Source organism: Lepidochelys olivacea, assembly GCF_965140295.1.
Source record: "Lepidochelys olivacea isolate rLepOli2 genome assembly, chromosome: 7".
NCBI lineage: Eukaryota > Metazoa > Chordata > Testudines > Cheloniidae > Lepidochelys > Lepidochelys olivacea.
This window is the reverse complement of record NC_140417.1, coordinates 125,252,271-125,386,393: the sequence shown is the minus strand read 5'-3', so window position 1 is coordinate 125,386,393 and position 134,123 is coordinate 125,252,271. Positions and strand designations below refer to the sequence as shown.

The following is a 134,123-nucleotide window of genomic DNA, read 5'->3' as shown; positions in this document are numbered from 1 at the left end:
ACACACTGTTCCAGGCACTTCCCACCAGGGAAGGGGAGGCACTGGGCATCCTGCCCGTTCTTGGCCTCCAGCCCAGCCTGGCAGGCTGCCCTCTGCCTTGGGGCTGGGGGCATCTCCCCACCTCCCCTGCCACTCCCAGGCACCCAGACCCTGCCATGTAGCGGGATTGCTGGAAATGGGGAGCAGAGGGCTCATGAATGTGTAAGTGTAATAGGGCCAGGTGGGCAACAAAGTTCTGCTGGTGCCCCTCACTCCCGACCCGCAGCCCCCTGCTAGCCCAGCCCTGCCCCCCACAGCTCTGCCGGTGCCCCTCACTCCCGACCCGCAGCCCCCTGCTAGCCCAGCCCTGCCCCCCCCAGCTCTGCCGGTGCCCCTCACTCCCGACCCGCAGCCCCCTGCTAGCCCAGCCCTGCCCCCCCCAGCTCTGCCGGTGCCCCTCACTCCCGACCTGCAGCCCCCTGCTAGCCCAGCCCTGCCCCCCCCCCAGCTCTGCCGGTGCCCCTCACTCCCGACCTGCAGCCCCCTGCTAGCCCAGCCCTGCCCCCCCCCCCAGCTCTGCCGGTGCCCCTCACTCCTGACCTGCTGCCTACACAACACTCCAAGGAAAACCTGAGTCCTGCTCTCTTGCGCCCCTGGGAGCTGCTCTGCCCTGAGGCCCTGGAGGCCAGGGGGGGTCTGCTCTGCGCTGGGCTGTGCCGAAAAGTGCCCCGTATCCCCCAGCCCGGGAACGTCTCTTACCGCTGCGTTGGGCTCAATGAGCCGGAGCTGCAAGGCCCGGGCCTCCTGCCAGCGTCCCTCCTGGCACAGGCGCTCCAGCTGGCAGAGCGGGGCTCCCAGCACGTTGGCGAGGACACACACACCCCCGCAGGCACCTGGAGGGCAGAGAGCAGAGTACCCAGGGCCTGGCCACCATCTGGGACCCCAACCTCTCCCCCAGCACCCCATGCCCTCTGTACCCCCACATCCTGCCCCCTGCCCCCCATCTGCCCTCCTGGACCCCCATATTCTGCCCCCATCCTCCCCCAGCACCCCACCCCTTCTGTACCCCCCCATCCTGCACCCTGCCCCCCATCCTCCCTCCACCACCCCCACATCCTGCACCCTACCCCCGATGATCCCCCCAGCACCCCACCCCCTCCACACCCCCACAACCTGCACCCTATCATACCCCCTGCACCCCAACCCCTTCCCTGGTACCCCAACCCAATTTACCCAACCTGCCCCAATACCTGCACATCGCCCCCCGCCCCCCCTCCCCCGGCTGGCTGTAGCCAACACTGCCCATACCCCTGAAGCCCCAATACATCCCCCTGCGGGGGCCCGGGTAAACCATGGCAGCGGAGAGGCTGCCCGTACCTATGGCGTAGCCAGCCAGCAGGAAGCCAGCCGACCCCACCAGCACCTGGAACTCCTCCGTCCGGGTCTTGTGGACAATCAGCCCCAGCCGGGTAATCTGGGGAGACACAGTGCGTCCTGCCGGGAGCCAGGAACGCCCCAAGTGCCCACAGCCCCCAAGCACCATGGAGCTGTGGGCACCGTGAGCTGGGCAGGCTCCAGAAGGCCAGATGGTCTGCCAGGGCACACACTAGGCCACCAAGCAAACCAGCCTAGCGCCGCTACCCCACTGGGTAGGCCCTACACAAACAACCCACCCGTGGCACCCCTCGCACTAAGTAACAGGCTCCACCCCAGAGCAGCCCTGTGGCTGGGGCCCAGGCAGCTCCTGGGAGATTCCACAGGGATTGGGCGGGAAGGGGCAGAGAGAGAGTGTGTGTGTGTGGGGGGGACTCCTGGGTTCTTATCTTGGCAGTGGGGAGAGTTCCTTCCCCACACTGTGTTGTGCCTCAGTTTCCCCGCCTGTCTGCTGGGGGCGCTGGCCCTGAGACCTGCTGGGTGCGGGGGTCAGTCAGTGTCTGTAACACACTTTGGCTGCAGGAAGCGGTGATGGCATTGCTAAGGGGAGGAAAGTGGGATGGGGCAGGGCGATGGGGGCTGGGCCCTGCCAGTGCGGAGGCCCCAGCATGAGGGGCCCTCAGCCAGGTCCGAAGGCCTCACCCAACAGCCACTCGGGCTGTGCTGATGCCCGGCTGGCAGAGCCACTGTCCTGGCCCCAGACCCACAGGATGCTCCGAGCTGCCCCCAGCACAGCCGCCCCAGACTCACCCCCTACCCGAGTGCAGCGAGCCCCCCACACCGGGCAGGAGGCTCAGCAGGGCCCGCTCAGCCCCTCCCCAGTCTCCCAGAATTGGGTCAGCCAGGCGAGCCCCTGGCCCAGCGCTGGGGTGAAGGGCCCCTGGTTTCACCCTCTCCCTGGGTGGGAGGCCCTGACTGAAGCTGGAGCCCACAGGGCTGAGCCGGGCACGGTGGGGTGAGGGCTCCCCAGGGTGGCTAGGCTCAGACATGGCCCCTGCTCCCCCACTCACATCCCCCCCGCTGTCCTTGAGGCCCACAACGTTGGGATGTTGTGACAGGGTGAGCACGGCCTCCAGGGGCAGCTCCAGGCCGGTGTTGGATGGGACGCTGTACAGCACCACGGGGATCGGCGACGCGTCTGCCACCTGTGGACACCGAGAGGGGCACTGGGCATGGGCCCGTAGGACAGGGGAACAGCCCCTACCCCTCACAGCCTGCGGCCAGCCAAGAGCCCCTGCTAGGCAAGGCACCCTCCCGGCACCCAGCACACCAGCGTAGGGCCTACATAAACAATGGGCAATTTGGTTCACGTAGGGCCTACATAAACGACAACCATTTTGGCTTGTGTGGGGCCTACATAAGCAATGGGGCTGAATTTCACTCTCCCGTCCCCTCCCCCAATCTCAGCCCCTGTCGCCAAAACCAGGGGGTGACGGAGCTGACGGTGTCGCATGTAGCCTGTCACGTCACACTCCCTCAGCTTCCCCCCACCCCCAGAGCCACTGGGCTCTTTGCTCCCCTCCACCCTGGAAAGAGGCATCCGGTCACCGAGGGGCAGGGTTGACAGGTGTCCGGTTTTCGGCTGGAACGCCCAGTCGAAAAGAGACCCTGGCGGCTCCGATCGGCACCGCCAACCGGGTCATTAAAAGTCCGGCTGGCGGTGCAGTGGGGCTAAGGCAGCAGCTCCCTGCTTGCCCTGGCTCCACACGGCTCCCAGAAGCAGCGGCACGTCCCCTCTCCGGCTCCTACGCATAGGGACAGCCAGGGGGCTCCGCACTCTGACCCCGCTGCAAGTGCTGACTCCAAGAACTGCGGCCAATGGGAGCTGCAGGGGAAGCGCCTGCGGACGGGGCAGCACGCAGAGTCACCTGGCCGTGTCTCCACATAGGAGCCAGAGCAGGGACATGCCGCTGCTTCCGGGAGCTGCTTTGAGGTACGTGCCACCCGGAGCCTGCACCCCTGAGCCTCCCCCCACCCCCCAACTCCCTGCCCCAGCCCTGATCCTGCTCCTGCCCTCCAAATCCCTCAGTCCCAGCCCAGAGCAGCCTCCTGCACCCCAAACCGCTCATCCCCAGCCAGAGCCCTCACACTCCCTGCACCCCAACTTCCTGCCCCAGCCCAGAGCCCCCTCGTGAACCCCTCATTTCTGGCCCCACCCCGGAACCCGCACGCCCAGCCAAGAGCCCAAATCCCCTTCCACACCCCAACCCTGAACTCCTCTGAACTCCTCAGCTCCACCCCCAGCCCGGAGCCCCCTCCTGCACCTCAAACCCCTCACCCCTGGGCCCACCCCAGAGCCCACCCCCCCAGCCGGAGCCCTAACCCCCTCCCACATCCCAACCCCCTGCCCCAGCCCGGAGCTCCGTCCCATACTCTGAACTCCTCGGCTCCACCCCAGCCCGGAGCCCCCTCCTGCACCTCAAACCCCTCATCCCTGGGGCCACCCCAGAGCCCGCACCCCCAGCTGGAGCCCTAACCCCCTCCCGCATCCCAACCCCCTGCCCCAGCCCAGAGCCCTCTCCCATACTCTGAACTCCTCGGCTCCACCCCAGCCTGGTCAGTGGAGCTCCCAGGGTCCTTTTTTGAGCCTAGCCCCCACCCCCTCATAGGCCCCTCCCTCTGCAGAGGCCCTCCCCCAAGCCCCTCCCCTGTAGGGCCCCTCCCCTTCTTCCCCCAAGTCTCCTCCTAGAGCCCCACTTCCTGTAGGCCCCTCCCCCTGCAGAGCCCCTCCCCCTTTGTTCAAAGGCCCCTCCCCCAGCACTGCAGGGCCCCCACTCCCCCGTCCAGCTGTCACTGAGACAGAGCCAGCCCCCCCGGCTGCGGTCCGTCCCCTACCTGGCTGTAGTGGTGGATCAGGGCCGCGCTGGTCATTGCGCCCCGGTAGTAGCAGGGTGTGACCACCAGGGCGGCGTCAGCGCCCGCCTCGGCCATGCCCACGGTCATCGCAACGGTGCCCTGCGTGGCTGGGGGGAGGGCGAGCGGGAGGTCACGTCACGGCCCTCGCCAGAGCATCGCGCGGGGCCATGGGGCCTGCGACAGGGCCCCAGCCGGGGGCAGGTGCAGGGCCCAGGCACTGGGGGGCGGGGGGACGGAGGGGTCCGGGCCCAGGCACTGGGGAGTGGGGGGGACGGAGGGGTCCGGGCCCAGGCACTGGGGAGTGGGGGGGACGGAGGGGTCCGGGCCCAGGCACTGGGGAGTGGGGGGGACGGAGGGGTCTGGGCCCAGGCACTGGGAGCGGGATGGATGGGGGGGCGGAACCCGGGCCGGGGGGGGGAGGCGGATGGATGGGGGGCAGAACCCAGGCTGGGGGGGGATGCATGGGGGGGAGATGGGGAGTGAAGCCTGCAGGCTGCAGGGGCCGGTGGTGCAGCACTAAGGGGCCCTGGCCCGGGGGTGGGAGGGGAGTCAGGAGCCTGGCCCTGTGGCCATGGCACCCGCCCAGGCACGTCCACGGTGACCCCCCCATCCCTGCCTCTCACATTCGCAGCCCGACCCGGCCAGCAGAAGCTTGTCCTTGGGCACGGCTTGGCGCACGCGGCTCACCACGGCCAGCCGCTCCTGGGGCGTCAGGTAGGGGCACTCCCCGCTGGAGCCCTGCACCACAAAGCCTGCAAGACAGAGCACAAGGCCGCTGGGCTGCCCCAGAGCTCCCGGCACCAGGGGTGGGCCTTGACCGGCCCCCCACACAGAGGGGCAGGCGGGACCCGGGCCCGGGGGGGGCAGTGCTGGGCCAGCAGGGCTGGATGGGGGTGAAGTGCCCAGATCCCGTTAGGGGGCTGCATGAGGGATCGTGCCCAGCTCCAGGGTGGCAGGGGCATGGCAGGGTGCCCAGCCCTGGGGTGGGGGGCACATAGGGGTGGTGCCCAGCTCCAGGGGCACCCACCCTTGCAGCCCAGCTGAGGACTGGTACAGTCCTTCCACCCAGTGCCCTCGCTGGAGCCTTTCGATGCGGGTCCCGCCCAGGCCCCCCCAGGGACACGCGGGGACCCCTCCTGGGCAGACCCAGTGGGCATTTCTGCAGCGAAACCCTCAGCCGGCCCAGGGCTGCCCACACAGCTGCCATGACACCCCTCGGGCAGAGCCGTGTGACAGCCCTGGGCTGGGGCAAGTGACCCCGGGCACCACTGTTCCACAGACCCCCAGAGCTGCAGGCCAGTCTGGTGACACCCCCACCCAGCCAGGAGCCCCATTGCTGCCTCGCGGCCGCAGACCCCCTCAGCTGCCAGCCCGTCCGCAACCCTGCCCCTGCCCTGCCCTGCTCCAGCCCTGCCCCTGGATCCTGACCCCCACCTCTCGGGGTGACTCCAACCCACTTGCAGCCTGCGGCCAGACTCTGCCTACGGCCCTGACCTGGCCTGGCCACAGGCTGACCCACGGTTTGTTCCCAGAGCCCCGTTTCAGCGCTGCCCTCGGCCGGGTCCAGACCATACGTCTGGCTTCGCCTGCCGCTCCAACCACCAGGCCTGACTGCCTAGCACCCAGACAGGTGGATCCTCCCGGGGGAGACTCGACAGAGCCCCTCACTTTGGGGCACCACATGGGCACCGTAGCCCTAAGAGCTGCAGCCAAACTCAGGCCCTGCCCTGGAGCCCCACCGAGGCAAGGAGGCCAAGCAGGGGTCCCAGCAGGGGCAGGGACCATGCACACCCACCCACCCACCCACAGAGCCGGGAGGTGCCAGAGCGCACGGCCTCCTCGGGCCCCAAGGGCGCGAACCCCATCACTTGCTCACCCCCCTCCGCACCCCTCACAAATCACCCCACAAGGGACGCTCACAAAGAGTTTATTGCCTGCTGGCGGGGGCACGCTGCGGTCTCCCCAGCCAGGGCTGCAGCTGCCCGGGAAGGGGCACCATGTTCCCAGAGCCCCGACGCAGGGGCACTCCTCACACCCGCTCTTCTGCCTGCGGCTGCATCCCCTCGCTTGCTCCTTGCCCTGCTGTGCTGGTAGCAGTGGGTCCGAGGGGCAGGGGGCAGGGCCCTGGCTCGCTGCCCCTGCTGTGGGGGTGGGCGCTGGAAGCACAGAGCCTGGGGACCGGAGCCCCGGCCCGGGGCTCAGTCCCTGGCCAGCCTGGAGTGGACCGTGTGGGCGGGCGCTGCCGAGGCACTCGCTCCCCCCGTGCTGACGGGCGTGTTCGGGCTGGGCCTGGCCGCCTCCACCTGGCCGCTGATCTGGCAGGAGGTGGCCCGCAGCAGCAGGGCCTCGGCCAGGCGCCCCCTCGGGGCACCGCTCTCCCTGCTGCGCTCGGTGCCCTGGTCCCCCTCCTCCAGGGGCTGCCCGGCCCCCCGGCGCCCGGTGGGCCTCTCCTCTGCCCCTGCTGTCTCGCTCTCCTCGGGGAAGCAGCTGTAGTGTGACCTGATCCAGTGCGGAGCCTGCTCCGGCGCCAGGCGGCCCCCCCCGGGGTCCCTCCTCCTCAGGAGCAGGGCGCCGACCCCCAGCAGCAGGGCAGCCCCCAGGGCCAGCGCCACCTTCCAGCAGCAGGAGGCCCTGGCCGACCCCATAGGCCTGCGCTCAGGGCAAGGCAAGAGCAGGGGGCCGGGGCTCATGGGACAGCGGGGCCATGCTGGGCAGAACAGCACCTGGGGAGCAGGCGTGGGTCCCAGCTGTTCAGCCTCCCTGCTCCCCCGGGCAGCGCCCGGGTCACCAGTCAGGGGGGCATTGTGAGGGAAGCACCTGGCCCTGCTGGGTCTCAGGGCCAGGGAGAGCCCGGGGCCGGGGGAGCAGGGCTCTGCGCTTGGGAGTCTCCGAGCAGGGTCCGGACAGTGGAAGCGGCTGAGTCTCGGGCCAGCTGAGTATGGGGCCGGGCACGGAGGCAGCGGTTCGGCCCCCGGACGAGCTGTGGGAGACCTGGCCCTGACCCACCAGCAGGTGTGTGCTGGGGGCCCGAACCAGGCAGCATGCCCCTTGTCCCGGGACGCTGCCACCCAGGCTCCGGGCTTGGCCTAGAACCTGGCCGGGGCCAGCAGCCTGCCCCACGTGCCCCGGTCTGACTGGGCACTGACTGGGGCCAATCCCAAAGAAAAACCCTCCGCCCCCTAGTGCCCTCGGCCAGTTCTAGCCACCGTGGTCCGAGCGCCCTGCCTGCACCATGCCCAGCACCCGGGGGGCCCACGAACGCCAGCCACACGGTGGGGCAGGAGCCCTGAGAGGGGGCACGCAGGGTCTCGCTGGGGGAGAGCGACCCTCTGGGAGTGGGGTTGAGGGTGCGCAAAGGGCCTCGTCCGGCCCGGGGAGCCAGCCCTGCGGGGTGGGCGCGGAGTCTGCCTGGGCGCATCAGGACTGAGCCCAGGACGGGGCGAGCGGGACAGCCAGCCAGGGCACAAAGCCCGGGGGCCGGAAAAATTACACCCAAAACCCCAGACTGGGGGGGAGTCTGCCTGCTTGTTCTGGGCCCGAGAATGCTCCTTACGGCTCTGGAGCACGTGCTCTTGCTAGGTTACCTGTGTGGCAGGGGCTGGTGGGGGAGATGGGGCGGGAGCTGTTTTGGGGGGTTAGGCGGGGCAGGGGTTGGTGGGGGGTGGGAGCTGTTTGGGGGCTAGGCAGGGTGGGAGCTGGAGGGGATGGGCGGGGAGCGGCTGGTGGGGGTTGGGCCCATTTTGGCAGGGTGGGGGCCGTTGGTAAGTTGGTATGTAGGGGGCTGGGGGTGTCGGTGGGTGGGGGCCATTTGGGGGACTGAGAGGCCCGTTGAGCCAGATGCCGAGTCTCCCCACCACTGGGTCCGTCCCCTGCCATGCAGCCAGCCAGCATCCACCCACCCCAGCTGCACAGACCCTGCGAGTGGGGCCACGATCCCTGGCCAGGAGCCTGCAGCGAGTTCCAGCCAAGCCCACCCCTCCTGCCCCTTCCGTGCCCTCCTGCTCAATGGGCTGGGGCACCACGCCCACCCCCACGCAGCCAGGCCCCAGGTGGGGCTGGGCCATCCTTGTGCCAAGGGGCCTGGCTCCCTCCAGGCCCAGGTGTGCCGCTGACCCGCTTGCCCCCAGGTAACAAGCCGGGGTGAGGCGGGAACGCGCCCGTCCGGAGGGGCTGGGGGTTCCCGTTCTGCTCGGCTGAGCCTGTTACCCCGCCCCCATGGAGCTTCTGCCGGGCGGCTCAGGGGGCCCCACGCAACAGGAGCTGGGGGGCTCTGGCCTGCTCCCGGTGGCCAGGTGGCTGCCCCACAATCCGGGCTAACCGGCCCCACAGGAGCTGAACGGGACACAGAGCCAGAATCCCCCACAGCCCTAGAGGGCGGGACTGGAGTGCGGGGGGCAGGTTAGCAGGGTGGGGGGCGCACACACAGGGCGGGGACACACAGGGGCACAAGGGCAGGCTGGGGGGGTGTGTGTGTGGAATTAGGTAGGGTGGGAGCGTGGGGGGCAGGACGAGGGGGTGGGGGGAAGGAGGGGGGCATGTGGAATTGGGCAGGGTGGGGGAATGGCAGTGGGGCAGGGGCAGACCCTGTGCCCGCCAGGGATAACCAGACCCCACTGTGCAGAGCTGTGGGGTGCTGGGCCCCCCGACCGGCCTCACCTCGGAAGGGGACCGTGGCGTAGCGGTGCAGGTTCTCCTCCAGCTGGCTGTGCTCCACCTCGCCCTGGGCTGTGAAGGGGGTGGTGAGCGGGGAGAAGATGCCCCGCAGGTCGAGCCGGGTCCCCGGCGTGGCGGGGGTGCTGAGCCCCCTGCCCCACCCGAGGGGGCGCCAGCGTAATGCTGCCAGCCCCAGCCTGAGTGGGGCGAGGAGCCGGCGGGACTGTGCCATCGCAGGGCCTGGGGGCACGCTCCGAGCTGCTGCCCCACTCCGAGCTGCTGCCCCACGGCTGCCTCAGCCCAGAGCTGTTAATGATTGATGGGGCTGGCTGGGGATTTGCTGCTCCTGGGGCGAGGTCCCTCCTGGCTGCCTCTCACTGGGGCCCTGCCAGGGGCACCGGGGGCCGTGGACCAGTGCCTGGCACGGGCCCAGGGCCTCACCTGCCGAGCCATGAGGGCCTAGCTGGCCGTGTGTCTGCGGGGGCACCCCCAGGTGCCTCTAGCCGGCCCCTGGGGCTCCCCACACAGCCCGTGGCCGCCCCCAGCACTGTACAGGCCACTATTGCCAAATCCTGGCCAGGCAGCCCCTCCGGCTCTTAAAGGGGCCCCAGCATGAGCAGCGGTGGGCGGCAGCTGCCCGTGGGAGGAAGGGACGCCCTGTGTCTGCAGCGCATGGCTGGTATTCAGCTGTCCTGGGGCACACCCTCTGCTCCCACTCCCCAGAGCTGCAGTCATTCTCACCAGGCAGGAGACTTCTGCCCTGGGGCAGCTGGGCCAGGCCCCACACGCTGCTGGGATCCCCTGAGATCTGCGGCGGCATGCACTAGTTTGTTACTGTAAGGTGGCTTGTGAACACCCGGTGGGTTTGTATTTCGAGAGGGGCATGTGAGCACCAGATCTGCATGGGCTCAGTTAGGGTAAGACCTCCCCTCCATGCTGGTGTTGGGGACACTGGGGCATGGCCACTAGGTAACTCGAGGGGATGGAAGACCACGAGTGGCGATGAAGCCCCCTCGCACTAGGCCCAGGTGTCCTTCCCCCCCCCGCCCGCCTGGAGGCACTCGCAGCAGTGATGCTGAGGATCTGCAACAATATGCTGCCGAGTCAGACTGCCTGAAACTAAGCAAGGCCAAACAGGACAAATATGGAAGAACAATGCTGAATAAAGCAGCTTTATGTATGGTTTAACAAATGATACAGAGAACCAGGGAACTAGCTGGGAACTGGATTGGCTGGCTATATGGATACTTGGGGCAGCTGTTGTACCAATAAAATAAAAACCAGCAGGATCTTATTAAAGGGAAAAAGGCAAAATACCACATTTATTGTGAATACAGAAAGAATCATAGTAAGCAGTTAGTTATAGCTATAACATTCCATTCAATCTCATATTCATTCACACACACACACACACACACACACACACACACGTTCTGCAAGGTTGTTATCATAGTTACCAGCCTTAGAGTTGCTCATGCCAAGCCACTGGCCAGGTGGCCTGGACATGAGGAGGGAGCAGGGCCTTGTCAGATGCTCATCTGATGCTCCTGGAAGTTGGTTTGCAGAATCAGACCCCAAAGTTCTCACTTTTTAGAGTCTATTTTTATAGGAATTTCTTCCTATGCCAGTCTATGGGAATTGCTTCATCATGCTGTTGCTGAATCAATCAGCAGATAGCACATTCCTGACGGCTCCAAGATGTTATCTTGTTCTTTGGTTCTCCCATTCTTGAGGCTGTTGGGTGGATTCCAGTCTGCCCTCCGGGGGTCCTCTGGTTATTTCCACTTGACGCCTTCTTCAGCCGATGGACACTGGATTCTTAGGCTGGCACCTCCCTGATCATTCAGTTATTATCCACACCAAGCATCCATCCACATACATCCTCTATCTCTATTTTAATCACAATTGTTAATACAACAAAAGGGCGGGGAGTCTCTGGGTGCTGTTTCTGTTGTTAGAGTATTGCTTTGAGTCTCTCTCTCTGTGAATTGCTTTGAGAACAGACTCTGTCTTAGGATGTACTAACACAGTTAGCAGCTTGCAAGTTTCACACATAGAGGGAGAGAAACAGCACCAAAAACCAAGAGACCTCTTAATTAGTAATACCCTGGAATTGAAACTCTGGGGAATCAAACTCATTTGTGATTTTAATACAGAACTTCTTTAATATGATCCAACACAGCTTGCTATTGGATAAGTATGCTGGGAAAAAGGATGTATAAAAGCCTGTGTAACTTCCTGCTCTGTTGTGCAGGATTTGAGATTCAAATCTCCCTGTACCTATTTGAAGCTTCAAATAAACTTTTCTGCTTCTCCATCACGTTGTGATTATTGGGTGTAGCACACCGGGTAACGAACCAACTCAAGCTGTTGTTCAGCCTCTCGGCACTGGGTGCCGGCAACAGCTTTTGGCGTCCCTGGGTGGGCGACGAGGCTGCAATTTAGCCTTGCCCGGACCCCTCCTGGAGGTCGAGGATTGCGGCGAGAACCGACGCCCAGCGCGCACCGGTGAGTTCATCGGGGGCCTCGGAGGAGACGCGATTTGATCGACCCCAGAGGGCACAACGGTGCAACGCACTCATATAGTGGAGAAGCAGCTGTGGGTGACGGTGAAGAACCGGTCCCTTAGACATGGGGGAGGAGCAGCTGCAGGCCACGGTGAAGAACCGGTCCCTTGGATAAGGTAGGAACCTTTTAAAATCCAGATTATATGCTCTGTTGGAACCTGGGGACGCCCAGAGTTACCCTGTAGGTATGGGACAGGGACAGAGCTCAGAGGTTAGGGCACGGTGTACGCCCCTAGAGTGCATTCTAGCAAACTGGAAGGTATTTGGTGCGGATCCAATGACTAAGAGCCAATTAAAACGATTCTGTACAGTTGACTGGCCTCAATATCAACTAGAGGACCAGGAGTGGTGGCCACCAGGAGGGTCAATTAATTACAACACGATCCTCCAATTAGTTTTGTTTTGTCAGTGAATGGGTAAATGGAATGAACATATGTATGCGCATTTGTTTCTGACTTTATGTACTTGACCAGATATTTTACAGCACTGTAATCTGACTCCGACTGGTTCGGTAGTAGCTAATGTTAGTCCCCAGACTCCCACCCGCACTGTAATGGCAGAGCCGGTGTCCCCTTCGGCCCCCACACCCCCACCGTATAAGGGTAGGATGCCTCGGGTTACAGAGATTGCCCCCTCGGTGGGACTCTATCCTTTGCTTACCGAGACGGTTGTGGCTTGCCCAGGGGCAGATGGACGTCAGGCTACCACTATGCAAGTTTACATCCATGTGCCATTCAATCCAATAGACCTAGCAGCTTTTAAAACACAGGCTGGGGAATTCTCAACGAACGCAAGCAGGTTTATTTCAGTCTTTGAGGGGTGCCTCAGTAGTCACAAGCCGATTGAGACGACTGTAATATCCTCCTGAGAACCCTGTTGTCTGAGGTGGAGAGGGATCAGGTTACAGCTAAGGCAAGGGGAACGTCAGCGTTCAAGCGAAAAAAAAGAAAGGAATCTATCTGTCAAGTTCCTCTCCAAATAACCGTAAGCGGCTCAGGGCATTTCTGGGTATGGCAGGCTTTTGCAGAATATGGATCCCAGAGTTCGGACTGTGAGCTAAATCCCTGTACGACTGTGTAAAAGGAGCAGATCATGACCCCTTCTATTGGACCCCAGAGGCTGACAGGGCATTTAAAATCCTGAAAAGAAATTGATGGAAGCCCCGGCTCTGGGCCTGCCGGATCTCTCTAAGCCGTTTCAGTTGTATGTACATGAACGAAGGGGGGTGGTCCTAGGAGTGCTTACACAGCTGTTAGGAGCATGGAGACGTCCCGTGGCTTATTTTTCTAAGCAATTGGATCAGGCTGCAAAGGGTTGGCCGGCATGTTTACGGGTGGTCGCAGCTACTGCCCCAGTGCTTGAGGAAGCCGAGAAGCTAACATTGGGAGGGGTTATGCAAATCTATACTCCCCATATGGTCCGAGCCTTATTGGCTGCAAAGGGAGGGCTTTGGCTCACCCAGGCTCGGATTGCTCGGTACCAGGCTAAGCTGTTAGAGAACTCTGAAGTCACCTTACAGCCTTGCCCCTCCCTTAACCCAGCCACCCTCTTGCCAGAAACAGAGGAACAGGAACATGACTGTTTAGAGATCATAGATGTCCAGTACTCCAGCCGTCCGGATTTAAAGGATGTACCCCTCCCAAATGCAGATTATGAGTGGTACACTGATGGTAGCAGTACTGTAATAGATGGGCAAAGGAGGGCGCGTTATGCTGTTGTGACCCTCCATGACACTGTGGAAGCTGAAGGTTTGCCTGCTGGGACCTCTGCCCAGCTTGCCGAACTAATAGCCCTGACCCGTGCACTTGAACTGTCAAAAGGAAAGCGGGTCAACATTTTTACTGATTCAAAGTATGCTTTTGGTGTGCTGCATGCTCATGCTGGCCTATGGAAGCAAAGGGGAATGCTGACAGCCCAAGGCTCCCAGTCAAGTACGGGCCCCAAATCCTCCGGCTCCTAGAAGCCGTACAACTCCCCTCGGAAGTGGCGGTGGTACACTGTAAAGCCCATCAAAGGGAAGATCAAGATGTGGCCAGAGGTAACGCCCGGGCAGATAGAGAGGCTAAGCATGCTGCCACCCTGCCATCCCCTCAGGCTGAGAACGCCCATATGCATGCCCTTAGCCCATCAGTAGGGGAGCTTCCAACCCCTCAGTACTCTGGGGAGGAGAGACAGCGAACTGACAAACTCGGTCTCTGGGAAAAGGAGGGATGGCTCCATTCCCCAGAAGGGAAGGTCCTCTTACCAAAGGGCCTAATCCGGCTGGTGCTGCAGAAACTACATCAAACCACTCATGCTGGCAGGGAAGCACTTATCCAGCTAATGGGAAAATACTTTATCACTTCCGGACTCCGACCCCTGGCTGCCCAGGTACAGGCGGACTGCTTAGTCTGCCAAAAGAATAACCCCCGACCGGGACAACCTGTGCCACCAGATGCCCTAGAACCCACTCCGGGCCCCGGACAAGTGCGGCAAATAGACTTTAGTGCGTTTCCCCGGACCCAAGGGTTCAAATATCTCCTTGTCAGAGTGGATCGGTTCGGCGGATGGCCAGAAGCCTTCCCATGCCGTAACTGCACTGCCAGGACAGTGGCCCTCAAGTTTGTTAAAAAAATAATTCCTCGCTTTGGACTCCCCCTGTGGATGGAATCTGACAACGGGACACACTTCACGTCAAAAATCATCCAAAGCATCTCACATGCCTTACAGATCCCCTGGAAACTCCATACGCCCTGGAGACCGCAAGCCAGTGGGGTAGTGGAGCGGACCAATCAGACCCTTAAACGGCATCTCTCAAAAGTGTGCCAAGAAGCCTCACTGCGATGGCCTGATGCTTTGCCCCTCGTCCTACTCTGTATCCGCGTTCTCCCAAAGGGTAGATTAGGGCGTAGTCCCTTTGAAATTATGTTTGGAAGGGCATGGCCTATGAATGGCACCCCGGTTCTGTCAGGGGAATGGGAGTTGGGTAATGGTTTTTTGTCACAGTATATGTGTTCCCTGTCTGCTGTTCTCTTGTCTCTTCACAGGTATACCAAGGATTCCCAGCCTCTCCCCTTGGACTCTCCCATCCACTCCTTACAGCCCGGTGACTCTGTGCTTGTTCGCACCTGGAAAGACGAGCCTCTCCAGGAAAAGTGGAAAGGACCCTATACCGTCCTGCTGATCTCCCATACAGCGGCAAAGGTCGAGGGACACAAGAACTGGATCCATCCCTCTCGTCTGAAGGCAGTACCCGCCCCCTCGTCAGCAGAACAGTGGACTGTCCAACCTGCTGACTCCTCATCTAGTGACGATCTCGGGCTAAAGCTACTGTTTAAAAGACACAAATAGCGGGCACCTTAATGCTAAAATGGGCCCACCCAGGTACTGGAGACCCTGGGTTGGGAAGACTCGGGTGATCATTAATTGGGTAACATTGTTATTCTCTGTATTGGTATTTCCAAACTGTGCATATCGGGAGCATAACTCCTTTGTTTTGCTTGCGCACCATGTTGCTACTTTAACAAACCAGACTGATTGCTGGGTATGTGCTCCGACTCCACTGTCCCCCAAAACGGGAATGCCCCTTGACATGCTGCCCCTGACCCTAGCAGAATTAGCCGCCACCAAAGAGCAGGAAAGAATGGACTCACCGCTCTGGAACAAGACCACTTTACAGCAAGCCACCTATCAGGACCAGGAGTATTCAGTTGCAGTACTCACTGAGGGAGTGTTATGTTTTACCCGAAACCAATCTGATCACTATGGGCGTCCTGTGGGAAAGAGCTCCTGTGTTATTACACAGTGGGCTGATGGGTATTAAATAAAGACCAACAGGGAAGGCCAACAGTGTGGGTGTAATGGTTCCTCCCCTTTTAGGGAAACACTTACAAATAATCTTACCACAAAAAAGGGGCTTGGAAATGTAACTTGCCGTTCAGTTAATATCTCCAATGTAGCAAGCCAATGGTGGGTTTGTAGTGGTCCCTATGGCGAGTGTAATTTGAATGGCACAATTAGAAATGCCCCCACTTGTACCCAATCAGGAGGATGGGATGCCCCCCTAGGGGCATATGAACTGTTTGGAAAAGCAGCCTTAAATATCCCAGGAATCCCCTTAAGAAACAGTCCTTACTGGGCCCTACAGGGTCACTATTTTGTATGTGGCCGAAAGGCTTACAAGGTGCTGCCAGCCAACTGGACAGGTAGCTGTTATATAGCTCATGGGAGTTCCTCATCTTTCCATAACTGCCACACTGCCCAAAGGAAAGATTAGAAATGCCCGAGACACCTCTGTTGAGTCATGAGAAAAGACCCTGCGGCGACTGACTAAGGCATTGGCGGGCAATATGAAGAATCCCCTCACAACCGAGAAGCTGGTAGGGTGCTCTGTACTGGGAATAGCGCCACTGTTTACCGGGCCAGCCCTGGCATGCGTAGGCCGCTATACTGTGAGGCTGCAGATGGTACTTGAGAAAGTGGCCTTAGAGTTAGAGGACTCGGTTAGTGATTTAGGGTCAGCAGTAAAAACATTAAATAAAGAGGTACAGCAGCTCAGGACGTTTTCCCTCCAAACCAGGCTGGCTTTGGACTATCTCTTGGCATCCCAAGGAGGGGTTTGTGCCCTCGTCGGGCCCCGCTGTTGTGTATATGTAAATGATAGCAGTTATGAGATCTATGAAAAGGTGGTACAGGCTGAGGCCCATGCCCGAGGCGGAGCACAGGTTGCCTATACTGCCCCAGAGAACAATTGGTTGCAAACCTTGTTTTCAGGCTGGGGTTTGTCGTCTTGGCTTGGTGGTTTATTTAGCCTGCTATTGAAAATTCTCTTTCCTGTATTGCTTATATTACTGGTATTGTGCTATGCAGTCTCATGTGTCAGGGCCCTTTTGCAAAAGTTAATAAGTCCTTCTCTTCAGGCTATCACAAAGTGCTTATGCAAAGTCATATTGTAAAAAATAAGTAGCCCAAGTGAGAAAACTCAGAGCCAAGGCTGTTGAGTGTTCTCAAAGGGGGGAGTTGTTGGGGACACTGGGGCATGGCCACTAGGTAACTCGAGGGGATGGAAGACCACGAGTGTCGATAAAGCCCCCTCGCACTAGGCCCAGGTGTCCTTGGCCCCCCCCCCCCCGCCTGGAGGCACTCGCAGCAGTTATGCTAAGTTATGCACAGAAGTTATGCTAACAATATGTTGCCGAGTCAGACTGCCTGAAACTAAGCAAGGCCAAACAGGGCAGATATGGAAGAACAATGCTGAATAAAGCAGCTTTATGTATAGTTTAACAAATGATACAGAGAATCAGGGAACTAGCTGGGAACTGGATTGGCTGGCTATATGGATACTTGGGGCAGCTTGCTATTGGATAAGTATGCTGGGAAAAAGGATGTATTATTCTCCCTGTACCTTTTTGCAGCTGCAAATAAACTTTTCTGCTTCTCCACCCCGTTTTGATTATTGGGTGTAGCACAGCGGGTAACGAACCAACTCAACCCACTGGGTGCCGGCAACACTGGTGTATTATTGGCTCTCTATCAGGAGTGCGGAGGCCAGGGGGCTGCCCTGTTATGGTAGGGGGCTAGCTGGTGATCACACGGTCAGTGCGAGTGTCAGGGTTGGACATGGCCCAGGGGCGTATCAGGGCTGGGTGTGACTCCGGGGGCTGGTGTGTTGTTATAGGTTCTCCTGGAAATGCTGGGCATACAGGATCATTTCAGTGGCATTTTGGAATAACCAGTGTGACAAAGTAGGAGGTTTATTACTTAATGTTTTGTGTGAATACTGTGTGCCTCAGTTTCCCCGCGATGAAGTGAGCTGTAGCTCACAAAAGCTTATGCTCAAATAAATTGGTTAGTCTCTAAGGTGCCACAAGTCCTCCTGTTCTTTTTACAGTTTCCCCTGTGCATTACACAAATACCTAGGGGGTGGGACAAGGGGCTGTGATTTTTGCTGAGACCCCAGTGGGCAGGTGTGGCTGCCCCTTGCTGCCTCCACATAGATAATGGCCGAAGTACTCCATGATCTGACAACTGATGGTCAGGCCTGTGCAAGCTGGAGCAGGGAGGGGGTGGAGACCAGGTGGCCCTTTTGCCTGGGAAAGAGACAAAGGACAGAGGGGGGCAACAGGAGTGTCTGAGGTTGGGCGGCTGGAAGTGAGTCAGCCTCCTGGTTTGGGTCTCCGGGGGGAGGGCCCAGGGCTCTGGATCCCCCCGCAACAATGGACTTTTCTGAATGTCCCCGATTTCTGCACTCACAAGCTCTGTTCTACGCTGGGGGCCCGACGACTAATAACCCGTCTGTGTCACACGCTGGCTGAGAGTCACGGCTGGCTGCGGAGTGGGGGGCAGGGCCCTTTGGGGGCGGGTGAGGCTTCCCCAGGGGTCCCATCCAGGGGCACTCGCTGCCGGGAGCTCCCAGGGTGAACGGGGCCGAATGCTCCGAGGTCAGGCCCAGGAAGCACCGACGCCCAGGAGGCTTCTTGCCCTGGTGACCGTGTGCCCTGAGGGGAGCCACACTGCCCGAGAGCCCTGCCCGACTTCATTCAGAGTGGTGCCCGCACCCCCAGCCTGTGACTCCGTGACAACCAGCATTGACGAGTTCAGCCAAAATAATCCCAGGAGCAGCCTGGAGGAGGCCCGTTGGCGCATGCTGGCTGAGGATGGTATCACTCGACGCAGCGAGGAGAAAGATCGCCCAGAAAAGAGGTGCTGGAGAGTCGGAGTCAGCGTACGCACAGCGATCACAAAGCAGGGCGTCATTTCAATCCTGCGACCCGTTCACTGCCTGCCTTGCATGGGGAGAGAGAAGTGGTGTAGAATGTGGCTGGAAGATACCAGAAAGGCCCACGGGGTGAGATCGGATCTTTTATTGGACCAACTTCTGTTGGTGAGAGAGACGAGCTTTCAGCTACACAGAGCTCTTCCCAGCTGAGCTCACCATACCCATACTCATGCAAGTGCTTCAGGATTGATTCTTTGAGGACCTGCTCCATGATTTTTCCAGGGACTGAGGTGAGGCTGACTAGCCTGTAGTTCCCAGGATCCTGGGACAGTGATCAGGAACAGCCAGCATGGATTCACCAAGGGAAGGTCATGCCTGACTAATCTAATCGCCTTTTATGATGAGATTACTGGTTCTGTGGATGAAGGGAAAGCAGTGGATGTATTGTTTCTTGACTTTAGCAAAGCTTTTGACACGGTCTCCCACAGTATTCTTGTCAGCAAGTTAAGGAAGTATGGGCTGGATGAATGCACTATAAGGTGGGTAGAAAGCTGGCTAGATTGTCGGGCTCAACGGGTAGTGATCAATGGCTCCATATCTAGTTGGCAGCCGGTATCGAGTGGAGTGCCCCAGGGGTCGGTCCTGGGGCCGGTTTTGTTCAATATCTTCATAAATGATCTGGAGGATGGTGTGGATTGCACTCTCAGCAAATTTGCGGATGATACTAAACTGGGAGGAGTGGTAGATACGCTGGAGGGGAGGGATAGGATACAGAAGGACCTAGACATATTGGAGGATTGGGCCAAAAGAAATCTGATGAGGTTCAATAAGGATAAGTGCAGGGTCCTGCACTTAGGACGGAAGACCCCAATGCACAGCTACAGACTAGGGACCGAATGGCTAGGCAGCAGTTCTGCGGAAAAGGACCTAGGGGTGACAGTGGACGAGAAGCTGGATATGAGTCAGCAGCGTGCCCTTGTTGCCAAGAAGGCCAATGGCATTTTGGGATGTATAAGTAGGGGCATAGCGAGCAGATCGAGGGACGTGATCGTCCCCCTCTATTCGACATTGGTGAGGCCTCATCTGGAGTACTGTGTCCAGTTTTGGGCCCCACACTTCAAGAAGGATGTGGATAAATTGGAGAGAGTCCAGCGAAGGGCAACAAAAATGATTAGGGGACTGGAACACATGACTTATGAGGAGAGGCTGAGGGAGCTGGGATTGTTTAGCCTGCAGAAGAGAAGAATGAGGGGGGATTTGATAGCTGCTTTCAACTACCTGAAAGGGGGTTCCAAAGAGGATAGCTCTAGACTGTTCTCAATGGTAGCAGATGACAGAACGAGGAGTAATGGTCTCAAGTTGCAGTGGGGGAGGTTTAGATTGGATATTAGGAAAAACTTTTTCACTAAGAGGGTGGTGAAACACTGGAATGCGTTACCTAGGGAGGTGGTAGAATCTCCTTCCTTAGAGGTTTTTAAGGTCAGGCTTGACAAAGCCCTGGCTGGGATGATTTAACTGGGAATTGGTCCTGCTTTGAGCAGGGGGTTGGACTAGATGACCTTCTGGGGTCCCTTCCAACCCTGATATTCTATGATTCTATGATTCTATGATACTCCTTCTTCCCTTTTTTAAAGATTGGCACTACATTAGCCTTTTTCCGGTCATCTGGGACTTCCCCGGTTCGCCACGAGTTTTCAAAGATAATGGCCAATGGCTCTGCAATCACAGCCGCCAATTCCTTCAGCACTCTCGGATGCAACTCGTCCGGCCCCATGGACTTGTGCACGTCCAGCTTTTCTAAATAGTCCCTAACCACCTCTATCTCCACAGAGGGCTGGCCTGGGCAAGGTCAAGTGGCCTGTTAACACCTCTGCTGTCATAGACAGAAAGGGGGGTTAGTGGGCTTCAGATTAAGTCGTAATTCAGAAAAGAGAAAAGGAGTACTTTTGGCACCTTAGAGACTAACCAATTTCATAGAATCATAGAACATCAGGGTTGGAACGGACCTCAGGAGGTCATCTAGTCCAACCCCCTGCTCAAAGCAGGATCAACCCCAACTAAATCATCCCAGCCAGGGCTTTGTCAAGCCGGGCCTTAAAAACTTCTAAGGAAGGAGATTCCACCACCTCCCTAGGCAACGCATTCCAGTGTTTCACCACCCTCCTAGTGAAAAAGTTTTTCCTAATCTCCAGACTAAACCTCCCCCACTGCAACGTGAGACCATTACTCCTTGTTCTGTCATCTGCTACCATTGAGAACAGTCTAGAGCCATCCTCTTTGGAACCCCCTTTCAGGTAGTTGAAAGCAGCTATCAAATTCCCCCTCATTCTTCTCTTCCGCAAACTAAACAATCCCAGTTCCCCCAGCCTCTCCTCATAAGTCATGTGTTCCAGTCCCCTAATCATTTTTGTTGCCCTCCGCTGGACGCTTTCCAATTTTTCCACATCCTTCCCCAAAACTGGACACAATACTCCAGATGAGGCTTCACCAGTGTCGAATAGAGGGGAATGATCACATCCCTCGATCTGCTGGCAATGCCCCTACATATACATCCCAAAATGCCATTGGCCTTCTTGGCAACAAGGGCACACTGCTGACTCATATCCAGCTTCTCGTCCACTGTAACCCCTAAGTCCTTTTCTGCAGAACTGCTGCCGAGCCATTTGGCCCCTAGTCTGTAGCGGTGCATGGGATTCTTCTGTCCTAAGTGCAGGACTCTGCACTTGTCCTTGTTGAACCTCATCAGATTTCTTTTGGCCCAATCCTCTAATTTGTCTAGGGCCCTCTGTATCCTATCCCTGCCCTCCAGCGTATCTACCTCTCCTCCCAGTTTAGTGTCATCCGCAAACTTGCTGAGGGTGCAATCCACACCTTTCTCCAGATCAATTTATTTGTCTCTAAGGTGCCACAAGTCCTCCTTTTCTTTTTGCAAATACAGACTAACATGGCTGCTATTCTGAAACCTGTCATAAATCAGAGAATCACAGAGACATGTCGAGCTGGAAGGGACCTTGCTAGGTTGGCTACTCCAGCCCCCTGCACCGAGGTAGGACTCAGTATTACCTAGACCAGCCCTGGCTTTAGGAGCAGCCGATCCACAGGACAGCCTAGGGTGCTGGGCTTGGAGGGGTGCCGGGCTTGGAGGGGCACTGGGCTGGGGGGGTGCTGGGCTTGGGGGGCTGTTTTTGTTGTTAGCGACAAAAGGGGAAATGGAATGTTTGAAGTCAAATGTTTCACGTGTTGATGTTAGCACATTTCAAGTTATTCTTAAAATGTAAATGTTTCTATAAGCTTAGAGGAAAATAATTTTTTTTTATTTTCTTATATATGGCATGACAGATTTACAGTTTTACTGACATAAGCGGTAGTGTAGACGTGGCCTACATCTCCCTTGCTCGATTTAAGCCCGTTGCTTCTTGTCCCATCCTCAGTGGCTAAGGAGAACAATTTAGTACCCTCCTCTTTATAACAATCTTTTATGCACTTGAAAATTGTTACCAGGGCCCCCCTCAGTCTTTGCTTCTCCAGACTAAACAAACCCAATTTTGTCAATTTCTCCTGGTAGGCCGTGTGTTCTAGACCTTTCACATTTGTGTTGCTCACCTCTGGACTCTCTAATTTGTCCACATCTTTCCTGACGTGGTGCCCAGAACTGCACACAAGACTCCGGCTGAGAGCTATCAGTGCGGAGTAGAGCGGAAGAATTACTTCTCGTGTCTTGCTTACAACATTCCTGCTGATACAGCCCAGAGTGATGGTGGGTTTTTTTGCACTGAAAATCGTGGACTGAATAGAGAACTGGATTTATGGCTTATTACCTGTAAACCCACCCCCTCTTTTTGTCCTATAATTACAGATGTGTTAACAGGCCACTTCACCTTGAATGGTGTGACTATAAGTGTAATATAATAGCTCACTGAAAGGTGACATAGGGCCAGAAAGGGTTAATGAACTCCCAGACTGACAGGTTTCAGAGTAGCAGCCGTGTTTGTCTGTATTCGCAAAAAGAGAAGGAGGACTTGTGGCACCTTAGAGACTAACCAATTTATCTGAGCATCAGCTTTCATGAGCTACAGCTCACTTCATCGGACTGACCTGACCCAGGGCTGAACTTTAAAGGCTGGTTAGGAAGAGATGGAAATGGAGAGAGCTGTGAAATGCAGCCGGCATGGTGAGAGAGAGAAGGGGAGCTGTGTGCTCAGGGCTTGTGATGTCAGCAAACGAGGCTTGGCTATGGCTATGGCTTTGATTCAAAGACCAAAAAAGGAGGATTAACATTTAGGAAGACACTTGAGTGACATAGTATTGTTGTCTATGTGCCTCTTTGAAGGTTGTGGTAACCTGTGTCTGAACGGTTAATGGATAAATGACCCTGTGCTAATTGCCAGGGTGTTTGGGAGAAGGAAAGTGAAGCCGATTGTCTTCTCAGGCCAAGAGGCTGCAGGAAATGTTTAAAAACCTTGGGACACGATCCTTCTTCATCTCAGATCTGCTAGGGACCGAATGGCTCAGCTGCAGTTCTGCAGAAAAGGACCTAGGGGTTACAGTGGATGAGAAGCTGGATAGGAGTCAACAGTGTGCCCTTGTTGCCAAGAAGGCCCATGGCATTTTGGGATGTGTAAGTAGGGGCATTGGCAGCAGATCGAAGGACGTGATCGTTCCCCTCTATTCGACATTGGTGAGGCCTCATCTGGAGTACTGTGTCCAGTTTTGGGGCCTGCACTACAAGAAGGATGTGGAAAAATTGGAAAGAGTCCAGCGAAGGGCAACAAAAATGATTAGGGGACTGGAACACATGACTTATGAGGAGAGGCTGAGGGAACTGGGATTGTTTAGTCTGCGGAAGAGAAGAATGAGGGGGGATTTGATAGCTGCTTTTAACTGCCTGAAAGGGGGTTCCAAAGAGGATGGCTCTACACTGTTCTCAATGGTAGCAGATGACAGAACGAGGAGTAATGGTCTCAAGTTGCAGTGGGGGAGGTCTAGGTTGGATATTAGGAAACACTATTTCACTGGGAGGGTGGTGAAGCACTGGAATGGGTTACCTAGGGAGGGGGTGGAATCTCCTTCCTTAGAGGTTTTTAAGGCCCGGCTTGACAAAGCCCTGGCTGGGATGATTTAGTTGGGGATTGGTCCTGCTTTGAGCAGGGGGTTGGACTAGATGACCTCCTGGGGTCCCTTCCAACCCTGATCTTCGATGATTCTATGAAGGGGACACCCCAAGCCATGAGGATTGAGATCCCCAGTCATTGACTGGAGTCACCCTGAATATGGACATTGAACTGTAACCTGTGGAGTATTTCTAAAAGGACTTTTGGCAACTACACACTCGTCTCTGCTATGTGTCTGGACCTCTAGAAATTGAATTCAAGTCTGTCTGTATATTGATCTTTCAACCAACTCTCTCTCCTTTCTTTTTAAATAAATTTTAGTTTAGTTAATAAGAATTGGCTATAAATGTGTATTTTGGGTAAGATCTAAATTATCATTGGACCTGGGTGTGTGGCTGATCCTTTGGGATTGGAGAATCTTTTCTTTTATATGATGAGATAAGATTTTCAGTAACCATCTGTGACAAAGTGGGACTGTTCTTAACATTTCCTCTGAATGCTGTAGGGGTGCCTCAGTTTCCCCTAGGCATTTCTTAAGTCTCTAGGGGGTGGGATAAGGGGCTGTAATTGTTGCAGAGCAAAGGGCCAGGGTACATAAATGGCCGACACTCTGTCTCCTGGCAACTGATGGCCTGGGCCTTCCCCCCTGCAAGGTGAGAGCTAAAGGGTTGGAGAACAAAGGAATCCAGTGACCTTCTGGCCAGGGAAAGGGACAAGGAGGAGGAAGCGCTGGAGAGGGAGTCAGTTTGGGCTGGCTGGTGAAATGCTGGGAACCCCAAGGCTGGGGTCTAAGCTCCCTGCCTCCCAAAAGGACTTGACTGAGCGTTCCTGGTTGTACCCACAAGGTCTGTTTGGGACTGTGTTCCTATTGTCCAATAAACCTTCTGTTTTACTGGCTGGCTGAGAGTCTCAGTGAATCCCAGGAAGAGGGGGGCAGGGCCCGGACTCCCCCGCACTCCGTGACACCATCCTCGTATCTGACAGGTGTGTCTGGAGGGAGGCCTGAGGCTGGCACTTTAAGGGAACTGCGTTGTGTGGACATCTGAGTACTCAGGGGGGAGATACAGAAGCTGGTTTGGGCTGGCTGGGTAAATCTAACTATTGGAATATCCACCAGCGTGTGGGGTTTCTCTGCCCCGTTATGTTTGCAGTTCACCCTGATTGAGTGACCTCAACTGGCTTCCACGGGCAGCATCGTTACAAATGGTTTCTCACAATATGGACTAACTGCTTATGCTAAACAATGTGTTCCACCCCTCCAGTCCCTTTCCCAGGCCCGAGGAAGAGCTCTGTGTGGCTCAAAAGCTCATCTCTCCCAGCAACAGAAGTTGCTCCAATAAAAGATATTCCCTCCCCGCTTGTCTCTGTAATATCCTTGGACCAATACAGCTACCCAGCCCTGCAAACAGGGACGATCCCAGTCAGACTGAAAGGAAAGGCTGTAGCGGGGTGGTCTGCTGCCCACTTGCAATGTATGATGCTGAGTGTTGGGCAGCCAAGAAGCAACATGAACAAATGCTCTGTTCCAGGGAAATGCGGCAGTGGGATGGATGAGGTGGGTAGGCAAGAGAGCCCGCCTGAGGAACGTGTGTGTTAGAGACACGCTCAGTGTAACACAAAGAAACGAGGCCGTGCAGGCTCAGACGTCCGGGCATGTACAGCGCCGTGCTGACAGCCAGCTGGCTAAGAGTCCATCGGAAGGAAAAAGACAAGGAGACCCACGATGGAGCAGTGGGATGGCCTAAAGGCAGACAAGTTAGCATATGAGTGATTGTGACAGGACGTACCTTTTGTCCACCCCTGGACACTATTGGAATGATCTTTGTACAGGTATGCTTTGTGCTGTGTTGTCTGAAAACTCATCATGTGCTGGTCGTTAGTGCCCTGGTGAAATATGTGTGGCAACATTGTCTGTGAAGTTCTGAGACTCCACTGGGCGGTGTTAACACACATTCCAAACGGAGCAGGCCTGGCTCAAACGAAGGAGGGTGGCCTCTGCTTCATTTGCGTTTAAGTGAGCAGGAAGGGAACAAAGGAAGCTCCAACAGGCGAGAAAAACGCAGCAGGGAACATCCTTCCCCATAGACTTTTTGTCTCCCGGTGCCCAGCTGGAAATGTTTTTCAAAAGGGGGACAAGCTGTACACAGGAGGGGCAGACACCCCATAGCACCCTTCTGGCTCCCTGCCATGTCATGTACACACGTAACAGCTCGCTCTTGTTTTACCGAATCCTGCGTGTTTAAATTGGAGTGTCTGGGAACCTACATCTGGGCTGGCAAGTTAAGTAATGGACTTTATATAGACCTGCATTGGCCAGGAGAGGGCTAAGCAGTGCAGGACATATGCTTTCAGGGGGAAAGCTACAATTGGGGGTGTGCTGGGGGTCACCCAGCAGTATAACCAAGGCTGGCAGGAGCCAAGGGACGGCTGGCCGGCCGCAGCACCCACAGATGTGGCTGCAAGTGACTTGCAGGCTGGGGCTGTTTGTGCAAAGGGCCCCCAAAGTTAGAGGGTTGGGGTGACCCAGCTACTCACTGGTCTGGATTGTGCCTGGCGTGTCACAGCAACGGAGGATCTGGCACTGAACAGAGCACTGTGGGGGCAGGATGCATAGGGCTGCCCCCTTCGGATGGGATTAACACAAGGAAAAAGAATCCAGACAGAAAATGGTGCAGCCCTGCCCAGCATCCCTCCCCTCAAGGGACGACTCGGGCCCAGCCTGGCACTGCCCTCCCCACCCCCGAGGGACGACACAGAACCAGCCAGGTAACACCTGCCCCTGAAGCCCACGTGCCCCGTGCTCACTCCGGATACTGACTCTCGTTCACTGGGTTTTATTCCTAGATTCACACAGCTGGGAGTCGTGCAATGGGCCACGTTCCCATCCCCAGCCCAGCGCCCTTCCGCCCACCCCTCACGCCGAGGCCTCCGTCTCGCCAGGCTCCTGTGTCTCCAGTGCCTGCCGGGTGTCTGCCTGCCAGAGCTGCACCAGATCCGTGGGGGTCTTTCCTGCCTGTGAGGGGAGGGAGGGGGCAGAGAGTGAGATGAGCCAGGACCTCCTGCCCCATGTGACGGCAGCAGCAAGGAGCAGCCCAGCTGGGGCTGGGACGTGTGGGAGGTGCCGCGACCTGCCACCCTTCCATGAACTGCAATCCGGTGAGCCCCTTCTCCCAGTGCCGGGGCTCTGCCCCCCAAGAAGGAGAGCCCCCGCTGGCGACAGAAGCTCTTATCTGCGCTGTGTGATCCCACCACTGCGGCTGCCCCCTCCCCGCCCCCTCCAGCCCAGGCAGCAGCAGGGGGAGCTACTCACCAGGTTCTGGGCCATCAGGTCCGCCCCGCACAGGATCAGCATCTTAATGATCTTGTAGCGGTTGAGCCGCACGGCGTCATGCAGCGCGCTGTCCCCCTCCTGCATGGGACAGAGCACACGGGCGTCACAGGGAACCCCCATCCTGCAGCCCCACCGTGGGACTAGTGCGGCTCCCCTCCCCCAAATGGAGCCCAGTCCGGCCTGGGGCAGGAAAGCAGAGCCCCGAGCACGTGGCTCCCACCCCACACCCGGCGCCATGGGACGGCGAGGGAGAGAATGGCGGGGCTGGGCCCCCCAAGGGCAGCAGTACCCAGTCTGCACGGGGCCAGCACGGCTTGGGGGGTGGGGTGTATGGGTGGGAGGATGCGACACTGGATGGAACGGGGGTGACCATTTAGAACGGTATCCGTACCGATATTACCACACTGCAGTGAATCCTAGACCAGATCTGCCACGTAAGGTATCAGTGAGAAAGGCTTGGGAGCAGGGGAGCGCAAACAGAAGTTTGTGGGAGGGCGACGTAACAGAGTGGCTACGGTTAGGAAGGGCCACATGGCCAGTGCCCACGCTGCTCCTGTCTCCTCCACCTGCGCCGGTGTCCAGACAGCGAACCGAACCATGGAGGCCTCCCCCCAGATCCTGGCGTGGACTTGCAGAGACCGTGGCGGGCGTTTCCCACTCTCAGAAAGCCAGGCTGGGGGGAGCGTCCAGTGCGAAAGGTGCCTGCTGGTGGAATCTCTCAGGAAGCAGGGGGGAGAGGTACAGGAGGAGGTGGCTAGGCCGATGCGCATCCGTGCCCACAAGGAATTCATTGACAGTTTTCATATGGAGGCTTCCATGGCTGAGGACGCTATCCAGCTAGAGAGGACTGCGCACGCCGCCGGGGGAGGAGGATATGGCTCTGTCACAGGGAGGACACTGGCTGCTGGTGACTTCCGGCAGCAGGCCGTGCCCCGTCCCTACTCCCAACCCACCCACCATGGTGATGGAAAACCGATATGCTGCCCTGGCAATGAGTGGTGAGGAATCGCCCCCAAAGGTGGAGGAGGAGAAGCCATGTACCCCCAAGACTGGGAGGATCACAGCTGCCACGCCCAGGAGGAAACGAAGGGTAGTGGTGGTTGGAGACTCTCTTCTGAGGGGGACGGAGGCACCTGTCTGTTGCCCTGACATGGCATCCTGGGAGGTATGCTGCCTGCCAGGGGCCCGTATCTGAGACGTTACGGAGGGATTGTCGAGGATCATCCGTCCCTCTGACTCCTACCCCATGCTACTCATCCATGTGGGCACAAATGATACTATGAGGTTTAACCCTCAGCAGATCCGAAGTGACTACAGGGCTCTGGGAGTAAGGGTGAGGGAGTTGGGAGCGCAGGTGCTGTTCTCTTCAGTCAAGGGTAGGGGCCCAGGCAAAGACGGATGCATCCTGGAGGTGAATGCCTGGCTGCGAGGATGGTGTCGCCAAGAAGGGTTTGGCTTCCTTGACCACGGGTTGCTGTTTCAGGAAGAAGGATGCTAATCAGAGATAGGCAGACCCCATCGAGGAAGGGGAAGAGCATTTTTGGCTACAGACTGGCTAACCTAGTGAGGAGGGCTTTAAATTAAGTTTGAAAGGGGCAGGTGACCAAAGCCCACAGGTACATGAAGAACATAGAGACCTGGGAGAAGGTTCTCAATTTGGGGGGAGCATGGGCTGTTATAGCAGAGATAAAGGAGAGACAAGACAGAACTTGGGGGCGGAAATCAAATCAGTATCTGAGATGTCTGTATACTGATGCAAGAAGTATGGGAAATAAGCAGGAAGAATTCGAAATGCTAGTAAATAAACACAACTATGACCTAGTTGGCATCACGGAGACTTGGTGGGATAATACACATGAATGGAATATTGGTATAGAAGGGTACAGCTTGCTGAGGAAGGACAGGCAGGGAAAAGGGAGGAGACGTTGCCACAGATATTAGAAACCTACACACTTGGACTGAGGTTGAGATGGGAATAGGAGACAGACTTGCTGAGAGGCTCTGGGTAAGGACATAAGGGGTACAAACCAAGGGTGATGTCATGGTCGGGGTCTACTACAGACCCGCTAGCCAGGAAGAAGAGGTGGGTGAGGCTTTTTTTAAACAACTAACAAAATCCTCCAAAGCCCGGGACTGGGTGGCGATGGGGGACTTGAACACCCAGACATCTGCTGGGAAAAACAACACAGCGGGGCACAGAATCTCCAACAAGTTCTTGGAACGTGTTGGAGACAATTTTTTATTTCAGAAGGTGGAGACAGCTACTAGGGGAGAGGCTGTTCTAGGTTTGATTTTGACAAATAGGGAGGAACTGGTGGAGAATTTGAAAGTGGAAGGCAGCTTGGGTGAAACTGATCATGAAAAGATGAGATTCTAAGGAATGGTAAGAGGGAGAACAATAAAATAAAGACAATGGATTTCAAGAAGGGAGACTCAGCAAACTCAAGGGAGTTAGTAGGTAAAATCCCAGGGGAAACAAGTCTAAGGGGAAAAACAATAGAAGACAGTTGGCAGTTTTTCAAAGCGACATTATTAAGGGCACAAGAGCAAACTATCCCACTGCGTAGGAAAGACAGGAAGTCTGGCCAGAGACCACCCTGGCTTAACCAGGAGATCCTCATGATCTAAAACTCAGAAATAAGAGTCCTACAAAAAGTGGAAACTAGGTCTGTCATAAATATAAAGGGAAGGGAACCACCTTTCTGTACACAGTGCTATAAAATCCCTCCTGGCCAGAGGCAAAACCCTTTCACCTGTAAAGGGTTAAGAAGCTAGGATAACCTCGCTGGCACCTGACCAAAATGACCAATGAGGAGACAAGATACTTTCCAAGCTGGGGGGGGGGGGAAACAAAGGTCCTCTCTGTCTGTGTGATGCTTTTGCTAGGACCAGAGCAGGAATGCAGGTCAGAACTCCTGTAAAGGGTTAGTAAGCAATCTAGTTAGATATGTGTTAGATTCTGTTTTGTTTAAATGGCTGATAAAATAAGTTGTGCTGAATGGAAAGTAGATTCCTGTTTTTGTGTCTTTTTGTAACTGAAGGTTTAGCCTAGAGGGATTCTCTATGTTTTGAATCTGATTACCCTGTAAGATATTTATCATCCTGATTTTACAGAGGTGATTCTTTTACTTTTTCTTTAATTAAAATTCTTCTTTTAAGAACCTGATTGCTTTTTCATTGTTCTTAAGATCCAAGGGTTTGGGTCTGTGTTCACCTATGCAAATTGGTGAGGATTTTTACCAAGCCTTCCCCAGGAAAGGGGGTGTAGGGCTTGGGGGGATATTTTTGGGGGAAGACGTCTCCAAATGGACTCTTTCCCTGTTCTTTGTTTAACATGCTTGGTGGTAGCAGCATAGGGTTCAAGGGCAAGGCAAAGTTTGTACCTTGAGGAAGTTTTTAACCTAAGCTGGTAAGAATAAGCTTAGGGGGTCCTTCATGCAGGTCCCCACATCTGTACCCTAGTGTTCAGAGTGGGGAAGGAACCTTGACAAGGTCAAATTACAAAGGATGAATATAAACAAATAATACAAGTATGTAGGGACAAAATTGGAAAGGCCAAGGCACAAAACAAGATAAAACTAGCTAGAGACATAAAGGATGACAAGAAAACATTCTACAAATACATTAGAAGCAAGAGGAAGACCAAGGACAGGGTAGGCCTGTTACTCAATGATGGAGGGAAAATAATAACAGAAATTGTAGAAATGGCAGATGTGCTTAATGACTTCTTCGTTTCAGTTTTCACCAAGAAGGTTGGTGGTGATTGGACATCTAACCGTGAATGCTGGTGAAAATGAGGTCGGATCAGAAGAGGCTAAAATAGGGAAAGAACAAGTTAAAAATTACTTCGACAAGTTAGATGTCTTCAAGTCACCAGGGCCTGATGAAATGCATCCTAGAATACTCAAGGAGCTGACTGAGGAGATATCTGAACCATTAATGATTATCTTTGAAAAGTCATGGAAGGCGGGAGAGATTCCAGAAGATTGGAAAAGGGCAAATCTAGTGCCCATCTACAAAAAGGGAAATAAGGACAACCCAGGGAATTACAGACCAATCAGCTTAACTTCAGTACCCAGAAAGATAATGGAGCAAATACTTAAGCAATCAATTTGCAAACATTTAGAAGATAATAAGGTGATAAGTAACAATCAGCATGGATTTGTCAAGAACAAATTGTGTCAAACCAACCTGATCGCTTTCTTTGATGGGTTACAAGCCTTGTGGATGGGGGGACGCGGTAGATGTGGTATATCTTAACTTTAGTAAAGCTTTTGATACTGTCCCTCATGACCTTCTCATAAACAAACTAGGGAAATGCAACCTAGATGGAGCTTGTCATAAATATAAAGGGAAGGCTAACCACCTTTAAATCCCTCCTGGCCAGAGGCAAAACCCCTTCACCTGTAAAGGGTTAAGAAGCTAGGATAACCTCGCTGGCACCTGACCAAAATGACCAATGAGGAGACAAGATACTTTCCAAGCTGGAGGCGGGGGAAACAAAGGTTCTCTCTGTCTGTGTGATGCTTTTGCCGGGACCAGAGCAGGAATGCAGGTCAGAACTCCTGTAAAGGGTTAGTAAGCAATCTAGTTAGATATGTGTTAGAGTCTGTTTTGTTTAAATGGCTGATAAAATAAGTTGTGCTGAATGGAATGTATATTCCTGCTTTTGTGTCTTTTTGTAACTGAAGGTTTAGCCTAGAGGGATCCTCTGTGTTTTGAATCTGATTACCCTGTAAGATATTTACCATCCTGATTTTACAGAGGTGATTCTTTTACTTTTTCTTTAATTAAAATTCTTCTTTTAAGAACCTGATTGCTTTTTCATTGTTCTTAAGATCCAAGGGTTTGGGTCTGTGTTCACCTATGCAAATTGGTGAGGATTTTTACCAAGCCTTCCCCAGGAAAGGGGGTGTAGGGCTTGGGGGGATATTTTTGGGGGAAGATGTCTCCAAATGGACTCTTTCCCTGTTCTTTGTGTAACACTTTGGTGGTGACAGCATTTAACCTAAGCTGGTAAGAATAAGCTTAGGGGGTCTCTCATGCAGGCCCCCACATCTGTACCCTAGAGTTCAGAGTGGGGAAGGAACCTTGACAGAGCTACTATAAGGTGGGTGCATAACTGGTTGGAAAACCGTTCCCAGAGAGTAGTTATCCATGGTTCACATTCATGCTGGAAGGACATAATGAGTGGGGTCCCACAGGGATCGGTTCTGGGTCCAGTTCTGTTCAATATCTTCATCAATATAGAGTACACTTATAAAGTTTGTGGATGATACTAAGCTGGGAGGGGTTGCCAGTGCTTTAAAGGATAGGATTAAAATTGAAAATGATCTGGACAAACTGGAGGAATGGTCTGAAGTAAATAGGATGAAATTCAATAAGGACAAATGCAAAGTACTCCACGTAGGAAGGAACAATCAGTTGCACACATACCAAATGGGAAATGACTGCCTGGGAAGGAGTACTGCAGAAAGGGACCTGAGGTTCATAGTGGACCACAAGCTAAATATGAGTCAACAGTGTAACGCTGTTGCAAAAAAAGCGAACATCGTTCTGGGATTTTTAGCAGGAGTGTTGTACGCAAGTCACGAGAAGTAATTCTTCCGCTCTACTCCGCGCTGATTAGGCCTCAACTGGAGTACTGTGTTCAGTTCTGGGCACCACATTTCAGGAAAGATGTGGACAAACTGGAGAGGGTCCAGAGAAGAGTAACAAAAATGATTAAAGGTCTAGAAAACATGAGCTCTGAGGGAAGATGGAAAAAATTGGGTTTGTTTAGTCTGGTGAAGAGAAGACTGAGAGGGGACATGAGAACAGTTTTCAAGTATGTAAAAGGTTGTTACAAGGAGGAGGGAGAAGAATTGTTCTCCTTAACCTCTGAGGCTAGGACGAGAAGCAATGGGCTTAAATTGCAGCAAGGGAGGTTTAGGTTGGACATTAGGAAAAACTTCCTAACTATCAGCGCGGTTAAGCCCTGGGATAAATTGCCTGGGGAGGTCATGGTGTCTCGGAGTCCCCGGGCGATGCTCTGGAGCTGCTCCCTAGGAAGCCAGGCAGGACTCTGGGGAAGTCTCCTTTCCGTGAGCAGCCTGTCTGCAGGACACACAGCTCACCCAGCTTCCACCTTCCTGGGTCTGACCTCGGAGCATTCAGCCTCCTCTGCCCCTCCGTGCACTTCCCACAGCGAGTCCGCTCAGGCGGGGTCCTGGGGAAGCCAGAGGGTCCGCTGAAACTGAGGCACCCCACAACATTCAGAGGAAACATTAAGAACAGTCCCGCTTCGTCACATGTGGAATCTCCATCAGTTGAGATTTTTAAGAGCAGGCTGGACAAACACCTGTCAGAAATGGTCTGGATAATACTTAGTCCTGCCACGAGTGCAGGGGACTGGACCAGACGACCTCTCGAGGTCCCTTCTAGTCCTATGATTTGCTAAGCATGATAAACTTGTTTATATGTTGGTATCACCTTTGTACCGTGAGTTAAAGTGTGTGCTATATCTATATGTCCAACCTGTGCTGGGCCTGGCTGACACCCCCAGACAGACTGGCATCAGCACTATCCAGCCTGCTGGATGGCCCATCAAGAGCAATCAGCTGAACAATGAGCCCACTGAGAGAAGCCAGGGTCTACACGTATGAGCCAGCAGGACAGGTAGGGACATGCCTGTGCACAGGGGACTCCAAGAGCTTTTCCATGCCCATGTGCTCCGACCTTGTGTCTGGGACAAAGGATGTACAAGCCACGTGGCAAAGGACATAAAAGGCGGCTGCATCTTCTCCATTTTGTCTTCAATCCTGTTTCCCATCTCTGGAGCAACTTCTCTACAAACTGAGGCTCTGAACAAAGGACTGACTGAGCCGTCCAAACTCTGGGTGTGTTCCAGAGGGACTGTACAAGCCAGCAAACTCACCAAGGCTGCTAAGAACCCGATCTATGGACTCTGAAGTCGTACATATGGATCTGACTGCTTTGATCGTTGAACAACTCTTTTCCCGTTCTTTTCGTTTGTAATAAACCTTTAGTTTTAGGTTTAAAGGCTTGGCTGGCAGCTTGGGATTGTGGGTCAGATCCAAACCAGCGTTGCTCTGGGAACGTGGTGGCTGGCCCTTCTGGGTTCAGAAGGACATTTTGTATAAGTAAGCAGAGTTTCTAAGGTTTCAGAGTAGCAGCCGTGTTAGTCTGTATGCGCAAAAAGAAAAGGAGGACTTGTGGCACCTTAGAGACTAACCAATTTATTTGGGCATAAGCTTTCGTGAGCTGCAGCTCACTTCATCGGATGCAGAGTTTCTAAGTAATTTCTCACTTTACTGAACCAGTTTGCTGATTGGGAGCCAGAGAACTGGAATGCAATAAAGGGTCCTGGGTGATTTCTTTTTTCAGCTTCTTGATAACTAGTGAGGGGGTTCAGGAGCACAGTCTGGGACTGGTTGGTGAATCTAACTTCGGTGTGAACCACCAGTTTGGGGGGAATCTGCTCCCCTTTTGCAGCCTGCCCTGACCTCAGCATTTTCAGTGTGGGCTGCGCTAGAAACCCCAGTCACAGGAGGGTGAGGGGATGCATACCTGGTGCTGGGGGTGCCAGACACCCGTGGGTACGAGCGTTGCTACGTGGGGCTCTTACCCTGTCCCGGGAGTTTACATCCACCCCTGAGTTGATCAAATGCTCCACGATATCAGTCTGCCCAGTTCGGGTCGCCACATGCAGGGGGGTGCTCATGAGCTGAGTACGGCAAAGGGGGGGCACCTGCCATTAGCTCCCCGCTGGTTTAAAATAATTAATCCAGACAGCCAAATGCTGTAGCCTCATTGCTACCCCCCATCTCTGCCCTATCCCCCACCCCCATAGCCCCGCCCCCCACCCCTACTCACCTGCCACAACCCTGCCCCCACCCTGCATCCACGCACCTCAGCCCTGCCCCCTTACTTCTCCCTCACCTCTACCCACCCACCACAGCCCTGCTCGCACCCCACACCCACTGCCCCCCACAGCCACAGCCCTGCCCCCCCATTCACCCACCTCGGCCCTGCCCCCGATACGTACTGCCAGACAGTCCCCCTCCACCACTACCCTCCCGTCTCCCGCCACTGCTGTATGCCAGCCATAGCTCTCTCCCCCCCCCCGAGTGCTGCCATGGCCCCCCAGCCCCCACCTTATCTTTCAGGTTGAGGTCAGCGCCCCGGTCCTGCAGAAGCTTCACGGCGCCCAGGTGCCCCCCCCGGCAGGCCCAGTGCATGGCCGTGCAGTCCAGCTGCACAACCAAGAGACTCCGGTCAGGACGGTAGCAGCAACACCCGCACCCCCAGCTCCCCGCCCTGCGCCCCACACTGCCCACCCTCCAGTCCCTCTGCCAGCGGGTGGCGCTCACCCCCCTGCCCAGGAGCCAGAGGGGTTCGGGGTCGGGGAGGGGGAGCAGAAAGAGCCCAGCAGCTCAGGGCAGGGGTGGTGCTTGGGGGGGTTGTGGGGGCTATAGCCCCCTCCAACATTTGCCTTAGCCCCCCAGCTCTGAAGGCAGAGCAGAGATTGGTGGCTGCCGGCAGGCGCCCAGCTCCAGCAGCAGCGCGGGAGTAAGCCCAGGTGGGGGCCGGGGAGCCCGAGAGCAGCCCCTGCCCCTGCCCCTGCCCGTGGGGCGCAGCGTGCCCATCCCCTGGAACTGCAGGAGCAGCCCGCACTGCACCGGGGCATGTGGGGTAGGGGACTGGAGGCTCCACCCCCTCCAGCGGCTGGGGAAGTCCCTGCAGTGGGGCAGGATGTGCATGGGCAGCAGCCTCGCACGCTGGTTTGGGGTCTGAGTCGAGGTGTGAACAGCCGGGGTTGGCGTCACCACGTCTCCCATGTCCCTGCACCAGCTGTGCAGAGGAAGGGGTGTATGCCGTGCAGTGGCTGGGTCTGTCTGGCCGCCCCACATCCTCCGCCCCACTGTGGCTCCTCTGATGCCCCTGATCCTGGATGGATTGGCCGGAGTGCAGACCTGGTGCCAGGCCTGGTGCTGCCCAAACTGGGCACATCACTGCTTCGCGGGCAGGGAGAGCGCCCGTCTCACCCGGTCTCGGAAGTCCACGGTGGCGCCGTGGTCCAGCAGCCTCTCCAGGATCTCCATGTGCCCTTCCAGCGAGGCGCGGTGCAGGGCTGTCCGGTGGAACTGGGGCAGGAGGCAGCAAAGACGTAGGTGTCAAAAGGACTCCCAGCCAGCGCTGCTGCACCACCCTGGGCAGCCACAGCCACCAGCCCTCCCAAGAGCAAGCCACGGGTCTCGCCCCAGGGACCCGGCCTGCTCGGTGTTTCGGACGGGCCAGCAGGGCTCCGAGAGCCCTCTGCCCTGTTCCTGGGCATGTCCAGGGTCGGCTGGGCGAGGCACCGTCTCCAGGGAGGATGGCTTTCTCCGGGAGATGCCTGGGAAGAGGGGGTGCCCCAGCCCAGCCATCCAAGGTCCATCTGGGGAAGGCTTGACCCCTGGTATCTAGGTGCCAACAGACCCAAATTAACCAGCATGCCCTCGGTGCCCTGGCACAGGGCACCCATCCCAAGGGCCCCCCCAACCACCGGATTTGGGCGGGTGGCGTTGTGACCTGGCACACTGGGTCACAGCACAACTCAGGTTTCGACTCGACAGCCCTTCATCAAGGGGGGACTGGGCCAGATTGGGGCCCCTCCCCAGTTTCCATAGTCCTCAGAGCCCCAGCGTTCTCGACTCCAGCACTGGATGCCCAAGGGGGCTGTTGGGGGGCTGGGCTGGCTGTGGGGGTGGAGGAGCCTGGACTGGGCACTGCCCACTGGCTGGAGCCTGCTTGCGCAGGTTTGCCGGGGGGGCGAGGGATGGGGAGGGACGTTACCTCATCACAGGTGTCAGGGGAGCCCCCGTCCCCCAGGAACGTCTCAATGACACGGATCTTGCCCTGCACAGCTGCCCTCAGGAACGTCTCCTCCTCCACGGGGCCCACCTGCAGGGTGGATGGGACAGCAGCTCAAGGGGTCTGTGTGCCCCATGTGGGGAGCTCCACGAACCTGGCCCCAGAGCCCCTGCCTCACAGGGGAGGATGCCAGCTCCATGGCCCTCGCCCCAGAGCCCCTGCCCCAGAGGAGCTCTGACTGGGAGGGGGCTTTTCTGTGGGGTGGCCACCATCTTGGTCAACAACACGGATCTGCTGGGCCCCCCAGCCAGGATGGCACAGACCCACATCCTCCCGGGACCCTCCCCTCCCCCCTTACAATCTCCTCGGGCTCCGGCTCGGGCTCCGGTGCCGCCTTCTCCACCCTGCGCTTCCGGCGCGTCTTGCGCAGCTTGAAGAGGTACTGGATGCCGCCCACGTGGATGATCTCCCGGCGCAGGTCCAGCGAGCTCGTCCGCTCCCGCCCCTGGCCCTGCGGAGACGGGGCAGAGCCACGCTGGAGCCTCTGGGGAGAGCCCTGCCAGGGCACCGGACTCCTGGGTCCCTCCCCGGCAGCGCCCATTCCCTGGCTTTAAACAAGCAGGATGTGGGATACCCCCAACCTGTCCCCCCCACAGACTCCCTGGTTCCCATCTGCCTGGCCCCTGGTCCTGACCCCCAACCCTCTCCACAGACCCCACTGGTCCTGACCCCCATCTGCCTGGCCCCTGGTCCTGATCCCCAACCCTCCGCACAGACTCTCTGGTCCTGACCCCCATCTGCCTGGCCCCTGGTCCTGACCCCCAACCCTCTCCACAGACCCCCTGGTCCTGACCCCCATCTGCCTGGCCCCTGGTCCTGATCCCCAACCCTCCACACAGACTCTCTGGTCCTGTCCCCCATCTGCCTGGCCCCTGGTCCTGATCCCCAACCCTCCGCACAGACTCTCTGGTCCTGACCCCAACCCAGACCCCCTAATCCTGACCCCCAACCCACCCCCCACAGATCTCCTGACTCCCCACTGCCTGGCCCTTCCCTGGCCTCTTAACAATCAACCTGTAATGACATGGGGGGGTTTCTTGGTTGTTCCTTGTTTCCTATGGGGGGCTTTCTGGGTTGCATGCAGAGGGGGTGGGAAGCAGTGTTACTGGTTTAACGAGGGGATGGGAGAGGGAGTTTGTTGTTCCAGAGGACCGGCCAGAGAACGGGGGACCCAGCCGATGGCCTGGAGCATGGAGACCCCAGCGACTGGCGACCTGGGGACCCAGCTCAGTGGCAGCCGGTTCTGGCCAGCGGGAGAACAAGGGCTGTGAAGAGAGAACCCCCGGGACCTGACCAGTTGGTCCAGCCAGAGGGGCAAGAGGGCAGACGAGAGGAGAGGGGCCCAGGCGACCCGGTTTCCTGTTTACCTGGAGGGAAGACAATGGACAGGGGGGGGCTTGGGGCCGGTGACATCAGATGCCCAGCTGGGAAGCAGGGGGGCTCTGGGCTGGAGGGAGGGAGCAGGCAGAGCCCCCCTGGATGCAGGGGAGATTTGAATGTGCTGTGCTGAGGGAGGCCAGGCCTGAGATCATGCGAGTTTCCCGTGTTGTGTTCAATGCTCAATAAACCTCCTGTTTTATGCTGGCTGAGAGTCACTCCTGTCTAGAGAACAGGGTTGCATCGTCCCCTTCGGGGGGTGAAGGCCCCGTGGGTCCAGAGCAAGTGGACTCCCTGAGGGGCCCACGGCGAGAGAAAGGCGTGCTAAGGCTCAGAGAGGTGTGGCTCCAGGAGGTGGAGGGGCTTAACCCCGACAGAGAGTGGACCCCCGGGAGAAGGGCTGTCTCACTGAAAGGGGCACCCGCCATGGACCACACGGGGCCAAGAGTGGGCACGATCGGTGAGTCCGTGACACCCAACCCCTGGCCCCTCATCAATCCCTCAGCCCTGATCCCTCCCAGAATGCCTGCTCCAGCCCCCAACCAGGAAACCCCTGCACCATCACGCACTGCCCAGCCCCCAACGGCCGACCCCCCCATCACAGACTGCCCGACCCCAGTCCCAGCAGAGGGAAGCCACGTGGGGCGGCGCTGTCATCTGTGTTTAACAGCTGGCCTGGGCCAGGTGTCTGGCAGGCTGCTGAGGGGGTTCCTGCCCAGCACCCCGGGGGCAGTGAACCAGGGGCTTGGTGCTGGCCCTGTGCCCCACACTCCATGGGGGAGTGAGGAATGGATTCAAGGTGCAGAGACCAGCCCCAGCCAGCCAGGCCTGTTGGGGGCATCAGCCTAGAACAGCCCAGCCCAGCCCCGCTCCTGTGCTGGGCTCCCGGTGGGGCTCTGCACGCACAGGGGCTGCCCACACGGCCCCAGTGCAGGGGCAGGGCCTCCCACACAGCACTGCCAGCCTGCCCCCGGGTCTGGCCGGCCCCTGCCCCTCATGCCGCTGGCTGGGCCCTCTGGCTGGGGCTGCCTCCCGAATACCGTAGGTTCCCCCTCTGCACCACGTCGGCCCCGCTCCATCTGGCCTGGACCCAGCCTGCAGCTCCGGACACGGGTGCCCAGGGGGAGGTGACGAGCCCAGACGTGGGGCCAGTTCCCTGCTGACCCCCAGTGCCAATGCAGGCAGCGTGTGGTGGGGGCCGCAGCCAGGGTAACCCCTCAGTGCCCAGCCCTGCACCTTCCTGGCCCAGTCTGATGGGCGGGGCTGGGGCAGGAAAGGGTTAACAGTGCAAGCCAGACAGGCTGTGGGGGGCTGCAGGGCTCGCTGTGCTGGTGAGGGGGTGAGGCTGCCAGGGTCTGGCTGTGATGCCCCCGGCAGGGCAGGCCAAGCCCGCGTACCTTGAGCCCCTCGATGCCCCAGTGAACGGGGCCGCGGCGCTTCTCGTCCTCCAGCCCCGGCGTGTCCATTCTCGCCACCGCCGGCGGCATCTCGGGGGCCTGGCTCTTGTGCCGCTGTGAAGCCAAGCAGAAAAGCCGGCAGGGTGAGGGCCAGGCCCCGGCCTGCCCCCCCACAGCCCCTCAGGAGTCCGTCCCCTGCCTCCCTTGGCATTCGGCCCAGGCCCCCTCCCGCCACAGCCCCGGTACCCACATGGGCACTGCATGGGGTTTAGCCTGAGTTGCCAAGGGCAACAGCTTAATCTCTGGGCACTTCCAGCCCTGGCGGCCCCTTAACAGACCAGGAGGTGGGGCTGGCGTCCTCATGGACACGCCCCATTGATCTGGGTCTGCTCACTCCCTGTGGCCAGCCCCAAAGGCTCGTCTCCCCGAGGGCCCCTCCCAGGATCCCCCAGGCCTGGGGCCCACCCCGAGCAGGGGCGACCCCATGCCTGCACTTGCCATGGGCCTGACTCCCCCCCCACTGCACCCCACAGCCCATGCTGGTGCCCTGTACCCCACGCCCTCCCATTTCAAGAGCGTCCGAACGCCCTACCTGGGGCAGGGCCTTACAGCCTCCCTGCCCACCGCATGGCACGCGCCCAGCGTCAGCCCTGCACGGGGTGCCCGGCCCCTGGCTGCCCGCCGAGCACAGGCCCAGGCACGGGGCCAGCGCAGACGGAGGCGTTTCCCCAGTCGGTGAGTCTGGGCGGTTACCGAACCCAGGCGCCCTGAGCCCATGGTGATGGGCACAGGTTCGGGTGTGGCACCCAATCGTAATGCAGCCCTGCGGAGAGCCTGGCCCCTGGGGCCCAGCCCCGCTCCAGGCGCCGCCCGTGACCCCCAGCCCAGCCCTGCTCCAGGCGCCCCCCCGTCACCCCCAGCCCAGCCCCGCTCCAGGTGCCCCCCCGTCACCCCCAGCCCAGCCCCGCTCCAGGCGCCACCCCTGTCACCCCCAGCCCGGCCCCGCTCCAGGCATCCCCCCCGTCCCCCCCAGCCCAGTCCCGCTCCATGCCCCCCCGTCACCCCCAGCCCAGTCCCGCTCCAGGCGCCCCCCCGTCACTCCCATCCCAGCCCCGCTCCAGGCGCCCCCCCGTCACCCCCAGCCCGGCCCCGCTCCAGGCGTCCCCCCCGTCCCCCCCAGCCCGGCCCCGCTCCAGGAGCCCCCCCGTGACCCCCAGCCCAGCCCCGCTCCAGGAGCCCCCCCGTGAGCCCCAGCCCAGCCCCGCTCCAGGAGCCCCCCCCATCACCCCCAGCCCAGCCCCGCTCCATGCCCCCCCCATCACCCCCAGCCCAGCCCCGCTCCAGGCGCCGCCCCCGTGACCCCCAGCCCAGCCCCGCTCCAGGCGCCCCCCCGTCACCCCCCAGCCCAGCCCCGCTCCAGGCGCCCCCCCGTCACCCCCAAGCCCAGCCCCGCTCCAGGCCCCCCCCATCACCCCCAGCCCAGCCCCGCTCCAGGAGCCCCCCCGTCACCCCCAGCCCAGCCCCGCTCCAGGAGCCCCCCCGTGACCCCCAGCCCAGCCACGCTCCAGGCCCCCCCGTCACCCACAGCCCAGCCCCGCTCCAGGCGCCGCCCCCGTTACCCCCACCCAGCCCCGCTCCAGGCGCCCCCCCCGTCACCCCCAGCCCAGCCCCGCTCCCTGCCCCCCGTCACCCCCACCCAGCCCCGCTCCAGGCGCCCCCCCCGTCACCCCCAGCCCAGCCCCGCTCCAGGAGCCCCCCCGTCACTCCCAGCCCAGCCCCGCTCCAGGCGCCCCCCCCGTGACCCCCAGCCCAGCCCCGCTCCAGGCGCCCCCCCGTCACCCCCAGCCCAGCCCCGCTCCAGGCGCCCCCCCGTCACCCCCAGCCCAGCCCCGCTCCAGGAGCCCCCCGTCACCCCCATCCCAGCCCCGCTCCAGGCGCCCCCCCCGTCACCCCCAGCCCAGCCCCGCTCCAGGCGCCCCCCCGTCACTCCCATCCCAGCCCCGCTCCAGGCGTCCCCCGTCACCCCCAGCCCAGCCCCGCTCCAGGCGCCCCCCCGTCACTCCCATCCCAGCCCCGCTCCAGGCGCCCCCCCGTGACCCCCAGCCCAGCCCCGCTCCAGGCGCCCCCCCGTGAGCCCCAGCCCAGCCCTGCTCCAGGCGCCCCCCCGTCACCCCCAGCCCAGCCCTGCTCCAGGCGCCCCCCCGTCACCCCCAGCCCAGCCCCGCTCCAGGCGCCACCCCTGTCACCCCCAGCCCGGCCCCACTCCAGGCGTCCCCCCCGTCCCCCCCAGCCCAGCCCCGCTCCAGGCGCCCCCCCGTCACCCCCAGCCCAGTCCCGCTCCAGGCGCCCCCCCTGTCACCCCCAGCCCAGCCCCGCTCCAGGCGCCCCCCCGTCACTCCCATCCCAGCCCCGCTCCAGGCGCCCCACCGTCACCCCCAGCCCGGCCCCGCTCCAGGCGTCCCCCCCGTCCCCCCCAGCCCAGCCCCGCTCCAGGAGCCCCCCCGTGACCCCCAGCCCGGCCCCGCTCCAGGAGCCCCCCCGTGACCCCCAGCCCAGCTCCGCTCCAGGAGCCCCCCCCATCACCCCCAGCCCAGCCCCGCTCCATGCCCCCCCCATCACCCCCAGCCCAGCCCCGCTCCAGGCGCCGCCCCCGTGACCCCCAGCCCAGCCCCGCTCCAGGCGCCCCCCCGTCACCCCCAGCCCAGCCCCGCTCCAGGAGCCCCCCCGTCACCCCCAGCCCAGCCCCGCTCCAGGAGCCCCCCCGTGACCCCCAGCCCAGCCACGCTCCAGGCCCCCCCTGTCACCCACAGCCCAGCCCCGCTCCAGGCGCCGCCCCCGTTACCCCCACCCAGCCCCGCTCCAGGCGCCCCCCCCGTCACCCCCAGCCCAGCCCCGCTCCCTGCCCCCCCCGTCACCCCCAGCCCAGCCCCGCTCCAGGCGCCGCCCCCGTTACCCCCACCCAGCCCCGCTCCAGGCGCCCCCCCCGTCACCCCCAGCCCAGCCCCGCTCCAGGAGCCCCCCCGTCACTCCCATCCCAGCCCCGCTCCAGGCGCCCCCCCCGTGACCCCCAGCCCAGCCCCGCTCCAGGCGCCCCCCCGTCACCCCCAGCCCAGCCCCGCTCCAGGCGCCCCCCCGTCACCCCCAGCCCAGCCCCGCTCCAGGAGCCCCCCGTCACCCCCATCCCAGCCCCGCTCCAGGCGCCCCCCCCGTCACCCCCAGCCCAGCCCCGCTCCAGGCGCCCCCCCGTCACTCCCATCCCAGCCCCGCTCCAGGCGCCCCCCCCGTGACCCCCAGCCCAGCCCCGCTCCAGGCGCCCCCCCGTCACTCCCATCCCAGCCCCGCTCCAGGCGCCCCCCCCGTGACCCCCAGCCCAGCCCCGCTCCAGGCGCCCCCCCGTCACTCCCATCCCAGCCCCGCTCCAGGAGCCCCCCGTCACCCCCAGCCCAGCCCTGCTCCAGGCGCCCCCCCCGTCACCCCCAGCCCAGCCCCGCTCCAGGCGCCCCCCCGTCACTCCCATCCCAGCCCCGCTCCAGGAGCCCCCCGTCACCCCCAGCCCAGCCCCGCTCCAGGCGCCCCCCCGTCACTCCCATCCCAGCCCCGCTCCAGGCGCCCCCCCCGTGACCCCCAGCCCAGCCCCGCTCCAGGCGCCCCCCCGTCACTCCCATCCCAGCCCCGCTCCAGGAGCCCCCCGTCACCCCCAGCCCAGCCCTGCTCCAGGCGCCCCCCCCGTCACCCCCAGCCCAGCCCCGCTCCAGGCGCCCCCCCGTCACTCCCATCCCAGCCCCGCTCCAGGAGCCCCCCGTCACCCCCAGCCCAGCCCCGCTCCAGGCGCCCCCCCCGTCACCCCCAGCCCAGCCCCGCTCCAGGAGCCCCCCGTCACTCCCATCCCAGCCCCGCTCCAGGCGCCCCCCCCGTGACCCCCAGCCCAGCCCCGCTCCAGGCGCCCCCCCGTCACTCCCATCCCAGCCCCGCTCCAGGCGCCCCCCCGTCACTCCCATCCCAGCCCCGCTCCAGGAGCCCCCCGTCACCCCCAGCCCAGCCCCGCTCCAGGCGCCCCCCCCGTCACCCCCAGCCCAGCCCCGCTCCAGGCGCCCCCCCGTCACGCCCATCCCAGCCCCGCTCCAGGAGCCCCCCGTCACCCCCAGCCCAGCCCCGCTCCAGGCGCCCCCCCCGTCACCCCCAGCCCAGCCCCGCTCCAGGAGCCCCCCGTCACTCCCATCCCAGCCCCGCTCCAGGCGCCCCCCCCGTGACCCCCAGCCCAGCCCCGCTCCAGGCGCCCCCCCGTCACTCCCATCCCAGCCCCGCTCCAGGCATCCCCCGTCACCCCCAGCCCAGCCCCGCTCCAGGCGTCCCCCGTCACCCCCAGCCCAGCCCCGCTCCAGGCGCCCCCCCCGTGACCCCCAGCCCAACCCCGCTCCAGGCGCCCCCCCGTCACTCCCATCCCAGCCCCGCTCCAGGCGCCCCCCCGTGACCCCCAGCCCAGACCCGCTCCAGGCGCCCCCCCGTGAGCCCCAGCCCAGCCCCGCTCCAGGAGCCCCCCCGTGACCTCCAGCCCAGCCCCGCTCCAGGAGCCCCCCTGTCACCCCCAGCCCAGCCCCGCTCCAGGCACCGCCCGTCACCCCCAGCCCAGCCCCGCTCCAGGTGCCGCCCCCGTTACCCCCACCCAGCCCCGCTCCAGGCGCCCCCCCGTCACCCCCAGCCCAGCCCCGCTCCATGCCCCCCCCGTCACCCCCAGCCCAGCCCCGCTCCAGGCGCCGCCCCCGTTACCCCCACCCAGCCCCGCTCCAGGCGCCCCCCCCGTCACCCCCAGCCCAGCCCCGCTCCATGCCCCCCCCGTCACCCCCAGCCCAGCCCCGCTCCAGGAGCCCCCCCGTCACTCCCATCCCAGCCCCGCTCCAGGCATCCCCCGTCACCCCCAGCCCAGCCCCGCTCCAGGCGCCCCCCCCGTCACCCCCAGCCCAGCCCCGCTCCAGGAGCCCCCCGTCACTCCCATCCCAGCCCCGCTCCAGGCGCCCCCCCCGTGACCCCCAGCCCAGCCCCGCTCCAGGCGCCCCCCCGTCACTCCCATCCCAGCCCCGCTCCAGGCGCCCCCCCGTCACTCCCATCCCAGCCCCGCTCCAGGAGCCCCCCGTCACCCCCAGCCCAGCCCCGCTCCAGGCGCCCCCCCCGTCACCCCCAGCCCAGCCCCGCTCCAGGCGCCCCCCCGTCACTCCCATCCCAGCCCCGCTCCAGGAGCCCCCCGTCACCCCCAGCCCAGCCCCGCTCCAGGCGCCCCCCCCGTCACCCCCAGCCCAGCCCCGCTCCAGGCGCCCCCCCCCGTGACCCCCAGCCCAGCCCCGCTCCAGGCGCCCCCCCGTCACTCCCATCCCAGCCCCGCTCCAGGCGCCCCCCCGTCACTCCCATCCCAGCCCCGCTCCAGGAGCCCCCCGTCACCCCCAGCCCAGCCCCGCTCCAGGCGCCCCCCCCGTCACCCCCAGCCCAGCCCCGCTCCAGGCGCCCCCCCGTCACTCCCATCCCAGCCCCGCTCCAGGAGCCCCCCGTCACCCCCAGCCCAGCCCCGCTCCAGGCGCCCCCCCCGTCACCCCCAGCCCAGCCCCGCTCCAGGAGCCCCCCGTCACTCCCATCCCAGCCCCGCTCCAGGCGCCCCCCCCGTGACCCCCAGCCCAGCCCCGCTCCAGGCGCCCCCCCGTCACTCCCATCCCAGCCCCGCTCCAGGCATCCCCCGTCACCCCCAGCCCAGCCCCGCTCCAGGCGTCCCCCGTCACCCCCAGCCCAGCCCCGCTCCAGGCGCCCCCCCCGTGACCCCCAGCCCAACCCCGCTCCAGGCGCCCCCCCGTCACTCCCATCCCAGCCCCGCTCCAGGCGCCCCCCCGTGACCCCCAGCCCAGCCCCGCTCCAGGCGCCCCCCCGTGAGCCCCAGCCCAGCCCCGCTCCAGGAGCCCCCCCGTGACCTCCAGCCCAGCCCCGCTCCAGGAGCCCCCCTGTCACCCCCAGCCCAGCCCCGCTCCAGGCACCGCCCGTCACCCCCAGCCCAGCCCCGCTCCAGGTGCCGCCCCCGTTACCCCCACCCAGCCCCGCTCCAGGCGCCCCCCCGTCACCCCCAGCCCAGCCCCGCTCCATGCCCCCCCCGTCACCCCCAGCCCAGCCCCGCTCCAGGCGCCGCCCCCGTTACCCCCACCCAGCCCCGCTCCAGGCGCCCCCCCCGTCACCCCCAGCCCAGCCCCGCTCCATGCCCCCCCCGTCACCCCCAGCCCAGCCCCGCTCCAGGAGCCCCCCCGTCACTCCCATCCCAGCCCCGCTCCAGGCATCCCCCGTCACCCCCAGCCCAGCCCCGCTCCAGGCGCCCCCCCGTCACCCCCAGCCCAACCCCGCTCCAGGAGCCCCCCGTCACCCCCAGCCCAGCCCCGCTCCAGGCGCCCCCCCGTCACTCCCATCCCAGCCCCGCTCCAGGCGTCCCCCGTCACCCCCAGCCCAGCCCCGCTCCAGGCGCCCCCCCCGTGACCCCCAGCCCAGCCCCGCTCCAGGCGCCCCCCCGTCACTCCCATCCCAGCCCCGCTCCAGGCGCCCCCCCGTGAGCCCCAGCCCAGCCCCGCTCCAGGAGCCCCCCCGTGACCCCCAGCCCAGCCCCGCTCCAGGCGCCCCCCGTCACTCCCATCCCAGCCCCGCTCCAGGCGCCCCCCCGTCACCCCCAGCCCAGCCCCGCTCCAGGAGCCCCCCCGTGACCCCCAGCCCAGCCCCGCTCCAGGAGCCCCCCCGTGACCCCCAGCCCAGCCCCGCTCCAGGAGCCCCCCCGTGACCCCCAGCCCAGCCCCGCTCCAGGCGCCCCCCCCGTGACCCCCAGCCCAGCCCCGCTCCAGGCGCCCCCCGTCACTCCCATCCCAGCCCCGCTCCAGGCGCCCCCCCGTCACCCCCAGCCCAGCCCCGCTCCAGGAGCCCCCCCGTGACCCCCAGCCCAGCCCCGCTCCAGGAGCCCCCCCGTGACCCCCAGCCCAGCCCCGCTCCAGGCGCCCCCCGTCACTCCCATCCCAGCCCCGCTCCAGGCGCCCCCCCGTGAGCCCCAGCCCAGCCCCGCTCCAGGAGCCCCCCCGTGACCCCCAGCCCAGCCCCGCTCCAGGCACCGCCCGTCACCCCCAGCCCAGCCCCGCTCCAGGCGCCCCCCTATGACCCCCAGCCCAGCCCCGCTCCATGCCCCCCCCCGTGACCCCCACCCAGCCCCGCTCCAGGCCCCCTTTGCCCTCCAGCTCGCCCACCCAGGGTCTCACCTCCTGCTCCTCCAGCTTCTGGTCAACCAGCGCTGTGGCCCACGTCACGCCCTGCTCCATGGGTGCCCGGCCAGCGGCTCCTCTCCGGGGCAGGGACGCTGGCTGTGCCCTGGAGCCGCCTGGGGCCCCGGCCCAGCGCACGCTGCGGTGGGGGGCTCCGTGGCTCCCGCGGTTTATGCACTGCTGCTCCTCCGCCCCAAGGCCCCAGGGAGCCGACACGTGCCCGGCCCACGCGACCCGGGAGCCTTTGTCATGAGCTCACCCGGCTGCATTCTCAGCCCTGCTGCCCGGGGTCACCTTCACCCAGCGCCTGGCCCCGGTGCCGCGCCCCACCCACTGGGCCGCGCAGAGGGGGACTGGGTGCTGCTCTGTGGGGAGCCGGGAGACTCCTGGGCAGGCCGGGTCGCACGGGGGGCTCTGTGGGGCGGGGGCCTTGGCTGGCCCTCTGCCAGGACCCCCAGCAGTCTGGGCAGGGGGGCACTTTGTTCCGTTCCCACACCTGACCTCACGTCGCTCCCCCCAGCCAGAGCCCCCCGGACCCTGGGGTTATTTCCGTGTGACAGGGCCAGCTCCACGGTGCCCTGGGTGCCCCGCAGCCGCCGGCTGCCCCAGGCGGGCGCCACGTGAGAACGGGCAGCGTCTGTGCCCCTGGGCCCGGCTGGGGGGCCGGGGATGCTTTGGCTGCTTTGAGGGATGAGCTCAGGAGCTGCTGGCTCTGCGCACAAAGCTCAGACACAGCCCAGCCCGGGACGCGCTGCCCAGCCTGTGCCCCCCGTCCCCACCCCCCCGGCCTGTGCCCCCCTGGCCTGTGCCCCCCGGCCTGTGCCCCGCCCCTTGGCCTGTGCCGCCATCCCCCCGGCCTGTGCCCCCGTCCCCATCCCTCTGGCCTGTGCCCCGCCCCCTGGCCTGTGCCCCCATCCCCACCCCCTTGGCCTGTGCCGCCATCCCCGCCCCATCCCCCCGGCCTGTGCCCCCATCCCCACCCCCCCGGCCTGTGCCCCCCTGGCCTGTGCCCCCCAGCCTGTGCCCCGCCCCTTGGCCTGTGCCGCCATCCCCGCCCCATCCCCCCAGCCTGTGCCCCCATCCCCACCCCCCTGGCCTGTGCCCCCCTGGCCTGTGCCCCCCAGCCTGTGCCCTGCCCCTTGGCCTGTGCCGCCATCCCCGCCCCATCCCCCCAGCCTGTGCCCCCATCCCCACCCCCCTGGCCTGTGCCCCCCTGGCCTGTGCCCCCCAGCCTGTGCCCCGCCCCTTGGCCTGTGCCGCCATCCCCGCCCCATCCCCCCAGCCTGTGACCCCATCCCCACCCCCCTGGCCTGTGCCCCCCTGGCCTGTGCCCCGCCCCTTGGCCTGTGCCGCCATCCCCGCCCCATCCCCCCAGCCTGTGTCCCCATCCCCACCCCCCGGCCTGTGCCCCCCAGCCTGTGCCCTGCCCCTTGGCCTGTGCCGCCATCCCCACCCCATCCCCCCGGCCTGTGCCCCGCCCCCTGGCCTGTGCCCCCATCCCTGCCCCAGCCCCCCGGCCTGTGCTCCCCCGGCCTGTGCCCCCATCCCCACCCCCTTGGCCTGTGCCGCCATCCCCGCCCCATCCCCCCGGCCTGTGCCCCCATCCCCACCCCCCCGGCCTGTGCCCCCCGGCCTATGCCCCGCCCCTTGGCCTGTGCCGCCATCCCCGCCCCCCCGGCCTGTGCCCCGCCCCCTGGCCTGTGCCGCCATCCCCCCGGCCTGTGCCCCCATCCCCACCCCCCCGGCCTGTGCCCCCCTGGCCTGTGCCCCCCAGCCTGTGCCCCGCCCCTTGGCCTGTGCCGCCATCCCCGCCCCATCCCCCCGGCCTGTGCCCCCGTCCCCATCCCTCTGGCCTGTGCCCCCCTGGCCTGTGCCCCCCAGCCTGTGCCCCGCCCCCTGGCCTGTGCCCCCATCCCTGCCCCAGCCCCCCGGCCTGTGCCCCGCGGCCTGTGCCCCCATCCCTGCACCCCCCAGCCTGTGCCTCCCCCAGCCTGTGCCCCCATCCCCACCCCCTTGGCCTGTGCCGCCATCCCCGCCCCATCCCCCCGGCCTGTGCCCCCGTCCCCATCCCTCTGGCCTGTGCCCCGCCCCCTGGCCTCTGCCCCCATCCCTGCCCCAGCCCCCCAGCCTGTGCCCCCCTGGCCTGTGCCTCCCCCGGCCTGTGCCCCGTCCCCCAGCCTGTGCCCCCGTCCCCATCCCCCCGGCCTGTGCCCCTGTCCCCGCCCCACCCCCCCAGACTGTGCCCCCCCGGCCTGTGCCCCCGTCCCCGCCCCACCCCCCCGGCCTCTGCCCCGCCCCCCCAGCCTGTGCCCCCGTCCCCCCGGCCTGTGCCCCCCTGGCCTGTGCCCCCATCCCCCCCCACCCCTTCCGGCCTGTGCCCCCGTCCCCATCCCCCCGGCCTGTGCCCCCCCAGGCCTGTGCCCCACCCCCTGGCCTGTGCCCCCATCCCTGCCCCAGCCCCCCAGCCTGTGCCTCCCCCGGCCTATGCCCCCGTCCCCATCCCCCTGGCCTGTGCCCCCCTGGCCTGTGCCCCCATCCCTGCACCCCCCAGCCTGTGCCCCCCCCGGCCTCTGCCCCCGTCCCCACCCCCCTGGCCTGTGCTGCCATCCCCACCCCTCCCCCCTGATCTGTGCCCCCCTCCCCACGCCCCCCAGCCCGTGCCCCCCCCCGGCCTGTGCCTCACCCCCCGACCCCGGCCTGTGCCCCCGCCCCCGGCCGGGGAGCCAGGAATGGTGGGAATAGTTTGTGCTGAGCCAGGCCGCGGGAGCTATTCCTGGCTCTGGGCACCGTGCTCAGCCCCACCGCTGTACCTCCCCATTTGTCAGCCAGTGGCTGCGGGGCGGGCGGAGGATGGCAGGGTGGGGGAGCCGGGGGGGCAGGGCAGGGGAGACAGGGGGTGGGGGAGCCTGGGGGGCAGGGCGGGGGAGCCGGGGGCTGGGGAAGCCCTGGGGGCAGGGCGGGGGAGCCGGGGGCTGGGGAAGCCGGGGGGCAGGGCGGGGGAGCCGGGGGATGGGGAAGCCCGGGGGGCCGGGCGGGAGAGCCGGGGGGTGGGGGAGCCGACCAGTGTTGCCAGAAGCAATGCCCGGGGTCAGTGCGAGTCACTTGGGGGCCGACAGGTTCTGCTCCCCACACACTGGGGGCTGGTGAAACAGTGGGGGGCTCTCCACCCCCTGCTTTGGCCCAGCTTTTTCATGGGCTGTGTCACGGTGGTGGGCCTCCCGAGGGGTGGGGGGCACCAGCTGCCCCTGCCCCATGCTCCCCGTGCTGACCTTTGACCTCTCCACCCGAGGTCCCCGTAGGGGGCTCTGAAGTCGCCCCGAGGTGGGCGCGTCCCAGAGACGGGCACCGCGGTGAGCGGGCCAAGCCTGCCCCGCTGGGAGGAGCCGCCTGCCGGGGCACAGCTCCGTCCGGACCCCACGGCCGGCAGGTGGACATCAGCCAAGACAAACGTGTAGCCCCTGCTGCCGGCACAGGACCCTCCCAGCCAGGGGGCAGAGCTGAGGGAAGCCCAATTGTGTGCCCCACTCATGGGGGGCCGGGTGGGTTGGGCTTGAGAAGGGGACAGGCACTGCCCCAGCAGGGCCTTCCTGGGGATGATAGGGGCTGGCGGTGCCCACAGCAAGCACCCAGGTCTTCCTGCCCCACCCCGCTGGCCTGCCGAGCCCATAGGGACATGGGCTGAGATGGGAAGGTCAGCCAGGCCCCTGGGCACCAGGAGCAGCCAGGTGATGCCCCACAGGCCCGCGTGTCCATGTGCAGATGGGGCCAGATGCTCCTGTCGGAGTCCAGAAGGCCTGGGGAAGGGGCTGTGTTCAGGGGAGCAGCCAGCCCCAGAGGGTGGCTGAGCTCAGGTAGGTGCCAGGGGCTGGTGCTGGCCAGCCTAAGGGGGCAGGGAGCCCAGGAGGTGGGCGGAGGCTGCTTCGGGTTCCATACGCTGGGGAGGGGCCCATCAGTGGCTACAACAGCAGTTAGGCAGTTACCAGAGAAGGCGGCATAACCTAGTGGTTACAGCAGCAGACTGGGCACCAGGACGCCTGGGTTCAATTCCCAGCTCTGCTCTAGTGACCGGGGAGTCGCTGGCCCTCTGTGCCTCAGTTTCCCCCTTTGGTGACATGGGAGAAGCAGTGGGCTGAGGGGCGGGGGGGTTGGGGTGAGGCCAGTACCCTGTCCAGCAGGGCCAAGGGCTGGGCTGGGCTGGGCTGGGAAGGGGCAGCTCTAAGGAGCAGTCCCAGGTGTGCCACGCAGGCTGGCCAGGCCATGCCTGTGCCCCAGCCCTGGCCGATGTGAAAGCAGGCGCTGGAAGCATCGGGGCCGGGGGAAGCTAAAAAGGCTTTATTGATAAATATGGAGACCCACAGACACCGGGAGAGCTGCCCCCTGCCCGGCTGGGAGGTGCCAGGCGACAGGCAGCAGGGCAGAGTGCCCAGGCTGGATCACCACAGGAGCCAGGCTCAGGAGGGCAGCCCGAGGTGCCAGGCGCCGTGGGCACTGCAGGGTCCCTGGGAACGCGGCTCCCACAGGAAGTGGTTTGGTCTCAAACCTCTAAACCATTTTATGACAGTGTCCAAGTGCCGATGGGGTGAGACAGGCCCCACACACCCCACGGCGCCGTGCCCACCCTGGCAGCCCTTCCTGAGACTGACCTCCAGGGAAAGGGCTTTGACGGGGCAGCTGTGTTCTGATGCCAGCAAGCCCCCAGCCCGCGGCTGCAGCGGGGCACGGGGGGCAGCAGCAGGCACGAAGGGGCGGGGAGGATCGACGCAGAGGCGAGCTTAAGCCCCGCCACGCGGCTCTGCCCAGGGCTGCGTGCCCAGCTGTGCCCAGCAGGCGACGCTCCAAGTGCTGTCACCTCTGGGGTGGAGACTCAGTTCGCCGGCGCCGAGGGCCCCGCTGGCTTTCCCTGGGGCCCAGCAGCCCCTGCGCCCGTCAGCCGGCCCGGCTCAGTTCCTGGGCACCAGCGGCTGGTTCACGATCACCTGGATGACAAAGTCCTTCTGGATCTTGGCTTCATGCAGCCGCGTGCGGTCCGTCAGCAGCTTGCCGGAGAAGAACCAGCGCTGCCAGCCCGGCTCGATGCCCTCCTGGGCCTGCAGCTGCTTCTTCAGCTGCCCCACGGTGTCGGCCACGCTGGCGCTCAGCCGCAGGTCCTTGCCAGTGGAGAGCCGCACCTTGAGCGGGAACTCGCACCGGGGGCTGGCTGCAGGCTCCGGGGGCTCCGTGCTCTCGTCGCTGCCCCGCTCCAGTATGAGGTTGGCAGGTGTCGCCAGGCAGTACACGGGTAGCTGGTAGCGGTTCCCCAGCTCATCGTAGCACTCAGTTAGGGACCCTGCCGGGGAGCCAGAGACACCAGCGAAGTGGTGAGGGGAAGGAGCTGGAGGCAGATACAGCACGGGCAGGAGCCACCAACAACACAGACCCCTCTGCTGGTGCCCCTCAATCCCGACCCACAGACCCTGCTAGCCCAGTCCTGGGGTCCCCCTGTGACGAAGCGGGACTGTTCTTAATGTTTCCTCTGAATAGTGTGGGGGTGCCTCAGTTTCCCCTAGGCAGTTCTTAAGTATCTAGGGGGTGGGGTAAGGGTGTATGATCATTGCAGAGCCCTAGAGGGCAGGTGTGTGCAGGGGTCTGGACACAGAGAATGGCCGACACCCTGTTTCCTGGCCACTGATGGCCTGGGCCCTTCCCCCCTGCAAGGTGAGAGCTAAAGGGTTGGAGAACAAAGGAATCAGGTGCCCTCCTGGCCCGGGAAAGGAACAAAGCCCAGAGGAGGAGGGGCTGGAGGGAGTTTCAGTTTGAGGCTGGCTGGGAATGGAGTGAAGGGCAGACGTGGTTGTCTGGCTCGCTGCCCCCCAGAATGGACCCAGCTGAGGGGTCCTGTTCTCTGCACCTACAAGCTTTGTTTTAGACCATGTTCCTGTCGTCTAATAAACCTTCTGTTTTACTGGCTGGCTGAGAGTCCCGTCTGACTGCGGAGTTGGGGGGCAGGACCCTCTGGCTTCCCCAGGACCCCACCTGAGCAGACTGGCTGTGGGAAGTGCACGGAGGGGCAGAGGATGCTGAATGCTCCGAGGTCAGACCCAGGAAGGTGGAAGCCGGGTGAGCTGTGTCCCCTGCAGACAGGCTGCTCCCAGAGAGGAGACTTCCCCAGAGTCCTGCCTGGCGTCATGGGGAGCAGTTCCAGAGCATTGCCCGGGGATTCCATGACACCCCCTGCCCCCAAAATAGCTCTGACGGTGCTCCTCAATCCCAACCTGCAGCCCGAAGGTATTCCAGCCCAGAACACCCAAAATCCACCTCCTGAAGCTCTTCCCCCCCACCCCGCACCCTTTCCCTGCCCCTACAGACCTCCCAGCCCCAGGAGGAGTGTGGCCTTTCAGGCACCATGGCTCAGTGCCAGCGGTCAGATAGATTCTCCTTTTGGGATCTGAGAGCTGGCTGGGGGAGCTGGGGCTCCGGGACTAGACACAGCCAGGACCCCCCGAGCCGCACAGCTCTGGGGCTCTTCATTTCAGTCTGGGAGAAGCCACCGGCCCGAGCCACATGAGCTGCCCACGTGCCTGGAGCTGAGCCGAGGGAGACCCCAATCCCAGGTGGGGTGAGTGGGTTCCAGGAGCCTCTCCCCCCAGCACCCCCACAGCAGGGCTGGGGCACAGGGAGCCCCTGCAGGCAGATGGTCTGTGTCCAGTGTGACACTGCCCCATATTCATCTATCCATGGAAAAGTTACAATTTGCTGAATATGATTATCCTATTTGTAGGCATGTATCATTTGTGTGTCTGGAGTTATGACTATTGACCTTGTATCTGTATTTCAAATGAGCTTGCTCTGGGTCACACCCACAGCTAACCTTTCAGGTACAATAGGGAAGAAGCTAGACAGTGCTAATGGCCCATCCGTGGAAACAATGGGCCATGGGAAAGGCTTGTCCTCACCTGGGGACCCTTCAGACAGCCTATAGATAATGGCTGCTATGACTCGGGGAGACATGCAAGGGCATGTGACCAGACCACATGATACTGAACTCCATTTTGGTACCTGTATTTTTCCATAAACTGAGCTGGGCACTTGGCTTGGATCTAAGGAGTTCCCGCCGTATGGAAAAACTAAAAGGGGGAAGTGACATCACCAAGGAGCCTCACTCCCTCTACAACTCAACACCTGGAAACACCTGAGGAACAAAGACTGAACTGGGGGAAGTGCTACTCCCAGGCTGGAAGAGAGGGTTCCTGCCTGTGTACAGAGCATCTACAAATGGCTTGTACTAGCTCACAGGGTGAGACACTGTTTGATTCAAATCCTATCTAGTATATTAGGCTTAGATTGCATTTTTGTTTATTTGCTGGGTAATCTACTTTGATCTGTTTGCTATCATTTATAGTCACTTAAAATCTATCTTTCTGGAGTTAATAAACCTATTTTATGTTTTATCTTAACCAGTGTGTTTTTGGGTGAAGCATTAGGGAATCTCAGCTCTGTAACAAAGGCTGGTGCATGTCTTCCCCACATCGAGGGGGAAGCAGACTAATTAATGAGCTTGCACCGTACAGACCCCTGTGTAGGACGGTATAATTCTGGGTTTATACTCCAGTAGGGGTGCAAGGCTGGGGAGCTGGAACACTGGCTGGTGCCTCCATTGTTGGTCCATGAGTGGCTCAGGTAAAGCACTCAGGTGACTCGGTTGGGTGTGTGGCGCCACCTGTGGTTGTGTTGGGTGATAACAGGGCCTGGAGGGGCGGGCTGTGTGTCATCAGCAGAGCAGGGGGAGAGGCCAACCCAGCTGAATGGTTTCGGGGCACAGCGGTTCCAACAGCTTCCAGGCTTCACCCTGGAGGTAGAGCCCATCTCAGCCACCCCCACCAGCAGGCTCCAGAGGCTTCCCCAGTGCAGGGCCCACTCCTGGGTCACCTCCCCGGCCAACATGCCCTGCCTTGGGGCAGCCCAGCGCAGAGGGGAAGGGACACAGTCAGCCGTGGCTGCCCTGCTGACGAGGGGCAGGGCAGTTAGTGTCATGGGGCCCCTGGGATGAGCTGCCCCCCTGAACCCTCCCACCCTGCTGTGCAGGCACCAGTCCCCTCCCTCAGCCCTCTTTCAATTCTTACTGGCCCCACTGGTGTCTACCCCTGCACAGGGAGAGGAATCTGTCTGCCCTCCAGCGGTTCTCCTGCAGCACTGCATCCCCCGCCCTGCCCGTGGGTCCAAAGCCCGGGCCCCCATTCTGATCCCACCCCATTAGCCCCTGCCCACCATATGTCACCATCTTGCCCCTCTGGCCCCAAGTCCCTGCCCCATGTCCCCCTCCCACTCTGCTGGCCTGAAGTCCCTGTCCCCCTCCCTCCTCAGGTCCCCATCCTGCCTGATGTGTCTGCCCCCCTCCCGCCCCCCGTCCTCATCCTGCCTACCATGGGGCAGGGTGATGCTGGCACCATCCAGGATGGCCTGGGCCAGCCCATGGTCGTTGGCCTCCACGGCGTAGGCAGCTGCCTTCAGGGCATCCCAGATCTCCTTGCGGCCCTCGAAGGCAGGCGCCGTGTCCCAGAACTCGTCCCGCTTGCTGCGCAGCTGGCCGTCCGTCATGGGGTAGTCGCTCTTCCACTTGGGCCGCTCCTTCCGCAGGGGCTCATTGCGGCCTGTGGAGGGGGACAGAGAGCTCAGCAGGGACCCCGAGCCAGCATCCACCTGGAGACTCTGCCCCCCTGGTGCCCCTGTCCCCATCACAGCTGGGCCAGCACCCACCTGGAGACTCCTGCCCCCGGCACAGCTGGGCCAGCACCCGCCTGCGGACCCCTGCCCCCGGCACAGCTCGGCCAGCACCCCCCTGCGGACCCCTGTCCCCGGCACAGCTGGGCCAGCACCCACCTGCGGACCCCTGCCTTCCCCCACGCAGAAGGGACACCCCACAGGCGCCAGGCAGAGCTGGGGCACACCAGCCCCTCCTGAAGGGGAACCGAGCTGGGCACATCCCAGGGACCCGTCCCCCAGCGCAGTGTTCAGCCCGGTGCGCTGAGACCAGCCCTCTCTCTCTCTCTCTCTCTCTCTCTCTGTGTTGGGCTGAGGCCACCTGCACTAGCTGGGGACTCCCTGGGTTGCCCTGCCCCACAAGCAGGAAGGGGGGGCACTGGGGCAGGAGGCATTGGGACATGCCCGGGCAGGGAAAGGGGTGGGAGGAGCTTCAGGTGGTAGATATTGAGTGTTCTGGGCTGGGCTATTGGGGGCGGAGGGTTGGGAGTGAGGGGCAATGGCAGAGCTGGGGGGGGGAGCCCAGGGCTGGGCTATTGGGGGCTGTGGGTCAGGAGTGAGGGCCAGTATTCCTGAGGTCCCAGGGGCCCTGTCCAGCCCCGTTGCAGGGCACAGCAGCGGTCCACAAACCAGCCCCCTCGGTGGCTCTCCGTCAGGGCAGAGGGGGCTCACAGGTCCCTGATTGCCCTGCTAACAGGAACGTGTGCAGGTCCCACCCTCGGGAGAGGCCTGACTGGGAGCCCTGGCCGGAGGCAGGCACCCCTGCCCCCCGCCAGGCAGCTGCTCTAATCCTGCCCTGCCAGGCGGCTGCAGTGACTTAGAGGCCCCTGGCCAAGGGCAATATTTATAGCTCAGGGAATTAGCCGGAGTCAGAGCGTGGGGATTATCGGGCTCACCCACTCCTGGGGGCAGGGGAGGAGCAGACAGAAAGGATGCACTGGCACTAATGTATGGGGCTGCCGGGACTCCTGGGTTCTCTACCTGCCTGCCATGTGTGACCTTGGGCAAGTCACTCCCTCATGCCTCAGTTTCCCCATCTGTAGAACAGGCATGGTGCCCCCTGCCCCCAGGGACAAGGTGGGAGGCGTAACTCACTCACAAGTACAGAGAGGGACCGGCTGCTGGCCAGGGCACCCTCACCAGGGGACTGACGCCAGGCCTTCACAAGGGAGATGCACAGGGACCAGTGGGGCCCTGGAGCCATGTGCATAGTAGGGGTCCCAAAAGCCAGGGAACAAGCCGTGCAGGTGCAGCCTGGCAGCCAGCTGGCTGCTTGGTATTGTGACTTCGAGCCCAGGTCACGGGGACCAGGGCACACGCATGGCCATGACTGCACAAAGAGGCGGGCACTGCCCCCCCCCCCCCCGGGCTCCTCTTGCTCTGAGTTCGGGGGCTGCAGGGCACGCAGGGAAAGGCTGTTTCGGGGTGTCTGTACAGGGCACGTTAGACAGCTGGGTTTTCCCTCAGAGACCATGGGCACGGCTGGGTAAGCCAGTCAGTGCATGGCAGTGACCTGCTTTGAGTGCTGGATGTTCAAATCCACCCTGCAGTTATGGGGATAGCCCCAGGGCAGGAAGAGCAGGGGGCACCTGTCGGGGGGGCTGCCGCCCAGGGAAGGGGGTGCTGAGGGCAGGAGTCCCAGCCCCCCATGCTCTGCAGCCCATGTCAGAGGCCAGGCTCCCCTGAGAGGGAGCAAGGCAGCTCCGCCAGGCCAGGCGCCGTGTGGCACCGTGTGTGTGTGTGTCACTCGTCTGGGCTGAGGCTCCCTGGGTCGCCCTGCCCCACAAGCAGGAAGGGGGGGGCATTGGGGCAGGAGGCATTGGGACATGCCCGGGCAGGGAAAGGGGTGGGAGGAGCTTCAGGTGGTAGATATTGACGACCAGGGCAGAGATCACAGCTGTCCTGGGCTGGGCCGGCTGCGCCAGGGCTGCAGGGGACTCTGAAGGGTGAAGGCGGGGAGAGCAGCTGCAGCCAGGACTCATCCTCGCCCCGGCGCTCCGGTGGCTGAGCACAGCCCGCCCACAGGCCCAGCCTGTACCAGCCCCCTGCCCTCCAGACACCGGCTCCGCGGGCCCCGCTCGGCCAGGGAACACTGGCATGATGCCCACGGAGCAGCCTGTGTGGGCTGTGAAGAGAGACCTGGGCCCAGCCCCGGTGCTTGTGCCGATGGCCACCTCACCCCCTGGCCCACCGGGAGGCCGGGCTCCAGCGCAGCCCCCCGAGGGCCGCAGGACGCGCACGATCCCCCCACGGCTGAAGAGGGCAGCCGAGCCTGTCTCCAGCCCCATGCCCTGGCAGTCGGCTCCAGCTCGCACAGAGAAGGGGCCCTGCCCCCACCACCCCAGCCTGAATTCAAGTGCTGCTCTGAGACCAGACTAGTTCTGGGCCCCGGGTCGCTCCGACACACTGCCCCATGCACGGCCCGGAGATCACCGCAGCCAGGCCACAGCTGGGCCCTGGGCAGGCAAACCTGGCCCTTCCCTGCTCCCTCAGCGCTGCCATGAGGCACAGGACACCCCATCCCCAAAGCGAGCCCAGCTCCGCCGTGGGTTGGAGCCACAAGCCCAGTGTCAGGCCACGAGCGCAGCCCCGGCGGCTCTGGGACCCTCCGAGAGGGGCCGGGGAGACAGGCCCTGCGCTCCCCCACCCTGGCCAGAGTCAGGGCCCCCTCGCTGCAGGGCTCTGCGCCACAGCAGAGAAAGGACACCAGGGCCCCTGGCCGTCACAGCCTGGGCTGCCCTCGCCGGCTCCAGACGCCCCGGCTGTAAGACCTGGCTGCAGGGAGGGTGGAGCTAGGATCCAATTCCCTTTCAAGGCCCAGTATAGCGACCGCCAGTGGGCCAGCACCCAGCCAGCAGGTCCCGCCACGGGAGAGCCGGGCATGGGGCCAACCGCACCCGCATCCCTCTGCACCCCTGGGCTGCTCAGCGCCCGCAGCCACCATAGCTCCCGCCGGTGTCAGGTGAGTTCAGCTCCAGCCCAGCAGGGCCAACCCAGCTCCTCCTCCCCAGACACAGCACCTGCCTCGCGGATTGCGCTGCGGGGGCCAGGGACTGTCGGGCGAAGGCCTTCAAAGGCCGAGGTCTTGCCTGCCCGGCCTGGGCATCAGAGCCAGGGTTTGTGCCGCTCACAACTCCCTCGCGCCCCAGAAGCAGCTGCATTTCTGACGGGCGCTGGACTCCTGCAGGGCAGAGCACTGGGGAAGTCTCGGGCACTGGAAGGGCGTTGCCAACCCCAGGGCTGGCCAGGGCGGCTCCCTGCACCACCCAGCGCTTTGGTTTGTGTGGAGCGCTACGGGACCAGCCGGCCACCGCTCCCTCTCTGTTCCCATCACCGGGGGATGGCCAGAAGCCGACGCCGAGCACGGGCCCAGGCCAGGCAGCCGCGCCAGGCCAGTGCTGGAGCAGACAGGGCGGAGGGTCAGTGAGAGACATGGGAACAGGGCACAGTGCCCCGTGCAGGCAGGCCCCGCAGGGAGCCAGGCCCAGATAGGCAGGGACGCAGGAGTTAAGCCTGTTCTATTTATCGCGGTCTCTAATCGCCTTGTGCCGTTCGATGCCTGGCCCGGGCAGCCCCCACCCCCTCGGCAGCTCCCAGGGCCTCCCGCAGGAAAACCAAGACAGGTTGGGCCACTTCTTGCGCTTGGGGCCAGGCCAACAGGATCCAGGCAGCTCGCCCTCCACTCTGCTCCCCACCCCTCCTAGCACTGGCATCACCGACAGCAGCCGGTCCGGATCCCCAGCCAGTGACGTCACTCCCCACAGTGCTGGGGACGGCCAAAGCGCGACCAATCCCTGGCCCCTGTGGAATGAGACCAGCTCTGCAGAGACCCAGCACCTATACATGCCCCCCGGTCTGGTACCTCACCAGCTAGGGCAGCGCATGGGGAGTTGTAGGGCAGGGGCTTGGCCCCAGGCTGGCCCCATGGACTGGGTGTAGAGGTGTGATGAAGCAGGACTGTTCTTAATGTTTCCTCTGAATAGTGTGGGGGTGCCTCAGTTTCCCCTAGGCAGTTCTTAAGTATCTAGGGGTTGGGATAAGGGTGTATGATCACTGCAGAGCCCTAGAGGGCAGGTGTGTGCAGGGGTCTGGACACAGACAATGGCCGACACCCTGTTTCCTGGCAACTGATGGCCTGGGCCCTTCCCCCCTGCGAGGTGAGAGCTAAAGGGTTGGAGACCAAAGGAATCAGTTGATCTCCTGGCCCGGGAAAGGGACAAAGCTCAGAGCAGGGCGGGGCTGGAGGGAGTTTCAGTTTGGGGCTGGCTGGGACATGGAGTGAAGTACAGACGTGGTTATCTGGCTCACTGCCCCCCAAAATGAACCCAGCTGAGGGGTCCTGTTCTCTGCACCTTCAAGCTCTGTGTTAGACCATGTTCCTGTTGTCTAATAAACCTCTGTTTTACTGGCTGGCTGAGAGTCCCATCTGACTGCAGAGTTGGAGTGCAGAACCCTCTGGCTTCCCCAGGAGCCCTGCCTGAGCGGACTCGCTGTGGGAAGCGCACGGAGGGGCAGAGGATGCTGAGTGCTCCGAGGTCAGACCCAGGAAGCTGGAAGCCGGGTGAGCTGTGTGCCCTGGAGACAGGCTGCTCCCAGAGAGGAGACTTCCCCAGAGTCCTGCCTGGCTTCGTAGGGAGCCCTTCCAGAGCATCGCCCGGGGACTCCGTGACAAGAGGTGTCTCCAGGGGGCTGCAGTCAGTTTGTAGCTGCCACATCCCAGGGTCCCTGGCTAGCCCAGCAGAGACAGCAAGGGCAGGCTGGGGGCTGGGCTGCTGCAGGGCATGTGGGGGACAGAGGCTGTGGGTCAGTGCCAACATGCCACTTTCCCCAGCACATGGGGAGGAGATGGAAATTCAACCCTTCCACAGCATGCACAGGTACCAGCGGGCCCAGGCTGCTACCCTGGCACATGGAGAGATCCCTCAGCAGGAAGTGATGCTGGGAGCCCTCCACACCCACCCCCCTGGTGCACACCAGCTCTGCGGGGAGAGGCTGCAGGGCACGCTGCCTCCTGCTGGTTCCCCTTGCTCGTGCAGCAGCAGGGCAGCTTTGCACAGGGCAGCGCTGGGCATGGCCCCTCTGAGCCAGCACTGACCCCAGTGCTCCAGCCCCGCGCTAGGGCCGGCAGCTCAGCGAGGGGGGCACTCTCCTCTGAGTCAGGGCACCGGGGAGCATGAGCCATTGTTAAACAGCTCCGAGCCATTCTCGCAAGACCGGGGAAATGCCACGCTGGCTCCCCGACATCCCTGCAGCTTCAAGGGAGACACTTGCCTGAAAGCTGTTGTCTGTTGCACAGCACTGCCAACAGAGCGGACGGTGCTAGGGTAGGTGAGCTCGGCAGCCTGTGGAACTCACTGACACAGGAGGTTACTCAGGCAGGAAGCCCCAAACTGGTACAGCAGGTACCTGGCTAAGGATGGCAGCTGGGATAGTCATTGCGGGGCTGGAACTAGGCACCTGTCTGCAGGAGTCTGGGGCAAACCCTGCAGGATGCAAGTGCCAGGCACAGATGTGGGACAGGGACTGGCACTGGGAGTTTTGTAACCAAGGGTGCCAGGCCAAGAGCCACGTGGGGTAGCCCACCAGGCGGTGGGTCTGTGCCCCCAGTCTTCTGCTTCTGGAGCGGGGTCCCAGAGCTGTGCGCACCGGGGGCGGACGTGGCTGGAGGTCCCTCAGCATCCCGGGAGGAAGCACATGCAGCCTGGGGGTGGTCCTGCTGGCTTCATGTTACTGAGGAGCCCCGTGGCCACACAGCGGCAGGTTTCCTTGCCCTGGGGGCTCTCGCCCTCTCTGGGAGTGGAGGGAGCTGACTGTACCAGCTCCCGCAGGAGTCCAGCAGACACGTCTGTGTGCTTAGGGCTCTCTGCACTCGGCCCGGGGCCACAGCCAGCTGCGGGGACCAGGTGACCAGTGGTCTCAAGCTGCAGTGGGGGAAGTCTAGGCTGGATATTAGGAAACACTCTTTCACTAGGAGGGTGGGGAGAGGGTGGAATCTCCTTCCTTAGAGGTGTTTAAGGCCCAGCTTGACCAAGCCCTGTCTGGGATGATTTTTAGTTGGGGCTGGTCCTGCTTTGAGCAGGGGTGGGACTAGATGACTCCTGAGGTCCCTGTGAGGATGTGACTCAACAGGGAGGGGGGAGGGTTGACCTGGGAATGTGCCCTGGGGAGGGGAGACCTGAGAGCCTGTCACCTGAGCCAGGAGGGAGAGGGGGAGGTAACACCTCTGCCCAGGAATGTGGACAAAGGCTGCAGGAGGGAGCCTGCTGGGGGGGTTTAGTTTCAGTTTGGGGCTGGGTGGTGGAACGCAGGGAACCCCAGGGCTGGGGTCTAAGCTCGCTGCTCCCCCAGAAGGAGTTGACTGAGGGGTCCTGGTTGTACCCACAAGCTCTGTTTCAGACTGTGTTCCTGTTGTCCAATAAACCTTCTGTTTTACTGGCTGGCTGAGAGTCTCATTGAATCCCTGGAAGAGGGGTGCAGGGCCCGGACTCCCCCACACTCCATGACAGTCCCTTCCAACCCTGATCTTCCAGGATTCCCATCGCCGTGGGAACGCCCCATCTCCAAGCAGCGGTAGCTAAGGCGACAGAGGCATCACTCCATTGGCTGAGCCACGTCCACACTGGGTTGGGTCGGCATAGCCATGGTGCTGGACGGGGTGGGGGGAATCTCTCACACTCTCAGCAACGTAGCTACGGCATAGACCAGGCCTAGCATCAAGCACTGGGGCTCCCAGTCCGTCCCCCGACGGATCCATCCCCAGCAGGGAGCTGTTCCTCACACTCCTGGCTCCCCGTAGTCTCCTCCCAGGACACCTGGGTCTCAGCCTGTGGGGAGTCCCGGGGGATTTTACACACACGGGGGCAAGAACTCCAGAGACACTTGGACCCTATGCAGTGACTCAGCAGCAACAGATTCACTGTGTTCAGCCTCGCTCCCGAGAGGGAGCCACCCCCATGAACCCTCCCTACAACAGCTGTTGTCAGAAGCTGCCCCCGGGCCTGGGTCTGATCAAGCCAGGCTGGAACCCAGGCAGGACGCTGCAACCCCTCACCCCAGCGTAGCTGCAGCAAGTGAGTCCATCTTTCCCCAGCCCTGCCAGAGGGCGCCCCTGGCCCTGCGCTCTCCCCTGACGAGCCCCATGCTGCTCCAGCCTGGCAGAAGGGAGATCACAAGCCAGCTGTCAGCTCACTGTAAACCTTGCCAGGCCCAGCCGGCTCCCCGCTTGTCCAGAGACCAGCCCCTTTATTGCGCAGAGAGACAATCTGCAGCCGGCACACTGCCCCTGGGAGGAACATTATCCAAGCCACGGGGAGTGGCAGCAGGTGCCACCCCAGGACTGCGCCCCCCAAACCCGCAGGGAGACGTCTCGGGAGCCCAAGCAATGCTTGGAGAAGCCGCCCCGCAGGAACCGACACGGTCTCTGGGCACATCCGGGCAGCACCAACGACCCACCCGCCTTCACCTCTAGCGAGTGCTCACTAGCCTGGGCCCCAGCTCACCCCTTGCCCTGGAGGAGCCCATAGCGCTGCGCACCTCTGGAGCCAAGGGAGCAGCTCGCACTATGGGAGGAACTCTGGATCCTCCTGCCAACACAGGGGAAACCCAGAGGGAAAAAAGGGCCCAGCCCAAGATGCCAGGTCACCAGGTGTGTGTGGGAGAGCCAAGGCATGGCAGGGCTGGAGGGGGGAGCGGCTGCTCCAGGGGGAGCAGGTTTGGCTGCCCACCTGCCCCCCTCTTCTGGGCTGGGAGTGGCACGCTCTGACCTCAGCACAACAGCCTGGGGACGAGCCCCATGAACCCTACAGTGTGACCCATGATGAACAGATCCCAGCATGCAATGCTCCACCCCGATTGTCAGCCTGGCTCACGCGTCTCCGTGGGCTGCACCCCCATCAAGCCTGCTCCATCTCACACCAGTTAGCTGCAGTCCTGGGGCTCCTGCCATGCAGTGAGAGCACTGGGGCAAGAGGCCAGGAACCAGCCCTGTCTCCCATGCACGCAGCCAGGTGCTGTCCCAGCTACTGGGACCGTCCTGCACCCCACACGCAGCGAGCGACTTTCCCCAGGAGCTCTGTGCTCCCAGCTTCACAGCCCCAAGTCCACAGGAGTCCCCTGGGGAGACTTCCCCTGCTGCCCTGTAGGAGCCCGTGGGTGGGACAGCAGGAGGAGTACTGCAGGGCAGACGTTCTGCAAGAAAACCTAAGCAGTCAGCATGTCTGGTGGGGAGCTGACGGGCTCGGGAAAGCAGAAGGTGACCCAGCCGAGGCCAGCTGGCGCTCACAGCTGGGGCCTGCAGGAATGCAGAACTGGCTTCTCCGGGAGGAGCTGCTGATCCACCCTCACTGCACTTAGATTCCCCAGCACCTCTGACTCAGACCCCAGGCCAGTCACTGCCAATGCCCTGAATGGCAGGAGGGGTCGAGGGTCAGTCCGGCCACAGGAGTGAAGGCCTCCTCCGGGCCCCGTTCCCCCAGTGCTGCCCTTGGGGGGGCACGTACATGGCTAAGGGAGGGCGAGCTCCCATGGGGCCAGGCAGGAGCCCAGCTGTCAGCTCAGACTCCCCAGCCCGTGGCTAAGTTCAGGTGTTTGTAAATCGAATTGGGCCTCCCTGCCCAGCTGGGGGGAGGGGGGGGAGGACGAGGCGGGCAGCAAGAGGGCAAGGCCTAGACTCTCAGACTGGGGGCGCAAGGCGAGGCCCCCTGTTTAGGCACCTACACCAGCAGCCTGATCTCCCCATGGCTTTGATGGGAGCAGGGGGCACCCAGCCCCCAGCTTTTCCCCAGGGAGCTTGGCAGCAAGGAGCTGTTTGGGAAGCACCTCGCATGGCCACACAGCTGCAAAACCAAACAGAGTGCGGAGCCAGGACCCCTGGCTAATCAGTGAGGAGTCCTGCCCCGCCAGGGCTCTGCAGAGGGGATAATTCGGGTATAGTGCCGCGGTGGGGAGTGGCGACCCTGGGGGAAAGGAGGCAGGAGCGCAGCAAGTGGAAGGAGGGGTGGATGGGGCGCTGTTCCTGCAGTGGAGAGACGCTGCGGCATTAGAGGAGCGGCCCTGCTCCGTGTGCACAGAGAGCCCCATGCCCAATCCTACTGTACAGCTGGCACCAGGCAATGAGCTCGCAGGGTGCTCAGAGCAGGGCTCGCGCGAGTGAATCTGCTCACGCCTGCCACAAGCTGGGGGAAAGGCAGCGAGGACAGACCCAAGCTGGGAGAGCCCGGGCACCAATCACCCTCAGAGTCCTGCAGCCACCTTGGTACAGCCCCACTGGGCACGGCTCAGAGGCTGGGGAGAAGCAGGCCCTGGGCAAGCAGTTCCTGTCCAGCTGTGAGCAACAGCCCCGCCCCCCCGCCCCGGAACGAGGCCTCTTCCCCACTGGAGCCTGGACGCTGGCACCAAGCGCCCAGCATGCCCAGCTCCTGCTCAGGAAGGCCGCAGAGCGCACACTATTCGCTGCGGGCTGCTTGGTGCCTGGACCTGGAACCCGCCGGGCTGCCTGGTGTCCAACAGCCACCTCTGGCAGTGGGCTTCCCCCAATGCCCACCTCTGCCGCGCCAGCAGCTATTAGGCAGGTCACAAGGATTTGGAAGCTGGTCAGGTCTGGGGCCCTGGCTGCTGGCATTCTCCTACAGAAAAACCCCTCTGGCTCCAAGCCTGTCCGTGCTCAGGTCCGGGAGCCACGCTGGGACTCTCCTCTCTAGGAAGATGCCGCTCACAGTCCCTGCTCCCCACCCCATGACCCCGTTGCCTGTTTCTCCTCTCCTGCTTTCCATAAACAGAGTAGTTATGCCCAGTGCCACGCAGGGGAGGGCTGTGTGACAGGAAGGGAGCGTGAGTCAGCCCCACAGCCACCCTGCCCCCAGTCCTGGCGAGGCTGGTGCATGGAATGCTTGAAGCCGCTTATCACGGGCGTAATCTGCAGTCACACCATGCAATCAATACAGCACTCCCACAGTTCCCAAGTACACCACTAATTAAACATCACAACACCTCTACGGAGAGAGGGACAGGCAAGGATCACTTCACCCACCACTGATATGCATCCACCTCTGAGGTGCAGCATGGCAGCTGTGTAACAGCAATGGTACAAGAGCTTAGGACACAAAGCAATGCACACCACAGCCAGCTGAAACTGCAGGAGAATATAGAGACAAAGCAGTTCTTCAGTTAGAATTCAGCCAGCACACTGAGGTTCCCAAAACACTTCCCAAAAGAATCCCAGGGGATCTTTAAGGCTCATGAGCAGCAGGGGTCTCTTCCACTGAATCACGATCACAACACCCCTTCTCCCAAACACTCAGTTTCCCTGCAATTCTCCCATCCAAATGTTGACCAAACCCACCCCTGCTTAGCCTACGATCTGCCAGGGTCTCAGCAGGGGACAGCCTGTCTGCAGGTCTGTGCGGGGCGGTAGATAATCAGACTTGGGTGGGTATTTGGGTTTGTTGCTAGGTGACTCAGTCTAGTCCCCAAGGTTTGCACTTGCACAATCCCGACCACATGTCAACAGGAACTCCTCTGAGAACGCTTCCAATACACAACTCCAGCTGCTAGCTCTCGGGCAGCTCATGGAGAAGGGGGCTTGGAATAGCCCCCAAACAAAATTTTAAGGCCCCTGAAGCACCGGCAGAAGTGGCCCCTTTTTCCGTAGGTGGATAAAAGAGCTGGGACAGAATCTGCTGTGTTATTTTCAGGAAACGTCAAAGCAGAAAGGACCAGGAGGATCCAGCCAGCCCGGCCTGCCAGCAAAACAGTGTCCCACCCAAGTCCCTACTTCCGTCTCCCGTAGTAGCCAAAGCGAGGTATGGCACAAGGGTCCCAGCTGTGCAAGCCTACCCCCCGGGGGGTATTTCTCCCTGTCCCCTGCTCATCGTCAGCCTGTGTCCTGAAGCAGCAGGGTGAAGAGCACTTGGGTTTCATGCTTCCCAGGGTAATTCCCAGGAATGCTTCCTTTTTTCCCTAAGACCCCCCTCCAAAAGGCTATTCGCACAACGATCGATCTAGGCCCGATGGAAGCCGGAGAGTCCCAGCTAACCCTGCTCCGTGCAAGAAAGGCTCGCCAGACACCAGGTAACATTACACACCCGGGCTGGATCCTGCTCCAGGTGCAAAGAGGATATACGAAGCTCCTGACTCAAAAAGGGTACAAAGCACGACCAGTCTGCTGTGGCATAGGAGGCCACCCCCAGGGCAGGGCAGAATATGGTCTGGCCCTGAATGCACTGCAGGAGCTAGGCAAAGCTCTGGCTGTCTCAGACTTACCCAGCTTGTGTCTCTTTAAGGCCAGCTTCTCGCTAAAGTGCAATCCTCAGTGCGGGACATCTGGCCTCTGCCAACACAGCTCCCTGACACTGGGGGACAGGCCGTCGCGAGCAGCTCTTTTGGAGAGCCCCGTCGTGCCCCCCTCAGCAGTCCCGCTGCAGGGAAGTGACAGGTGGCATCACGCCTGACTTGTCCATGGCTGGGGCAGTGAACGCAGTTTCTGGGCATGGCTTGGCTGGCACGGCGCTAGGTGCTGTCACTCTCCCGGCGCTGACCCACACAGGCTGCACACGCCTCTTTGACATGCGTGTGTACATAGATTGCACACGGCCCCATTACACAGGGCAGACTCCTGAGGCTGTCCCGGTACCCTGAGCGCCAGCCACACGTGGGAGCTGCCTCACACCCAGCTATGAAGCCCAGAGGCTGGGCTGCTGGGTTTCTCCGGCAGGGCTGGGGGTGGTTTGGGTCCCCGTTGGTCAGACAGCCTCGCCGCTCTGACCCCGGGGGACCCAGGCGGAGCAGGGTGCTGTGCCAGCCGGGGTCCACGCCCGGCGGGTGAGGGAGTCGCAAGCCTGAAGTAGGAGACCAGAGCTCAGGGATGGTGGCTAAGTAGCCAGCTGGGGAGACCCCCCCCACACACAGGGTGCCCGGGAGGGGCTGTCACGGGACCCAGCTGGGGAGACCCCCCCCACCTGGGGGTGCCCGGGAGGGGCTGTCACGGGAGCCGGGACGGCCGAGGGGCGGGGGGGGGGGGCTGTCACGGGAGCCGGGACGGCCGAGGGGCGGGGCTGTCACGGGAGCCGGGACGGCCGAGGGGCGGGGGGGGGGGGCTGTCACGGGAGCCGGGACGGCCGAGGGGCGGGGGGGGGGGGGCTGTCACGGGAGCCGGGACGGCCGAGGGGCGGGGGGGGGGGGGCTGTCACGGGAGCCGGGACGGCCGAGGGGCGGGGGGGGGGGGGCTGTCACGGGAGCCGGGACGGCCGAGGGGCGGGGGGGGGGGGCTGTCACGGGAGCCGGGACGGCCGAGGGGCGGGGGGGGGGGCTGTCACGGGAGCCGGGACGGCCGAGGGGCGGGGGGGGGGGGGCTGTCACGGGAGCCGGGACGGCCGAGGGGCGGGGGGGGGGGGGCTGTCACGGGAGCCGGGACGGCCGAGGGGCGGGGGGGGGGGGGCTGTCACGGGAGCCGGGACGGCCGAGGGGCGGGGGGGGGGGCTGTCACGGGAGCCGGGACGGCCGAGGGGCGGGGGGGGGGGGCTGTCACGGGAGCCGGGACGGCCGAGGGGCGGGGGGGGGGGGCTGTCACGGGAGCCGGGACGGCCGAGGGGCGGGGGGGGGGGCTGTCACGGGAGCCGGGACGGCCGAGGGGCGGGGGGGGGGGGCTGTCACGGGAGCCGGGACGGCCGAGGGGCGGGGGGGGGGGGGCTGTCACGGGAGCCGGGACGGCCGAGGGGCGGGGGGGGGGGGCTGTCACGGGAGCCGGGACGGCCGAGGGGCGGGGGGGGGGGGGCTGTCACGGGAGCCGGGACGGCCGAGGGGCGGGGGGGGGGGCTGTCACGGGAGCCGGGACGGCCGAGGGGCGGGGGGGGGGGCTGTCACGGGAGCCGGGACGGCCGAGGGGCGGGGGGGGGGGGCTGTCACGGGAGCCGGGACGGCCGAGGGGCGGGGGGGGGGGGCTGTCACGGGAGCCGGGACGGCCGAGGGGCGGGGGGGGGGGGGCTGTCACGGGAGCCGGGACGGCCGAGGGGCGGGGGGGGGGGGCTGTCACGGGAGCCGGGACGGCCGAGGGGCGGGGGGGGGGGCTGTCACGGGAGCCGGGACGGCCGAGGGGCGGGGGGGGGGCTGTCACGGGAGCCGGGACGGCCGAGGGGCGGGGGGGGGGGGCTGTCACGGGAGCCGGGACGGCCGAGGGGCGGGGGGGGGGGGCTGTCACGGGAGCCGGGACGGGCCGAGGGGCGGGGGGGGGGGCTGTCACGGGAGCCGGGACGGCCGAGGGGGCGGGGGGGGGGGCTGTCACGGGAGCCGGGACGGCCGAGGGGCGGGGGGGGGGGCTGTCACGGGAGGCCGGGACGGCCGAGGGGCGGGGGGGGGGGCTGTCACGGGAGCCGGGACGGCCGAGGGGGCGGGGGGGGGGGCTGTCACGGGAGCCGGGACGGGCCGAGGGGCGGGGGGGGGGGCTGTCACGGGAGCCGGGACGGCCGAGGGGCGGGGGGGGGGGGCTGTCACGGGAGCCGGGACGGCCGAGGGGCGGGGGGGGGGGGCTGTCACGGGAGCCGGGACGGCCGAGGGGCGGGGGGGGGGCTGTCACGGGAGCCGGGACGGCCGAGGGGCGGGGGGGGGGGCTGTCACGGGAGCCGGGACGGCCGAGGGGCGGGGGGGGGGGCTGTCACGGGAGCCGGGACGGCCGAGGGGCGGGGGGGGGGGGCTGTCACGGGAGCCGGGACGGCCGAGGGGCGGGGGGGGGGGCTGTCACGGGAGCCGGGACGGCCGAGGGGCGGGGGGGGGGGCTGTCACGGGAGCCGGGACGGCCGAGGGGCGGGGGGGGGGGGCTGTCACGGGAGCCGGGACGGCCGAGGGGCGGGGGGGGGGGGCTGTCACGGGAGCCGGGACGGCCGAGGGGCGGGGGGGGGGGGCTGTCACGGGAGCCGGGACGGCCGAGGGGCGGGGGGGGGGGCTGTCACGGGAGCCGGGACGGCCGAGGGGCGGGGGGGGGGGCTGTCACGGGAGCCGGGACGGCCGAGGGGCGGGGGGGGGGGCTGTCACGGGAGCCGGGACGGCCGAGGGGCGGGGGGGGGGGCTGTCACGGGAGCCGGGACGGCCGAGGGGCGGGGGGGGGGCTGTCACGGGAGCCGGGACGGCCGAGGGGCGGGGGGGGGGCTGTCACGGGAGCCGGGACGGCCGAGGGGCGGGGGGGGGGGCTGTCACGGGAGCCGGGACGGCCGAGGGGCGGGGCTGTCACGGGAGCCGGGACGGCCGAGGGGCGGGGGGGGGGCTGTCACGGGAGCCGGGCCGGCCGAGGGGCGGGGGGGGGGCTGTCACGGGAGCCGGCCGCGCCCCCCAGCCCCCGCCGAGGCCCGGTGCGGGGCTGGCTCCCCGGGGCTCCGCGGCCCCGCTCACCTGCTCGCTTGCGGGGGTGGCGCGGGGCCGGCGGGCGCTCCCCGCGCGGCCGCCCCACGCAGCTGCCCATGGCGGAGGCTCCTGCCGCGGGGGGGGGGCCGGTGCCCGGGCCGGGCCCTGCAGCCGCTGCCCGCCGGACCCGCACCGGCTCTGCCCGGAGAGGCCGGGGCGCTCCGCCTGCCCCGGGAGCACGTGACAGCGGCCCGCAGCACCGCCCCCAGACCGGGCCGGGCCAATGGGAGTGTGTGTGTGGGGAGGGGCAGAGTGTGACCCCGCCCCCGGGCCCGGCCGGGCCAATGGGAGTGTGTGTGTGGGGAGGGGCAGAGTGTGACCCCGCCCCCAGACCGGGCCGGGCCAATGGGAGAGTGTGTGTGGGGAGGGGCAGAGTGTGACCCCGCCCCTAGACCGGGCTGGGCCAATGGGAGTGTGTGTGTGGGGAGGGGCAGAGTGTGACCCCGCCCCCAGACCGGGCTGGGCCAATGGGAGTGTGTGTATGGGAGGGGCAGAGTGTGACCCCGCCCCCGATCCGCCGGGCCAATGGGAGTGTGTGTGGGGGAGGGGCAGAGTGTGACCCAGGCCCGGCCGGGCCAATGGGAGTGTGTGGGTGGGTGGGGCAGAGTGTGACCCCGCCCCCAGACCGGGCCGGGCCAATGGGAGTGTGTGTGTTGGGAGGGGCAGAGTGTGACCCCGCCCCCGATCCGCCGGGCCAATGGGAGTGTGGGGGGGAGGGGCAGAGTGTGACCCCGCCCCCGATCCGCCGGGCCAATGGGAGTGTGGGGGGAGGGGCAGAGTGTGACCCCGCCCCCGATCCGCCGGGCCAATGGGAGTGTGGGGGGGAGGGGCAGAGTGTAACCCCGCCCCCGGGCCCGGCCGGGCCAATGGGAGTGTGGGGGGAGGGGCAGAGTGTGACCCCGCCCCCGAGCCGCCGGGCCAATGGGAGTGTGGGGGGAGGGGCAGAGTGTGTCCCCGCCCACCAGGGAGCTGCTGCGGGCTCGGCACGGGCACAGCCCCGGCGGCGGGGGCTGACCTCCTTTACCCCGGGCCCCACCCTGTGGGAGTCACAGGCCCCGCCCTTCATCCGCCCCTCCGGCACTGAGCCCGCCCCTTCGCGCACGCGCACTGGCATTTCCCTGGGCCCGCTCGCCCCCGTTTGTCACGTGACAGATTTTGTCCCGCCTGTCCACCGTGACGGGAGGGGGGGTCGCTCCCTGGCGCGCATGCGCCGGTGTATGCCCCCCCCCACGCCCAATCCACTGCGCATCATGGCGGCGGCCGGTGCTGGGGGGACGGGCGGCGCCCTGCGGGGCTGGGTGCGGGACTTCGTGGCCGGGCAGCAGGACGGGCGGGCGGCCGAGGTGGCGGCAGGTACCGGCCGGGCCGGGGCTGGGGGGATGTGGGGTGGGGCTGGGCTGGGGGGATGTGGGGTGGGGTGGGGCTGGGTGGATGTAGGGGGTGGGGCTGGGCTGGGTGGATTGGGGGTCGGGTGGGATGTGGGGTGGGGCTGGGCTGGGGGCTGGAGGGATGTAGGGGGTGGGGGGGATGTGGGGCTGGGGGGGATGTAGGGGGTCGGGTGGGATGTGGGGTGGGGCTGGGTGGATGTAGGGGGTGGGGCTGTGCTGGGTGGATGTAGGGGGTTGGGGGGTATGTGGGGTGGGGCTGGGTGGATGTAGGGGGTTGGGGGGGATGTGGGGTGGGGCGGGGGGGATTTAGGGGGTGGGGCTGGGCTGGGTGGATTGGGGGTTGGGGGGGATGTGGGGTGGGGCTGGGTGGCTGTAGGGGGTGGGGCTGGGCTGGGTGGATTGGGGGTTGGGGGGAGGTGGGGTGGGGCTGGGTGGATGTAGGGGGTTGGGGGGATGTAGGGGGTGGGGCGGGGCTGGGGGTTGGGTGGGATGTGGGGTGGGGCTGGGCAGGGTGGATTGGGGACTGGGGAGATGTGGGGTGGGGCTGGGCTGGGGGGATTGGGGGGATGTAGGGGGTGGGGCGGGGCTGGGGGTCGGGTGGGATGTGGGGTGGGGCTGGGCAGGGTGGATTGGGGACTGGGGAGATGTGGGGTGGGGCTGGGCTGGGGGGATGTAGGGGGTGGGGCTGGGCTGGGGGTGGGGCTGGGGGCAGGGGGGATGTGGGGCAGATGGGATAGTGGGTATGCTGGGACTCTGGGTTAGGATGGTCATGGGCACTTGCCTGGGGGAGGGTGGGCAAGGTTGGATACAGGAGAACAGTGCTCCAGGAGGCTTGGGTGATCTCCGCACCTTCTGGGGTTTGATGGGGCCCAGTCACTGGCTGCCTTCCCTGTGTGTAGGTTCCCAGCCTTCCCTGGCACCTCTCGTGGCGGGATAACTCTCTCCTGTGCGGTCTGTTGGGGTGGGAGGTAACTGTCCCCACTGTACCGTGCACTGGCGAGGCCTCCCCTGCGCTGCTGGGTCGAAGCGCGGGCACCGCGGTTTAGGAAAGATGGGGATGAGCCAGAGAGCCCAGAGGACACCAGCAGCAATGATAAAAGGTTTAGAAAACCTGACCTGTGAAGGCTGGTTAATAAAAGGCATGTTTACTTGAGAAAAGACTGAGGGGAAAATCTGATAATAGTCTGTAAGTGTGTTGAGGGCTGTTTTAGAGGACAGCGATCAGTTGTTCTCCATTTGCATCAAGGATAGGACAAGAAGTACTGGGCTTCATCTATAAGGATCATTACGCTCTGGACTAGGCGTCCAAGGCAGGCTGTGGAATCCCCATCACTGGAGGTTTCTAACAACAAGTTGGACAAACACCTGTCAGGGGTGGTCTAGGTTTACTCAGTCCTGCCTCAGCGCAGGGGGCTGGACTAAAGGACTTCTTGAGGTCCCTTCCAGTCCCACATTTCTAAGATTCTTTTGACAAGGTTTGTGCTGTTTGGTTTCCCAGAGAACTTGCCGTTCTGTTTGTACCAGTAATTCAGTGACTGTTACATTAAGGGATTCTGCCGCATCTGGAATTTCGCTTTTAAGGCTACAAGGGTGTGTGGCTGCGTCTTGGCAATGGTTTGGAAAGGAGCTAAGAGAGCCGTAGGCATACATGGTCTGTTTGATCTCATGGAAGCTTAGTGGGGGATTGGGGGTCTGTACAGGGACTGTTGGTTTGTAACATGTTTACCAGTGAGTTGAGGAAAGGGGTGAGCTGGCGAAACTAGCAGATAATGCAGAATGTCATTGGCTAACATGATGGCAAGTGAAATTCACGGTGATGTTTGTTGGAAGGATCAATTTGAACTACCCCCGCGCTATGAAATCCATCACGTGCTCACCTTGTGTACTGTGCTCGTTCCTGGCCACCATGTTTGAAAGGGGAAAGAAGAAATGAAAGGATGCAGCAACTATTAGAAGTATGGAAAGAGAGAATAAAAGGTTGGAACTGTTTAGTCTAGAGTGGAGACAAATCAGCGGAACGTGATGTACACAAACTAATGAATGGTACAGAGAAGGTAAATCAGATACTTCTGTTCCCCACAGACCTCGCGAGAACAACAATGTGGAAAGGCAGCACAAACTGATACATGGAAATACTGTTTTACACAATGGATAATTAACCTTTGGCTCTCACTGCCATACCCCCATACGTTGGTGATGCTGAAAGTTTCACAAGTTTACCATAGTTTCTGAAACCGTGCTGAGCACAACTGGACCTTGCCTGTGTTTATGGCTGTACCCCGTTCAACCCTATAGTAGAATCCACTGTTGGCACGGTCAACAAAAGGTGTCTTTCATAGGCTAATGCGGTCACTAGGTGAAAATACTCAAGCCTCCGGTCACCCGAGAATTGAGCAAATCTCAAGCCTCAGAACATAGCAGGATGAGCAGGTAGCTTAACCTCACGAAGCGTTAGTAACTTGTCATTTAAGTCACACTACCTGAGCCTTTTCCTGTTTATGAGGAAACACTCCTCTCTGTAGGTATTATTTTAAATCTTGCCTTTTCAAGTGCAGAAATTCATTGCTCAGGGTTAGAGTCCTTGGAGGTTCCTGGCCTTTTAGGAGACAGTTTCAGGAAGGAGAATTGACAGTTGAGCCCCTCCATGTTTCCTCCTTGGAGCTTCCGATGCAGCTTCACTGCATCCTAACCCACCCCTGTGCTATTCCATTTCCGCTTGCCCACATGCAGGTCTGGCAGTGCCCTTCAGTGATTGATGACCTGTGGCACTTCCTGCTATTCTAGTTCTGGGCTCTTCCAGTGCCAGTCAGTTCTGGCCTGCACCCCCCTACTATGCCAGTCCTCCCCGCATAGCTCTGCTGATGCTCCTCAATTACAGACTGTCTTGTGCCGGTTAAGGGCTGGGTGCTCTCCAGCAGCAGGCTGCAGCACAACAGGGGTGCCTACCTCAGTTTCCCCTTTTTTCCACCCATGAAGGGAACATAGTTTCGCACTGTCTGATACAAAACGTGCTTCTGGGCATAATTTGTTCACGTACATCAGTGTAGTAATCCCCAGAAGCCTGGTAGTAAAAACCAGTCTCCAGTTCCCACAATAACCATAGAAAGGTTCAGCAGATTTTCCATTCCCCTCTTCAGGCCTCACCATCAGGTCATGAACTCGACAGTCAGTAGCAGCCTTTTGTTCCCAGGTCCTTGTGCTGCTGATCCAGGGCCCCACTCTCCGGGTCTCCCTGCCTGAGAGGAACCAGTCTTTCTGCAGCCCTCCCTTGGTCTTCATGCTGAAGGCCCCTTGTCCTGTAGTGTCCCCCTCCTCCTATGCCTGCTCAGGTAGCTCCACCTCCCCACCACAAACCTCTTGACCCTCTTGCTTCTGGGCTCGGCTTCTCTTGACCAAGCTGGTTGTTCCCCGTTTCCTAGGGGCCAAGCCCCAGGCTCCCACCATCAGAGGTCCCCAGCTTTGGTCAGTTCCTCACTGGCAGCCCCCAGGTAGTTGCTCTCCTTCAGCTCTTTCCCTGGGGCAGCTCTCACCTGCCCCTCCTGACTCAGGCAGGCTCCTTCTCTTTTGGGCCCAGGTGCCCCCAGTGTTCAGTTGACCAAGCACAGGTGGCCCCCTCCCTCTTAAAGGGGCATTGCTCCAAGGGGATTCTGGCCTCCGTTCTGGCCTCTCCCTTTCACTGTTGTTGTGCTGACCAGCATTTGAAGCCATGTCTCAGCGTTAACAAGCTGCCTGGTGTGTGAACCTTACAGGTTCCTTCCTCCTCAATGGGCCCCCAGTACCGGGGAGACAGACTGAGCCACTTAACAGTGATGTTAAATGGGCTAGCAGGAGCCTAAGGAGTATTTGCAGGAGGGTGAGAGACACACGAGCTGAGGACTGAAAGCCTGGGAGAGGGACAGAATTGCAACCCAGAGCATGATCAGTGGGCGGCTGCCCTGCCAATCACGTGGGGACAGAGTGTTGATTGTTATGCCCCTCCGCTGTGCTGACAGGGATTCTGCTTTCCCCCTGCCCTGCTTTGTGGGGAGAATGTGGCCCTGGAGTGGGGGGGCGGGGGAGGGCTGTGGCCAGCTAGGAACACCAGATGAGTGTGTGTCAGGTAACCCCCTCGTGCGCCAGTAATTGACAGCACATGCCGAACGCTGTCCAGGACAGCAAATCACATCAGCGGATGACGACAGTAGTGCAATATTAGCTCTTCTCTGGTGCTGTCGCTCCAACGTTCTCGGAGTGTGTTACGGACATTTAAAGAGGCCTCAGGAGTCTCCTGCTGGTGACTGTTACCCCTGCTTTACTGGTAGGGAAACTGAGGCACAGATAGGTGAAGTGACCTAGCCAAAACTAGGAATAGAACCTGGGAGTCCTGATGCTGTCTCACTCGGGCCATCCTCTAAGCAAAGATGGCACCAAAACACTCTGGATCCCACGGTGGGACTTTTCTGCTGGTGGCAGCCAGCCCTTGGCTCCCATGGCTGGGGACAGGGACTGAAAGGTATTCCACCCCCTTGCCCAGTGAGGCTGCAGAGGGAGCCGGGGGGGGGCTTCTCGCATGGGACTGGAACTCAGACCCTCGTGTGGCATCGAGTTATGCTGCAGCAGGCGATGCAGAGACTTGGGCCCCAGCCCATTGTCTCCTCGGGAGCTGGCGTGTGTACACCAGCCCCTGCCAAGCACCATAATTCCCCGTAATTCCCCCAGTACTTAATGGGGTGCTAGGGAAACACACGGCACCTGTGCTATCAGCTAGGCCTGCCTCTCCTTCCACAGAGGGGAAGAGCAGCCTGGCCCTGTCTGTCTGAGGAACGCATTGGGCCCTCCCTGGCTCATCATTTGTCTCATTTTCTAGGGGTGAAAGCGGGAAGCTGGACCATCTTGGAGATCGTGGAAGCCCTGGGGTGAGAGGAACCCCATACACCTTCTCCCTCTTCCTCCTCCGGCTCAGGAAAGTCAGGGGCTCAGAGTGGAGCTCCCCTCAGGAGCGAGAGTGTTAGAGGCAGAGGGGGCTTTGTGTCGCTCCCCTGGCCTGGAGCTGAGACACCCCCCCCCGGCCGTATCGGTACCATGCAGCGCCCCTTCTGGGGATGAGCATTCATGGAGTTTGGGCTGAGTGCCGCCTCCCTTGCCCAGCCCATGCGTACCGGATTGCTTCAGGAGAATGAATTCTGGGACCCAAACCAAGCAGGAGTCGCCACCAAGTCTTTGCCTGCCAGGATCCAGAGTAACTGCCCCATGCCCCCATCTCCCACGGGAGTTCACTGCTGGCGTGGGCTGCTGGGTGGGTGTTCTCAAGGAAGGGTCCTTGTCCCAGTGCTGCTCCTCCCCCTCAGTCCCTGCGGCCAGTCGGAACCAAGAGCCATTTCTTTGCCTGGCTCCTGGCTGCGTTTGATAACGGAGAACTGGGGTTTCTCTGTTGTGGATGTATTGGGGGTGGGGGAGGGGCCTCTGGTGTCAACTCCATAGCCCCGGACAGATGACTGAGCGAAGTCCCCCCAGTCCTCCTCCCTCGAGGGCTGGTGGGGGGCTGTATTGCTGAGAGGGGAAGAGACTTTGCCAAGGCCACGCAGCCAGTGTCAGAACTGGGCACAGAGCACAGTAGTCTTTGCAGCCGGCTCCTGCTCTGACTGCTGCTCTCCCCCTTGCTTGTGCGCACTGAATGGGGCTCTGCTCACCGCAGCCCTCTCGTCTTTCTCCACCCCACCTTTAGGTCCTGCCTTGAGAACACAGAACCTCGCATGCGTGGGCGAGGCCTCCAGCTGCTCTCCCAGGTGCTGCTCCACTGTCACTCCTTGCTCCAAGAGGAAGAAGGTAGGGGATGTGCCAGCCCCCTTCTCCCTGTGTAACTTCAGCCCTGGACACCGGCGTGGGCATTGGTCTAGTAGCTGGGTGACTTACTATGCACATGATGTGCCGGAGCGCAGGGGTGCTCAAACTGGGGGTCATGACGCCTCAGGGGGTCGCAAGGTTATTTCGTGGGCATCGCGAGCTGTCAGCTTCCACCCCAAACCCCGCTGGTCTCCAGCATTTATAATAGCATTAAATATAAAAACGTGTTTTTAATTGAAAGGGGGGGTCGCACTCCGAGCCGTGCTGTGTGAAAGGGGTCCCTGTTTGTGCCAGGGCTTGGAGTGTTCCCCTGCAGCAGCAGAGGGCACAGGGGTGCTGTGAGCTGGCGCTTTGGGTCTGCTTCCTGCCGCAGTGGCCCCAGGGTGCTCTGGGCTGTGATTCAGGGCAAAGGAACACGATCTGGAACGGGGTGGGGAATCCCAGGCTGCTGCTGTGGCCCTGCTCCCGCCCTGTGATGTCTCACTGCTTGGCTGAGCTGACTTGTCGGCTCCTGGCCCAGTGTTTGCACACGCACTTACGCCCAGGCCCTTTTCTGCTTTCGCCCAGATGTGGGCAGAGCTGCTGGTGCAGGCCCCACCTCGTTAGTGCTCAGACATGGGGTGCAGAAGGGGCTGTTCTTGGGGTAGAGAGGTGGGGGGGTCAATCCGGGGGAGTGAAATGAGGGGGGATTTGATAGCTGCCTTCAACTACCTGAAAGGGGGCTCCAAAGAGGATGGCTCTAGACTGTTCTCAGTGGCAGTAGATGACAGAACGAGGAGTAATGGTCTCAAGTTGCAGTGGGTGAGGTTTAGGTTGGATATCAGGAAAAACTTTTTGACTAGGAGGGTGGTGAAACACTGGAATGCGTTATCTAGGGAGGTGGTGGAATCTCCTTCCTTAGAGGTTTTTAAGGCCCGGCTTGACAAAGCCCTGGCTGGGATGATTTAGTCGGGGATTGGTCCTGCTTTGAGCAGGGGGTTGGACTAGATGACCTCCAGAGGTCCCTTCCAACCCTGATATTCTATGATTCTAAGTGGCCTGGCAGCTGGCTCTGCTGCCCAGTCCCAGGTGCCATGGCTCTCCGGGAGCTGTGGGCTCAGCCCGCAGAGCTGGGGTTGGGGGTCTAATATGTTGGGCGTTTGTTTCCGTGCAGTGACGCACCTGGTCCTGTTCTGTGAGAACCGGCTGAAGGATCATCACCTTGTGATCCCTGCTGTGCTGCAGGGACTCCACGCGCTGGTGAGCTCGCTTCTCCTGCTGCTGCACCCCCTCTCCGCCCGGCCGGGAGAAGGATTCCAGGACAGAGCTGGGAACCAGCAACATCTGTCTGTCTGGGGGGACACGGGAGTCTGCTAGTCTGTTGGCGCCTGCTGTGGCCTGTCGGATACTTCCGAAGAAGCTGAAGCCACCTCTAATGCATGTGAACGATGCTCGGGAGGGGGACGATACAGATGCCTTCCTGACCCTGTGGGGGGGCAGGGACAGCTTAGACCCTGAAGCATGAGGTTGGATCACCCTTATTATGTGTTAATGGCCATGGACTAGTTCCTCCCCAGGAGCGGGTGGGTCCCTCTGGCGCAGGATTTGGCTGGGCAGAGGTGATTGAATCGTTAGTGTGATTAGCCTGTGGGCTGCCTGACATTAGGCTGTGCAGAGTGTGAGGGTACAGCTGGTAAATCCTGTCCTGTGTGTTGGGGGGGATAGCATGGGGCCATGCCACTCTGCTGCAGATCACCTTCCGGTGGTGGTTGGCAGCTCTGCGCTGTACCTTACTTTTCTCTCCCTGTGTCCCCAGAGCATGTGCGAGGTGCTGGCCCCAGGCCTGGCTGTGTCCGTGCTCAAAGCCATCTTCCAGGAGGTGCATGTTCAGGTGAGCGGCCAGAGCCCGTCTGTCACACCCCTTCACGGGCCCTTCCCAGCTGCTGTCCGCGCCCCCATGGGCCAGGGTAATGTGTCGCGTGCATGGTCTGGTGAGTCAGGCTGCGCAAGTGCCTCTCGGCTACATCTCCTGCTCCTGCGTCCCTCCTGCATGGCGGTGTGGATCGAGCCATGCCCGGAGGAGGGCAGCGCTGTCCCTGGGGACTCCCTGCTGGCTGGCTGCTCCGGAGCCAGCTGCCTCCTGGGGAGTAATTGGAAAAGTCTCAGCGAGCAGAGCCTTGGTCCCATCTGTCCAGGGCGGGATTGGGCCCTTCAGGCTGTTCTGCAGGCCAGGGTTAGACCTCCAAGCAACGGGTATTCCACCTGTTCTTGGAGGAGATCGACCAGCCTAACCTCCTTGTTTAATGCCCTCGCACTCCTGCTCGCACCCCTGTGTGCCACACTAGCTTCCCTCCCCCGGGGGCGCACGTCCCTTCACCCAGCAGCACCGTGTGTCATAGTCCCTCCAGCCCCAAGTCAGCTCTGGATCACACGTGTGTTCTCCTAACTCCTCCACTCTTTCCCTTCAGTCCCTGCCACAGCTGGATCGCCACACGGTCTACAGCATCATCACCAACTTCATGCGCACCAGAGAGGAAGGTAAGGCAGGGAAACAACCCACTGGAAGTGGGGAGGATGGGCGCTGTGGCCTAGCTGAGGGCGTGGGGGACTCGCTGGCAGTGCCCTGTGGCTTGGCCCAGCGGCTGGGCTGTGGGGACCCTGGGCCATTGTTGTGCATTCTCCTTCCCTCTGCAGAGCTGAAGGGCCTGGGCGCCGACTTCACTTTCGGCTTCATCCAGGTGATGGATGGGGAGAAGGACCCTCGCAATCTGCTGGTTGCCTTCCAGATCGTCCGCGACCTCATCCTCAAGGACTATGTGCTGGGTAAGCGCCTGGCAGCCCTGCCGCCCTCTGATCTGCAGGCGGCTTGGGGGGCCCCTGCTGTTGGAGGGGCCTGCCTCCTGGGCAGCCACCACCCTCGGAAGCCCCTGTGATCCTGAGCTGCCTTGGGCTGGCTCCAGAGCTACTGGATCCTGGCCTGGTCTCCTGTGGGGCTGGCCCTGGGGCTGAGCCATCTCTGCTCTCTCCCCACAGGTCCCTTCGTGGAGGAACTCTTTGAAGTGACGTCCTGCTACTTCCCCATTGATTTTACTCCTGTGAGTGAGTCTCTCCTCCCCATACCTTCTGCATTGCCTGTCAGCGCGCTCCCATGGGGCCAGGGCTGGGGGTAAGCGGGGCAAGGTGAGAACCGAGGCTCGTGAGTGTCCCATTGTGGGTCTCGGTGTCCTAGGCAGTGTGCGTGAGGCCAGGTTCGTTTGACTGGTATTGCTGGTCTCTGGTCCCTTTGTTTCCTATCTTTTAAACAGTTACCAACCCGTGAGAGGATCATGGATTTTATCCCATGACAGGTTTAAGAGTAGCAGCCGTGTTAGTCTGTATCCGTAAAAAGAAAAGGAGGACTTGTGGCACCTTAGTCTCTAAGGTGCCACAAGTCCTCAGTTTCTTTTTATCCCATGACAGTTTACTTAAGAGCCTTTGGTGAGGGTCCTTGTCAAAGACTTTCTGAAAGTCCAGATACACTATATCCACTGGATCCCCCTTGTCCACATGCTTGTTGACATTCTCAGAAAATTCTAGTAGATTGGTGAGGCATTTTCCCTTTGCAAAAACCATGTTGACGCTTCCCCCAACAAATCATGTTCATCTCTGTCTGGTAACTCTGTTCTTGACTCTACTTTTAGCCAGTTTCCCTAGTACTGAAGTCAGCCTCACTGGCCTGTCATTGCCAGGATCGGCTCTGGAGCCTTTTTAAAAAAATGAGTGTCCCATTAACTCTCCGCCAGTCACCTGGTCCAGAGGCTGATTGAAGCAATCGCTTTGGTTACACACAATTAATAATTATGCAATTTCACATCTGAGTTCCTTCAGAACCCTTGGGTGAATCCCATCTGGTCCTGGGGACGTATTGCTGTTTATCAGTTTGTTCCAAACCCTCCTCTAGTGACCCCTCAGCCTGGGACAGTTCCTCAGATTGTCACCTAAAAAGAATGGCTCAGGCGTGGGAATCTCCCTCGCACCCTCAGCCGTGAAGACCAAAGCAAAGAAACTCATCAGAGTCTATGCTCCTTTCTGATTTCCTCAGTAGGGTTTGATTTGCAGGGTTTAAAAGATGCCTTTTTTTCTCTAATGGCCTCTCTCACTCTGTGGTTCAGCCCTGGTGGCATGTTTTGCTGCTCGTTCTGTTCTGTTCTTTGGGGAATTTGTCTGACGGGCTTCCTGCTCTTTGTGCTTCTGTTCCAGCCCCCCAATGACCCTCATTGCATTCAGAGAGAGGACCTGATTGTGAGCCTCCGGGCTGTGCTGGCCTCCACACCCCAGTTTGCCGAGGTACGATGCTCCTGGGGTGGGGAGCAGCAGCTACACAAAGGAGCATCGCCCTTCTGAGGTGGAGGGAGGGTGGGCTGGTGTTTCTGTGCCCTGGGCTCTGGGTTGTAGTGCGGGAGAGGACCAGATGTGCTGGTCTGGGCTCTGGGCACTGGCCCCTCTCCAGAGCAGCGGGCAGCACCTCTGAGGAGAGCTGGCTCCCTGATGGTGCACTGTGGTGGGAGGAGGGAATTCCCAGATCCCAGGGCCATTGTGATAGTCTGGTCTGACCCCCTGTCTGCCAGGCTGGAGATCTGCCCTGAAATAATCCCTAGGGCTGGTTCCTTAGACAAACATCCCAGCTTGATTTAAAGTTGGCACATGCCAGAGAATCCATCTGCCCCTGAGGGCATGGTCCCCTTGGTTGGTGACCCTCCTTGTCACAAATGTATGCCACCATTTGCGTGTGGGTGGCTGGGCCCCAGAGCGAGGACCGGCCAGGCTGGCTCTGGGCTGCTGGGCACTGACGCCAAGCGCGGTGGGCAAAGACCTGCTCTGGGGAAGCAGTGCTAGGTCTCAGTGTTCTGGTGGAGGATGGCAGCTGATGGGTTGGGCCTCCCCTGGAAAGGGCTGCAAGCCCTGGCAGGTGCCCCTGTGTCCCCTGCCCTGCGAGCTCAGGATGGCTGCTGGCAGCCGTGCATTGGGGAAGGCTCTGCACTCGCAGCCCTGCCTCCGTCTGGGGACGGGGAAGTTCCAGGTCCTAGGCGGGGAGCTGGCGGTGTGGGCGCAGCTGCTGGGCTGGGTCCAGGGAGCCTAACCACCTCTCTCTCGCCGCAGTTCCTGCTGCCGCTGCTCATCGAGAAGATGGACTCGGAGATGCAGAGCGCCAAGCTGGACTCCCTGCAGACCCTGGTACGGGGAACGGGCTGGAGCACCGGGTCTCTTCTCTTTGGCCCTAATGTGGTTGTCCCTGCAGCCCTGCCCACAGCCAGCCTGGCAGGCTGAGCCCTCTGACAGGCGGGGGATGTCCCTGCTCTCTGGCCTCCTCCCTTGCTGGCTCTTCCTAACGTCTGTCCTGGCTCCCTCCTGCAGGGCGCCTGCTGTACCATCTACGGGCAGAAGGAGCTGCAGGAATTTCTCCCCAGCCTCTGGTCATCCCTGCGCAGGGAGGTGAGTGCAGCTGGGCCCCATGGGTGCAGCTGGGGGCAGGAGTCTTCCGCATCCCCGCAGGAGAGCCCCAGAGCACTGCGGTCGGCCCTGGCTGAGCCCTGGCAGCCCTGCCCAGAACACGAGGGTTGGGGGGAACCAGGGCAAACCCCAGACCCCATCGGGGCTTTTGGGGAGTGCATTTGGGGCGGGGCCCTGTGCTCCGTTCCCAGAGCTAGTGGGAGTGGGGTCCGTCTCCCTCTGGCTGGCATCTGAGCACGTCTGACTTCCTCCCGCAGGTGTTCCAGACGGCCAGCGAGAAGGTCGAGGCGGAGGCTCTGGCTGCGCTGCACAGCCTGGCTGCCTGCCTGTCCCGCTGCGTGCTCAGCTCGGACGCTGAGGACCTGCTAGACTCCTTCCTGAGCGGCATCCTGCAAGGTACCTCCTGGAGGGGCCCTGCACGGCGCCCACGCCTGGCTCTGGGGCCCGCATGCACTGAGTGTCCCCTCCCGGCTCTCCCCACTGCCACTCTGAATCCTGTTCCCCCTCTGTGGGCCCCGAGCGGGACAGGCCTGGGGAACTGCCAGGGTCGCACCCTTCCCTGCAGAGGGTTGGCATGGCAGGGGCGCCCGTGGGCTCCGGGTGGAGGAGAGTCCTGCAGCTGGGTGAGCGGAGAGCAGCAGCGTGGCCTGGGGCTCCTGGGGGCGTAGCTGACGCCTGCTCTCTCAGACTGCAGACGCCATCTGTGCGAGCCTGATATGAAGCTGGTGTGGCCGAGCGCCAAGCTCCTGCAGGCAGCGGCGGGCGCCTCCTTCCGAGCCGGCCACCGGATCACCAGCAGCGTCGTGCCCCTGCTGCTGGAGCAGTACCACCAACACCCGCAGGTGAGGGGTGCCCGCCAGTCTGCACCGGGGGGCCTGGCGCCGGGACGCTGCACGGGACCCAGCTCTGAGCAGCGGCCTCTGACCGGCTGTGCCTTTGCTCCCTTGTAGAACAGCCAGCGGAGGACAATCCTGGAGATGCTTCTGGGCTTCTTGGAGCTGCAGCAGAAGTGGGGGCATGAGGATGAAGGTGAGGCTGTTAACTCCCCCACCCACCCAGCATGGGGGGGCCATTACCTGCTTCCGAGGTGCCCCCGACGGTTCGGACTGGTCCTAGGTGCTGCCCGTTGCCCTGAGCTCGGCAGGGATGGGCTGTTCGTGTTTTAAACTGACCTGCAGATGAACCAGCTGCTGCGTCCCACCGCAGAGGTCGCTGCACTCCTGTGGTGGGTGAGGTGTGCTGGTGTGAAATCTGCACAGCCCTCAGGCTGGACTGTGCCTGGGCCGGAGGCTATGTCCCCACCACTCCCCTGGTTCCTGCGGGGTGGCCGTGCTGGGATTTGTGCCCACAGGGCCCTAACGCTGTCTGTCCGTCCCCTAGAGGAGAGCGCCCTGGTGTGTTCCCGAGCTCCGCTCTGCTCCGTGCTGTTCTCGGCACTGACGGACCCCAGCGTGCAGCTGCAGTTGGTGGGGATCCAAGCCCTGACCGTCCTGGGCACGCTGCCAGGTTGGTGTCTCCCCGGGGGGGGGGGGGGAGGGCGCTGGTGGTGGCAGCTCGGGTGGGGGAGGCTGTCTGGTTATGGGCTGGTGTCAGTCCCTTGCAGGGCGCTGACCATAGCGGGTGCTCTGGGGCCCTGTTCCCCTCCTGCTGGGCTGACCCATGGCCCTGCCAGTGCTGTGCTGGGGCAGCACCTGGGGGCACTAGATGGTGCTGCAGGCCGTGGGGGCGGGTCGTAGCCTGGTGCCCGCTGGGCAGTGCCCTGGGCCTGACGTCGAGCTGTGGAGCTCAGCCATGTCTCTCGGTTCAGGCCTCCTGGCTCCCCCCGACGTGCAGCTGGTCGTGGATCACCTGACCCGGCTCATCTTGCATGCGGACGATTCCCAGAGCTGGTGAGTGGCTGTGCGGGTCCCCGGCCTGTGGGCAGGCCTGTTGTCACGGAGTCCCCAGGCGATGCTCTGGAACTGCTCCCTACGAAGCCAGGCAGGACTCCGGCGAGGTCTCCTCTCTGGGAGCTGCCTGTCTGCAGGACACACAGCTCACACAGCTTCCACCTTCCTGGGTCTGACCTCGGAGCATTCAGCATCCTCTGCCCCTCCGTGCGCTTCCACCAGTGAGTCCACCCAGGCGGGGGCCGGGGAGGGCCAGAGGGTCCTGCCCCCCAACTTCGCAGTCAGACGTGACTCTCAGCCAGCCAGTAAATCAGAGGCTTTAGACGACAGGAACATGGTCTAACAGAGAGCTTGTAGGTGCAGAGAACCGGCCTCCTCAGCCGGGTCCATTTTGGGGGGCAGTGAGCCAGACAACCCCATCTGCACTTCACTCCTTGTCCCCAGCCAGCCCCAAACTGACTCCCCCTCCAGCCCCTCACCCTATGGGCTTTGTCCGTTTCCCCGGATTCCTTTGTTCTCCAACCCTTGGGGGAAGGGCCAGGCCATCAGTGGCCAGGAGACAGTGTCGGCCATTTATATACCCTGGCCCTTTGCTCTGCAACAATTACAGCCCCTTATCCCACCACGTGGAGACTTAAGAAATGCCTAGGGGAAACTGAGGCACTCCTACAGTATTCAGAGAAAACATTAAGAACAGTCCCACTTTGTCACACCTGGCTAGAACAAACCCAGGTCGCCTGTGGTGGGCTGGGGCCCCACTGGGCTCTTGGGGTCCTGGGTGCCCTGCACCCCAAGAACCATACTGGGGCCTGCCGCGGGAATGGAGGAGTGACCAGGGGTTGGGGCGAAGCCACCAGCTCCCCTATTGAGGGGCTGCGAACCCAGCCTGTCTCCCCTGTGCTCCGAGCCCTTTGCCTGCTGCCTGTGGCTTGGGTGGCCATGTTGGGACCCTGCTGGCCCCACCCGGCAGCTCTCACCTCTTCTTTTCCTCCCCCGCAGCATGGCCGCAATGGAGGCCGCAGGATCTCTGGCCCCCATCTACCCAGGGGCCTTCACGGGGCGCATGGCGCAGAGGCTCGCAGAGGAGTTGCAGTCAGGTACTGGGGCCTGGCTGGTGTGGGAGGGAGGCAATTCTCCACTTGGGGGAAGGTCCCATCACCTCCACCCTGGGAGAGGCTGGGACCCTGTTCTCTTCCTCTCCCCCCTCCCCCCCCGTCACTGCAGTGCTCATGCCATGCTGTACAGAGCCTTGCCCCCCTCACTGGCACCCCGCTTCTCTCTCCCCCGTCACTGCAGTGCCCATGCCATGCTGTACAGAGCCTTGCCCCCCTCACTGGCACCCCGCTTCTCTCTCCCCCGTCACTGCAATGCCCATGCCATGCTGTACGGAGCCATGCCCCCCTCACTGGCACCCCCCCTCACTCCCCTGTTATTGCCGTGCCCGTGCTATGCCCAGCTCCTAGATGGAGGTGCTATAAAGTGGGTGCATAATTGGCTGAAAAACCGTTCCCAGCGAGGAGGTATCAGTGGTACACAGTCAAGCTGGAAGGGCATCACGAGTGGGGTCCCGCAGGGATCGGTTCTGGGTCTGGTTCTGTTCAATATCTTCATCAACGATTTAGATAATGGCATAGAGAGTATTGAGGATGATACCAAGCTGGGAGGGGCTGCAAGTGCTTCGGAGGACAGGATTAAAATTCAAAATGATCTGGATAAACTGGAGGAATGGTCTGAAGTAAACAGGATGAAATTCAATAAGGACAAATGGAAAGTACTCCACGTAGGAAGGAACAATCAGTTGCACACATACAAAATGGGAAATGACTGCCTAGGAAGGAGTACTGTGGAAAGAGATCTGGGGTCATAGTGGATCACAAGCTAAATATGAGTCAACAGTGTAATGCTGTTGCAAAAAAAAAGCGAACGTCACTCTGGGCTGTCTTAGCGGGAGTGTTGTAAGCAAGACACAAAAATTAATTTTTCTGCTCTACTCTGTGTTGATTAGGCCCCAGCTGGAGTCTTGTGTCCAGTTCTGGGCACCACATTTCAGGAAAGATGCAAACAAATCGGAGAGAGTCCAGAGGAGAACAACACAAATGATGGAAGGTCTAGAAAACATGACCTATGAGGGAAGATTGAAAAAACTGGGTTTGTTTAGTCTGGAGAAGAGAAGAATGAGAGGGGACATGAGAACAGTGTCAAGTACATAAAAGGTTGTTACAAGGAGGAGGGAGAAGAACTGTTGTTCTTGACCTCTGAGAACAGGACAAGACGCAACAGGCTTAAATTGCAGCCAGGGAGGTTTAGGTTGGACCTTAGGAAAAACTTCCTGTCAGGGTGGTGAAGCCCTGGGACAAATTGCCCAGGGGGTTGTGGAATCTCCATCACTGGAGATTTTGAAGAGCAGGTTAGGAAACACCTGTCAGGGATGGTCTAGATAATACTTAGTCCTGCCATGAGTGCAGGGACTGGACTAGACGACCTTTTGAGGTCCCTTCCAGTTCTTCGATTCTCTGATTCTAAGCTATACAGAGCCGTGCCCCCCTCTTGCTGGGACTCCCCTCCCTCCTGTCACTGCCGTGTTCACAGGGGCCCTTCTGCTGCGGCCTAGCCCTGGTGTTCAGTGCAGAACTGGCTCCCTGATGGCCATGCCATGGCAGCATCGCCCAGTTTGGGGAGGGCATCCCAGCTCCTAGGTCCGGGCTGGGCCCGGCTGTGGCGGTGCTCAAAGGGGCTGGGCTAAGGGTGGATCCCAGCTGGGAGGTGAGGCTGTGCCCGGTCTCCATTCTCTCTGCTCCCCCACCACCGCCGTCATCCGGAGCCACCTGCCTGTGCCCTGGGTCTCATCCATGTGCCGCTTCTTTCAGAGCGGGAGGAGGAGGGCAGGCGATCCCCGCACTCTCTGCGGGCCCGCTGCCTGCAGGCGCTGGCAGCGGTGTCCACACACCCCAGGATAGTGCGAGAGACGGTTCCTGTCCTGCTGCAGTGTCTGCAGCAGGTGCCGAAAGGTAAAGCCACCTGGGAATCCTGCCGGAGCCTTCGCAGGTTCCCGAGGGGGCTGGCAGGGGCATCCACAGAGATCTGTGTGCGTGGGCTGGAGTCCAGGGCTGGGCTACCAGGGGGCTGCGGGTCGGGGTTGAGGGGTGTCAGCAAAGCCTCGGGGGAGGGGCGGCGCCCAGGGCTGGGCTACCAGGGGGCTGCGGGTTGGGGTTGAGGGGTGTCAGCAAAGCCTCGGGGGAGGGGCGGCGCCCAGGGCTGGGCTACCAGGGGGCTGCGGGTTGGGGTTGAGGGGTGTCAGCAAAGCCTCGGGGGAGGGGCGGCGCCCAGGGCTGGGCTACCAGGGGGCTGCGGGTTGGGGTTGAGGGGTGTCAGCAAAGCCTCGGGGGAGGGGCGGCGCCCAGGGCTGGGCTACCAGGGGGCTGCGGGTTGGGGTTGAGGAGTGTCAGCAAAGCCTCAGGGGAAGGGAAGGCGCACAGGGCTGGGCTACCAGGGGGCTGCGGGCCGGGGTTGAGGGGTGTCAGCAAAGCCTCGGGGGAGGGGAGGCGCCCAGGGCTGGGCTACCAGGGGCTGCGGGCCGGGGTTGAGGGGCATTAGCAGAGCTGGTACCTTGCCAGCGCCTCATTGGCTGGAGCTTCGAGCTGGCCCGGGGGCACTTCATAAATTGTCCGTGTGCTGTTTGGCATCTGCCAGCTCCTGAGCCCCTGCGGGGGGGCGCCGGCGGGGGGGTTCATGGGACTCTCTGCCCTGCAGGGAGCGTGCCGGTGGGGGCCTGCGACCTGGTGGCCGTGTGCCAGAGCCTGCAGCGGGTGGCCCTGCAGTGCCAGCGGGATGCCGAGAGCTGCTGGTACTGCCACCGGACTGTGGTGCCCCGCCTGCTTGCGGAGGCGGTGCAGGCCGCCATGCAAGGTGAGGCCCAGGCTCGGGCGTGGAAGGGGGCCGTCTGGGTCTCGCTGCCTCCTTGGGGTCAGACCAGGGGCTTCTGGCTGGAGAGCAGCCACAGGGCGCCCAGGAGGGACGCCGTCCCTGTGGCTGGGCAGCCAATAGGCCGGCCCGGCTGCCCTGCCAGGCGTGGCGCCCAGGGGAGGGGCTGTCACAGCCTGGAGCGCCAAAGGGAGGGTCCCCCCTCCCTGCTGGTCCCCTCGGTGGCAGGGCCCGGCCCCTGCTGGTGAGAGGACCTGCAATGGCCACGCCGGCCTTGTAGCCCTTCTCCTGACTCTGCTAGTGCCCGGGAGCACTCTGCGGGTGCCTGAGCCCACGCTGCAGGAGCAGCGGCAGGTCCCCCCACGGGTGGGCTGCAGGCAGGCTCTGACCTGGCCCTTTCCTCGCTGCTGGCTGCAGAGAATGCCCATTCGCCACTGGGGAAGCTGCTGCTGGAGGAGGATGTCTTGACTGCCATGGTGCCCGTCATCAGCGCGGCCAGCGCCCACCTGTGCCCTGAGTGAGTAACACCAGCACCCCAGGGCAGGCCACTGGGGCTCTGAATGGGTCGCCCTGGGGCCACGTCACGGAGCCACAGGGGCAGTGCTATGGCCCCAGCTTGGGCGGAGCCCTTCAGTGTGCCAGACCCCCTGGATAAACCTCCCGGCTTCCCCATCTCCTTAGCCTGGACCCCAGCCCTGCAGCCCCCCTGAGCTCCGGGCAGCAGGTCCAGCTGGGAGAGCCCCCGAGGGAGGCTTGTGCATTAGCCCCTGAAGGTTGCCCCTCGGCCAGCATTTACAGCAACTTCCCCAGCGCGGTCAGACAGTCGGGTTTGTTCGGTAACTGGCCACGACCCAGGCCAGAGGTCGAGTCGCCCAGAGAACTGAAGGTTACAGCACGGCCCATTCTGGGGAGCCCAGAGCCCGGCCAGGCTGTAGGGAGCCTCTGGGTTCCAGCTGTGTCAGGCTCTGACTCCCTTGGTCCGACTCTCAGTGAGAGCCCCGACTTCTTCAAGCAGCCCCCTCTAAGCCCCCCACCCCCTTCCCAGCCCTTTTGATCTCCAGCTGGGGGGCATGTCTCAGCCTCCTTGCGCAGAGGCGGGGAGATCTCTGTCCCCTGGGGTACTGGGTGTAAGTGTCCTGGGGACTGGATTTGCCATCGGCATCTCAAATCTCCACTGATCTGGGGCCAGGCCCAGACAGCCAGGCGACGCCCCACCCTTGTCTCAGCCTGTCCTGAGAGGAAAGAGTCCTATCCCACCCACGGGGGAACAGTGCAGGGGAAACTGAGGCATGTCAGACTCATAAAATATTACAAAAATTTTCCACTTTGTCCCATCACATGTCTGTCCTGCTGCTCAGCCCCCGGCTCTGTCCCTTGGGGAGGCAGGGCTGAGGGAAGAGGGGCTGTTCCCTTGTCGTGGGGGGCGCTGTGACTCTGGGTGGAAGTGTTGTTCTCCTGACCTGCCTGGCCACAGCTGCTCCGGGCTCTCTCCAGAGCAGCACATCCCAGCATCTCTGAGGCTCCTGCTTGTCTCCCCCTCTCCCCACAGGCTGGCTGCCCAGAGCGTCTCACAGGTGGTGCCCCTCTTCCTGGATGGGGAGGTCTCCTTCCTGCCTCAGGACAGCTTTCCCTGCCCCTTCCAGCCCTTCCAGGTGAGTGGGGGTGCAGGGAGGGGCTGGGGCTGCGGGGGGCTGGGGCGCGGGCAGTTGGTGACACTGGCGTTGCTCTTCCCTTGCAGGGCGGGCAGCACATGGCAGCACAGAGACGCCTCGTCGCCCTGCTCATGGCCTTCGTCTGCGCCTTGCCCAGGAACGTAAGTTGGGGGATGGGACCTCACCTGGATTCACGGGGCTGGAGGGGCCGGGGTGAACCGGGGGCAGTGTGGATGCGGCATGGGCAGCGTCCCTGGGATTGGCAGCTCTGGGGTTTGAGTGCCCAGCGTCCATACTGGGTTCTGATCTCTTCCAGGTGCCGATTCCCCAGCAGGACAGGCTGCTGCAGGAGCTGCTGGCTCTGAGCTGCTCCTGCCACTGCCCCTTCACGGCCACCGCGGCTGCTAAGTGCTTCGCGGGGCTGGTGAACAAGTCCCCGGCAGGTAAGAGGGTGGGGCAGGCGCTGACCAGTCTCCACTCCGCTGGGCCAGCCTCAGGGGCACTTGGCCTGGGCGCTGCAGGACTCCATCCCTCTGTCCCCTCTGTCCCCCCAGGGCAGCAGCTGGACCAGCTCTTGGAGACAGCAGTGAACAGGATGGAGGCCGGCCTTGCCGAGGGCCCGCTCAGAACCCAGGCCCTCACCCTGCTCCTCTGGGTAAGGACAGCAGCCTGGGCTGGAGGGGCCAGCTGGCTGTGCCCGCCCGGCTCTCCGGGGCCAGCTGACTGTTCTCTCTGCCCCTGCAGGTGACCAAAGCCCTGGTGCTGCGCTACCATCCGCTGAGCTCCCGCCTGACAGACAAGGTGAGCGGCCAACCCCCCCGTGAGACGATGCGCGGGGAGGCCCTGGGGACCCTGCCCCTCTCCTTAGGCCTGGGAGAGGCCCTGCCAGCCCGGGGCGCCTGCCCTCACTCAGCCTCACGGTTCCTCTCCCCCTGCAGTTGCTGGGCCTCCTGGGCGACGCTGAGCTGGGCCCCGCGGTGGCCGACGGCTTCTCCCTGCTCATGGCCGACTCCCCCGACGTGCTGCACAAGGGGTGTCACGCCGACGTGCGCATCATGTTCCGCCAGCGCTTCTTCACCGACAACGTGCCCAAGCTGGTCCAGGGCTTCCATGCCGCCAGTCCCGGTGAGCCCACCGGTCCCCCCGCCCCTGGGCTGCTCCCACCCCCCGGGCTGCCCCCTGGGTCGCTCCCAGCCCCTGGGTCGCTCCCACCCCCCGGGCTGCTGCCCACCCCTGGGTCGCTCCCACCCCCCGGGCTGCCCCCTGGGTCGCTCCCACCCCCTGGGTCGCTCTCACCCCCTGGGCTGCCCCCTGGGTCGCTCCCACCCCCTGGGCTGCTGCCTGCCATCTGCCCCCCCCGCCCCTGGGTCGCTCCCACCCCCTGGGCCCCCCCCCGCCCCTGGGTCGCTCCCACCCCCTGGGCTGCCCCCTGCCACCTGCCCCTCCCGCCCCTGGGTCGCTCCCACCCCCTGGGCTGCCCCCTGCCACCTGCCCCTCCCGCCCCTGGGTCGCTCCCACCGCCTGGTCCCTCCCAGGAACGGGGCTGTGATCTGCTTCCCTCTGCTCTCCCCAGGCGTGAAGGCGAATTACCTGAAGGGCCTGTCCCACGTGCTGAACCACCTGCCCAGGCCGGTGCTGGTGACGGAGCTGCCCACGGTGAGTGCTGGGCTGGCAGGGCAGGGCCGGGGGTGCTGAGCTGACAGATCGCTCACAGCCTGTGTCCCCCCAGCTGCTGTCTCTGCTGCTCGAGGCCTTATCCTGCCCAGACTGCGTGGTGCAGCTCTCCACCCTCCGCTGCCTGCAGCCCCTGCTGCTGGAGGCGCCGCATGTCATGAGCCTGCATGTCGACACCTTGGTCACCAAGTTCCTGGGCCTGACCTCTAGCCCCGCCATGGTGCGTGCCCCTGCCCCTCTCCCTTCCCCGCCCCGCTGCTGCCCACGCTCACCCCAGCTCGCTCTCTTCCAGGCCATCCGCATTGCTGCGCTGCAGTGTGTCCATGCGCTCACCAGCCTGCCCATCCCCGTGGTAAGTGCCCGCTCCCAGCAGCCTGCCCACGCAGGCCTGCCCACCTTCCTTGGGAGACAGGAGCGGCTCAGCAGGCCGGACACGGTCTGGCCTCGCTGGGGTAAGGCGAGTGCCAGGGACCACGGCTAAGGCCAGGCGGACCATGGGTAAGAGAGAGCCTGGTGCCCAGGATGGGGTCCCCCGCAGCGGAAGGGGTGAACCCCAGCGGGAAGGAGGGGCTGTGGGGTCTGGAGCGGGCTGAGCACTGCTCTGTACTGCCCCCGGGGGCGTGGAGGGTGTAGAGGCTCACTAGGGCAGTTCAGACGTCCCCTGTCGGGAACCTGGGGCTGCCAGCCAAGCACAGGCTGGCCGTCCCCCTGCACACTGGCCCCATGCCCCCGCTGACAGGCAGCACTCTCCCCTCCAGCTGCTCCCGTACAAGCCGCGTGTGATCCGGGCCCTGGCCAGACCCTTGGACGACCTGAAGCGGCTGGTGCGGAAGGAGGCGGTGGTGGCCCGTGGGGAATGGTGAGTGCTGGGGGGTGCGGCAGGGGGCTCCCAGGACAGCCTGGAGCCCACCCCGACCATGCTGCCTGTTCTGTGTCTGCAGGTTCCTGCTGGGGAGCCCAGGCAGGTGAGGCCCTGCACGAGCTCCTGCACTGACTGACAATCGAACCAGGACCCACTCACCAGCCAAGCCCTTCAGCCGCTGCCCTGGCCCAAGCCTCCCAGAGCGGGGAGGGAAGGGCGGCCGGAGGCCAGCCTGCTCCAAGCACAACGGCGGAGGTGCGGGGCGGCCCTGCTCCTGCTGGCTGCAGTGCTGGAGGGAAGGCAGCCGCCTGGCCGTGCACGGAATCCATGGGCCAGCCGAATAAACACACGTTTTGCTAATGGCCTGAGTGGGGAAGATGGCTGGGGTGAGGGGCCAGAGGCTGCTGCTGAGGAGGTGTGAGCCCACCAGGGGCCCTGGAGCTGGCCCCTGCAGGCGAGGGTTTGGCCTGGCCCGGGGTTTCTCCAGGGCTTAGTCAAATCTGGGTCTGAAGGTCCCAGGGACCACCTGAGCCTGCATGTCCGTCCTGCACTCCGCCAGCTGGAGGGGTTTGCTCCCTGGGGTCCTGTTAATTGCCCCACTCCCTGCCCCTTTCAGGGCTTTGCTGTGTCCTGCAGGCAGGGGCCCCACTCTAGAAGGGCCCTCCTGTTCCCAAAGCTGGCCTTCCCCACTCATGTCTATGCCGGCTCTGTCCAGCAGCAGCACCTGCTCATCCCCTGCTGGCTGGCGGGGGCAGCACCCCTCAGGCTGGGTGCCACAGCCCCTGCTTTGCCCAAGGTCAGCCCAGGACTCGGGTCCCTGGGCTCTCAGCCCTGTGCCCTAACTGCTGGCCCATGCTGCTTCGGGCCCTCAGGGTGGGTTCAGTCTGTACCCTGTGTCCTCTAGTAGAGCAGCCCGACCAACCCTGCTGCCCCAGGAGCTGGCTGTTCCCTGCCTCCGGGGCAGGGTCACAGCTCTCCAGCTGCAGGAACCCCCGCGCTGGTGCCCCCTATGTGCATTCTGCCTCAGTGGGCAAAGCTTCCCCCTACCACTCAGCCCCCGGCAGGCTGCCCCAGGGCTGGAACCGGCAGGACAGCAGCAGGTAACACTCCAGCTGCATTAGTGAAAACTTTTTCTTTTATTTCTGGCATTTAAAATCCCCTGTGGGGGAGGGAAGAAGAGAGGCCCCCAGCAGCTCCATGCCCTGAGTGCCAGGTGGGGAGTCTCTGCTGTCCTGTACGTGTGAGTGCCCTGGGCCCTGCCCCACGTGCAGGTGCCGTGGGGTACGGGCTCAGCCCCACAGAGAGCCACCCTGCACATGCTGCCCACCTGGCCCTGTGTCTCCAGAATGCAGCATGTCACCCCCAGGCACCGCGAGCTGCCTGCAGCCACGCTGGGGCTTGCTGGAGGGGTCAGTGAGCGGAGGACACCCCGAGGAGGTTCTGCTGGTTCCAGGCTCTGCTGGCCCGGGCTGGGGGGCGGGTACCACAACCTGTGCCTCTGCCCCGACGTCCATTAGATGGCCAGGAGAGGTGCACGTGGCTCTGTCACGCAGGGAGGCCGGTCCCAGCTCAGGCCAGTTCCATGGGGCAGGTGTGTAGAAGGTAGCAGGACACGGGTGAGCCAGTGTCTGGGGGAGGGAACAGAGCCCCTTGGTGAGAAGATGAGCCCTGGCTACCAGTCCCCACGTGGGGGCCAGGCTGGCTCCAGCCTCAGCCCCTCTGGCCCTGCCCTCCCCCAGGCGGTGCCAGTATCCACCTTGCCAGGGGCCCCCAGTGCTGTAGTACAAGGGGCCCTCAGAGCCCATGTGTTGGGGGGGCTCTGGGCCAGGCTCTAACATCCTCCATAGGTGACCACAAGGGCCAGCTACCAGCCTGGTGAGTCTAAAGCAGCAGGGGACTGAGTCAGCGAGAGACCCCAGGAGTGATTCCATCACCCCTGGGCAGCTGCCGTGCAGAACCATGGCCACCCCCTTACCCCCGCAGCGGGGAGTCTACCTGCGCGTGTCCACTGGGCAGCTGCCGGGCAGAGCCATGGCCACCCCCTTACCCCCACAGCGGGGGGTCTACCTGCGCGTGTCCACTGGGCAGCTGCCGGGCAGAGCCATGGCCACCCCCTTCCCCCGGCAGCGGGGAGTCTACCTGCGTGTGTCCACTCCCAGGAACACCTTCCAGTTGTCCCAGGCGCCGTAGCTGTAGGGGTTCCTGAACACCTGTGCCAGAGGGAGGGCCGCCGTTAGCCTCCCCAGCCTGGGTTCCCCGAGCACCTTCAGCCCGCCCCCACCATCCCAGCCTAGAGCATGGGCCCTGCACTCACTCTGCCTTTCTTCTGCAGCCTCTGCCTCTCCTTCTTGTTGATGTGTCTCTCGATGCTGGTCTCCCCTCGGCTGATGAGGGCAGCGTGCCACAGCGTGAGGGCCCCCAGGGCCAGTGCTACGGAGCTGGGGGGAGAGCAGATGGGGGGGGGTGATGGGGGGGGAGGGGCCAAGCTGAAGCATGCTGGGAACCCTGACGGGAAGCTAACCTCCACTTGCTGCAGAGCCAGCTGCCTCCTTGCCCCAGGGAGGCCCAGGGCTCGGCCAAGGGGAGCAATTGGGCTCCCCGTGCGCGTCTCGCTGTATTTCCTCCAGGGAAAGCCCCAGGTTCGCCAAGCCCAGCTCGCCTGCCAATTCAGGGGGCACAGGCATGCTCGCCCTGCTGTGCATGGGAGACAGGTCTGTGCTGACTGGACCCGGTAGCCCAGCCCTGGACACCCGCCCAGCCCAGTTACCTGCACAGGACCCAGAGGTAGACTATGCTCTTGTGGAAGGCCCTCTGGCGGAAGGAGAAGGTGGGGGGCGGTGTCTGGTAGTACGTCTGCAAGGAAGGGCACGCGGGCAGGTTAGGCCAGACTGATGCTGGGCATCCATGGTCATTGGGGGTGACTCTACCCCCCCCCGCCGATGTAAATGGGCAGATGGATAGACAGAAAGCGAGTGCGTGGCCAGACAGACACCTCGCAAGAGACAGCGGAAGCGAGATCACAAAGCACTGGGCATGTGGCTAGTGCAGGGCTGAACCCACCCAGCAGCCGGGAGCGACGGGACAGCCGCCAAGCAGGGCCTACAGGCACTGTCGGAGCAAATGGCACAGGTGGGTGCTGCTGCCAACCACAAGGGCACCTGCTGCTCCCCCGGCCCAGGAACCCGAGTGGCACAGGGGAAGAGCTGTTCACACAATGCCGAGGTGCTGGGGCAGTGTCCTGGCAGAGATGCCTGGCCCATCCCAGAGCGCGGGTGGGCGGGGCAGCTGGCTGAGACTCCAGCCCTCAGCATGCAGTGCTCCAGGACAGGGTGGAGCAGTGCCTGTTGGGGGGACAGCACCTTTTGTGGGGGCCATGCTGCTAAAGCCAGGGGCTGTGCTGGACCCTAGACACAACTCCGCGCCATGTTGCCTTCAGCAGCTGGGGGAGTAGGAATAGCCCACCTGGTTGGCAGCCACCTGCAGTCTCTCCTTCTCAAGCAGTTTCATTCTCTAGTGGATGGAAAACAGGGCGCCAGTTACACGTCTCACAGCAGGGGCGCCAGCCCCCTCCCCCACGTGCCCAGCGTCCTTCGGCCCCGCTCACTGGGGCTGGCTGGCCCTGCCTGCGCCCCTGTGCTGTGTTCAGCATGAAACCCGGAGCTGCGGCCAGGCTGCCAGTCCAGGGGCAGGGGCACTGGCCTCCCAGCCCGTTTAGCCCCGGCTCCTGCCAGCCCAGCGAGAGGGTGATGGGCACAGGACAAGGGCCTGAGCAGAGCAGCCACGAACGCCCTTGGCTGGCTCAGCTGAGCCCCTTCCCACAGGCCCGGGGGCCCAGTCACCTCAATGGCAGCATAGGCCTCCCGGAACATGTCCCAGCTGCTGATGCCGCAGTAGATGCAGCCCATGGTCATGAAGAGGCAGAAGGAGAAGAAGTAGCGATGGTTGTAGTGTCCCACGCAGTTATTCAGCCATGCTGCGCCAGGGTTAAAGATGTGTAATGGGCCGGGCTGGCCCCACACTTCTCTGCCCAGGTTCCCACTCCCCGCTCCGCCGAGCCCAGGAACAGCCGGGGAGCTCCTGCCGCAGCTGCTCCTGCCGCAGCTGCTCCTGCCAGGAAGGGGCAGGAAAGCAGCCCCACAGCTTAAAGCAGGAGCCCAGCATGCACGGCCCCATCTAGCGCTCACTGAGCCCAGCCTGCTGGGACCTGGGCTGCACTTTTAAACCAGAGGTGTCCAGTGCCCCAGCCTGGGTCAGAGCCCGGCAGCTGCACCAGGACCCACGAGCAGCAGGGCTGGGCACAGAGTGCAAACCCTTCCCTTGATCAGCACAGCCAGAAACTTCCCTGTGCCCAGGCTGGCCTTCAACCTGCTGGGTGCTGCCTGCTGCTGTCTGTCCGCCAGCCCCGGAGTCTGAGCGGAGCCGCCCTTCCAAGGGCAGGTTTCTGTACGACCCCAGGCGTCCCCTTTCGGCAGCGCCAGGCGCTCAGTGAGCATCACGGACCTCCTGCCAAGCCTGCTGCACCCCTGGCTCACTGGCACCACGTGGGCATGAAGAGCTGGCCCCCAGCGTGCCAGGACAGCACAAAGACTGCCCCCTTTCTGCCCAGAGCCCTGCCCCCTGGGCTGGTCAGGGGCTGCAGGGGGTAGCCTTTGAGGAAGGATACGGCAGTGATGGTCCATCTTCAGCACACACCTGGGAGAAGGAGAGTGGCACACGCTCAGCAAGCATGCGACCAGGATGTGGAGACGGGCTCCAGCTGGGGTCTCCCACCTCGGCACAGCCCCCCGGGACTGAGGCAAGAAGCCAGCAGAGCAAGGGGGCAGAGGAGAGCGGCTCACCTGCTGCAGGTGCCCAGTGGTGCAGGGGGTGGGGTCAGGTGGGGGAAGCCCCTACCCATTGCAGATGCTGCAGTGGTGCTGGGGGGGGGCTAAGTGGGGGGAGCCCCTACCCATTGCAGACGCTGCAGTGCTGGGGGGGGCATGGGGGGGCACCCTACCTGTTGCAGATGCTGCAGTGGTGCGTGCGGGCAGGCTTGGGGGAGATGCATTTCCTGCAGATGGAGACGGCCACGGTGTTGCTCTTGGCCTGCGGAGGGAAGCGTGGGCTGGGCCGTCACCGCTCAGAGCAGCGCCCCGCTGGATCCCTTAGCCATCTGCCCAGCCCGCTCAGGGCTGCCCTCGCTGCCCCGCCAGGACCCTGCTCGCCCCTTGCCCAGAGCCCTGGCAACTGTGAGCCAAGCCCCGCGTAGGCGCCTCACCATCCGTCTTCAGCCAAGCTGGAAACTAAGCCTGATGGCCACTTGCCCCATGGCTCCGAGCCAGATGTCTCTGGAAGCCCAAGGAAGTGGTGGCCAGTGGGCCCAGCCGTGGCCCCTGCTCCCTGAGATGCACCAAGAACCCAACTAACTGTCCACAGAGCCTCCTGCTGGGAGAGGCTGGGGCTAGAGTAGCCAGGAGCTCCCCCCACAGCCAGCTCCTGCCCCACTCCCCACAGCGCCCCCAGGGTGACGAGGGCCAGCAGCAGCTGGTGGCCCAGGCCTGCCCCTACCTGTGGGGGGTGCCCTGGCGGGGTGGTGATGGCCATGTAGTAGTGGAAGAGGATCATGAGCAGGTTCCAGTGGCCGTAGACGAGGTGCCAGCAGATCCAGCCGGGCGGGTAGCTCTGCAGGATGATGGGCAGCAGGCAGATGTAGACAATGGCCACGATGGAGCTTGTCAGCACGATCACCAGCGCCACGAACACCTGCAGGGAGGAGCAGAAGAGGGCCTGAGCCCCCAGCCCTCAGTGCACCCCCCCGCCCTGCACTGAGCCCCCAGCCCCAGTCCACACCCCTTCCTCAGCCCCAGTGCTCAGCGCACACCCCCTTTCTCCGCTTTGAGCCCCCAGCCAGCCCCCTGCCCACTCCACCCCGAGCCCCTAGGACGTGGGGCACATGACTCTTTACACAGCTGACCCAGATTTCATTGGTTTTCCCACTCTGGCACGGTGCCCGGACCTCAGGCAGCAGCACCACTAAAGAGGAGCTAGGAATGGGCAAAGCACCCCCCTGCCAGCTCCAACTTGGGGGGCAGAAGGCTCTGGGGCTGGAACAGACAGCTGGGGGGGAGGAGTAGCCCTGAGTAGAAGGGCACTCACCCCACCTGGCGCCCCCCACCCCGCAGGGCACTCACCACGCCAAACCAGCGAGTGACGTGATCCACCAGCCAGTAGATGGGCTCGAAGAGGGAGTCCAGCACCACGTCACTGTTGGTGAAGGAGTTGTAGAGCAGGGAGCGCAGGCAGAGGTGCCCATAGCGCCACAGCTGCTGCGCCCGCCATGCCAGCCTGACCCTGCGCCGCCGGCCCACCCGCAGGCACTTCACACAGAGGCGCATCACCGCTGAGAACGCCCGCCGGCGGCTCCTCATCCCCGCCGCACACCGCCTGCGGGAGCAGAGCCCGGCTCAGACCTCGCGCGGGGAGCGCCGAGCCCAGTGCCCCAGGGCAGCGCTAGGGACCGGGGCGGGGCCTGCCGGGGGGGCTGTGCCGCCAGGACCGGGGCTGCCGGGGGGGCTGTGCCGCCAGGACCGGGGCTGCCGGGGGGGCTGTGCCGCCAGGACCGGGGCTGCCGGGGGGGCTGTCCCCAGCAGTCAGTGCAGCTGTACTGTCCTGACCTCACTGCTCTGGTACCAATGTTTCTGCCTTGCCCTGCCGGCGGTACTCACTGGCATGCCCAGCCCATCCCCGGGAGGGGGCAGAGGAAGCCAGTGACCTTCGGTTGGCCTGGGTGGGGGAAGCAGAGCCCGGGCAAGGGGAGTGAGCCCAGCTCCTGGGGCTGTCCTGGGTAACTGTCTGGAGGACGGGGAGTGCAGAGCCCACAGCTCCCCGCCCCCCATCCTGGCACAGGTGTTCATTGGCCACATTTCGCCTTTCCCACTCCAGATGCAAAAGAAACCAGAGATGGGGCTGAGGGCAGCTCTGCTGGGCTGGCTCCCGGGTGGGAGCTCAGACACTGCCAGCTCCTCCAGAGAGCCCCACCTGGCCCGATGGAGCCGGGGAGCCCCCAGAGGGGTACAGGTGGCATTAAAACCCACACCACCATCTCCACCCCAGCAGAGATGGCAGCCTCCCTCCTGGGGGCTGCTGGGTCTCGGCCCCCTGAACCTAGCACTGGGGGCTATTCCCCTCTCATAGCCCCAGTCTGGGGGAGCCCCACAAGTTATCCACCGCCCCCCCAGTCCAGTTCATCTCGGGCGAGCCTGGGAGACAAGGCTGGATTGATTCCCATTGCGCAGCCCCTGAGCAGAGGCCCCAGGATGAGCTGGCCAGTGGGTGCAGCTGGCATTGGGCATGGGGTGAATGGGGCCCTGCCACGCTGGGGTGCTCACCCATCTCCGTGGGACATGCCACAGCACATCCAGCATTAACTAGGAGAGGCTGCCCCGGGACCGCCCCGGGGCTCAGGCACAGAGCCGGGCACAGCACACAGGGGGTGCCAGGACAGTGCAGCATGAGCTGGGGCGCCGAGCCTGTCTCCCAGCCTAGCTAGCACTCGTCTCTGGGGAGGAATCATGCTGAGCAAAGCCTCGGCCCAGCCGCTCACAGACCTGTCTCCTGTCTCTGCCAGCATTTACCCTCCCCCCAGATTTGTCCCTTCGCCCATTCTGTCCCCATTTAATCCTTGATTCCTCCAGTCCCCCCATCAGTCTTGTTGCCCTTCTCTGGGCTCCCCGCATTCATCCCCAGTGCTCTGATATGGGGCTGGGAGGTTCTTCCTCCATTTTCTCTTGGCTGAGATATTATTCAGCTCTGCAGAGGGCTTTGGGATGTGACTGTTTTACCTGGGAAAGGCTCTGACAGGTGAAGATACCACAGCATGTTAATGACTTAGCCCTGGACAGCCAGCAGGGGGAGCTCACGCTGTCCTTTTAGTGTGTCCCACTAAAAACGGGGCGTTTTATTCAGGAAAATCCTGTAGTGAATTAAAGTGAGTGAACTGAAAAGCAGACGGGGGCAGGCAGAGGGCAGCTCGTGCCTCAATGCATGGCAGCCAGGGTGGCATGCGGCTCACCCTGCCCCCACTGAGCTGGCATCTCCTCTGGGCCATGGGGCACAGGCTAAGGGTATTTCTGAGCCTGTCTTCGCCCCCGATAGACGGAGGCTGTGGAACAGGTGGGGAAACCCACGGGCAGGGGGATCTGCCCAGCGTAACGGTCAGACAGGCTGGTCCTCGCCTCTGCCCTGGGCTGGTGACAGGCAAACACGGGGGGCTGCAGAGCTGAGCCCCCCCAGGCAGGCAGACCCCCCCAAGGGGGGCGCACAGGAGGTGCCACCGCGCAGGGGGGCAGGAGAGGGATGCACCCCCCAGACACTCCCCTGACACTCCGCCCCTCCCCCTCTGACACCCCCTTCCCGACACCCCGCCCCTCCCCCTCTGACACCCCCACCCCGACACCCCCTTCCCCCTCTGACACCCCTCACCCCCCAACACCCCGCCCCTCCCCGTCTGACACCCCCTCCCCGACACCCCGACACCCCCTGCCCCCTCTGACACCCCTCACCCCCCAACACCCTGCCCCTCCCCCTCTGACACCCCCTTCCCGACATCCCCCCGCCCCTCTGACACCCCCTTCCCGACACCCCGCCCCTCCCCGTCTGACACCCCCTCCCGGACACCCCGACACCCCCCGCCCCCTCTGACACCCCCTTCCCGACACCCCACCCCTCCCCGTCTGACACCCCCTCCCCGACACCCCCTGCCCCCTCTGACACCCCTCACCCCCCAACACCCTGCCCCTCCCCCTCTGACACCCCCTTCCTGACATCCCCCCGCCCCTCTGACACCCCCTCCCCGACACCCCGACACCCCCCGCCCCCTCTGACACCCCCTTCCCGACACCCCACCCCTCCCCGTCTGACACCCCCTCCCCGACACCCCCTGCCCCCTCTGACACCCCTCACCCCCCAACACCCTGCCCCTCCCCGTCTGACACCCCCTCCCCGACATCCCCCCGCCCCTCTGACACCCCTCACTCCCCCAACACCCTGCCCCTCCCCCTCTGACACCCCCTCCCCGACATCCCCCCGCCCCTCTGACACCCCCTCCCCGACACCCCGCCCCTCCCCCTCTGACACCCCCTTCCCGACACCCCGCCCCTCTGACACCCCTCACCCCCCCAACACCCTGCCCCTCCCCCTCTGACACCCCCTCCCCGACATCCCCCCGCCCTCCCTGACCCCTCTGACACCCCTCAAGACCCCCCCCGACACTCCGCCCCTCCCCCTCTGACCCCCCGCCCGGCAGGCCCAGGCCCAGGCCCAGGCCCTCCCTTACCTGCCGCCCGGGCCGGCCCGCGCCCCGCCTCCATCTGCCCCGGCCGCAGCCCTCAGCGCCCGCCCGGCATCTCCCCGGTACCTTGGCCCCACTGCGCCGGCGCGGCCTCCCACCGCGGTGCGCGCTGGGAGCCGTAGTCTCTCCCCTCCAGACTACAACTCCCAGAGGGCGCCGCGCGGGCCGGCGTCCCTCCCCGCAAGCGGGTGCAGATCACGTGGGACAGCGGACCAATAGAAGCGTCGCTTACAACCGCCCCTTCTAGCCGGAGCCAATGGGAAAACGGCTTTCTCGGGGAGAGTCACAGAGAGGCAGGCATGGCCCCGCCGGTGCGGTACTGCGTCCCCGGTGAGTGGGGGGGGGCCAGCTCCCCCCCCGACCGGTCCCCGACCCCCCCCGCTCTGTCCCCCCTCCCCCCAGACCCCCCCGCTCGGTCCCTGCCCCCCTCCCCGGGGCCGGCTGGGTCCCCCCAGACCTTCCCCCCCGCTCGGTCCCTGCCCCCCTCCCCGGGGCCGGCTGGATCCCCCCAGACCTTCCCCCCCGCTCGGTCCCTGCCCCCCTCCCCGGGGCCGGCTGGGTCCCCCCAGACCTCCCCCCCCGCTCTGTCCCCCCTCCCCCCAGACCCCCCCCGCTCGGTCCCTGCCCCCCTCCCCGGGGCCGGCTGGGTCCCCCCAGACCTTCCCCCCCGCTCGGTCCCTGCCCCCCTCCCCGGGGCCGGCTGGGTCCCCCCAGACCCCCCCCCGCTCGGTCCCTGCCCCCCTCCCCGGGGCCGGCTGGGTCCCCCCAGACCTCCCCCCCCGCTCTGTCCCCCCTCCCCCCAGACCCCCCCCGCTCGGTCCCTGCCCCCCTCCCCGGGGCCGGCTGGGTCCCCCCAGACCCCCCCCCGCTCGGTCCCTGCCCCCCTCCCCGGGGCCGGCTGGGTCCCCCCAGACCTCCCCCCCCGCTCTGTCCCCCCTCCCCCCAGACCCCCCCCGCTCGGTCCCTGCCCCCCTCCCCGGGGCCGGCTGGGTCCCCCCAGACCTCCCCCCCCCGCTCTGTCCCCCCTCTCCCCGGGACTGGCTGGGTCCCCCCAGACCTCCCCCCCCCGCTCGGTCCCTGCCCCCCTCCCCGGGGCCGGCTGGGTCCCCCCCGACACCCCCTGGCCGGGCGGGCCTGACACGGGCTGTCCCTAGGCGAGCGGCTCTGCAGCCTGGAGGAGGGCGCGGCGGGCAGCGGGACCTACACCCGGCACGGCTACGTGTGCGCCGCCCTGGCTGGCTGCCTGGTGAAGACGAGCGAGGACGGAGCGGTGAGGGGGGCCGGGGGGCTGGGCCCGGGCCCGGGGAGGCGGAATAAGCCTCGGGCCTGGGGAGACTCCCTCGCAGCTGCACTGGGAGGCTGCCGGTGCCTGGGGTGCGCCCAGCCCCCCTCGGCCCCGTTCCCCTCCCTGGCCCAGGGAACCCCCGTGAGTGAAACCCCCCCGAAGACCCCAGCCGCCGTCCCCGCCCGCCCAGCGAGGGGAGCTGCCCTTGGTGGGGTGATAGGCAAGGCTGGGATATTGGGGTACAGCGTGCTGAGGAAGGACAGGCAGGGAAAAGGGAGGAGAGGTTGCCACAGATTTTAGAAACCTACAGGCTTGGACTGAGGTTGAGATGGGAGCAGGAGACAGACTTGCTGAGAGGCTCTGGGTAAGGACACGAGGGGCACAAACCAAGGGTGATGTCATGGTCGGGGTCTACTACAGACCCGCTAGCCAGGAAGAAGAGGTGGGTGAGGCTTTTTTTAAACAACTAACAAAATCCTCCAAAGCCCGGGACTGGGTGGCGATGGGGGACTTGAACACCCAGACATCTGCTGGGAAAACAACACAGCGGGGCACAGAATCTCCAACAAGTTCTTGGAACGTATTGGAGACAATTTTTTATTTCAGAAGGTGGAGACAGCTACTGGGGGAGAGGCTGTTCTAGGTTTGATTTTGACAAATAGGGAGGAACTGGTGGAGAATTTGAAAGTGGAAGGCAGCTTGGGTGAAACTGATCATGAAAAGATGAGATTCTAAGGAATGGTAGGAGGGAGAACAATAAAATAAAGACAATGGATTTCAAGAAGGGAGACTCAGCAAACTCAAGGGAGTTAGTAGGTAAAATCCCAGGGGAAACAAGTCTAAGGGGAAAAACAATAGAAGACAGTTGGCAGTTTTTCAAAGCGACATTATTAAGGGCACAAGAGCAAACCATCCCACTGCGTAGGAAAGACAGGAAGTCTGGCCAGAGACCACCCTGGCTTAACCAGGAGATCCTCATGATCTAAAACTCAGAAATAAGAGTCCTACAAAAAGTGGAAACTAGGTCAGATTCCAAAGGGTGACTACAAACATGGCTGGTGGGTGGAACCCTACTCTGGGGAGGCTAGCCCCCAGCTCCCCCCATGGCTGGAGCCACAAGACCCTCTGCGCCCCTGAGCCACAAGCCCAAACCCTGCAACCGGTGGTGCTGCGGCAGTACCCGCCTATTATACCTGCCGCCCATGAATATAAACAAATAACTCAAGTATGTGGGGACAAAACTAGTGCTCAGCCTGCATGGGGCTGTGGGGGCTGATGGTCTGGGCTGGCTAAGCCCCTTGGCCGCGCCGGGCCTGGTGGATGTGGCTCGTGACAGTTGCTGGCTCCGTGGGAGGTGGGAGACCCTCGTGCCAGGCGCTGGGCTAACCGGAGGCTCTTCTCTCTGTGCCCATGCAGCTGCCGGTGGTGTCTGTGGTGAGAGATGCTGAGTCCCAGCTCCTGCCCGATGTAGGGGCCATCGTGACGTGCAAGGTAAAAGCAGCTGAACCCGCCAGGCCTGTGGGGCCTGTCTCACCACAGGGGCGCCACGTCGGGGGTGACAAGGAGAGCACTTTGGGTAGGGGGAAGGGCAGGAGTCCTCTGCAATAGATGCCCAAGGAATGACCGGAAAATTTTACAAACCTTGCCCTCTCTGCCTGTGTGCCAGCCTTCTCCCAAGGGGCTGGCAGGCTGGGCCGGGTCTGGGAGTGGAAGGGAGCCTCTTGGCTGTACAGCACCAGTTCCAGCCAGACCACACTGCTCTGGCTCCGGGTGCCACAAGCTGCTGACTCTCGTCTCCTTGTCTGGTGGGGCAGGTGTCAGCATGGCGGACCCCCCATCTCTGGCATTGGCACCCTCAGCCTAGAGGCCAAGGAGGGTGTGGGCCATGGAGGCTGAATTCCTGTTTTCCACCAGGCTGGCCCTGCTCTGCGGAAGAGCTGGAGGCCTTTGTCACCAGGGCTGCAGGGCAGACATTAAATCCTGGAGTACTTGGCTCCTGTGCCAGGCTGGAGGGGAATGGGGTGCTGTTTAGGGGGAGCGGGGTCAGCCTGGCATGGATTGCCCCACCCTGCTGTGGCATTGACTCCCCTGGGAGCAGGAAGGAGAGCCAACTGGCAGGAGAAGCAGGGACGGCATTAGGTCCCCTAGAGTAGATCTGGGAGGGGCCTGTCCCTGCTGGTCTCACTGCCCAGTACATGGGCACCTCTGGGGGCAGCGCTCAGCCCAGGGTTCATGCCAGACTCTCTCCCCACAGGTGTGCAGCATTAACTCCCGCTTTGCCAAGGTGCACATCCTGTACATCGGCTCCACACCGCTGAAATCCGCCTTCCGAGGCACCATACGGTAGGGCCTGGCCTTGTCGGCCCTTCCCTGGGGGAGGGTTGGGTTCCTGCTGGTGCTGCCCCCCCACCCCTGAAGTAAGGGGAGTGGGGCCAGCTCAGATAGGGCCTCGTGTCTGTAATCCCAGTGCTGCCTTATCCAATGACTGGCCCCTGCAGGCTAATGCCTTCAGCCCAGTGCCAGGCGGTGTCCTGGGCCCTCCTGCCAGCCTGGGGAACAGCCTGCCCCGGAATGAGGGGCAGGCAGGGGACGGATAAGTCCTTTTGGGGCAGTTACTGCTGGGTCTCAAAAGGTGGGAGTAGCCCTGGGCCCTGCTGCCCAGTGGGAGTGGGCCTGTCTGCCTGCCCCAGTACTAGGATCCCTCTGTCTCCTTACAGGAGAGAAGACATTCGAGCCACAGAGAAAGACAAGGTCAGTCGGGTGCTGCCTGCTTCTGTTACTGCCCAGCGTGGCAGCTGACATCCACCCTCCCTGCACGTGCAGCCGTAACCCACCCACCCCCGGCATGGCTCGCCCCACTCACCTCCCCGTGTCTGCAGCCGTAACCCCACCCCATCAGCATGGGTCACTCCACTCACCTCCTTGTGCGTGCAGCCCTCCCACCCATCCCTCAGCATGGCTCACCTCACTCCCCTCCTGTGTCTGCAGCCGTAACACCCCACCCCATACGGCTTGCCCTTCTCACCTCCTGCGTGTGCAGCTGTAACTCCCCCAGCATAGCTCACCCCACTCACCTCCCCGTGTCTGTAGCCGTAACCCCACCCCTCTGGCATGGCTCGTCGCATTCATACCTCGCCTGCTCAGGCTCCCTTGGGGAGGGAGATTTGCTGAGCTCGGGGTCTCCCCCCGATCTCTGAAGGAAGCCCCCCTCCAGGACAGGCTGAGCAGGGTGCAGTGTTTGGGGGGGTCTGTGCCGAGCTGGCAGGTAAGTGCCCACAGGGCTGTGAGCCATGCTGCCTGTGGCCACTGATATGGGGCTGTTATCAAGGTAATGGGACTCACTGGATGTGGCTGTGGGACTCCTCTCTGCAAAGGGGACTGGCCTTGGTCCAGACCAAAGCTGCTCTCCTGCTTGAACTGACTTCTCCTGCCCCCCTCCCTGCGCCTTGTGTTCTCTCTGGCAGGTGGAAGTTTACAAGAGTTTCCGTCCTGGAGATATAGTCCTGGCTAAAGTGGTATCCTTCCCTGCAGGGGTGGGGTGAGGCACGGAGGGGAGTAGCCAGCTGGGCTTTTCCAGCCCAGCCCTGGAGCCTTTTCCCTTAACCTGCCTGTGCCTAGATCTCCCTGGGGGACATGCAGTCCAACTACCTGCTGAGCACAGCAGAGAATGAGCTGGGCGTGGTGGTGGCTCACAGTGAAGCAGGTAAGAGTTGCTGGCTCCCCAGGCCTGGCAGGGAGAGCTGGCCAGCAGCCTCGCCTCCAAGTCCCTGCTACCCCTGGGCCTCCCCTGTGGGGGAGGAATGAGCATCAAGACCCTGTCCTGGGTGTTAACGCTCAAAGCCTGGGAGTTGACAGCGCAGTGGGTAATGGCTTTGTTCTCTCGGGGTTAGTGAGGGACTGGGAGCCAGGATTCCTGGGTTGTGTTGCTAATAACCCTGCCTTTGCCTCAGCAGGCCCCTCCGTTCTTCTCCAGCCAGTGGGGAGGGGAGCCTGGGTGATGCGCTGCACAGCACTGTGGTCCCTTGGGAGGAGGTGCTGGCAGCGGGCCATGTGGACTCTCCCCAGAGGGAGCTGCAGTCCCAGGGGGGCTTGAAACGTTCCTTAGTCCGAGCCCCTCCCTGCTGGACAGGCTGGCCCAAGCAGGGAGCTGCAGCAGGCATGTCCCAGCCCTTGGGGAAGCTGGACAGTGACCTGTTGTTCTTGGCTCTAGGGGCACAGATGGTGCCAATCAGCTGGTGTGAGATGCAGTGCCCCAGGACACACTCCAAGGAGCTCCGCAAGGTGGCCCGAGTGCAGCCGGAGTTCCTGCAGACCTAGCTGGCCATCCTGAGCCGCCAGCTTTGAGCCTTGACATGGGGGCTGCAGGCAGGCAGCCAGCCAGCCTGCCTCGGCTGTCATCCCTTAACCAGAGCCTAGAGTAACCCCCACAGGCCAGTGAGCTGGGGCTTGACCCACTGCAGGGCAGAGCGCCAATGCATGCAGCCTGCACCTGCTGGAGCAGCCACTGGATTTTGGATTGTGTTAAGGCTAGTGTGGGGGGATCAGGGTCCCCTCTTTCCTTCTGCACGTGGCACCCCCGCCGGGGCCGGGGCCCGGGCCCTGCTCTCCAGTTAGGTTTCTAAACTGCTGTGCCATGAACAATAAATGTTTTCCTGTAGGGCTCTAAGCTCCTGTCATGCTGGTGAGGGTACTGCTGGGCTGACTGAGGGTGCTGCGTGGCCATGCCCACAAGCTGGCATCTCCTGCTGCTGTCTGGGCACTGCACAGACAGCTGCTCTGTTCAGGAAGGGGCACTGGAGAGCCAGCACAACTGACCCCTGGTATGGGCCCCTGTGCCACTTGGTGCTGGACTTGACCCCCAGGCTTAAATGGAACCACTCTAGGGGGCTGCCCCTGCTGCCCAGCCTTGGCTTCCCCTATGGCACTTCTGCAGGAAGGAGTGCACTGTCCCAGAGCGAGAGGCCAGACTCAATAACTGGCCATAGGGTGGGACTGGCCTCAGGGGTGTGGGCAAACAGCCAGGGCCCAGACAAGGGAGGATTGCCCCCTCTAATTCTGCAGTCCTCACACTGCTCCTGAGAAGGGGGTGTCTGACAATCACTCTTCTCTAAAGCAGTGGTTCTCAAACTTTGTACTGGTAACCCCCTATAAATTATTAAATATATTTAACACCATTATGAATGCTGGAGGCAAAGCAGGGTTTGGGGGGGAGGCTGACAGCTCCTGACCCCCAGTTTGAGAACCCCTGCTCTAAAGTCAGTTTTCATGACCCCTTAAATTTCCTCTAAGCTTCCCAGCCCTTGGGTCCCACTATCCCCATGTAATTGATTGGGGGGAAAGGGGAAGCCTACCAGAGTGGGTCCTGCACAGGGTGTTCCCTTGAAGGAGTTCAGGTGGCACATGGCCTGGGCACCTGTCACAGCCCCAGGGAAAGCCTAGGCATTGCAGGAGCCCTCTTGTGTGCTAGCTCTTCAAGGCAGCCTCCTAGCTACCCAGCTCCACCACGGTAGCAATGCAGGGCAGGCTGCAGTAGTCACAGCTCAGAGGCCCACTAGCTAGCACCGCTGTGAGAACACTGTTGCTGCCCTGGCAGGGGCTGTGTGGATCAGGGCAGGCCCAGCCATGAGCAGTCCTCCTGCTCTTTTGTCATCAGCAGTGCCGGCTCCTTTCCAGCAAGTGTTCCAAGGGTCTGGGCTCCAGGAGCAGCTGGAGGGATTGTGCCCAAGGGAAAGGGAGATCGACTTTGTGCCACGGCTGGAGGTGGAGGAAAGGGAAACGGACCCTTTAAGGTCCCAAGGCCCAGTTGGGATAGACAAAGGGCCTAGCCTGTGCATGTGTGTACCTGGTGTCAGAGTGCCCAGGGAGCCTGCATGCCCATACTCGCCCCAGTTTCATCATTGCAGGGCCCTGCCAAGGGATGTGAGACAGACACAGGGGTTATTGCACATCACTCCTTTATTGTACTTAACAAGACAACCGCTATTGTTGGACAGTTACACTAGAGCCAGTGCGAGGCCAGTGCCAGGTAGACAAGCGCAGGGCTAGCATACAGCAGCCATCTTCACTAGCACTACACAGCAGGTGAGGGGGCAGCTGTGGCAGCAGAGGTTCTAGAGGGCAGGGCAGACGCTAGCTGCACCCCCTCCCCAGCCTGTGGTTTGAAGGCAATAAATTAACGAGCTGCCCCTGGAGAGCTACAGTCACTGGCTAGCACACGCCCACCTACTGAGAACACAGCTACAGGGGCCTGCAGCCCAAACCCCCCGGGGGCATGTGAGAGCAAGACTGGTCCCTGACTCACACCTCTCCTCCCTGGTCCATGTGCACACACCTGGAATGACTACAGCAAGCAACAGTAAAACTCATGACAATGACAAGAGCTCCCAGTGAGGTCAAGCACAGCTAGGAAGGCCCAGGGTGACTGTCTAGGGAACGCTTGGGTTGGCCAATACCTTACAGAGTCACTGGTCCAGCCCAGGGTTCGCTGGAGCCTGGCAGAGGTGGTTACCACCTGGCTATGGCCATTGGGCTTCCCCCATCTTTGAGGAGAGGCTCTAGCTGGCCTGTGGGTTTGCAGGGTTGTCTACAGAGGGATGCAGGTCCCAGGGAGCTGGCTCTGTACTCGGTTCTTATGGCTGTGGGCAGTGTGTGCAGGGGAGGGGTAGGAAGGGGGCTCATCTACTGCTCACAAGCCTCCACAACCTGCCTTCACTTCTTGGCTTTGCCCTGAGCCGCCACAGCCTCCATGGCCTTGCGGACCGTCTCCTCATCCCCCAGGAACTGCATGGGCTTGATGGGCTTCAGGTTCTTGTCCAGCTCGTAGACGATGGGGATGCCAGTGGGCAAGTTGAGCTCCATGATGGCCTCTTCAGACATGCCTGCGAACACAAGGTACAGTCACCCACCGAGCACCCCGCACCAAGCCCCACGCTTGCTCCTACAGCAGGGCGCTGCCCACCCCAGGGGCTGCAAGAGCAGCAGGGAGCTCAGTCCCAGCAACAGCCCCCAGGTTAGCACTTCGGGAGAGGGTCGCTGGGGGGGAGAAGGGGTGGGCCCAGGACTGAGTTGACACCTTGCTGAGCTTGGGGCCAAGCCAGCCCATAGCCCCACTGATTCACAGGCAACTCAGGCCATGAGTCTGCCGTACCGTCCAGGTGTTTAACAATCCCTCGCAGGCTGTTGCCATGGGCAGCAACGAGAACTCGCTTGCCCTCCTTGATCTGGGGGACAATCTCTTCATTCCAGAAGGGCAGGGCCCGGGCAATGGTGTCCTTCAGGCTCTCGCAGGTCGGCAGTTGGTCCTCCGTCAGGTCGGCATAACGACGGTCCTGGGGAACAACCACCAACAGCCCTCAGTCGCCATGGACACAGGTAGCAATGCCTAGCTAGTGAAGTGCTTTGGGCTCATGGTGAGTTACCCCCATCGATGTGGTCACTTCTACTGTTCGTGCCCTGGAACTGGGAGTTCCTGCAGGGAGCTCCACCCACCACTCTGCTGTCCTGGTCTGCATCCCCACAGGGTTATTGCGGGGAGGGGGGCAACCCAGCTTTGCAGAGCAAACAAACCCATTACAGAGTGACCCAGAGTACGCTTAGGCCAGGAAGGCTTTTCCTAGTTCCTGAGGCTCACCTGGATTCCTGTGCGTTTCCAATGGCTAGTAGACATTTGTTCACCTGTCAGCTGGGTTCTGGGGACTGCAGATCCCTATCTAGGGCAGGGTTTCACTGCAGAGCAAACACCCAAGGGAGCTACACGGGACTGTAACGAATAACAGCATAACAGGCTCCCAGCCCCTGCTTGTGCAGTGCCTAGTGGAGTCAGTATCTTCCCTTGGGACAGGACAGCGAGCAGAGACCAAGACCAGCCAGCAGTGCACACTGCTGGCTTCGGAGATCTTTACAGTTACTGGGGACATGGAGTCAGGGCAGAGCTGCATGCCAGAGACCACAATGGGAGAAGAGGCGCCCAGGGCCATGCCAAGTGCACCTCCACCCCAGCCCTAGGCTGGGAGACCAGGAGCCATGGGAAGAGGACTGGCGCTGGGCCAAGGACTGACTGACTGGTTTGACCACTGAACTGGGAAAAGACTTCATTTTGGGTTGTCCTAAAACGACAATTATTGGGTTTTTTTGCCAAAACAACAAACTGAAAATTGTTTTGGGTAAAACGAAGCATTTCATCCCTATGTTGCTTCCCCTCTGAAAGAAGCCAAAACTATCTACGTTTCAACCCACATAGTTCTTTTGGGCAACCCGATTTGCCAAATCTCTGTGCAGTTTTGGTTGACCCAAAACTGCATTTTTCAGCAAATAAAAGTATTCACCCCAAAAATGTCACCCAGCTCCTGTTAGGACTACGCAGTAGCACCCCCTCCCCCTGTTCACACAGGATCCCACAAAACGGCGACCCTCGTGCCAGCCAACATTCTCCCCAGCCCAGAGGCCCACCATTCGGCTGTTGTGGGGAGAGGGAGAAGGCAGAGTTGCAAGGGCCCACCTTACCTTGCTGATGGTGCTGTAGAAAGGGTGGTCCGGTTCCATGGGAGGTGGTGGGACGTCAAAGGAACGCCTCCAGATCTTCACCTGGGCCTCCCCATGCTTAGCAGCTGTCTCAGCCTTGTTGAGACCCGTCAGGCCACCGTAGTGCCTTTCATTGAGGCGCCAAGTCCTCACCACAGGCAGCCACATCTGGTCGATGGCATCCAGCACTATCCAGAGAGTGCGGATTGCCCGCTTCTGGACAGAGGTGAAACAGATGTCGAACTCGTAGCCAGCATCTGGAAAGGATCAGAACCCCAAGGCCATCAGCACACAGCACCCACGAGATGCAAACGAGGGGAGGGAGCAGATGCAGGAGTCTCACGCTGGGAGCACTTCCCTCTTTTAGTCCAACAAGCCAAGCTCTGATGGCAGGCTGTATTTCCCCACCACCAGAGACCACATTGGCCCCCAGAACTCCCTGGCCTTAGCCTTTCCGGGGCGCCACTGCCTACAGCCGCTACTTTATGCCCAGCCCCAGCAGGCCCCCAAGGCACTTGGGATTCGACCAGAGGTAATAAGGTATGGGCTTCGCCCACTGGCAGTGAATAGGCTCTACCCACGGCATCGGGTTTGGGAGGTCACATTAGCTCCTGTCATCCGGTCTCAGAGGCCGGCATTGATTTGTCCTCAGACTGAGCAGATGGCGTAACCCGATGGACCAGCCTGCGAGTCGCAGGGTACCACAGAAAGGGATTATTTTGCCCCAGAAGGGCTTTAAGCTGCAGATCCTCTGCTCTCCCCAGTGCCTGACAAGGGCGAACATGCCCGCTCCACAAGCTGGCCCCCCTTCCCAGCCTGGCCAAGCTGTGCCTACCAATTACAAGGCAGCTCAGCTCACTGAAGTGGAAAGACAGGATGCTTATGTAACCTCAGTGGGGTGGAGATCCTAGGCAGCATCTGCTTCCTCTCCAAAGCTCTGGGGAGCACACGGGGAGAGCTGCAGGTTCATAGGGCAGGGCTGGAGGAGAAGAGGGCTCTGAGAGCCCCCTCTCCAACCAGAGGAGCTCTATCACCGGCCTGAATCCATCTCAGCAACATGAGAGCATCTACAACAGAAGTGGGCAAACTACGGCCTGCGGGACCATCCTACCCAGCCCCATAGCTCCTGGCCAGGGAGGCTCGCCCCCCCAGCCCCTCCCCCGCAGAGGCTTTCAAATAAGCCTGTCCTGCCGCTCTGAGCAGCATGGTAAGGGGGTGGGGGGGGGGGGTTGGATAAGGGACAGGAAGTCCTAGGGGGCAGTCGGGGGGGGGGGGGGTTGGATGGGGCGGAGGTTCGGGGGTGGAGTACCAGGGGGTTGGGGATGACAGGGAGCAGGGGGGTTGGATGGGGGGGGAGGGAGTTAGTGACAGAGATCCCGGGAGAGGGCGGTCAGGGGACAAGGTGTGGGTGGGGGGTTGGATGGGTTGGAGGTCCCGGGGGGCCTGTCAGGGGGCGGGGGTGTGGATAGGGGTCAGGGCAGTCGGGGGCTGGGGGGGGAGGCCGAGTTGGATAGGGGGCAGGGCAGTCAGGCTGGGGGTTGGATGGGGGCAGGGTCCCGCAGTCAGGAGACAAGGAGCAGGGGGGTTGGATGGGCCGGGGGTTCTGAGGGGGGCAGACGTGCGGGGCGGGGCCAGGCTGTTTGCAGAGGCACAGCCTTCCCTACATAAGAATGGTCAGACCAAAGGTCCATCCAGCCCAGTATCCTGTCTGCCGTCAGTGGCCAATGCCAGGTGCCCCAGAGGGAGTGAAGCTAACAGGTAATGATCTAGTGATCTCTCTCCAGCCATCCAATTCCACCCTCGGACAAACACAGGCTAGGGACACCATTCCTTACCCATCCTGGCTGATAGCCATTAATGGACTTAGCCTCCATGAATTTATCCAGTTCTCTTTTAAACCCTGTTATAGTCCTAGCCTTCACAACCTCCTCAGGCAAGGAGTTCCACAGGTTGACTGTGCGCTGAGTGAAGAACTTCCTTTTATTTGTTTTAAATAAATGGCCCTCCATACCGTTTTGCAACTCCGATGTGGCCCTTGGGCCACAAAGTTTGCCCACCCCTGATCTTGAAGCTCTGGCCCTACGCAGCACTGAGTGGGCAGCTAAGGACCCCCAGGCCCAAGCCATACCCCCACATGGGCCACACAGCTGCAACGGTGGGGAGCATGATGCATTGCTGGCAGTTGCGCCAGGCCGGGCCTCCCTTGCAGAGGCACGTGAGCTGTCAGCCAGCAGTGGTGCACCAGCACAAAGGACAGCTCCGCATGCAGCAGGAGGTTACTGAGTTCCAGGGAACACTGACTGCGGCAGCCAGAGTCAGACAGGAACCCAGACAGGAACCGGGGGCTCCGCCACTGCCTCAGAAATCCCCTCATCCTGGTAGGCAATACAGCTCCTCCGAAAGCCAGGCTGACTTCTCCCCTGGAGCGCGCCTGCCCACAACACGCCCCACGCCGAAGAGGACCAGGGCTCTGAGGAGACGGGGCAATAGGGTTACGCAAGGCTGCTGAGTGGGTTCCAGGGTGCGGTGGAAGGGGGCTATGCAACACAGTGCAGCTTGCTAGGGCCCACCTGGCACCCGACTCCTCTCACCCAGGATCACACTGCCCACGTTCTCCTCCCGTCCCAGGTGTCCAGGGGAGAGTGGCCAACCTGCGTGAGAACCAGCACGGGCTGTGACTTGCCAGAGGGGCTTCAGCACAGATTTGCCCAGACACTTTCTATTCTGGGACATTTTTGCTTCACACACTCCGGCAACGTGATTAGATAAACCAAGCTCTGTCCCACCCCCAGGTACAGTGGGCCGGCACCTATCACATTCTGCTGCACCCGGGTAGCATCTGCAGGAGGAATAAATCAGGCACTCTGCTGCCTATGGTCTCATTTTGAGTCTAGCAAGCAAGAGGGATGAGACAGGTCCTGCAATTTCCTGTCAATGACTCTGCTTCCCTCACAGGGCTGTGGGGAGGAAACACGCCAGCACTTGTAACCCACAGCCAGAGCACGCTTGGTCTCACTACTGCAGAGAGGAGGGCTGTGCGTCCAGTCACAGCTGAGACGTGCATGTCGGAGCACCACTTCTGAATGACTCAGCGCCAGGGAGAGCGAGACAGAGGAGCCCTTGCAAAGGCAGCCTGCCAGAGCAGAGCATCTCGCTGGTTGCACAGCGCTGCAGCCCCAAGTGAGGGATGGGAGAGAAGGGGCATGGAGGGACCGGTCACCACACGGCTGGGGAAGTGCTGTGCAGGGAGATAACGTATTGCCCTTCCGCACCGTATTGCGGAGGGGCTCAAAACACTTTATCCTAATGAAGCTGGGCTCTCCCAGTGACCAGGCTGCCCATCCATCCAGGATTAACTCCTCCTCAGGGCCAGAACAGGCACACATAGGCCCTCACAGCCCTCCAGCCTCCCTGGAAATGGGCGAGTACTACTCCATTTTGCAGGTGGTCAGAGGCAGAGACATGAGACACTTGCCCGAAGTCACAACACGTGTCAATGGCAGAGCTGGGAATGGGAGCCAGGACTCCAGACTGATCAGCTCCTTTATGGGCAGGATTCTTTACAGCCTGGGGGGCCAAAGCGCAGCCCCATGATAGTGCCCGGCTCTTGTCCCCTCCAACGGGGCCAGGCTGTGCCCTGGCAGAGACCAGGGCCAACGGATCAGCTCCCTTTTACTCACACTGAACTCACAGCCTGCGTTGAGCGTGCCACCGAGATCACCCCGGAGCCCGGTCCTCTTGGCCCGCAGTGCCCTCCCAGCTAGCCCTCCAGCCCGAGCCTTTGGCAGCAGCACATCCCTGCGCAGCTCCTGTGACAGAGCCAAGCCCAGCACCCCCAGGCAGGGGGTGGCCCCTCGCCGAGCCGGGCACCCTGAGCATGGACCGGGGGAGGGGGGTGCTGACAGGCTCCACTCTTCCCACTGCCGCTCTGGCTGGGGCTCGGCTGCTGCCACCCCCCCATGCAGCACTGCGGTCCCGGTTCCCCCGGCCTCGCTGCCCCAGTGACTCCTCCCAGACCCGGTACCGCTCCCACCCCCCCCCCGGGCCCGGGGCCACCGCGCCCCCCCCCGGGCCCGGGGCCACCGCGCCCCCCCCCGGGCCCGGGGCCACCGCGCCCCCCCCCGGGCCCGGGGCCACCGCCCCCCCCCCGGGCCCGGGGCCACCGCCCCCCCCCCGGGCCCGGGGCCACCGCCCCCCCCCGGACCCGGTACCGCGCCCCCCCCCGGGCCCAGGGCCACCGCCCCCCCCCGGACCCGGTACCGCTCCCCACCCACCCACCCCCGGGCCCAGGGCCACCGCTGCCCCCGGACCCGGTACCGCTCCCCCCCCGGGCCCGGGGCCACCGCCCCCCCCGGACCCGGTACCGCTCCCCACCCACGCACCCCCGGGCCACCGCTCCCCCCCATACCCGGTACCGCTCCCCACCCACCCCCGGGCCCAGGGCCACCGCCCCGGCCCGGTACCGCCCCCCCCATACCCATACCGCTCCCCCCCCAGACCCGGTACCACCGCCCCCCCCAGACCCGGTACCGCTCCCCCCTCCCGGCCCCCCCATTCCCAGGGCCCCCCCGGCCCGTACCTCTCAGCGCCTCCCCGCCGCGCTGCGCCTCCTGGCTGCCGGCCGCGCTGAGGTCGGCGTCGTACCAGCCGCTGAAGCGGTTCTCCAGGTTCCAGGCGCTCTCGCCGTGCCGCAGCAGCACGAGCCGGTAGGCCGCCATCTTGGGACTGCCGCGCTCGGGCCGGACTGCGCCAGACCCCGCCCCGCCCGCGAGCCCGCCCCCGAGCCTGGCACGCATGCGCGTCTGGCCCCAGGACGGCTCGTGCGCCCTCAAGCCTTTCCCGCGAGCAGGGCCCGACGCATGCGCCCACTCTTCCTTGCGCCCCCAGCATTGCCCCGGAGCCCCACCGCCAATTGGAGCATGCGCAATGTGAACAAGACGCTGCGGCGCATGCGTCCTGGAGGGCCGCCGGGGGAGCACGAAGAGCACGGAGCGCACGTGAAGGGCAACGTGACCTTCAGCTGCCGTGACGTCACTACCACCGTGACACTGTTACCATACAGTGTGGATCAGAGACGCCGCCGAAATCTCCCTGGGGCCTCCACCCCACCCCCACCGCCGGCGCGGCCCGCCCTATCCCCACGCGCCAGCAAGGGGCGGCCGTCTGATTGGCTCTCCGCTGCACGGCCCCGTTTCCTGGGGCAGAACAACCAATCAGAGCTCTCACCCTCCCTCACCGACTCGAAGCCTCCTCAGGTGGCGGGAGGGGGAGCCACAGGCTGCCCAGGGGGCCGGCCCAGGGAGATACCAAGTGTGGGGGGTGCCCGCCCAGGCTGGGTCAGACCAATCGTGTCCTGTGTGCCCACAGCCCCCCGTGCCCCAGACGGAGGGACCGGAGCCGGGCAGCGACCCATTGACCCTCACCCGCCGCCCAGACAGAGCCTAGGGACCCTCCCTGCCCAGCCTGGCTCAGCCACGCACCCGACTGTCCTCCCGGCGTGATCCCGCGCTTCTCGGAGCCCTGTTACAGCCTGGGCCTTCCCAACATCCCCTGGCGAGGAGTTCCGCAGGTTAACTGCGTCGGGGGACGAAATACTGCCTTTCGCTTGTTTTAAACCTGCCGCCCATTCATTTCAGGAGTAAATCACACTTCCTTCTTTACTTTCTCCACACCGGTCATGATTTTATAGACTTCGGTCATATTCCCACTTTTGTCGTCTCTGTGACGTTATTTACATGATCTGGGACCGTATAGATCATTGTTGCAACCAAAGTCCTGGAGTGGCACCAAATCTTATATAAAGGGGGAGGGTCAAATGAGGTGTCTAAGACAAGGTTATAGTTTGCTGGTTATGATTATGCGATCTGTGTGCGTGTATCATTTTTGTATTTAAAGATATAAGTATTGGCTCTATACTGTCTATATTTCAAACTTATGCTCTGCTTCTGGGGAGCACCCCAGACAAGTTGGTGTCAGCTCTGCCTAGCCTGCTTGATGGCTCATTAAGGACCATCAGCGACACAACTGACCCATTGAGAGAAGGCAGACACGCCTTGCGACTCAGCAAGATGTGCAGGGACCTGCCTATGGACAGAACTCTGAGGTGTTTCCAGGCCATGGGATGGACAGCTTGTCCTTGGGACAAAGAAAGAAAGACCACATGGCAAGAGACTATAAAAACCCGCTGCAGCTCCTCCATCTTGTCTTCAATCCTGCTTCTGAGCTCTGGAGGGACTTTGCTACAAACGGAAGCTCTAAACAAAGAACTGAAAGACCCATCCCAGCTGGGGATGTTCTCCAGAGACCTGATTTGAACCTGCAGCTTATTCCATCACTGCTAAAAGCCTGAACCAAGAACTTTGTCATTACTGTCTGTCATTGATTCCATTTCACCACTTCTAGCTCTCATCTATATTTATTTCCTTTTATGAATAAACCTTTAGATTTTAGATTCTAAAGGATTGGCAACAGCGTGATTTGTGGGTAAGATCTGATTTGTATATTGACCTGGGTCTGGGGCTTGGTCCTTTGGGATTGAGAGAACCTTTTTTCTTTTACCAGGGTGTAATGATGCTGGTTCTGGCAGGACCCAACTGAGAGTGCCGATTCAGGACAAATTGCTTAAAGCTGGGCAGTTACAGCCCAGGGCTGGGGTTTTTCCACCTCTAAGGCAAACCAAACCTGCCAAACAGAGCAGACTTTGGTCTCACCCCACTGGCTAACCACAAGTCACACAAGGAGTACTTGTGGCACATTAGAGACTAACATAAATTTGTACATAATTTTAGACATAAAAGTACTCCTTTTCTTTTTGCGAATACAGACTAACACGGCTGCTACTCTGAAACCATTCACAACAGAACATTTCTGCTGTTAGGAACGGAGACTTTCTTGATTAAATCACTTTCACACCCTCCAGTTGCAGTAAACTGCTTGCAAAGACTCCATAAGGATTCCTTTCCCTAGGGCTTTTCTATGCAACAATTCACCCCTCACAGAAATTCTGCTCTTACCCTCTTTACCTAGGGCTTGCTCTAGAGGAACACTTTCCTGAGCAACAACAGACTCTTTCTGGGTCTCCCTTACACCCAGAATCACCTCTGGCCCATCCAGCGGATTCCTACACAATCCCCTTTCAGGCAAACTTACAGACTTCCTAGATAAAAAGTCAGAAGCATTCTTCTTTCCTTTGCCACACGCAAGCTCAGGAATCTTTTCCTTCTTGCTACCAGTTTCCACACCATCAGTAGGTAACACAATCACATCACCTTCATGCTCTCCTTGTGCCCCGGCTAGGATCTCTCACCCTGATTAGGCAGAGTTGCTACAGCCTTTCCCAACACACTAGCAACAGGCAAAATACAAGCACCCGAATTGTCTGGTCTCTGGGATTTTACATAGACACTGACTGGAAGCGACCTAGTTACAGGGCCATTCTCCCAAGCAGACACAAACTTAGGACCATTCCCTTCCTGGGCTTTAGCTGAATCCAGAACCAACTCTGAGACAACTGCACTATTCTCAACCGTCACAGGCTGAAAGGCCCCTTCTGTTTGCTCCACAAACAAAGAAGAGCCGGACACACTTTCTCCTTTCCCAGACACACAGCTTGGGACCTCTCTCTTTGTCCCAGCACACAAGGCTGTTCACAGACAACTGCTTGGAGACCGGGGTAGCTCCCTCCATAGGGAAGTCAATACCCCTGACAGACACAGACACATTTCCTTCACTCTCACAATTCTCCAGCCAGCTAACAGGTAAGGTCCAGGGAGACTCATCTTCCACTCTCCTCGCCTTCCCTCACTGCTGACTAGACACAGCCATCAGCTCACAAGGCTGCCTAGGCTCATCCAGACTTCCCTTACCAAGCACCTTGCCCCTCCCCACAGATAAACTGCTGCTCTTCTCACTACCCTGAGCTACTTCCAGCAAATTGCAGTTCACTTTTACAAGCTGTACTAGCCAACAATCCATCACCCATCAAAAATCCACCCTTTCCTTCCTCAGTTAGGGCTTCCACCTGATCATCCACTTTAATCTGCTCTTGAGAAACATTTTCCTGACCAACGAGTTCTTTCTGCTCTTTATCTAACTCCAGATTCACTTCTGACACATTAGAGAGACATTCAGAAACTTCATTTACAGACAGCTCTTTTCCTTAGACAAACCTTTGGAGAAACCCTCCCCAGGCAAATCATTGCCCATAATAGACACAGGTTTAAGATTGTTCCTTTCCTGTGACTGTTTACCTGGACTGAACAAAGCTTTAATATATTTTCCCCAATCAAAAGATCCTTAGGCAGTAACTTCCTTACACCAACTATAACTTCATGCTTAGTACCATCCCATTCGAGGTGGATGCTGGCTAAAGGCACTCTTATAGTAAACTCACAGAGGACAACAACATTCACACTCTGATTTGGTAAGTAATCTTCTTCTTTGACAAGATCTGCTTTAACAAGAGTGATGTTAGAAGCCATAATTTGCCCTAAACAGCTTTTACCATTGACTTCTACACTCTCTCTGAATTTTCCACCACCACTCCCACACAGAGCATTGGCACAATTTATGGGGCCACCCTCTACTGAACTCACAGTAACAGCATTTACATGAAAGGTAGCAGTTTTGGGGTACATTTGGTTACACCCAGACAATTGCTCAGAGGTCTGGTGAGCTTTCTTCTTCCTTTCATCAGCTTCTTTTTCTAACTGGGCCAAGGCTTGCTTCTCTTTCACTCAAATTTCTGCCAGTTTTTGTTCATGTTCCAACTGCAGGCCATCTCTCAGGGCTTGCAGTTTCATTGCTTCTGCAGCTTCTTTAGCATCAGGTAAGGGCTGTGCTCCTGCCTCCTGATCACTGGCCATTAACAGATCTCTCAGTTCTTGATTTGTAGCTTTCTTTCTGTAACCCTTCTGCCCATCAGAGTTGGCAACAACAAGGGCTGGGTTCAATCTCTAGGGGATCCATTCCAATAACACAATGCAAACCGGCTCGAGCCCCCACCCAGTGACCTGGGACAAATATATACCACCCCCGCTGGGCGCCTCCAAGAGGCAATACTTCCCCTCTCGCAAGCACATAGTCTGAGTGTAGCAAAAGCCTTTTAATAACAGAGAGAAACAATGTGGCACTTTGTTGGGGAAACACCACCAACAGGATTCATAACACGACCCATGAGCAAAAAAAACCCACCCCAAGCAAATTGGGGCATGCCCTTTTCCCTTTGGTTCTTGAGTCCAGCAACCCCAAATCACTCAAAGTCCCAAAAGTCCAATGACCCAAAAGTCTCTGTCCCTGGTCAGGGCAGCCCCAGAGTTCGAAAGTTTATCTGCGGAGCTTTTTACCTCCCAACCTGGGTGGAGATGGGACGGGGGTAAGAGGCACCTTACATGATCTGAAGCTGACCGCCCCACAGCTCCATAGGCCTCCGCTCCGCTCCGCCAGCCGCCCCACAAACTCCTTCGTTCTGCTCCACGGCCCACAAGCAGCTCCCGCCATCCCAAGAACTGCTCCACCAGCCGGTCCACAAACTGGTCAAATTCCCACCAGCAGCTCCCACCATCCTATGAACTGCTCTACCAGCCTGTCCACAAGGCACTCCAGCCCTCCCGCAAACTGCTCCACAATAGATCTTCAGGCTCCCCCACTGCTTAACACAAGGCTCAGTGATTTCACCTGTTGGTCAGTTCAGCTCTTTGGTGAATTCAGCTTGTAGCAGGGGAGCCCCAGTGCTGGTGCATCATTAGCCCAAACTGAGCTCAGCGCCTGTAACTAGACTCCTAATGGAATCAAAATTAGCTCTGATATTCCACAGTGGAGAGGGAGGAAGTGCAAAAAGTATGTAAGGCCCTCACCAAGGAGCCCATGCCACCAAGTATTAATACTTGTCCCCAGCCTCTCTCCATTCACACAGTTTTGGAACCCATGACCCTTGCCTAGCAAGTGCCACTTAGTTGATGGTGAGTCCCTCCATCATAACAAAAGGCCAAGTACAGTTCCCAGCACAGTTCCCATAATCAGGGTAATAACAATTTATTCTTCCTGCCCCAATAACAGAGACACTGGGGATCCCACAGCAGCCAAAGTGACCATTTGGGCAGCTATGGCCTCATTCTAGGCGAGGTCGGTGTGCCTGTGCAAATGAGATCAGCCCCTGAAGTTCTTTTCCACAACTTGCCACACCTCACCACCAGATGTCAGGGTGGAGCTCATCCTGACACTGCTTACATTTCTAAAGCTTATCCCCTTTTCTGAACACAAATGTTCCAGGGTTTTTTTGCCAAGGTGCTCATATGCTCTTTGCTCACCCATTGCAACTGCTCTTTAACCAACCAAACTCTCAATACCAAAATTCAAATTTGGATGGCGTGGGGTTCTGACCCAAAGTTTAATTGACCTGGTTCTGTGGATCCTGCCGACTACACCACTGTAACGATGCTGGTTCTGGCGGGACCCAACTGAGAGTGCCGATTCAGGACAAATTGCTTAAAGCAGGGCAGTTACAGCCTAGGGCTGGGGTTTTTCCACCTCTAAGGCAAACCAAACCAGCCAAACAGAGAAGACTTTGGTTTTACCGCACTGGCTAACCGCAAGTCACACAAGCAATTCCCTTAGACACTCCAGTTTCCCAGTATCTCCACCAGTGCCACTCGTTATGGGGACAGATGGTTATGAAAACCAGTACCCCAGTAAAAGAAAAAAGGTTCTCTCGATCCCAAAGGTCCAAGCTCCAGACCCAGGTCAATATACAAATCAGATCTTACCCACCAATCACGCTGTTACCCATCCTTTAGAATCTAAAATCTAAAGGTTTATTCAGAAAAGGAAAAAGATAGAGATGAGAGCAAGAATTGGTTAAATAGAATCAATGACATACAGTGATGGCAAAGTTCTTGGTTCAGGCTTGCTGCAGTGATGGAATAAGCTGCAGGTTCAAATCAAGTCTCTGGAGAACATCCCCAGCTGGGAGGGGTCCTTCAGTCCTTGGTTCAAAACTTCAGGGTAGAAAAGTCCCTCCAGAGCTCAGAAGCAGGACTGAAGACAAGATGGAGGAGCTGCAACAGGTTTTTATAGTTTCTTGCCATGTGGTCTCTGCTTTCTTTGTCCCAAGGACAAGCTGCCCATCCCATGGCCTGGAAACACCTCAGAGTTCTGTCCATAGGCAGGTCCCTGCATGCCTGGCTGAGTCGCAAGGCGTGTCTGCCTTCTCTCAGTGGGTCAGTTGTGTCGCTGATGGTCCTTAATGAGCCACCCAGCAGGCTAGGCAGAGCTGACACCAACTTGTCTGGGGTGTCCCCCAGAAGCAGAGCACAAGTTTGAACTACGGACAGTACAGAGCCAATATTCATAACTTCAACTACAAAATGATACCTACATATAGGCAGCATAATCATAACCAGCAAACCATCACCTCGTCTGAGACACCTCATTTGACCCCCTTTATATAAGATTTGGTGCCACTACAAGACCTTGGTTGCAACGATGATCTACACGGTCCCAGATTATGTCAATAACGTCACATAGGGCATTAGTTTTCATAACCATCTGTCCCCATAACGAGGGGCACTGGTGGTGATACTGGGAAACTGGAGGATCTAATGGAATTGCTTGTGTGACTTGTGCTTACCAAGTGGGATAAAACCAAAGTCCTCTTTGTCTGGCTGGTTTGGTTTGTCCTGAACTGATGCTCTGTTGGGTCCCAAGAGAACCAGCATCATTACACCCTGTTTTTTGTGTTATGAGAAGGAGTAAATCACACTTCCTTATTTACTTTCTCCACACCGGTCATGATTTTATAGACTTCAAGCATATTCCCACTTTTGTCGTCTCTTTTCCAAGCTGAACAGTCCCAGTCTTATTAATCTCTCCTCATACGGAAGCCGTTCCAGACCCTTCTCATTTTTGTTGCCCTTTTCCGAACCTTTTCCAAGTCAATACATCTTTTTTGAGATGGGACGACCACATCTGCACGCAGTATTCAGGGTGCGGGCGTACCATGGATTTATACAGAGGTAATGTGATAGTTTCTGTCTTATTATCTATCCCTTTCTTAATGATCACCAACATTCTGGTCACTTTTTTGACGGCCGCTGCACACGGAGTGGATGTTTTCAGAGAACTATCCACAGTAACTCCAAGATCTCTTTCTTGAGTGGTACCAGCTAATTTAGACCCCATCATTGTATTTGTACAGGTAGGATTATGTTTTCCAATGTGCATTTATCAACACTGAATTTCATCTGCCGTTTTGTTGCCCAGTCACCCAGTTTTGTGAGATCTTTTTGTAGCTCTTTACAGTCCACCTGGAACTTAACTGTCTTGAGTAGTTTTGTATCATCTGCAAATTTTGCCGCCTCACTGTTTACCCCTTTTTCCAGATCATTTATGAATATGTTGACTAGGACTGGGCCCAGTACAGACCCTGGGGGACACCTCTCTCCATTCTGAAAACTGACCATTTATTCCTACCCTTTGTTTCCTATCTTTTAACCAGTCACTGATCCATGAAAGGGACCTTCCCTCCTATCCCATGACAGCTGACTTTGCTTAAGAGCTTTTGGTGAGGGAGCTTGTCAAAGGCTTTCTGACAATCTAAGTACACTGTGTCCACTGGATCCCCCTGGTCCACACACTGGTCGACCCCCTCAGAGAATTCTAGCAGATTGGTGAGGCGTGAGTTCCCAGGCGTGGCTCAGCAGGAGAGGGGAGGGAGGCGAGAGTAAAAAGGAAATGGCAGGAGAACTCGAGGAGGGAACAAGAGGAGACCGAAGTGGCCACAAAGAGCCAGGCCTTAAAGCTGCGGCTGCATCAGTGCAGGTCTGAGGACTCATGCTGCTGCCCTTTTCTTGTATTTGCCTGGCAAGAAGGGGGAGTGAGAGGAGGGGAGGGGCTGAGGGCAGCCCTAGGGGGAAGCTCCTGTTAATCACTTCCCTGGAGGAGGGGCAGAGGTGAGTTGGGGGGGAAGTAGTGAGATGCACCCAAGCTCCACCCACAGAACTAACTCCACCCTTTTGAGGCACTAAAATGTGACACCCATAAAAGCAAATTGCGCAGGTCTCCATGAAATGATGCCCCTCCTCTGCCCTGTGTCTCCAGGTCCGAAATGAGAAAGTGAACAATGCTGACATCAAGTCAACATCCAACGAGCTGAATGGGGCAGTTCAACCTCACAGAGCTATCATGTCAGGCTGCCTGCAGACTCAGGAAGACGTCACGGCATCAGCTTCACACACAGAGCCATATTTTGAAGGTTTTCTTTGCAACCATAAGGGCTAGAGCAGTGGTTCTCAAACTTTTGTACTGGTGACCCCTTTCACACAGCAAGCCTCTGAGTGCGACCCCCCTTCTAAATTAAAAACACTTTTTTATATATTTAACACCATTATGAATGGTGGAGGCTTAGTGGGGTTTGGGATGGAGGCTGGCAGCTCATGATCCCCCCGTAATAACCTGGCGACCCACTGAGGCGTCCCGACCCCCAGTTTGAGAATCCCTGGGCTAGAGTCTTAAATTACAGCTGGGATTGCTGGAGCTCCAGAGGCAGCCAGCCACGGAAGGTCTGACTTGCCAAACAGGAAAGGGGCAGCTCCATTTCAGAAGCGAGGGGTGGGGCTAGTGGGTCCCTCGCTGTGAGTCAGGGATGGGCTCTGGGTTGCTATTGCAAGGGAGTCCCTGGGGACAGGGGCTTGAAAAGCTCTTTGCGGATCCTGCGCAGGCTCCAAGGCTGTTTCCTCTGCTGGTAGTTCCTAAGCTCGGCTCGGAAGTCCTTGTGCCGCATGTGGATGTAGCCCTGGGGCTCGCAGAGATCCTAGAGCGAGAGAGAGAGCATGTGACACTTCCCATCGGGAGGGAAATGGAGTCTAGTGGTTAGAGCAGGGGGCTGGGAGTCAGGACTCCTGGGTTCTCTCCTCGGCTCTGGGAGGGGAGTGGTGTCTCGTGATTAGAGCAGGAGGCTGGGAGCCAGGTATGACGAAGTGGGACTGTTCTTAATGTTTTCTCTGAATATTGTGGGGGTGCCTCAGTTTCCCCTAGGCAGTTCTTAAGTATCTAGGGGGTGGGGTAAGGGTGTATGATCACTGCAGAGCCCTAGAGGGCAGGTGTGTGCAGGGGTCTGGACACAGAGAATGGCCGACACCCTGTTTCCTGGCAACTGATGGCCTGGGCCCTTCCCCCCTGCAAGGTGAGAGCTAAAGGGTTGGAGACCAAAGGAATCCGGTGACCTCCTGGCCCAGGAAAGGGACAAGGCCCAGAGGAGGAGGATCTGGAGGGTGAGTCAGTTTGGGGCTGGCTGGAGACATGGAGTGAAGGGCAGACGGGGTTGTCTGGCTCACTGCCCCCCAAAATGGACCCAGCTGAGGGGTCCCGTTCTCTGCACCTACAAGCTCTGTGTTAGACCATGTTCCTGTCATCTAATAGACCTTCTGTTTTACTGGCTGACCAAGAGTCCTGTCTGACTGCGGAATTGGGGGGCAGGACCCTCTGGCCCCCTCAGGATCCCACCTGGGTGGACTCGCTGTGGGAAGCGCACGGAGGGGCAGAGGATGCTGAATGCTCCGAGGTCAGACCCAGGAAGGTGGAAGCTGTGTGAGCTGTGTGTCCTGCAGACAGGCTGCTCGCAGAGAGGAGACTTCCCCAGAGTCCTGCCTGGCTTCGTAGGGAGCAGTTCCAGAGCATCACCCGGGGACTCTGTGACACCAGGACTCCTGGGTTCTCTCCACAGCTCTGGGAGGGGAGTGGTGTCTCGTGATTAGACCATGGGCCTGGGAGCCAGGACTCCTGGGTTCTCTCCCCGGCTCTGGGAGGGGAGTGGTGTCTCGTGATTAGAACAAGAGGCTGGGAGTCAGGACTCCTGGGTTCTGTTCTAGGCTATGCCAACCCCACCCCTGCAACAGCCCCCTAGGTACCTGGAAGTGTTGGTAAAACTCCTTGTAGCCACCACGCAGCACGTACAGCTCTGGGTACCAGAGCTCCGGGTACCGGTTGGCGTCTCGGTCCATTCTCCTCAGGCTGCGGCACCTGCCCCATGATAGAGGGATTTCACCAGTGACCACCCTCCCCATTGTCACTCTAGGGACCCCCCTGGGACCACAGGACGGGGCAGAGGTGGGTGAGTCTGATTGGCTGAAGTGAGCTTTTGCGGGCAGGAGGGGTCATGGGCACAGGAATTGTGGCAGAGGGCAGCTGTGGGGGGCACTGTGGGGTTAATGGAGCGTGAAGCCAGCAAGACTGGCTGGCCCCAGCCACCAGAGCCAGGCATGGGCCTCGCCCCGAGAGGACACAGAGCCATGGGGGGCACCAGCAACCTCAGGCTGCCCCTGCTGCCCCCCAGCCATGGCTGCCTTGCGAGTGGAGCAGCGAGGTGCCCCCGGCTGGGCAGCATTGCTGGGATGGGAGCCATCTTGATCTCGGCCGGGTAGGCGTCCCAGTGTCCCCAACTCGGCGGCTCCTCCCTATCACAGAGACCTGGGTGGGGGACGAGCAGGGAGGGAGTGGGGGGAGCCTGGCGGGCCCCCAAGGCACCTACAAGCGGGGGCCTCTCTCAGAGGAGAACTCGCAGTGGAAGATCAGGGTGCTGCTGCGGGGGCTCGGGGTCGTGCCCAAGGGATCCGGCAGGAACCACCTCGCCACCTGCTCTTCTCGGTACAGATTCAGGGCACCCTGTGCGAGAGCAAGGAGGTCAGAGGGGTGCGGCGGGGGTGGGGGGGGCAGCAGACAGCACAGGCTGGACCAGGGCTCAGTGCTCCTTCCCCACCTTCAGGGCTGGGGGAGCATCCCATAGATGGGGGTCAACTGATAGCTGGCAAAGTGCCAAGCGCCCCGCCCCCCTTCTCCCCATGCCAAGCCACTGGGCAGCCCAGGATCCTGCATGATGCTCATAGGATTTTAATAATTTCAAAATCCCCAGAGCCAGCACCCCACCCTGCTCCCCACAGTGTCCCCTCCTGAGAGCTCCCCACACAGCCAGCTCCTGCCCCGCTCCCCACAGCACCCCCTGCTGGGAGGGGGCAGGACTGGAATAGCCGGGAGCTCCCCCCACTGCCAGCTCCTGCCCCGCTCTCTGTAGCACCCTTTGAAGTGGTGTAGCCAGGAGCTCACTCTCTGCATAGCAGGCAGCCCGGTGCCTGCGGGAAGTTGCTGGGAGCAGGACAGGTTGAGCCGGGCTCTCTTACCTTGATGTGTCCCCCGGCGTATTCGTAGGGATAGCGACAGTCCACCACCACGTACTCCTCCACCACCCCAGCCAACTGGCCGCGCAGCAGGGAAGCCACCTGGGGGGGTGTAAAATGGGGAGGGGGATGAGCTCCCGAGAGGCTGTGTCATGGCAGCTCTGGGCTCGTCTTCCCCCTACCTGCCAGAGCCTCTTGCTTCGGGCGTTGGGCCCATGCTATGGGAGTTCACGCTGGCCAGCGTGCTGCTCAAGAGGGTGCAGAGTCCCCAGCACCAGCGAGTCAGGAGTCGCATGGACAGGGTGCGATGGGGTGTACTCCATCCTGGCTCTGAAAGAGTTAACTGGAGCAGGAGAGGCCAGTTAACCCCTGGAGCCTGGCCCAGGCCCAGTGAGGGGTACCTCCCAGCGGGGGGTCAGCAGACCAGGAGCGATGGACCGAGGCACTCTGCAGTCCCTTGCAGGGCGAGGCTGGAGAGTTGAGGAGGATCAGGGAGGAAGCCCTAGGGCAGAGCTGCCCTGGGACCCTCACCTGAGTAGAGAAGTATCTGGCAGGAGGCCAGGGGAGACCCAGAGCAGCCCCTTGGGTGGGGAGCCCTGATAAAAGGGCAGGATCAGGTCTTGCAAAGCGACAGCGCTGGGAGGGTTCAGTGGAGGAACAGGGCAAGGGGAACCGAGGAGGGCAGACCTCAGGTGCGGTGTGAACTGGCTCCTGTCTGTGGTAATGCAAAGACCACACAGGCAGCAGCTGGGAGTCTGGTGGAGTGACCCTGGACTGCAGATCCTTCCCTTCCCTGCTCTGGGGAAGGTGGCGAGAAGCCCCCAAGAAGGGGATGTGGACTGGTGGGAGCCCTGGGGTTATGAGCCCAGGCCAGGGGCGGGAGACCAGACAGTTGTTGGACGTTGTTCCCCAGAAAGGGGGGACTGTGACGTTATGAGTGTAATATAATATCTCATTGAAAGGTGACAGGGCCAGAAAGAGTTAATGAACTCCCAGACTGACCTGACCCCGGCCCCGAACTTTAAAGCCTGGTTAGGAAGAGATGGAAATGGAGAGAGGTGTGAAATGCAGCCGGCATGGTGAGAGAGAGAAGGGGAGCTGTGTGCTCAGGGCTTGTGATGTCAGCAAACGAGGCTTGGCTATGGCTATGGCTTTGATTCAAAGACCAAAAAAGGAGGATTAACATTTAGGAAGACACTTGAGTGACATAGTATTGTTGTCTATGTGCCTCTTTGAAGGTTGTGGTAACCTGTGTCTGAACGGTTAATGGATAAATGACCCTGTGCTAATTGCCAGGGTGTTTGGGAGAAGGAAAGTGAAGCCGATTGTTTTCTCAGGCCAAGAGGCTGCTGGAAATGTATAAAAACCCTGGGACATGGTCCTTCTTCATCTCAGATCTGCTTTGGGTTTCAAGAAGGGGAAACCCTGAGCCATGAGGATTGAGATCCTCAGTCGCTGACTGGAGTCACCCTGAATACGAACACTGGACTGTAACCTGTGGACTATTTCTAAAAGGACTTTTGGCCACTACACACTCACCATCTCTGCCACGTACCTGGACCTCAAGAATTGAATTCAAGTCTGTCTGTATATTGATCTTTTAACCAACACTTTCTCTTTTCTTTTTAAATAAATGTTAGTTTAGTTAATAAGAATGGACTGTAAGCGTGTATTTTGGGTACGATCTAAGTTATTATTTGACCTGGGTCTGGGGCTTGGTCCTTTGAGGTCAGGAGAACCTTTTCTTTTATAGAATGAGATAAGATTTTCAGAATTTACCATCCTATGTCTGACAGGTGTGTCTGGAGGGAGGCCTGAGGCTGGCACTTTAAGGGCACTGCGTCGTGTGGACGTCTAAGTACTCAGGGGGGAGATACAGAAGCTGGTTTGGGCTGGCTGGGTAAATCTAACTATTGGAATATTCACCAGCATGTGGGGTTTCTCTGCCCTGGACTGTTTGCAGTTCACCCTGAGTGAGTGACGTCAGCGCACCGTCATGGGACTGAGCTTGATCTGGCCAGAGGGCTGAGTCAGGAGAAGAAGCAGAGCTGCTGGACTGAAGCAGGGGGGCTGGATGAGGAGACGTGGCCATGCGGGGTCTAGACGAGGAGAGCCGGCCGAGCGGGGGCTAGACGAGGAGACCTGGCCGTGCCGTGTCTGGCCGTGCAGGGGGCTAGATGAGAAGAGCCGTGCCGTGCCGTGCCCGGCTGTGCAGGGGGCTAGATGAGGAGACCTGGCTGTGCCATGCCTGGCCATGCAAGGGGCGCAAGATGAGGAGAATCGCGCCATGCCCGGCCGTGCAGGGGGGCTAGATGAGGAGAGCCAGCCGTCCATGTGGGGACGCTCCAGCCGTGAGTCAATGTTTCCACTGGGGCATAAGGTCCCCACACATAGCTGGTCTGATGCCCCCAATCCTGACCTGCACCCCCTGCACCCTCCAGCTCCGCCAGTGCACCACCGTCCCCGCCCACAGCCTGCTCTGTTTGAGCCGGCTCCCCTCGGGCTCCACTGCCGCCCCTCAGGCGTGTGGCTTCGTGCTGTGTCTTTCTGGGTGTGGCAGGGAGGCAGGCAGGAGGGGGCCTGGGCACAGAGCAGCATTATGGCTGGTGCTGTTTCCCTCACCCTGTGAAGTTCCTGACTGGGGTGAGAGATGGGGGAGGCACCAGGCAGTCAGTCTGTGGGCACATGGCTGGAATGCTGGCTGCTGGGGCAGCTCCTCTGCAAATAATGGAGCCGCTTTAGGTTTAGTCCTTTCCTGTCACTCCCCAGCACATGGTTTGGCAGTGTTAGTCTCGTGAGACACACAGCACAGAGCAGGACGATGAACAGGCCCACGATGCAGCAGCTAGCAGCAGAGCGAACAGGCAGCTCGAAGGACGCAGAGCGCAGAGAGAGCTGGATTGCCCACAAAACCCTCTGCCCAGGCATGGCAGCGGACGATGTCAGAAATGAGTCCAGTCTGTATGGAGAACTGGCCAGAGGGGGGAAGGAGGTGAGGCGCGTGAGTTCCTGGAATGCCGGATCGAGGCGTTTGGGTCCTGGGGCCCCGAACAGAATGAGCCAGGGGAGGGAGCCAGAGCCGTGCTCTTGCTGCAGGGAGCTGAGAGCTCGGGCATGTGCGTGGAGCTGTGAAGACGTAACAGGTTCCCTCATCAGCGAGAGGATCGTTAGTGGGACTCATGATCCCAGAGCACAGGGAAAGGGCTCTTGCCCTAGAGAAATGCCTCCAAAGAGCAAGGCCAGTGGAACAGCCCAGGCACGATGACAGACAACGACAGGCACGAGTGCAGGACACAGACGGGCTCAGGCTGAAGGAACCCAGGAGGCAGGACTGAGGGACACAGATGGACTGACAGTGCCGGCATCCTGGTCCAGTGAAAGGCAGAAGGAAAAGTGCCCACCTCTGGGCCGCAGTGCAGGGGGCGTGGAAATTCAGGCGAGCCGAGGGGAAGTGAGGTGCCCTGCACCAGAGACCTGCTCATCTCTGAGGGACTCCAGCCAGCCCCGGCAAAACTGAGCCAGCAAGAAAATGTGTGGGCAGAGGCTGCGGAAGGAGTCCAGCGCTGCAGAGGAACAGGCAGCTGCCTGTGCAGATTCTGCTCCTGCCCGTCCGACGCCCGCGCCCTGCAGACACTGACATAGCGCTGCCGCGTGGGCCTGGGCCGAGACCGAGACCGCAATGACAAGCACAGCCCTGCCGAGCCACCGGAGCTGCAAGGGAGGGCTCAGGAGGCGGGCTGGGGCAGCCCTGGTGCCACGCCCTGCCGGCCACAGGCAGGAGATGTGCTCAGATAGGAGAGGGGCGCCTGGTTCCAGCGGTTCCCTTTGATCACCAGCGGCACACGCAGACTGAGCACACGCCGCGTTCTCGAGATGCCGGCGCTCGGACGCGAGGGCAAGGGGCTGGCGGCAGGCGTGCAGAGCAGGCAGAGGTAACACAGGTGCTCTGTGGGACAGTCTTTCCACAGCAACCCCTTCCCCTCTCCCATGGGGGCTCCCGGCAGCCCAGCCAGGCTGGGGGCCGTGAAACGATTCAGGCTCCAGGGCTGGCCAGGCCGCAAGGTGCAGGCTCCCCGGACTGCCAGGGCAGGGATGAGCTGGGGGCAGAAGACGGAGGTTGTTTAAAGGGGACCGGGCAGTAATCCTAGCAGATTTAGGAGCTGACGTTGTAAGACCTGGGGAGAGCGGCCTGCCTGAGCCCAGCCAGGAGGCGGACGTGCTGGCCAAGCGCGAATGAGATCAGTCCATGGAACCGTGCAAGCTGCGCAAAGAATACATCAGCGATGCACAACGGGAGGAGGCTGCAGCCGCAGGAAATCCTAACCCCACCCTGGGGAAAGGTGGTGTGACGAAGTGGGACTGTTCTTAATGTTTCCTCTGAATAGAGTGGGGGTGCCTCAGTTTCTCCTACGCAGTTCTTAAGTATCTAGGTGGTGGGGTAAGGGTGTATGATCACTGCAGAGCCCTAGAGGGCAGGTGTGTGCAGGGGTCCCGACACAGAGAATGGCCGACACCCTGTCTCCTGGTCACTGATGGCCTGTGCCCCGCCCTGCAAGGTGCCAACTGAAGGGGTTGGAGAACAAAGAGATCAGGTGGCCTCCTGGCCCAGGAAAGAGGCAAACCAGATGAGGGGCTGGAGAGTTTCAGTTTGGAGCTGGCTGGGGAAAGAGAGGGAGGCCCAGACCTGTGGTCTGGCCTTCCTGCCCCCAAGATGGACCTGACTGAGGGGTCCTGTTCTCTGTACCTACAAGCTCTGTTTTAGACCATGTTCCTGTCGTCTAATAAACCTCCTGTTTTACTGGCTGGCTGAGAGTCACGTCTGACTGCGAAGTTGGGGGGCAGGACCCTCTGACTTCCCCAGGACCCCACCTGAGCGGACTTGCTGGGGGAAGCGCACGAAGGGGCAGAGGATGCTGAATGCTCCGAGGTTAGACCCAGGAAGGTGGAAGCTGGGTGAGCTGTGTGTCCTGAAGACAGGCTACTCACAGAGAGGAGACTTCCCCAGAGTCCTGACTGGCTTCGTAGGGAGCAGTTCCAGAGCATCGCCCGGGGACTCTGTGACACCCACCAAGCAATGGGAAGGAACCCTGGCAGTGCCAGCAGCCGGGGACCGATGGCAAAGGCCGAGCAGACAGGAAGGGCAATGCTGGATCACAGCAGTGTCACTCCCAGGGACCCCAGCAAAGCGAAGGAGCCAGAGAACCGGACCGGCATCCCCGGAAGGGCAGGCTGCGGTAGCCCAGCGGAGGGACAGTGGGCAGGAGGGAAGCAGTTTAGAGAATGCCACGCTAGGCAGGCAGCGTAGCCACTGTGACAGAGGAGCCAAGGAGCCGAGTCCCCTACGTAGGGGAGCAGAGTGGGGTCCAGCCATCAGCAGCCACACACAGCAGTGGCAAAGGGCAATGCTTCCCGCTGCTCTGGGGCGCTGGTCACGTGAGGTCGCTGCAGACCCAGGACAGCGGTGGAGAGCAAACCGAGACAGCAGCGGAGTAGAGCTGGACAGCCAGCACACCCGGATGGCTGGGCCAAGGGCAGGAGTGGGGAACACAGAATGAGCTTCAGCCCTCGGTCTGTGTGTACATGGCTGGAATGCCAGCTGCGGCTGCCGCACCGCGCTGCGGTCCTTAATAAGAGTTGTTTTACAAGCATGGGGTCCGCGCGTGCTGTTCCCCAGCAGTGGGCGCATTTCACACTTACTGTGGCGGGGCTGACGTAACGCAGATCCCGGTGCAGGCCATCCTCCACTGGCAGAGAGCAGGGCTGGGGTCACCAACAGAGACAGGCATTGGCACAGAAACAGAGCTGAAGGGATATCCCTGCTGTCCCTGGGGGGGACATAGCCCCTTCCTGCCACCACACACGCCCTGTGCTCCCTGGAGTGGAACTCCCCCACACATGCTCCGTCCTCCCTGGACTGGGATGTCCCCTTCCCCCACACGCACACATGTCCTACCTTCCCTGGAGCCAAGAGGTGAGGCGTTCACCTTAGTCGCAGACTGGCCCTGGGGGCAGGAGTGTTCACTGTAGGGAGTTGGAAACACGTCCCTTGAGGGGCAGCCAGCACCCTCTTGGGACGGGGAGGCCGGGCGGATGGTCTGCGCCCCAGTGGGGCCTGGCGGGAAGGGATGGGGGTGCTAGCAGACGAGGCCAGCCTGCCTAAGGAGGGCAGGACAGCCTCGCTGGCCCCAGGATAGAGGCCAGGGCACAGGGCCTGGGCTCTAGGCAGGGCACGGGGATTTCGGTCACTGCCCAGGGTGATGGGACCTTGCAGAGCAATTGGGCTGGGGGGCAGCGAGCTCACGGGACAGGTACGATCCACTCACCCTGGAAAAATCTCCGGTCAGGATCTCGCCGTCCGTCCCAGGGGCCAGAGCAGGAGAGAGGCCAGAGCTGTCCTGGGGGAGGGGACGAGGGGAAGCCGGGGTCTCAGAGACACAGGG

At 61.7% G+C, this 134,123-nt stretch overlaps 8 protein-coding genes across 9 annotated transcripts in view; 2 read left to right on the top strand and 6 right to left on the bottom strand.

Moving 5' to 3' along the window:
- The window catches only part of HOGA1 (4-hydroxy-2-oxoglutarate aldolase 1), an 11,293-nt gene extending 2,057 nt beyond the window's left edge, over positions 1-9,236 (bottom strand). The window contains exons 1-6 of the mRNA XM_084635639.1: positions 8,926-9,236; positions 4,893-5,021; positions 4,249-4,376; positions 2,424-2,558; positions 1,357-1,453; positions 739-872 (exon numbers count right to left, since the gene is read on the bottom strand). Coding sequence (XP_084491765.1) covers positions 739-872; positions 1,357-1,453; positions 2,424-2,558; positions 4,249-4,376; positions 4,893-5,021; positions 8,926-9,154 — 852 coding nt within the window. The 5' untranslated portion in view covers positions 9,155-9,236. The remainder of the gene's footprint in view (positions 1-738; positions 873-1,356; positions 1,454-2,423; positions 2,559-4,248; positions 4,377-4,892; positions 5,022-8,925) is intronic.
- Positions 9,237-26,154: 16,918 nt separating this feature from the next.
- Positions 26,155-46,788, bottom strand: ANKRD2 (ankyrin repeat domain 2). The gene is made up of 9 exons (XM_084633987.1): positions 46,580-46,788; positions 39,318-39,431; positions 36,842-36,994; positions 36,466-36,573; positions 35,676-35,774; positions 34,785-34,883; positions 34,256-34,354; positions 26,608-26,706; positions 26,155-26,310 (listed from the first exon to the last, which is right to left on the bottom strand). Exons 1-9 carry the CDS (start codon positions 46,637-46,639, stop codon positions 26,212-26,214), a joined length of 930 nt encoding a protein of 309 aa, XP_084490113.1. The 5' UTR covers positions 46,640-46,788; the 3' UTR covers positions 26,155-26,211.
- Positions 46,789-50,892: 4,104 nt separating this feature from the next.
- Positions 50,893-69,876, bottom strand: UBTD1 (ubiquitin domain containing 1). 2 transcript variants are annotated; one of them, XM_084634689.1, is made up of 3 exons: positions 69,695-69,876; positions 54,982-55,209; positions 50,893-51,908 (listed from the first exon to the last, which is right to left on the bottom strand). In XM_084634689.1, the coding sequence occupies exons 1-3, from the start codon at positions 69,762-69,764 to the stop codon at positions 51,523-51,525; spliced, it is 684 nt and encodes a 227-aa protein (XP_084490815.1). In that variant the 5' UTR covers positions 69,765-69,876; the 3' UTR covers positions 50,893-51,522. The 2 variants fall into 2 exon arrangements, with proteins under 2 accessions (XP_084490815.1, XP_084490816.1); XM_084634690.1 differs by lacking the exon at positions 69,695-69,876 and adding an exon at positions 66,578-66,708.
- A 972-nt stretch (positions 69,877-70,848) lies between these two features.
- MMS19 (MMS19 homolog, cytosolic iron-sulfur assembly component) lies at positions 70,849-92,744 on the top strand. The gene is made up of 31 exons (XM_084634169.1): positions 70,849-71,059; positions 75,941-75,989; positions 76,799-76,899; positions 78,071-78,156; positions 78,713-78,787; positions 79,365-79,434; positions 79,591-79,719; positions 79,930-79,991; positions 81,136-81,222; positions 82,036-82,110; positions 82,291-82,368; positions 82,644-82,782; positions 83,074-83,228; positions 83,337-83,415; positions 83,767-83,892; positions 84,194-84,275; positions 85,275-85,372; positions 87,143-87,283; positions 88,026-88,181; positions 88,614-88,713; positions 89,746-89,848; positions 89,935-90,009; positions 90,165-90,291; positions 90,403-90,503; positions 90,593-90,649; positions 90,787-90,973; positions 91,422-91,504; positions 91,578-91,742; positions 91,815-91,874; positions 92,281-92,381; positions 92,464-92,744. Exons 1-31 carry the CDS (start codon positions 70,912-70,914, stop codon positions 92,489-92,491), a joined length of 3,123 nt encoding a protein of 1,040 aa, XP_084490295.1. The 5' UTR covers positions 70,849-70,911; the 3' UTR covers positions 92,492-92,744.
- Positions 92,745-93,501: 757 nt separating this feature from the next.
- On the bottom strand, positions 93,502-101,805 carry ZDHHC16 (zDHHC palmitoyltransferase 16). The gene is made up of 11 exons (XM_084633836.1): positions 101,698-101,805; positions 98,555-98,807; positions 97,932-98,126; positions 97,381-97,469; positions 97,048-97,076; positions 96,224-96,357; positions 95,847-95,894; positions 95,152-95,237; positions 94,699-94,822; positions 94,524-94,594; positions 93,502-94,012 (listed from the first exon to the last, which is right to left on the bottom strand). The coding sequence occupies exons 2-11, from the start codon at positions 98,789-98,791 to the stop codon at positions 93,898-93,900; spliced, it is 1,128 nt and encodes a 375-aa protein (XP_084489962.1). The 5' UTR covers positions 98,792-98,807; positions 101,698-101,805; the 3' UTR covers positions 93,502-93,897.
- A 124-nt stretch (positions 101,806-101,929) lies between these two features.
- Positions 101,930-107,663, top strand: EXOSC1 (exosome component 1). The gene is made up of 8 exons (XM_084633837.1): positions 101,930-102,042; positions 102,867-102,982; positions 104,414-104,488; positions 105,252-105,340; positions 105,715-105,748; positions 106,462-106,512; positions 106,616-106,700; positions 107,208-107,663. The coding sequence occupies exons 1-8, from the start codon at positions 102,012-102,014 to the stop codon at positions 107,312-107,314; spliced, it is 588 nt and encodes a 195-aa protein (XP_084489963.1). The 5' UTR covers positions 101,930-102,011; the 3' UTR covers positions 107,315-107,663.
- A 1,271-nt stretch (positions 107,664-108,934) lies between these two features.
- PGAM1 (phosphoglycerate mutase 1) lies at positions 108,935-116,275 on the bottom strand. Its single transcript, XM_084633305.1, has 4 exons — positions 116,097-116,275; positions 111,500-111,774; positions 110,145-110,325; positions 108,935-109,875 (listed from the first exon to the last, which is right to left on the bottom strand). Exons 1-4 carry the CDS (start codon positions 116,233-116,235, stop codon positions 109,706-109,708), a joined length of 765 nt encoding a protein of 254 aa, XP_084489431.1. The 5' UTR covers positions 116,236-116,275; the 3' UTR covers positions 108,935-109,705.
- Positions 116,276-122,213: 5,938 nt separating this feature from the next.
- LOC311523862 (M-phase inducer phosphatase 3-like) overlaps positions 122,214-134,123 on the bottom strand; it is a 16,023-nt gene continuing 4,113 nt past the window's right edge. Inside the window, exons 6-11 of the mRNA XM_084634347.1 lie at positions 134,007-134,078; positions 133,381-133,443; positions 127,687-127,785; positions 127,041-127,174; positions 126,421-126,532; positions 122,214-125,324 (exon numbers count right to left, since the gene is read on the bottom strand). Coding sequence (XP_084490473.1) covers positions 125,172-125,324; positions 126,421-126,532; positions 127,041-127,174; positions 127,687-127,785; positions 133,381-133,443; positions 134,007-134,078 — 633 coding nt within the window. The 3' untranslated portion in view covers positions 122,214-125,171. The remainder of the gene's footprint in view (positions 125,325-126,420; positions 126,533-127,040; positions 127,175-127,686; positions 127,786-133,380; positions 133,444-134,006; positions 134,079-134,123) is intronic.

Excerpts from the sequence above, each read along its gene's own strand:
- ANKRD2 (XM_084633987.1), bottom strand. The coding sequence starts at position 46,639 with ATGGAGCAGGGCGTGACGTGGGCCACAGCGCTGGTTGACCAGAAGCTG. Across the intron at positions 35,775-36,465 it reads CCCCTGACACCTGTGATGAG|TTCCACCGGACAGCCCTGCA; the intron begins GTAACGTCCCTC and ends CTCCTGCCCCAG. Across the intron at positions 34,884-35,675 it reads CCGTGGACTTCCGAGACCGG|CTGGACTGCACGGCCATGCA; the intron begins GTGAGACGGGCG and ends TTGGTTGTGCAG.
- UBTD1 (XM_084634689.1), bottom strand. The coding sequence starts at position 69,764 with ATGGGCAGCTGCGTGGGGCGGCCGCGCGGGGAGCGCCCGCCGGCCCCG. Across the intron at positions 55,210-69,694 it reads CCACCCCCGCAAGCGAGCAG|GCCGCAATGAGCCCCTGCGG; the intron begins GTGAGCGGGGCC and ends CCCCCTCCACAG. Across the intron at positions 51,909-54,981 it reads CAGCATCACCCTGCCCCATG|GGTCCCTAACTGAGTGCTAC; the intron begins GTAGGCAGGATG and ends GCTCCCCGGCAG.
- MMS19 (XM_084634169.1), top strand. The coding sequence starts at position 70,912 with ATGCGCCGGTGTATGCCCCCCCCCACGCCCAATCCACTGCGCATCATG. Across the intron at positions 79,720-79,929 it reads CCTCAAGGACTATGTGCTGG|GTCCCTTCGTGGAGGAACTC; the intron begins GTAAGCGCCTGG and ends CTCTCCCCACAG. Across the intron at positions 83,416-83,766 it reads GTGGGGGCATGAGGATGAAG|AGGAGAGCGCCCTGGTGTGT; the intron begins GTGAGGCTGTTA and ends TCCGTCCCCTAG.
- ZDHHC16 (XM_084633836.1), bottom strand. The coding sequence starts at position 98,791 with ATGAGGAGCCGCCGGCGGGCGTTCTCAGCGGTGATGCGCCTCTGTGTG. Across the intron at positions 94,595-94,698 it reads GGCTGCAGAAGAAAGGCAGA|GTGTTCAGGAACCCCTACAG; the intron begins GTGAGTGCAGGG and ends CCTCTGGCACAG. Across the intron at positions 94,013-94,523 it reads CTGGGAGTGGACACACGCAG|ACACTGGCTCACCCGTGTCC; the intron begins GTAGACTCCCCG and ends TCCCTCCCCCAG.
- EXOSC1 (XM_084633837.1), top strand. The coding sequence starts at position 102,012 with ATGGCCCCGCCGGTGCGGTACTGCGTCCCCG. Across the intron at positions 106,513-106,615 it reads ATATAGTCCTGGCTAAAGTG|ATCTCCCTGGGGGACATGCA; the intron begins GTATCCTTCCCT and ends GCCTGTGCCTAG. Across the intron at positions 106,701-107,207 it reads GGTGGCTCACAGTGAAGCAG|GGGCACAGATGGTGCCAATC; the intron begins GTAAGAGTTGCT and ends TCTTGGCTCTAG.
- PGAM1 (XM_084633305.1), bottom strand. The coding sequence starts at position 116,235 with ATGGCGGCCTACCGGCTCGTGCTGCTGCGGCACGGCGAGAGCGCCTGG. Across the intron at positions 111,775-116,096 it reads CGGCGGGGAGGCGCTGAGAG|ATGCTGGCTACGAGTTCGAC; the intron begins GTACGGGCCGGG and ends GATCCTTTCCAG. Across the intron at positions 109,876-110,144 it reads GATTGTTAAACACCTGGACG|GCATGTCTGAAGAGGCCATC; the intron begins GTACGGCAGACT and ends TTGTGTTCGCAG.